We start from the raw sequence: 115953 nt of genomic DNA on the forward strand, positions 1-115953 counted from the left end.
CATCATCAATATATATATATATATATATTTAAAGTGGCGTTGATATAAGAATGGCTGTATTTCCTTGTTGCTTGAAACATTGTTGTTAGTCATAATTACTTGGATCCGCATCACAAGTCAATCAGCAATTGTAATTCAGTTTCCATTTCTAGACATGCCCCTGTGTCTGTGTATGCTGTGTCTCTTCATATTCTACGCATATTTATGCCAGTAGAGATCCACTTCCTGTAGAGTTTAGGTGTAAGAGGTGTATTCATAACAACAACTTGTAAACGTGGAATTTTCTGAGAGCTCCTACTTGTACCATGTGATCGCTGTACCACCTGACCATTTTGTCATTGATAGTGTTGCCATAGAAACACTCAATCTTCTAATTATGTCATCTGGGTGACCGCAGTACTCCACTCCTCCAAACCTAATCAAACACACCTGAGCAAGCTAATGAAGGTCTTCAAGATTAGGCTACTAGAAAGCTACACGCAGGTGAGTTTCATCAGGGTTGGAGTTACCCAGACTTCCTTGGATCTATAAATCTTTGGACAGCACTTTATGTTAAGGGATTCAGCAACACATGTTTTCAGTGTAGTTTTGTGTGCCTCGCTGTTCCTACTGACTGACTAATTCAGCGCGTTTTCCAGTAGAGTTGATTGTGAGATCACAGGTTGAGCACAAACCATGCTGGAGTCATAGGTGAGAAGATCTTTTAGCTTCATTACACCACCTGAAGAAATGCATAAATAAACGCCTTACAAAATATGATGTACAGTACAATTAGTTGTAATAGTAAACTTATGAACAACATATTGATGGATGTCTTCTTTCTGCATTGTGCTTCTATAACACACCTCACCAGTAGTGGGGTAGGTTGTAATGGCACTCTGTGTCTTTGAAACTAATTGTCAGGTTAGTTATAAATGGTATTTCTACTTGATTTGAAGCTGATAAATGTATGAATATTTTCAAGTTTGAGACGCACACTGCGAAACCCCTGACTTATAAATACTGAAACTATTACAACAACACTCATGTGGTGTCTGGTAAAGCTGATGATCGTGCTGTGGAGGATGTACTTGTGATCGAGACTGCTCTGGAGGACATTGTTAATTAAACTGAACTAAATGTGAAACTATAAAGTAGAAAGACTGAACTAGTATTTTCTTGTAAAACCTACTCTGATCTTTGACCACTTTTTTCATATCACTGAATGCTGAAAGTCTCATTACTGTATGTTTCTGTCATGTGTCTCTATCACAGAAAAGCCAGGACAGTGTCCAAGCACAAAATCTGGAGGAGGAAAGTGTGCTGAGTTGTGTTCCTATGATAGTGACTGTCCGAAACATGAGAAATGCTGCAGCAATGGATGTGGACGTCAGTGTATGGCTCCATTTACAGGTATTTATGTTCTATTAGTGTTTGAGTCAGCCTTCTCGTTATTTCAGTTGTACAACTTGCTGTTCATGCTTTGTGTGTTTTGTGCTGTACATCTAAGACTGAATGTTGTTAAACGGACTGACTAAAGCTGACTATCTGAATCCATGCAGTGAAGCCTGCAGCTGAACTGGCAAAGCCTGCGGTGTGTGCCGAAAACTGCCAAAAAACTCACCCTGATGCCCCATGTTCTGGCCCTAAGGGGGGTCATCCAGTGAAGCCTGTGGCTGAACCAGCAAAGCCTGCAGTATGTGCTGAAAACTGCCAAAAAACTCACCCTGATGGCCAATGTCCTGGCCCTAAGGAGTGTCCTCCTGGCCATAAAGAATGTGGCCATGCATGCAGTTAACGGTGTTGATTTTTACCACTGATGTATGGGATGTTTTTCCTGTTTAACAAATAAATCTCATACTTTAAGTCTCTATTTATTTTTATTTGCCTGAAGAGTTTAATTTTATATTGCAACAGCTGTTGCCCAAGTGGTTCACAATAACTAAACCCAAATAACAGTACAGAGAAAAAAAAAAAAACATAGACAAGGTAATGATCAAACGCCCATCATGAAGATGCCCAGGAAGTCTGAAAAGATATCAGACTTATCTGGTAATATCTGCTTATCTTATAATATCTGCTTATCTGGATGATTTTCTTATGCGCTCAGTCACATAAGTGTGTAAGAGATCACCACGTCCTCCTGTTCCACCAGTCCAGGACTGCAAAAGGTGTGGGGAAAGCAGTCATTTGATACCAGCTCGCTTTTTTTTATCAATGTAAAAGAAACTCATAAATACTCTGTTGACTTTGATTTTCCATAGGAGTTTCATACATCAATCGATTCTGTTAAATGTGTATTATTTTTGTATATACTCACAATAAAAACAAAGTGTTGTGCTTTTTGCCAAATAAAGAAAAATAAACACGAAGCGAGTTCTGCCTTCTCTCTGCCAGTGAAGTCCATTCTGAAACGCGTCCGAAAATGAACAATAACTGAGCGAATACTCAGTCAAACAGGCATACAGACACACAGGCATGAAGCTTGAATTCTCTTCTTTTAAATGAAGTAATTTATATAAAAAACAAATATTCTCATCTTGTGAAATCTGTATTAAAAGAGAGCGATTCCAGTCGACCTCATCTCATCTCATTACGTTTTAATCGGCCCCGCCCACGGAGAGCGCGCGCTATTCAAACGCAAATGACTGAGACGATCCCATACAAACTGTGAACGCCCACATATCAGCTCGAGAAAACACATCAAGTTTATTCAGATAAGTGTACTTGTCTACACTGTCTCGCAGCGCTGTGAGGAATAATAATAATGGAAAACTTACCTCAGAAGTGCTGGTATTTCGAGGAGCAACGGATGGAATAATGTAGTAAGTTTTTTTTTTCATTCTCAAGTAAATCGCGTTTCTGTGTGAATGAATGAACGGCAGAGATGCGCTGTTTACCACAACTCGCAAAAAGACGGTTTAAATTTGAATTGCGTTTCTGTGTGTGAATGAATGATCTGCTTTTAGCAAACTATTTTGCTATACTGAGTAAAATCGATTGAAATATGTTGAAATAAAATGTATTTGTATAAGCAACGTATTAAACTGCAAATTAACATTTATATTCCTTATAATAAAAACGAAAGACCTATTTTACAGACAAATGAAAGACAACATTTCATTGATTAGTTTTGGATAGATTACACATTTTTACTGTAAAATATCTGCCACCTCAAATAAGCTTTTGTTTGCCAATTTTTGCTAATATGTTAAATATAGTATGTTTTGTCAATGTAGGCTATATTCGAAGTAATGAATCCTTAACTTTGAAATATGTATGATAAAATGTATCCTTTAGTTTTTACAAAGAAAGATTACACTTCAATTGTTGTTGTAATTGTAACCTTTTTAATAAAAAAATATATATTTACAAGGTAGATGTAAACAAATTTTAAAAGGTAAATATAAGCATTTTCTTTAAATAATTTTTATTGTGTTTTATTATTGACAAATTTGGGCAGAGGATACATATTCCAAAACTGAAAATACAGTATGAGAATTAACTGCACAATTAATAGACATGTTTTCCTTGGATATTATACAATTTGCAAGCAAAATTTGTAAAAAAATAAATAAAAAATTGACATGCTTCCAACTGTGAACCAATTTGGTAGAATATATATATATACTGTATATATATTGCTCTTGCATTCTTTCTTGTGGCTATAGGTGACACACCTGAATGAATGGCTCATTAAGTATGCGGGCCCCATTGTCTCCTGAGGTGTGAACCACTACATATGCATGATGCTGTTGAATGGTTGACGCCCCTTGCGCATATTGCCTTTACAAACAAAAAGTGTTTTACAAGATTTAAATCAATGTATTGTGTTATGTGAATGATAAGGGCAGGATGATTTTCACATCATTTTGAAGAAAAAACTCTAGGCAAAGACATCAATTAGTCAAAAGTCTTATTGACACGTATTTAGTATGTGTTTTGTGGCCTTATTTCAGAAACTTTAGTTTTTAGTTTTTTCAATAACCATGCATAAACATTATTCTCTCAAAAATACAAACATGTACATGCATGTTGCTCACATATTATGGTAGCCCTGTTTGTGCTAAATAGAGTGTAATTATACCTTTGCCATTAATATGTTTATAAGCAACTGAAAAAAGCACAATTGTCAGGGCATGTCAGAACATCTCAAGGACCCCAAAAACCCCTCAGACCTCAGAGGGTTAAGGGCTCATTGTACAAGGGGTATGGCTACCTCAGGGCAGTGTTCAAGAGGATTTCGGTATGAGATATTTGTGCAGTGGCAAGCTTGTAGAATTGAAATAATCCAAGATATTTGAAACGAACAAAGACATTTGCTTGACTGTTTTTCTACCCCCTCTTTCCAACACAAGGGCCATTTGGAGTTCCCACAGATAGTGATCAAAGCCTGTAGGCCAATATGTGTGTACTTTGGGGGTCGATGAATTGTCACACCTTTAGTATGGTGGGGGAAGTGTAATTATCTGATTGGTCAGTTTGAATGTCTCACAATTGGGTTTTAGTCACATGGTCGGGAAAGGATAAAAGAAGATTGAAACTGTTGCTCTGTCTCTTTTATGCTCTGGCTCTCTTCTTCTCTGGATCCCTTTCTTGGGGCTCTCTCTCTTTACATCCTCTTTTCTCTTACTCTCTCTCTCTCTCTCTCTCTCTATCTCTCTCTCTCTCAGGAAACATTTACATGCTGGGTAAGATTAATGGTATAAGTTATCATCATCGCATACATCTATTTTGTAACTATTTTAAGTGTAACCATAACCATATTTTGTCATTAACCTGTTAAGCTGCAACGCCACTTTTGAAAAATCCCCAGAAATGACATACCCAAACTGAAACAGATACAGTTCATGAACCCTTTGCACTAAAAGCACAAGTATGATCTCATTTGAAAGCTGACACCTGGTAGTTTATTGTAAATGTAGAATTAATTATTGTCATAATGAAAAAAACATTTTTTAAATAGCTTCAAAGTTTTGTAAAGTTATTAGAAATTTATTTTTATTAAACATATTCATGAAAATAAAATTGAAGTGGGCCCTGGAGCTATCTAGAAATGCACTGCAGCTAAAGCCATATGTGTGACCATGTTATATTTAAAATCTGAAAATGATAAGTCTAAAACTCTGTATTTAGTTAAATGTTTTTCAAGATCATGTCAAATTACTTTATTTTGATTAGACTCTAAAAATGCTACTGATGTTTAGTCATCATCTAAGTCATCTATTCAGTCTATTGTCTCTATTGTTTTGTGGTGCAAACGAGCCCCATTCAGTCTCAGTCTCCCCAGTACACATTCACACACCTCTCCAGCCTGGTTATGGATCTAAATATGCATATCTTTTGTCTGCATTATAGTTACTAACGACTGGCTATTCACAGGCTATTCATAGGGTTTCAATCCCTAATTTATTTTATCAAAGTTCTCACTTATATTTGAAACTGTATCAAATGCACTAAAACATTTCAGAAAAGCATTACTATTTAGAAAAAAAACCCATAAAAGAATAACTTCTAGGTGGCAGGTGCACCTGAGCTAGCTAGCATGTTAGCTTAGCACACCATCAATACACGACCATTTATGAGATTAAAACTATGTTTGTGCTTCAAACTTATTTTATAACGCAAGTCGATTGTTTTAAATAATCTTCTGTGATCTAATTTGGCTTCAGATAAAAAAAAAATCAGAAAGAAAATATATTATTAATAGTATGCACGATGATAAAGTCTATATCGATTAGCATTACATTATAAATATAATCTATTATTATAAAAATACCTGGCATTGCTTGAAGAACACTCAAATATCAAATATCATTTGCAATCATGTTTATTGTCTTCAAAACGTCTGTATCTGCATATTACAGCGATCTCTGTGTTAGCTTTGTGTGTAGCTGCTATCAGTGACGTCCTTGAAGGTCACATGATTATGGCTCTTCTTCATGTTCCATATATGGAGTATTTTTGTGCATATAGCGCCCTCAGGCTATAGGTATGAATTGAAAACACAGCACATCTCAGTAAGAAGCGCTCATAATGATTACATCGACGCATTTGGGTATAAATTCAATAAATATTATTCCTGTCTATAGAAATATGATGTGAATCTATGAGAATATATCAATATTTCTCCAAGTCTGCACATTTTTTAGCTAAAAGCCCCGAGGGACGTTGTTTTGTGAATCGCTGTCATGACAACAGCACGGAGTTTTTTTTTCTGAATGGACCAGCTGACGGTCATAAATCATATTAAAGCCACACCGCGGAACTTTTGCGGGCGCTAGGGGCGCTAGACCTGTAACTTTCACGTCTAGCGCCCCTAGAGGCCACAAGCGCCGCAGCACTGTCGCAAAAGTCTGCTCCATGAGTATATCAGAGCCTATGGTCACGTGATGGCCGTAAAGCGATACGTTCTCCAGGTCACATGACCTGGCCAACGACGGTCCGTCTTCTCCAAACTTACATAGGCGGTATTTCAAGAGGGCAGCCCCGCTCGGAGCATTAATAGTGTCAAACGCTGTATATTGGCCTGAGGAATCATTTGAAATAACTTGTATGCGTCAACTCTTTAGGTCACAAAGTCCACGGTGTGGCTTTAAAGGTATCAACACATTTTTCCATTTCATAACTCCTGACACAAAATAAGACATAACTGTCACTATAAGTTTCTCAGAATACAATAGTTGTCAAATACTGAAACTTGAGTCTTATATCTTTTTAATGATGTATAGTTTGTCAAGGTAAAACATTTAATCTGATAGTAACTTTGAACTAAATAAATAAAAAAACACTTCAGTGCGCTGACGCACTGGTGCAGCTTAACAGGTTAAACCTTTTCATTTACAAATAATGTGCTAACTAGTTTTGATTTGATATTGACTTTGAAGTGCTACATATTGCAATGCAATATTGTCACTCTCTATAGCAATGCTCTCCCACATATTAAGCTATTGTAACTGCGCTTATTTCCGTCAGTGGTATAAGTGGCAGTGGGTGGAATAGACATGAAACGTACAGTTTTCTACCATATTGCTGACAACTTTTTTTTAGTCATTCGGCAGTCTTGCAGCTTGAACCTCTGCAGGAATTCCACCCTTACAAGCTGGACTGGTGTTTGGTGTTTTATGCCCCCAACGGCGCCTTCCAGGCAGCGAGGGGATGGGTAGGTTTAAGGTTGAGGGTAGGGTTAGCTGCCTCTAAGGAGCCATTGGGGGCTTAAAACACCATCGAGCAGCTGGACTTCCCCTCATACATTTGTCAGATTTTACTGTCTGGATGTCACTGCAACCTCTATTACCCCTTTTCCACCAAGGCAGAGCTGGTGCTGGTTCGGAGCCAGAGCCTAGGTTCAAATCGGTTCTTTGGTTTTCCACACGCAAAGCACCAGCTCCGAACCAGGCAAAGTGGTTCTTAAGTAGCACCAAATCATTGCTGGTCTAGAACAGAGCCAAGTAAGAACCGCTTGCGTCAGAGACTGGGGGCGGGGCTACCGGGACCAACAAGACGAATAGAAACTTGTGACCGCCATTTTTAAATAGCAGCTAGTCGAGCTAATAGCAGCTCGATTATAATATCCGTCTATGTAAGTTACGGCGAGCTGCACGAACGCGTTGGATTCGCCGTGTTTGGATGCCGATTTATTTTCGCAAACCCATGAGCATCCATAGTAACGCAACGTCTATTATTGTTGATGCCTTGTTCGAGATGCATCGGAGCAGCGTGGACCGATCAGAGCTGCGGGAGTGTTTGGAGATCATACGACTCCTTGTGCTTTTTGATCGCTTTCGCAGTGCTTTGATTTCATGTGCTGATCGTTCTGCGAGAAGCCGATGCATCTCGAACAAGTCTGGTGTGTTTGTGTTTGGCGCTACCGCACTAGCGTTGCTGGGCAACATGATACGTATGCAGTGACGTAAGATATAGCTCTGTTGTGGCTCTCTGGCCGGTGGAAACGCAAACCGGTTCTTAGTAAGCTCGTCAGTCGAACCAACTCCGAACTGGCAATAGCTCTAGCTCTGAACCAGCACCCGGTTCTTGTTGGTGGAAAAGGGGTATATGGCTCATGAAGTTCTCAATGTTGGTTCTTTGGAGAATCGAAAGGTTATCTTTCTTTCTTGCTGGGTCTGTCCGGCAACTTTGGAAAGCATGCGTTACGGGAGTTGGCTATATCATTTCCATAGAGATATACCGAGTGTTTGCTTGAAAGAGAACGTTAGGTCACTTGCGTAACCCCGGTTCTCTGGGAACAGAGCAAGGTATCTGACCAAGCTTCCCTACTCGCATAACACAGGGGAAGAGCGTGCTTAGAATGCCGTTTTGGGTTTCATAGCTGTATATATAGAGAGGGGGTGGGCTCCTTATCATGAGCTGTGATTGTAACTGTGAGCTGTGGTGTAATTGGTGCTTCCAAAGTCTATCATGCCTGGGGATGTATAGTGAGATACATTGCACTGTTCACAGAGAACCAGGGTTACACAAGTAACCTAAGGTTTGCTAATAATGTCAAAGTCAAAGTCAAGTTTATTTCTAGACCACATTTAAAACAACAGAAGTTGACCAAAGTGCTGTACATCCCAAATCATGAATCAACAACAACAAAAATAAAATGACATCAAAAAGACAAAAACACACAGCTCTCAAACTGAACTAAAAGCCAAGGAAAATAAATGTGTTTTAAGACTAGATTTAAAAGCAGATAGGTGTTGGGGCCAGCCTCACAGACAATGGTAAATTATTCCATAGTTTAGGGGCCGCAACTGAAAAGGCCCGATCTCCCCTATGTTTCAGCCTTACTCTAGGAACAGCCAAGAGCATACAATCTGCCGACCTAAGAGACCTAGATGGAACATGTTGTTGTATAAGGTCAGAACGGTAGATCGGGGCTAGACCATTCAAGGATTTGTAAGCAAACACTAACATTTTAAAATCAATCCTAAACCGTACTTGAAGCTAGTGAAGGGAAGCCAGTATGGGAGAAATGTGGTCACGCTTACGTACCACTTTTAGTAGTCTAGCTGCAGCATTCTGCACCAGCTGCAGGCGTGAGAGAGATGCCTGGCTGACACCAGCAATAGATGGCATTACAATAGTTCAATCGAGAGGAGATAAAAACATGTATAACTCTTTCAAAGTCTTTAAATGACAAAAAAGGTTTCACTTTAGATAAGAGCCTTAACTGAAAAAAAACTGACTTTAACCACAGAATTTATCTGCTTTTCAAGTTTAAAATCACCGTCCATGATTACTCCCAGATTTTTAACGGAGGATTTAACACACGGAATTAAGGAACCCAATTCTGTGTTGGGGGCCACATGGCTACTACTTGGGCCAAATATCACAATTTCAGTTTTACTCTCATTAAAATGTAAAAAATTCATAGCCATCCAGGCTTTAATGTCTGCGAGGCAGTCCAACAATAATTTGACAGAGCTGTTATCATTTCGTTTCAATGGCAGATAAAGTTGTGTGTCGTCTGCATAACAGTGAAACGAAATGCCATGCTTTCTCAGGATAGACCCCAGAGGAAGGATGTACAGGGAAAACAGCATCGGGCCAAGAATAGACCCCTCGGGGACTCCACAAGGAAAAGGTGCCATTTGGGACACAAAGTCTCCAAGGCAAACAGAAAACTTCCTATCGGACAGATATGACCTAAACCACTCTAGAGCAATACCTTTGATACCAACACAGTGGTCCAACCTAGAGATCAGAATATTATGATCAATAGTATCAAATGCAGCTGTGAGGTCTAACAGCATTAGAATAGCAGAATCTCCTGAGTCTGTAATCAATAAGAGGTCGTTAAAAACTTTTAAGAGTGTAGTTTCTGTACTATGAAGGGCTTTAAATCCAGACTGAAACAACTCCAAAATTCCATGTAAATCCAAAAAAGATTGCAACTGTATACATACAGCTTTCTCCAGTATTTTCGAAAGAAATGGAAGTTTAGAAATAGGTCGGTAATTGGAGAAAACTGATGCGTCAAGATTGTTTTTTTTTATTAGTGGTTGTACTACTGCATGTTTAAAGCCCTGTGGTACAACACATGTGGTCAGACTGCTATTTATAATTCCTAGAATTTTGGGCCCAATAGTTTCAAAAACTTGTTTTAAAAAACGTGGAGGGACAACATCTGTAAAACAGGCGGATGATTTCATTTGATCAATTATATCTTATATAAAAGATAAGGACACAGGCTCAAACTGGTTAAAGACAGCAGGGCGGGTGACAATAATAGAAGGGTCCTCAGAGGAAGGTAAAATATGTGCTCTAATATTTTCTATCTTACCTATAACATTTTTTGAAAACTTCTCACAGACATCTGGAGATGAGTAAGAACAAGTCAGTTGAGAGGTAGGCCCATTTAGTACAGCATTAATTGTACTAAAAAGAGCTTGAGGTTTGTGAGAATTCTTCAAGATAATATCAGAAAGGTATTTCGTTTTCTCTGTTTTTACAGTTTTGGTGTATTTATACCAGGTGTCTTTTAAGATGTCAAGAGACACCTGTAATCTGTTTTTCTTCCACTGTCGTTCAGCTCTCCTGCATTCTCGTCTGACAGCACGAGTAGTATCGTTCAACCATGGTTCACTTTTTGGCTTAGAACGCATAACTTTAAAAGGTGCAACAATGTCTAACACACTTTGGCAGGAAGAATCAAACAGTGAGGATAGCTCTTCGGTATTAGAACAGGAAGGGAGCATACAATTAGTTTCATCCAAACTTTGAAAAACAGTAGAAAACTGTGCAGCCGTGAAAGAGAAACACAACATCGCCGAGCTGCTCTACTCGGTTTAGAATAAGGGAGAGAGATCTCAAATAATACAGGCATGTGATCAGAAAAAGACGCTTCACAAATTTCAAGATTACAGATTTGTAAACCACATGATAAAACAAGGTCTAATGTGTGTCCATGCATAATAATGTGCATATTTACAGATTTTAAGATAATGACGACAGGAGTGAATGAGATGAAATATTATTGAGAGATGACAGAAGTGTTGCCGTTCATGATAGATATATCCAGAAACATATATGTTTCCAAGGTGCAAGATCTATGGTCTTGTTTATGGAATGTGATACCGGTTTATTGGAAATTGACAATTTAATTAAATTCTTATTTTATTTGGGAAATATAATATACATAAAGCAAAGTACGTCAACTGTACCGAATGGTAGACAGTTTTCCACTGACTTAAAGATCTTTCACAATTCCCTAACCTCAATAGAGGGCAATTATAAAGTTGTTAAGACATACAGGCTGTTGAAAAAGATAGCTTATGTTTTAGATGTATGATTTTGATACAAGATGCAACATTTTGATTTCACTGTTTTATAGATTCCAGTGTTTTTATGGCTCTGTATTCCCCTATTGTTAACTCAATAAAAAATGTTTCAGCCTAAATTCTATCTGTTCATCATCAATATATATATATATATATATATTTAAAGTGGCGTTGATATAAGAATGGCTGTATTTCCTAGTTGCTTGAAACATTGTTGTTAGTCATAATTACTTGGATCCGCATCGCAAGTCAATCAGTAAATGTAATCCAGTTTCCATTTCTAGACATGCCCCTGTGTCTGTGTATGCTGTGTCTCTTCATATTCTACGCAGATTTATGCCAGTAGAGATCCACTTCCTGTAGAGTTTAGGTGTAAGAGGTGTATTCATAACAACAACTTGTAAACGTGGAATTTTCTGAGAGCTCCTACTTGTACCATGTGATCGCTGTACCACCTGACCATTTTGTCATTGATAGTGTTGCCATAGAAACACTCAATCTTCTAATTATGTCATCTGGGTGACCTCAGTACTCCACTCCATAGACATGTATAGAAAGGCTAGATAGCTTACCGGCGCTGAGAGCCAATGGGACCCGATGACGTCACACGGCGGCCATCTTAGGACAGGACCGCTCGTCCAGTTATAACATTAAAGTCTATTGTGCATGTAGTGCTGAAATAACTATATTTTGCTCAATTTTCAACCAATTTTCAAACGGCTTGGTGTGTCATAAACGTCAGGGATGCGGCTATTTAACTGCATACTTGTGAAAAATTATAGCCACGGAGTTTATTAAGAAAATAGTATATTAAGTAGACTAGACAGGTAAAGTACTAGGTATACCCATACACACACACAGTAATGATGTCAATATTTATAAGGTACATGAAACATGAAATAGTGCAATTTAGTTTATTACTAATATTTACATTATTAAATACATGTGTACATTTATGTATAATATAAATCTGTCTCAAGTTGCCATTCTGTAAAATAAAGAGAAAAGAGATGGGTCTTTGTTTTTTGACTTAGGTCCAAAGGCACACAATTAGAAAAAAACTTACAAAAAAAAAAAAAATACAAAATATAAAAAAAAAAAAAACATTAAGACACAATTGGACACAAAACTCTTTCCATCAATACAATATAATCAATACAGCTCCCTCCCTCTCCTCCTCTCTCTTAAATGGTCTGAACTTACATAGCGTTTTTTTTACACCGTCTTGGTGCCCAAAGCCCAAACAGACCACCAGTTGAAAACCCATCCTTTAAGTGCACAAATAGTTTGCACTACTGCCCTTTGAAAAGGACAGTTTTTGTGAGCTTCTGTCTCACACTGTCTTTCTGCAAGCTAAGCGTTGACATTTTCGCAATGTGGTGCAGCCTTAGCTTGAAGAAGAGGGACACAACCAGAGTCAAGAGTGTATGGTGGTGACTGTCAATGCCATATCGCGTGTCAGTGATGTGCTCCCCGAGCAAAAACACATCCTCTCCACCTATCCTCTTCCTCACCATGTAGAGGACCTCCAACAGTTTGATGGGTTGCGATCTCCTGGAATCTGCTACTGCCTGCCGAACAACCCACTCTGCTGCCCTGACGACCTTCACGGTGCCTGCTGATGGGATGACAAGACCTCCATTGTTTTTCAGCGTCAGCAGATGGTAGCTCTGGTCCTTACTGGCAGATTCAGCATCCATCAACAGGCTTGCCCGGCAGACATCACAGGAAAGCTTTTTTAGTGTGCGTCGCACCACAAATCCTGAAATCAATGGTGGACAGATTCACATTATAATGACTTTTTTTAATTAATAAGCATGGGGAAATGAATTAGTTATAGGCTAAATCTACTATAAAGTCTAACTCTACCTGAAATGTACACAAGCACATTTTCCACAAGACCATCAAACTTCTTGGGAAGATAGCTGTGGTCTTGTACAAGGGCAGGAATGTCTGCAAACGGGGAAGGGAGATCTTCTCCTTCTGCAGAGGACATGTCTACAGCCGACAGGTTGGTAGATGTGTCTATGCGGTAGGACTGAACAGCAGACTGATCAGCTGGTAGGGACTCTGTGTCATCCTATGCTGTCACATTGCCTTTGCTGCTCGGTTTAACAACCCCACACCTGGCCATCAGCTTCCGGAAAATGTACTTGAACTGGCTGGCGTTAGGGTTGTTATTCCAGCCACCTTCAGAACAATATTTATGCAAACACACAGACATTCTAAATACTCTAAATAGTTTTTCTGACAACTCCAGATACTGTATATGTGAAAGCTATAAGAGCATATGCTGACACTTTATGTGGCTGGTAAATATGAACTCTACCGGATGCTCTGATGGAGTTGAAAAGAAGCTCCAAGTGGTCCTGGCTGAATCGGTACGTCAGGACATATCGCTGTCCTTCGAGGAGCACGGGAATCATCGCCATCAATGTGTCAATGTTTATGACAAAGCAGAGGACAGAGAGGAACCTTCAAAAACAAAGAAGAGAATCGCAACAGAGACTAATTCACAGACAAGTAAATACATTATCATATGAATATGAATTATAAAATAATACGTACCACTTGAAGAGTGGGGCATCTCATGAACTCAGACAGGACAGAGCATCTTTTGAACGCGATGCAGACAGGAGGACAGAGCATCTTATGAACTCGATGCAAACAGGAGGAGGACAGAGCATCTGAACATGATGCAGAAGATAGCAGATAATTAGATATCCGGACAACCTCATAGACTAGGGATGCACTGAAACCCGTAGTGATGAGCTATTGGTATTCAAATATAAAGTCTCATTATGATTATTACATTATAATTAAGAATCTGTAGTGGATATTGGTGACTACTCAAAAGTTAAATAGTTGTACTTGTGTCGGGGGGGGGGGTATCAGTGCATCACCAACAGAACATTCTCTTTTTTTTTTTTTATACGGTAGAGGGGTGTGCCATCTCCCATCCTCAAAGCGAGCAAGTAAGCCCTGGCTCTTGACAAGAACTCCCTGGTGCTTGTCCAATTCCGAGAACCAAGTGGGGCTTTGAACCCTCTGGCTCTGGGATTGCGGCTGTTCAAGATATCGAACAGCCTGTCCGTTATCTATAAACAAATATCTTAAGTGACTGGAAGCACTGAAATCATACCTTAACTGAGTTTAAAGTATCATAGTATACATCTAAGTCTGAATAATTTGATATTTAAACCTGAGATGAGGGGTGTTCCTGGGCTAATTATGAGTTGCGGTAAGTACAAAAAGCTCATACTGTACATATGTGCTTGCATATTGCTAGACTTGAGGATACTTTTTTGATACAGATACACCAATTATATATTCTGTACACATTAACAACCAAAATAGTAGATCTACAAGTGTTGTGTTGTCATGTTTTTGTGAAATCTTAAAATCTGGAATCTGTCACCTGTAATAAATGCCATAAATTCCAACAGGATTAAAGCAATTAATCACTCAAATGTTCATAAGAACAGTAGAATATTTGGAAATGACTTTGGATTGTGATGCAGATCTCTTGCTTTATTACCTCAATAAATTCTGCTGTAGCCTCACAATCTTGGAACACTGCATATTCCTTCAGATCCCGCAAGGTGCGGAGGGCCACTGCCACGGAATTGCTGAGGGCCTGAGCAGCCAGGGAGACCTTGATTGAGATAAAATACACAAATGAGGAGAAAATTAGCGCTACAAGATCCAAACATCAGCACCAGGATAAAAACACAAAGCAAATCATCATAAAAACATACCTTCATCTTCTGATTACCAAAGTAAACATGTTTATCAGTGACCCTATTTGCAGCATGCAGTCCACTTTTGTTTTGGATATCGTTGAGATGAACGATGTACTTCCAATTGATGGTGCCAGTGACGCTTAAAATTGGGCTGTATGCCTGCAGAATAACCATAGTTTTTAACTGCTCGCAAACATGCAATGTAAATCTGCATATTCTCCACAATTATGTGATAACACAGATTTCATACAATTAAAACATAAACAACTGAATATGGTCAACCAGAGAGGCACGTACCTCCAACATATTGCGCGTCAGCTTCAACATGTGGCAAGCGTCCATCATAACAAAAACCTTGTCACGGGTTCTTGGATGGGGGAAATGTGTCTTCAAGGGCTCACATGGTGTTGCCTTAAGGTCACATCCAAGCTGGGTGCACATACTGATGTTGGATGCATGGCCATCCATTGTCATGCACACCACCTTGATCTGGCGCTGATGAAGCTCTTCCAGAGCATGCACAACTAAGACACTCTGCGTTTCCGGGGTTAGGCTCTTAGTCAAATAGTAACCAATTGGAGCCTTCCAGTAACCTTGGAGCCCAACGACCAGAAACACAAGAGCCTCTGAAGCTATGTCACTTTGATTTATACGATCCCCCATGTCCACAAAACCAGACATGGTTTGTGACTGTGGATCGTACTGAACATGCTTCTTTATGGCCATCGCATCCAACATCAGAGTGACAACCCCATATTTGGCCTCATCTTCTTGGCGCCGTTTTCCCAGCATGTCCAGCATCATTTTGTTGAGGCCAGGTTTGGCGTCCAGTGAGCTCAGCCACCTTGACACAATTGAGACATTGACCATTTAATTACTTACCCAATGAGCCACTAACCCAATCACCCCTATTGTGGACCCTGGACATACTAAAAAAAACTACAACATCAAAATGTATTAGCACGACTTAGATCAGTAAGTTTAACTATTCATGACACTACAGTCTGTAGCTGAAGTTGTTACTGTAGTTGAAATTAGAGACGAAGAATACCTTTGCAAGGAACTGGGATGTGGAAGGTGAATTTTCAGGTCGTCTCTCAGGTAGTGATACGCCTTAGGACCATGCAGGTGGAGAGTGAGCGCAAAGTCTCTCTGGGCCTGGGTGTACTCTGCACCCTGTCTTGACAGGAGGTGAACCGGAAGATCTGAAATGTAATTAGAAAAAGTGATTTAGTAAGTCTCCTTTGATAGTAATTTTTATGTCTAACAAAGAACATAAAAAAGACAAAACATTTAAAGTCATTATTTATTTTACCTGAGTAGCATTCCAGCTTGTCATTCAGCTCTTCATTGATGAGGTTCTTAGCTTTCAGCTCCTCCAGAAGAGCCTTCATGTTCTTCTTGGCCCTCCTTACCCTTGCCAAGGCATTGCTCTTTTCCCGCCACAGTTTACGCACTGTGGCCATGGCTGCATCAAGTTTGGCCTTAAGAGCCTTTGGAGAGGAAGGCATTGCATATTGGTGGTCAGGGGCCTTCCTCTTCCGACTCCTTTGCCTCTCTCTAGTGGATGGCTGTGGCTTTGAAAAAAACCAAAAAAAACCCAATAAATAATAAATAAATAAATATATAATGAAGTTAATTAGGGTTAGGGTTAGTGTATTTGTTAGTGACATTCCTCATGTGTACAAATACTCACAACATCAGGCGGAGGTTGATCCTGCTCGGGGTCCATGGGCTGGTTTTCTCCTGCTTTTCTTGAAGCGTTTGTGCTTCTTGGTGCTACCGGCTGAAAAAATAGTTAAATATTCAATTGATCTGTAATACACTTTATGTATTGCTAAACTTGCAGAAAGTGTGACATTAAATCACATTTAAATATCGATGCATCCATCTTTAACACCTTGTATTCTAGTTGGCCAATTATACACGTACCCTCTGAAGATGAGCAGGGAAGTTGAAGACAGATGGAACAGCTCCAGCTTTGAATCTGATAGTCTGCCCTGTCCTGTCGAAATCTTCATTTCTGAAGTGTTCACTGCAGAGCAGTGTTCTGTCATTAGCCACAAAACCTTCCCTTCTCAGGGCACGCTCCCACTGTCTCCGGCGCTCGCTGCATTTGGGAAACCTTACAAATGGGAGAAATAGTAGTCAGATATAAATGATTGTTAACCTTGCACCTTTATTTCCTTCAACATTGAGGGTATGGACTAAAATACAGTATAAAATATATTATCATTTTGATTCTATGTACTGCATGTATGCCAGTCTGGGAGAGGTGGGGGTACAGGGCTTCTCGTTTCTAACAATTGCAAATACTCCACGCTCTCTTCTCTATGCAACAACAACTCATTTGAATATCATGCTATTACACTTACAACTCCCATTAAAATCCATATTGTAGTCATTTATCGCCCCCCAGGTCAGCTGGGTAACTTTGTAGATGAGCTGGATGTGCTGCTGTCCACTTTCCCTGAGGACGGCACCCCACTTCTAGTCTTCGGTGACTTCAACATTCATCTCGAAAAGCCACATGCAACAGACTTCACCTCACTCCTAGCCTCTTTCGATCTCAAACGACTCATCACCACAGGTACTCACAAATCAGGCAACCAACTGGACCTGGTTTACACACGCAACTGCACCACAGAAAACATCCTGGTGACACCTCTCCACGTTTCAGATCATTTCCTCATTACTTTCAGTCTACAACTCTCTACCCCTGCACCACCACCCCCACCACCAGTCACTTTCAGACGAAACCTGCGCTCACTTTCCCCCTCCCATCTTTCCTCTGCCGTGTCATCCTCTCTTCCCCCACCCTCACAATTCTCATCTCTGGATGTGAATACCGCAACGGACACCTTATGCTCCACTCTAACCTCTTCTCTAGACATTATCTGCCCCCTCTCCTCCAGGCCAGCACGCGCTACTCCCTCTAACCCCTGGTTATCTGAGGTTCTTCGGGAACACCGGACCGAACTCAGGGCAGCGGAGAGGAAATGGCACAAATCAAAAGACGCATCTGACCTGAGTATGTATCAATTTCTCCTCTCCTCCTTTTCTGTCGATGTTCATGCTGCAAAATCTTCATACTTCCACAACAAGATCAACAGCTCCTCCAACACACGACTACTCTTCAAGACATTCAACTCTCTCCTCTGTCCACCTACACCACCACCCGCCTCCTCCTTAACTGCTGACGATTTTGCGCACTTCTTCACCAAGAAAACAACAGCTATCAGCAGTCAATTCTCAGATCCACACACACAGGAACCCAGACCGACCCCTTCCACAGCCAATATCCCTCTGTCCTCCTTTTCTTCGCTAACCGAGGAAGAAGTATCTACACTTCTCCTCTCCAGTCACCCTACCACCTGCCCGCTTGACCCCATCCCCTCACACCTTCTACAAGCCATCTCTCCCACACTTCTACCATCACTCACACACATCATCAACTCATCCCTCCATACTGGCACCTTCCCTACAGCATTCAAGCAGGCTCGGGTTACTCCACTGCTCAAAAAACCAACGCTAAACACATCATTTGTAGACAATTACAGACCTATCTCTCTCCTACCATTCATTGCGAAGACACTTGAAAGAGCTGTCTTCAACCAACTAACATCCTTCTTGTCTCTAAACAACCAGCTGGATGTCAACCAATCTGGCTTCAAGAAAGGACATTCAACTGAGACTGCATTACTGTCAGTCACAGAAGCCCTACGGATCGCAAAAGCTGCTTCCAAATCTTCAGTCCTCATTCTCCTGGATCTGTCTGCTGCCTTCGACACGGTGAATCATCAGATCCTTATGTCCACCCTCTCATCACTGGGCATCACAGGAACTTCACTCCACTGGTTTGAGTCCTATCTCACAGGTAGGTCCTTCAAGGTCGCATGGAGAGGTGAGGTATCCAGAGCACATCAGCTGACCACAGGGGTTCCCCAGGGTTCAGTTCTTGGTCCCCTCCTCTTCTCCATCTACACCACATCACTGGGACACATCATACAGGCACACGGTTTTTCCTACCACTGCTATGCTGATGACACGCAGCTCTTCCTCTCCTTTCAACCAGATGATCCCACAGTAGCTGCACGGGTCTCAAGCTGTCTGGCGGACATCTCCACATGGATGAAGGAACATCACCTGCAGCTCAACCTGGCAAAGACTGAGCTTCTCGTCCTCCCTGCCAATCCGTCTCTACAGCACGACTTCACCATCCAGCTAGAGTCATCATTAATCACCCCATCAAGATCGGTCAGAAATCTTGGAGTAACGTTTGATGACCAGCTAACCTTCGCAGATCACATTTCAAAGACAGCTCGATCATGCAGGTTTGCACTGCACAACATCAGGAAAATCAGGCCTTTCCTAACTGAGCATGCAACACAACTCATCGTCCAGGCCCTGGTCATCTCTAGGCTTGACTACTGCAATGCTCTTCTGGCTGGACTTCCAGCATGTGCAACCAAAACCCTACAGATGATCCAGAATGCTGCAGCTCGTCTTATCTTCAACGAGCCCAAGAGGGCCCACGTCACTCCTCTGTTCATCTCTCTGCACTGGCTACCTCTCGCTGCTCGCATCAAGTTCAAGGCACTGACGCTTGCTTACAGAACTATCACAGGCTCAGCTCCCTCCTACTTTCACTCACTCCTACGAGTCTACATCCCTACCAGACACCTACGATCGGTCAACGAGCGACGTCTCGTGGTTCCATCACAGAAAGCCACAAAATCACTTTCCAGAACATTCTCATTCACAGTTCCATGCTGGTGGAACGCTCTCCCCACCCTCATCCGGAATGCAGAATCCCTGACAACGTTCAAAAGGCAGCTGAAAACCAATCTCTTCCGTGAGCACTTAACCTTATAAAAAAAAAAAAAAAGAAAAAAAAAAAAAAAAAGTTTTCCTTTCCCTTTGTAACATCACTTATCAGGCTTATGCTACTCTGAATAATACCTGAACTTCGTACTTTGAGCACTTCTTGCGTTGTTGTTGCTTTTGCCTCTTTATGATGACTCGCTGAATTTTGTCCTGAATTTTGTCCTAATTTGTAAGTCGCTTTGGAGAAAGGCGTCTGCTAAATGACTAAATGTAAATGTAAATGTAAATGTATGCAAATATATGTAGCCAATCTTGTAATGTTGTCTCAGTTACACTATTCCTAGCAGAACTTGTATTACTAAGTATCCTAATAATAGTCATAATATTTTCTTTTCTTACTTGTGAAAGGTGATCCCACGCGTTCTGGTTTGGAGGCTCCGTGCGTTGGTGCAGCCGTAGGCGGCACAAAAATCAGGCATTTTCCACAAGCGTAATCAGAAGTTCTGTAAACAAAAAACCAACAAAGTAATCCAAATGTAGAGATGTTTTTAAGAAATCAAACCACTTGGAAATCATGTGTAACTCAAAGCTATGTTGAAACGAAAGACTAACCCTGCCTCTCCCACCAATTTACAATTGCTTGGTGACTCACTTACGACCTCTTCACTGCTAGCCAGCAAATAAATACAACCACATCCACAAAATGACATTTAGACAAAAGATTAGGTTGTCAAGAAACGTTGTTGGTCTCAGGAAACCTGATTAATAATTGAAAATGTCGACTGTGGTATCACTTTAGAGTAGAGGGCAGCCATGAAACACACAGCCACGCTGCAATGTTAAGCGTTTCTCAAAACGTGAAGCTACAATTTAAACATCGGCATCAGCACAAATCATAGCCACGTTAATAAGGTTTGTAATAAACCAAACCGTTTGTAAATCCGTCAAGAATTCAGCAAGTTACGAGCATTTTAGTTGGCGTATGTCACTCACCTTCCGTCCACAGCAGCAGGGAGCAGCAGCGCAGTCTCCTGACCTAAGATGGCCGCCAAGTGACGACACAGCTGACTCCGCCTTGAGCCATCTAGCCTTTCTATACATGTCTATGCTCCACTCCTCCAAACCTAATCAAACACACCTGAACAAGCTAATGAAGGTCTTCAAGATTAGGCTACTAGAAAGCTACACGCAGGTGAGTTTCATCAGGGTTGGAGTTACCCAGACTTCCTTGGATCTATAAATCTTTGGACAGCACTTTATGTTAAGGGATTCAGCAACACATGTTTTCAGTGTGGTTTTGTGTGCCTCGCTGTTCCTACTGACTGACTAATTCAGCGCGTTTTCCAGTAGAGTTGATTGTGAGATCACAGGTCGAGAGGATGATAGCTCGAGTGTACTGCTCGTTGAGTGTTGTTTTATTGTGTCTGTCTGCATGTTTGAGCACAAACCATGCTGGAGGCATAGGTGAGAAGATCTTTTAGCTTCATTACACCACCTGAAGAAATGCATAAATAAACGCCTTACAAAATATGATGTACAGTACAATTAGTTGTAATAGTAAACTTATGAACAACATATTGATGGATGTCTTCTTTCTGCATTGTGCTTCTATAACACACCTCACCAGTAGTGGGGTAGCTTGTAATGGCACTCTGTGTCTTTGAAACTAATTGTCAGGTTAGTTATAAATGGTATTTCTACTTGATTTGAAGCTGATAAATGTATGAATATTTTCAAGTTTGAGACGCACACTGCGAAACCCCTGACTTATAAATACTGAAACTATTACAACAACACTCATGTGGTGTCTGGTAAAGCTGATGATCGTGCTGTGGAGGATGTACTTGTGATCGAGACTGCTCTGGAGGACATTGTTAATTAAACTGAACTAAATGTGAAACTATAAAGTAGAAAGACTGAACTAGTATTTTCTTGTAAAACCTACTCTGATCTTTGACCACTTTTTTCATATCACTGAATGCTGAAAGTCTCATAACTGTATGTTTCTGTCATGTGTCTCTATCACAGAAAAGCCAGGACAGTGTCCAAGCACAAAATCTGGAGGAGGAAAGTGTGCTGAGTTGTGTTCCTATGATAGTGACTGTCCGAAACATGAGAAATGCTGCAGCAATGGCTGTGGACGTCAGTGTATGGCTCCATTTACAGGTATTTATGTTCTATTAGTGTTTGAGTCAGCCTTCTCGTTATTTCAGTTGTACAACTTGCTGTTCATGCTTTGTGTGTTTTGTGCTGTACATCTAAGACTGAATGTTGTTAAACGGACTGACTAAAGCTGACTATCTGAATCCATGCAGTGAAGCCTGCAGCTGAACCGGCAAAGCCTGCGGTGTGTGCCGAAAACTGCCAAAAAACTCACCCTGATGCCCCATGTTCTGGCCCTAAGGGGGGTCATCCAGTGAAGCCTGTGGCCGAACCAGCAAAGCCTGCAGTATGTGCTGAAAACTGCCAAAAAACTCACCCTGATGGCCAATGTCCTGGCCCTAAGGGGGGTCCTCCTGGCCATAAAGAATGTGGCCATGCATGCAGTTAACGGTGTTGATTTTTACCACTGATGTATGGGATGTTTTTCCTGTTTAACAAATAAATCTCATACTTTAAGTCTCTATTTATTTTTATTTGCCTGAAGAGTTTCATTTTATATTGCAACAGCTGTTGCCCAAAGTGGTTCACAATAACTAAACCCAAATAACAGTACAGAGAAAAAAAAAAAAACATAGACAAGGTAATGATCAAACGCCCATCATGAAGATGCCCAGGAAGTCTGAAAAGATATCAGACTTATCTGGTAATATCTGCTTATCTTATAATATCTGCTTATCTGGATGATTTTCTTATATGCGCTCAGTCACATAAGTGTATAAGAGATCACCACGTCCTCCTGTTCCACCAGTCCAGGACTGCAAAAGGTGTGGGGAAAGCAGTCATTTGCGGCGGCTGCAAAGTCCAAGTCTGCTAACCATCCAATGTCAATTTATTTGAATGTGGCCAAAGCCACTGAACCTATTAGTTCCTCTTACCATCCTGAGAGGTCACTATGGCTAAATCTCTGGAGCATTAAGGGGACAGGGATAAATTCCTCTCCCGATTCCACCACATTTGTTTCCCCACCTGCAGAGGATGTGGAATTTGGGCGGGCAAATGGTTCTAAGTTGTGTTCAGCCCAGTTCAGCTTCCCCTCAACACACAATGTTCTGTGGATTGCTGACAGTCCAGAATACTCATCCACCAAAAGAATGTGGCCTGATGGGCACAATCACAAGTTCTCAAGTGTATTGTCACAAAGCACATCTTTTACATGGGTTGTTTGGGACGCTTACATACTACAGCCTCACATGTGAGCCACGTCTCTGGGTGTAACCGCCCAGAGTAAACTAGTGTTTTTCCTTGATGCCTCGCCACAGCCAATCATGCTTCATGATTATTGGCTCACAGATATTGACGAGATTGACCCCTTAGGTATTGAAATTTGGTACGAACGACAAGCCGTTTTTTGATACTCAATGGTATCGAGTCAATTGGGTCGGTGCCTAAAAAGTATTGAACTCGATACCCAGCCCTACTTTTACCCCCCTCCATTTTCTTCAGAGGAGCAGAAATTGCACACTTTGTGTCCTGTACAAGCGTTACGGCATTATGTAAACAGGACACGATCATTCAGGAAGAATGATCAGTAATTCGTTTCATGGGCCGATCTCATAAGCCGATCTCCTCGCAGCGCCTTTCCCACTGGATGGTGGAGGCGATTGAATTGGCCTATACTTCTATGGGTCTTCATTCCCCAGTGGGCTTAAGGGCTCATTGTACAAGGGGTATGGCTACCTCAGGGCAGTGTTCAAGAGGATTTCGGTATGAGATATTTGTGCAGTGGCAAGCTTGTAGAATTGAAATAATCCAAGATATTTGAAACGAACAAAGACATTTGCTTGACTGTTTTTCTACCCCCTCTTTCCAACACAAGGGCCATTTGGAGTTCCCACAGATAGTGATCAAAGCCTGTAGGCCAATATGTGTGTACTTTGGGGGTCGATGAATTGTCACACCTTTAGTATGGTGGGGGAAGTGTAATTATCTGATTGGTCAGTTTGAATGTCTCACAATTGGGTTTTAGTCACATGGTCGGGAAAGGATAAAAGAAGATTGAAACTGTTGCTCTGTCTCTTTTATGCTCTGGCTCTCTTCTTCTCTGGATCCCTTTCTTGGGGCTCTCTCTCTTTACATCCTCTTTTCTCTTACTCTCTCTCTCTATCTATCTCTCAGGAAACATTTACATGCTGGGTAAGATTAATGGTATAAGTTATCATCATCTCATACATCTATTTTGTAACTATTTTAAGTGTAACCATAACCATATTTTGTCATTAAACCTTTTCATTTACAAATAATGTGCTAACTAGTTTTGATTTGATATTGACTTTGAAGTGCTACATATTGCAATGCAATATTGTCACTCTCTATAGCAATGCTCTCCCACATATTAAGCTATTGTAACTGCGCTTATTTCCGTCAGTGGTATAAGTGGCAGTGGGTGGAATAGACATGAAACGTACAGTTTTCTACCATATTGCTGACAACTTTTTTTTAGTCATTCGGCAGTCTTGCAGCTTGAACCTCTGCAGGAATTCCACCCTTACAAGCTGGACTGGTGTTTGGTGTTTTATGCCCCCAACGGCGTCTTCCAGGCAGCGAGGGGATGGGTAGGTTTAAGGTTGAGGGTAGGGTTAGCTGCCTCTAAGGAGCCATTGGGGGCTTAAAACACCATCGAGCAGCTGGACTTCCCCTCATACATTTGTCAGATTTTACTGTCTGGATGTCACTGCAACCTCTATTACCCCTTTTCCACCAAGGCAGAGCTGGTGCTGGTTCGGAGCCAGAGCCTAGGTTCAAATCGGTTCTTTGGTTTTCCACACGCAAAGCACCAGCTCCGAACCAGGCAAAGTGGTTCTTAAGTAGCACCAAATCATTGCTGGTCTAGAACAGAGCCAAGTAAGAACCGCTTGCGTCAGAGACTGGGGGCGGGGTTACCGGGACCAACAAGACGAATAGAAACTTGTGACCGCCATTTTTAAATAGCAGCTAGTCGAGCTAATAGCAGCTCGATTATAATATCCGTCTATGTAAGTTACGGCGAGCTGCACGAACGCGTTGGATTCGCCGTGTTTGGATGCTGATTTATTTTCGCAAACCCATGAGCATCCATAGTAACGCAATGTCTATTATTGTTGATGCCTTGTTCGAGATGCATCGGAGCAGCGTGGACCGATCAGAGCTGCGGGAGTGTTTGGAGATCATACGACTCCTTGTGCTTTTTGATCGCTTTCGCAGTGCTTTGATTTCATGTGCTGATCGTTCTGCGAGAAGCCGATGCATCTCGAACAAGTCTGGTGTGTTTGTGTTTGGCGCTACCGCACTAGCGTTGCTGGGCAACATGATACGTATGCAGTGACGTAAGATATAGCTCTGTTGTGGCTCTCTGGCCGGTGGAAACGCAAACCGGTTCTTAGTAAGCTCGTCAGTCGAACCAACTCCGAACTGGCAATAGCTCTAGCTCTGAACCAGCACCCTGTTCTTGTTGGTGGAAAAGGGGTATATGGCTCATGAAGTTCTCAATGTTGGTTCTTTGGAGAATCGAAAGGTTATCTTTCTTTCTTGCTGGGTCTGTTCGGCAACTTTGGAAAGCATGCGTTACGGGAGTTGGCTATATCATTTCCATAGAGATATACCGAGTGTTTGCTTGAAAGAGAACGTTAGGTCACTTGCATAACCCCGGTTCTCTGGGAACAGAGCAAGGTATCTGACCAAGCTTCCCTACTCGCATAACACAGGGGAAGAGCATGCTTAGAATGCCATTTTGGGTTTCATAGCTGTATATATACACTCAAAAAACTCAACTAGCCACTTGCTTGATTTGCTAAATAAAAATATGTCTGATTAATAAGAATATAACGAGTTTACTTGTGTTAAATGATTCATTCTTGTTAGTTGGAACTAAATTAAGAAATAATTGAATGAATTAGATCTGCACTTGTTGATTCAATGAGATTGAGGCGCTTCATATTAACAATTCTCTCTGGTGAGTCACACTGCGCATGCTCAGTACTGCGGCGGGAAGTTCGGGGACACGCGGCCGGGCTCAAATGTACTGTGGAGAAGGCTGAAATTCCTGACGTTTTGTGAGCGGTCTAATCGTTCTGCATCCTTGATATTGAGGGTAAGTACCTGATATATGTACCTATTTGTAATTATTACTGTGGGATAAAACTAAGTTATTAGACACTGTTGCGATGTTTCTAAGCAGGCTTATTTTCCCAGACTTGAAGCACATGTGTTGGTTCAATTCTGTGTCTTTGTCGATACGAGTTTCACCTTAACGTTAAAGGGGAATATGGCAACTCTAGCAATTTTTTCGCTGATTTTCAGCAAATATAACTCTACCCCAACAATGGGAGGGTAAAACAGGAGATAAATTGAATGCAGACGTCAGAGTCGAAAACATCATACACCCGTTTTTTTCCCGTTTTTTTTCTGTTTGTAAGTTAATGCAACGTTAGCTAACGTTAACGTTAGCGTAATGTGCCATTTTTATGTTGGCCTGGCCTTCATGTATGTATATCAGCAAAATATTAATTTAAACGTTCTGTATCTAGCCATTTCTGTCTTTTCAAACATGTTACTTAATGCTACCCAGCTTATTGATTACAGTGTGCAAAAATTGTCAAGTAAAATCTATGATGCAGTCGACCATATTTGAAGTGTCCTAATAAATGGCAGTTAAAGTTATGATTGAATAGGTATACATGTTTTATTTATGGAATATACTTATTAATATAAGTAAAACTTTATATTTAGTAACAGCAGCCAGTAGATTTTATTCTACTGAAAATTATTCTTTTCTTCACACAAAAGATGAAATACATCACAATATAAAGCTGTCCCCATGCTCTTCTGGTGTGAACCTCACCTTAATTACATGTAAGTAGTTTTTCTTAACACTCACATATAATGTATAACTAACTATCCTTGATTACTGACCTTTCCTTTTCTTTCTCTTTCAGTGACGTTTATGTGGCAGTGCAGGCAGTGTGTTACAAAGGAGAGTTGTAGGTACAAATTGCTTAAGCATTATAAACTACACCATTGTTTTGGAAACGACAGTCATTATGTTTGTGTATATTTAAATTGTGTATATTTAATAGTCATTCTCAATGCATTTTCTTCCCACAGAGTACTCTTAAGCTGTGCCGCCACTGAAGTTTGAGTTAATCTTGTCCCCACCCCACAGAATGACACTATACATACCCGAAGAGCCTGTGTCATCAAGTCTCTGTGCACCTACTTGAATGAAGACCCTGAAAAACTAGTGAAGGCATATTTGGTGAGTTGATAAGAAAATACAGTTTTAAAAGCCCATTGAATTTGTACTTGGGCCGTGTTTTCCCCTATTTGCTACAACAAACATGTGACTTGAGAGAACACTTAACTTTGTCAAATAACTGAGCTGGACAAATTGTTTATTTATAGGAAACTGATGGTACACAGTTCTTATGTGAATTGGTTGATGCACGAAAACAAATATTTTTTTATTCAAATCGGTTGAGCTCTCAAGGGGCCTAATTTGCATTTTTAAAAAATGGCATCAGAAACTGTACATGTATGCTTTTGTTTTATTGCAGTGCATTATATTCCAAAGTGGTTCTAATGTTTTAGCCACCTAATTTATTTTAAATATGGTGGCCAAATAAATTATTACAATCTTATAATATAATGCACCACATTATACTCCAGCACCCACTGTGACCTCAATAATAAACAGTAGAATTATCACCTTTCTGACAGTTTCATCTTAAAAACTGAATAATTATAACCTTGTAAATGTAGGATTCACAGCAGAGCTCCTGTATTGGATTGAAGTTTACTTTACAGGTTTACCTAATAAAGTGGCCAGTGAGTGTTTAAGTGTGCATTTCTTGTAATAAATATTTGAGCTAATTTTTGCTTGTGCTCTTATCCCACAGGATTCAGAATTTGAGTCACAAAGTACCATGGAGCAAACTGTGATAGGAGTGTATGTCATACTGAAGGAGGGAGCGCTGCCTAACGATGACCCAGCAGACATTGGTGTCCTTGAAGGTGTGGAAGTGCTCAGTGACTTGAATAGTCAGGCTTGTGCTCTGTTATTTGGACTGATATACTGTTTGAACCTGAGCTACCCACCAGAGCTCAAATGCACTTTTGAAGTCTTGCAGAAGATCTTTCTAAATCTAAATGGACAGATGTTGTCATCCAAGGCACAGTTCCTCAAAAACAAGCTTTTGGTGTAAGTGAGCTTGAAAAAGATGGACTGAGACTACAACAGTGTTTTACCAAAGGGTCAACTGACTGGAGCAGTTGTTACACACTTGCTATAAATTCATGTTTGTTCAAATTTTACTTTTTTGTGTGTGTGTGTGTCAAGGCCAAGGTTTACACTTACAAATTCCCAAAATGGGTTTTATTAAAATGGCTTAATTTTTAAGATGTGAAGGAACATAAGCTACACTGGTAATTTAGAATTATCAAAATAATTTTCATGTGATTTCATCACAGCAAGCTGCTGTAAGGTTTTTATTTATTTAAGGTATGTATTTATTTATTTTTATGTTTTATACACCAGTATTTCATCAGATAATCTTTTTTTATTATTATTTTACAGCTCAAATTGTTACTCACAATTGTTTATGTTAAATTCATGTTTATTTTCAAATGTAAAATTTTTCTGTATCAGGCCATGGTTTACCTTACAAATTCTCAAAAAGGAAAGTGTTAAAATTGCTTAATTTTTAGAAGTGTTAAGAAAAAAGGGGCGTTAAAGTCCTGCAAGCGTTGCTTGGGGATCAGTTTTCTCAAGAGCCAAGATTTTGTTAGCTAAATGTTTCTCATATATCATGTTACAAACACTCAGATGAATGGGATACTTAAAGTGAAGAAAGCAGTTCAGACTTAACTGGTGCATGTTAAAGCCCAATTAAAAAAAAAAAATTTTTTAATTGTTTGCATGTTTTGTGTTTTTTTTGTACACTCAAAGTAATCTCACTAAATTAACTAAGAATGAACATGTAACTCAAAAAAGATTAAAATGAGTTTAATGGAAATGTTAATATCATGTTTAACCAACACATCTATTTTGTGTTCAAATAATATGATAAAGGTTGGTTGACTTAACTTGGTTTGTTTAGATGGAATATAGGTGGGATGATAAAATCATGTTCATCCAATGAATTTTTTTTTTGAGTGTAGAGAGGGGGTGGGCTCCTTATCATGAGCTGTGATTGTAACTGTGAGCTGTGGTGTAATTGGTGCTTCCAAAGTCTATCATGCCTGGGGATGTATAGTGAGATACATCGCACTGTTCACAGAGAACCAGGGTTACACAAGTAACCTAAGGTTTGCTAATAATGTCAAAGTCAAAGTCAAGTTTATTTCTAGACCACATTTAAAACAACAGAAGTTGACCAAAGTGCTGTACATCCCAAATCATGAATCAACAACAACAAAAATAAAATGACATCAAAAAGACAAAAACACACAGCTCTCAAACTGAACTAAAAGCCAAGGAAAATAAATGTGTTTTAAGACTAGATTTAAAAGCAGATAGGTGTTGGGGCCAGCCTCACAGACAATGGTAAATTATTCCATAGTTTAGGGGCCGCAACTGAAAAGGCCCGATCTCCCCTATGTTTCAGCCTTACTCTAGGAACAGCCAAGAGCATACAATCTGCCGACCTAAGAGACCTAGATGGAACATGTTGTTGTATAAGGTCAGAACGGTAGATCGGGGCTAGACCATTTAAGGATTTGTAAGCAAACACTAACATTTTAAAATCAATCCTAAACCGTACTGGAAGCTAGTGAAGGGAAGCCAGTATGGGAGAAATGTGGTCACGCTTACGTACCACTTTTAGAAGTCTAGCTGCAGCATTCTGCACCAGCTGCAGGCGTGAGATAGATGCCTGGCTGACACCAGCAATAGATGGCATTACAATAGTTCAATCGAGAGGAGATAAAAACATGTATAACTCTTTCAAAGTCTTTAAATGACAAAAAAGGTTTCACTTTAGATAAGAGCCTTAACTGAAAAAAACTGACTTTAACCACAGAATTTATCTGCTTTTCAAGTTTAAAATCACCGTCCATGATTACTCCCAGATTTTTAACGGAGGATTTAACACACGGAATTAAGGAACCCAATTCTGTGTTGGGGGCCACATGGCTACTACTTGGGCCAAATATCACAATTTCAGTTTTACTCTCATTAAAATGTAAAAAATTCATAGCCATCCAGGCTTTAATGTCTGCGAGGCAGTCCAACAATAATTTGACAGAGCTGTTATCATTTCGTTTCAATGGCAGATAAAGTTGTGTGTCGTCTGCATAACAGTGAAACGAAATGCCATGCTTTCTCAGGATAGACCCCAGAGGAAGGATGTACAGGGAAAACAGCATCGGGCCAAGAATAGACCCCTGGGGGACTCCACAAGGAAAGGGTGCCATTTGGGACACAAAGTCTCCAAGGCAAACAGAAAACTTCCTATCGGACAGATATGACCTAAACCACTCTAGAGCAATACCTTTGATACCAACACAGTGGTCCAACCTAGAGATCAGAATATTATGATCAATAGTATCAAATGCAGCTGTGAGGTCTAACAGCATTAGAATAGCAGAATCTCCTGAGTCTGTAATCAATAAGAGGTCGTTAAAAACTTTTAAGAGTGTAGTTTCTGTACTATGAAGGGCTTTAAATCCAGACTGAAACAACTCCAAAATTCCATGTAAATCCAAAAAAGATTGCAACTGTATACATACAGCTTTCTCCAGTATTTTCGAAAGAAATGGAAGTTTAGAAGTAGGTCGGTAATTGGAGAAAACTGATGCGTCAAGATTGTTTTTTTTTATTAGTGGTTGTACTACTGCATGTTTAAAGCCCTGTGGTACAACACCTGTGGTCAGACTGCTATTTATAATTCCTAGAATTTTGGGCCCAATAGTTTCAAAAACTTGTTTTAAAAAACGTGGAGGGACAACATCTGTAAAACAGGCGGATGATTTCATTTGATCAATTATATCTTATATAAAAGATAAGGACACAGGCTCAAACTGGTTAAAGACAGCAGGGCAGGTGACAATAATAGAAGGGTCCTCAGAGGAAGGTAAAATATGTGCTCTAATATTTTCTATCTTACCTATAACATTTTTTGAAAACTTCTCACAGACATCTGGAGATGAGTAAGAACAAGTCAGTTGAGAGGTAGGCCCATTTAGTACAGCATTAATTGTACTAAAAAGAGCTTGAGGTTTGTGAGAATTCTTCAAGATAATATCAGAAAGGTATTTCGTTTTCTCCGTTTTTACAGTTTTGGTGTATTTATACCAGGTGTCTTTTAAGATGTCAAGAGACACCTGTAATCTGTTTTTCTTCCACTGTCGTTCAGCTCTCCTGCATTCTCGTCTGACAGCATGAGTAGTATCGTTCAACCATGGTTCACTTTTTGGCTTAGAACGCATAACTTTAAAAGGTGCAACAATGTCTAACACACTTTGGCAGGAAGAATCAAACAGTGAGGATAGCTCTTCGGTATTAGAACAGGAAGGGAGCATACAATTAGTTTCATCCAAACTTTGAAAAACAGTAGAAAACGTACTCGGTTACTAACGTAACCTCGGTGCTCTCTAGAAGAGGGAAACGAGTACTGCGTAAGATATCTTACGCTAGGGGAAAATCCTTTTCCGCGAGATATTGAAGCCAAAAATTATCCTTAATTTTGTAATAATGCAAAACGCGTTGCAGCAGCAATGCAGACATAGGCGAGACAGCTCGCGCGCCTATTGGCTGCTCTGCGGCAACTGCAGCAGCCTATCGAGCGAGGCCTGGCGTGACGTCAGACCCAATCAGGGCACTTCGCGCCCGCTGCGTCACGTCCCGCCGAAATGGGCGTGGTCTAGGCCTATAAATATCGCTCGCAGGCAGCTATTATCTGGTTTTTCATCATCGAAGCAACCAGAGCGTGTGCATGCACGGCAAGATACGCAGTACTCGTTCCCTCTTCTAGAGAGAACCGAGGTTACGTTAGTAACCGAGTACGTTCTCTTACGAGAGGTCTCTCGTACTGCGTAAGATATCTTACGCTAGGGGACCTAATGTAAAACGCTGTGCATGCTGAGATCTGACACCAAAGACCCAAGGGCGAAAGCCCGGGGTACATATAGTGCACAATCACTCAGGGAACTCACAGGGAGTCCGGGAAGAGGGAGGGGTGCAGCCTCACTTTTCCACATAAAGTAGCGTCGATGGGACGCGAATTTCATCATACAGACAGGGCGGGGTACGGCCTGAACTGATGGGGAAAATGTGGGTCTTACACAGTTGTTTCAAATCGATTGACGATTTGAAATCGATTTGACTGTGTTTCAAATCGATTGACTGCAAAGGCTCAAATGGCGCACCTTTCATGGCTTCCAGAACCGTAGAAAGGTCTGGGAGGATTCAGTCTCTTAGCTCCTCTAAGGAAGCGGATGACTAAATCGTTCCTTCCTATTGACTGACCAAGCGTTGTTTCTGAGAACGCTGCTATAGCCGCCACATAAACTTTGAGCGTGGAGGGGGCCCTGCCCCCATCCAACAGCTCTTGTAGGAAGGAAAGCACCTCCGTCACATCACAGTTTGTGGGTGACACACCACGGGCTGTGCACCAGCCCGAAAACACTGACCATTTCGAAGAATAGAGTCGCCTTGTAGACGGAGCTCTAGCCTGCGTGATCGTGTTTAATACTCCTTTAGGGAGTCCAACATGTACCCGTTGATGGCCCAGACATGAAGGGACCATAGTTCCGGGTGAGGATGCCAAATCGAGCCGCGGGCCTGTGAGAGGAGATCTCTCCTCATTGGTACTGGCCACGGGGCAGTACTTGCTAACTGCATCACGGCTGGGAACCAAGGTTGGTTTTTCCAGAACGGTGCTACCAGCAGTACTGAGCATCCTTCTTCCCTGATCCGTTCTATCACCTGAGGCAGGAGAGAGACGGGGGGAAAAGCATAGAGCGGGCGGCGGGGCCACACATGGGCCAGCGCGCTCCTGCTCTTGGAGAAAAATTCTTGACAGTGAGCGTTTTCTTGAGACGCAAACAGGTCCACTTCCGCTCTGCCGAATTTCTTCCACAGCAGTTGGACTGTCTGTGGGTGTAGAGACCACTCGCCTGCCGGAACATTGTTCCTGGACAGTCTGTCCGGTCCTATATTCAAGATCCCTGGCACGTGCGCTGCTCTGAGCGAGCGCAGGTTGCACTGAGCCCATACCAGGAGGCGTTCTGCCAGCCTGTACAGTTTCTCGGATCTGATGCCGCCCTGGCGATTTATATAGGACACCACAGACATGTTGTCCGAACGGACCAAGACGTGGTGACCTTTTATTTGGGGACAAAAACGCGTCAGCGCGTTGTCTACTGCCAGCATTTCGAGGCAGTTTATGTGCAGGAGCTTCTCCCGTTCTGACCACTGGCCGAAGAACGGTCTGCCCTCGAGCAGCGCTCCCCATCCCGAGGTGGACGCGTCCGTGGACACCACTTTCACCCTCGAGGAAGTCCCCAGGCTTACACCTGATTGGTACCAGTCGTTCGCTTTCCAGGGTTTCAGAGCTGAAACGCATTTCTGATTGACCCTGAGGCGAAGCAAACCGGGTGCCCACGCTTCGCGTGGGACTCGCGCTTTCAGCCAAAACTGCAGCGGGCGCATACGGAGCAGACCCAGCTGGAGCACTGACGATGCTGAGGCCATGAGACCTAGCATCTTCTGAAATCTCTTGAGCGGGACAGACGCGCCGCAGCGAAAAGAGTTCGCTGTGCGTCGAATGTCTACCGCGCGCTGTTGTGATAGTCGCGCTATCATGGATAGTGAGTCCAGTTCTGTGCCCAGGAAAGATATTTTCTGACTGGGTGACAGGGAGCTCTTCGCCCAATTGACACTCAGACCCAAATCCTCGAGGTGATCGAGTAAAATGGTCGTGTGTTCTATGAGCACTGCGCGAGATTGCGCTAGAATCAGCCAATCGTCCAAATAGTTCAGCACTCGCATGCCTCTCATTCTGAGGGGTGCGAGCGCCGCATCCATGCACTTCGTAAATGTACGGGGTGCTAGGGACAAACCGAACGGCAGGACTGTGTACTGATATGCCTGGCCCTCGAAGGCGAATCTCAAATATCGCCTGTGACGTGACGCTATCTGTATTTGAAAATATGCGTCTTTCAGATCTATTGACACAAACCAATCTCCTTGGCGAATCTGCACAAGGATTTGCCTGGTCGTGAGCATCCTGAACTGTCGCTTCACAAGCACTTTGTTCAGTTGCCTTAGATCTAGTATGGGTCTGAGACCCCCGTCTTTTTTCGGTACCAGGAAGTATCTGCTGTATAGCCCTCCTTCGCTCTGATCTTGAGAGAGAGGCTCTATGGCCCCTTTGCTCAATAGTTTCGTCACTTCGGCTCGAAGTAGATGTGCTACTTCTGTTTTTACCGTGGTCTCGACGCGCGCCACATAGCGGCGAGGGCGTCGGCGAAACTGCAGCGAATAGCCTCTTTCTATAATGTTCAGCACCCACTTCGAAACCCCGGGTAGCTTTGCCCATGCGTCTGCATGGATAGCTAGGGGTTGAATACGAAGCGCGCTCCGCTCGCTCAGCGATGGAGAAGCTTCGGTGTGCTGTAACACAAGCGTGTCGCTCGTGACATTTGAGGCATGGGGCGCGCTGATGACAGCGGGCAGATTGCCCGCGCTCGACTCCTCTGCGGTGTTTAACCGCGAGGGGAGGGCTGGGCGGTTCCCGTGGGAACTGTCATGTCTATGTGTGGATGTGGGCGCGGGACAGCGGGCACATTTATCACACCGAAAGCATCGTTCGCTTGCGTGAAGCGAGTGCACGTTGGTTTCGTTTTTACAGAAACCGTGAGACATGCATAACGTGGTGTTAGTGGGCACTGGGTAGTGGGCACGTTCACCATGTTTGAAGCGCAACCGATCTGAGTCGGTTTTATGTGCGCGAGCCCTGTGTGACAGGCTGTGCTTGTGTGTAGGGATGGGCACTGGGCAGTGGGCATTCTTACTACACATGAAACACCATCGGCCGTGGCCGGGACACCAGAAAATACACTCTTTTGGGGATTTATCTGGGTAGCCGTGAAAACGGCATTTGTGTGCAGGCAAGCGGGTGACAGAACCGACTCAGAACACTGGAACAGTCACATTTTCTGGAACTGGACGAGCGAATAGCTTTGGTGTGAGTCCGGCTGCAGCGGGACTGGAACACCGTCGTTTTCCTAGCTGTGCAAGGACGACTTCGGGGCCTCGGGCTTCACCGTGATCCTAGGTCGCGAGCCACGTCCTGTGGGGCGGCGACCGGATGAGCGGGAGCGCGGTCTCGCGCTTCTGGCCTGGCGGCGCTGTGAAGTGGAGGCAGTGGACGGTGGCTGTGGCTGTGAGCTCTGAGCAGACGGTTTCGCACGGCCTGCTGCAGAGCTGGAGCGCTTCGGGAGGAAGTGCTTCATAGCCTGAGACGCTTTCTGTACCTCTGCGAATCTCTCCGCGAAATCCTTGATGGAGGATCCAAAGAGGCCTGTGGCGGAAAGCGGGGCGTCGAGGAACGCGGTGCGTTCAGACTCGGCCATTTCCGAGAGCGTCAGCCAGAGATGTCTCTCAGACACGGTGAGAGAAGCCATAGTCCGTCCAATGGCTTGTGCTGCGGACTTAGTAGCACGAAGAGCGAGGTCCGTGGCACTCCTTAAGTCCGGCACGCAGATCGCGTCAGGTCCTTCCTCATCCAACTTACGGAGGAGATCGGCCTGGAAGATCTGGAGCGTTGCCATGGTGTGCAACGCTGACTCAGCTTGCCCGGCGGCGGAGAAAGCGCGGCGGAGCAGGCTTGACGTCGTGCGGCAAGCTTTAGAGGGTAGGGCCGGCTTAGCGCGCCGTCCAGCGGAGGGCGGGCATAAGTGGGCCGCTATCGCCTCTTCAACCGGCGGCAGCGAGAGGTATCCTTTGTTCTTGGCATCGTCAACAGCGGAGAATGCCAAAGAAACAGCAGGACGCACTCTAGCAGAATAGGGGGCGCTCCAGGACTTGGCGACTTCTTTGTGTAACTCAGGAAGAAAGGGCGCCGGTCTGGACGCAGGCGAAGCGCGCTCCCCAGGCAGGAAAAATCCATCCAGCCGGTTGTGAGCGGGCTGCTCAGGCGAAGACCACTCGAGGCCGAGGCTCGCCGCGGCCTGTGCGAGTACTCGCATGAGTTCCGTCTCAATGGAAGCTCTCTTGCCTGACGACGTGCGGGCAGGGGGTGCGGGGTCCTCAGAGCCCGCCCAATCCTCACTGCCTGACACCAGGATAGAGCAGGAATCATCCTCTCCCAGCAGGGCTTCCTCATCCGCGATATCAACGGAAGCGGCGGCAGACGGCGGCCGCTGTCCGTCAGGAAGCGAAACAGAAGAAGCCGGGGAAGCAAGCGGGCGAACCGGCGAGCTTTGGCGGCTGAGGGAGGGTTCCGGGGCCCGCTGGGCACGGCGCTTTTTACGGCGCGACGCCGCGGCGGGCGGGGGAGCAGTCTCGGTGAAGACGGCTAGGCGAGTCCTCAGAGTCGCCATTGCCATCAGCTCGCAGTGAGGGCATCCGCCGTCAGCGAGCGCGAGAGCTGCATGTTCCTCACCCAGGCAGGAAACGCAGATCACGTGGCGGTCCCCGTCGCTGAGTGTGGCTCTGCACGAGCCGCAGGAAGGCATCTTTAAAAAGACGCTAGCTCTTTTAGAAATGTGTGTCGCGGCGGCGACACACACACACAGAAATACAGTGTAATAAAAGAGAAGGATATAAGCGCCGGAAAGCGCAGCAGGAAGGCAGGAAGGCGGCGCGGCCAGCGACTTCAGTGACTCGTCCCGCTGAAGGTGCTCTCTCTCGACGGCGCGGCTTCTAATCCAGCTCCAGCGATGCGTGTGCTTCGCTTGAAGGATGAAAAATCAGATAATAGCTGCCTGCGAGCGATATTTATAGGCCTAGACCACGCCCATTTCGGCGGGACGTGACGCAGCGGGCGCGAAGTGCCCTGATTGGGTCTGACGTCACGCCAGGCCTCGCTCGATAGGCTGCTGCAGTTGCCGCAGAGCAGCCAATAGGCGCGCGAGCTGTCTCGCCTATGTCTGCATTGCTGCTGCAACGCGTTTTGCATTATTACAAAATTAAGGATAATTTTTGGCTTCAATATCTCGCGGAAAAGGATTTTCCCCTAGCGTAAGATATCTTACGCAGTACGAGAGACCTCTCGTAAGAGAACTGTGCAGCCGTGAAAGAGAAACACAACATCGCCGAGCTGCTCTACTCGGTTTAGAATAAGGGAGAGAGATCTCAAATAATACAGGCATGTGATCAGAAAAAGACGCTTCACAAATTTCAAGATTACAGATTTGTAAACCACATGATAAAACAAGGTCTAATGTGTGTCCATGCATAATAATGTGCATATTTACAGATTTTAAGATAATGACGACAGGAGTGAATGAGTTGAAATATTATTGAGAGATGACAGAAGTGTTGCCGTTTATGATAGATATATCCAGAAACATATATGTTTCCAAGGTGCAAGATCTATGGTCTTGTTTATGGAATGTGATACCGGTTTATTGGAAATTGACAATTTAATTAAATTCTTATTTTATTTGGGAAATATAAAATACATAAAGCAAAGTACGTCAACTGTACCGAATGGTAGACAGTTTTCCACTGACTTAAAGATCTTTCACAATTCCCTAACCTCAATAGAGGACAATTATAAAGTTGTTAAGACATACAGGCTGTTGAAAAAGATAGCTTATGTTTTAGATGTATGATTTTGATACAAGATGCAACATTTTGATTTCACTGTTTTATAGATTCCAGTGTTTTTATGGCTCTGTATTCCCCTATTGTTAACTCAATAAAAAATGTTTCAGCCTAAATTCTATCTGTTCATCATCAATATATATATATATATATATATATATATATATATATATATATATATATATATATATATATTTAAAGTGGCGTTGATATAAGAATGGCTGTATTTCCTTGTTGCTTGAAACATTGTTGTTAGTCATAATTACTTGGATCCGCATCGCAAGTCAATCAGCAATTGTAATTCAGTTTCCATTTCTAGACATGCCCCTGTGTCTGTGTATGCTGTGTCTCTTCATATTCTACGCAGATTTATGCCAGTAGAGATCCACTTCCTGTAGAGTTTAGGTGTAAGAGGTGTATTCATAACAACAACTTGTAAACGTGGAATTTTCTGAGAGCTCCTACTTGTACCATGTGATCGCTGTACCACCTGACCATTTTGTCATTGATAGTGTTGCCATAGAAACACTCAATCTTCTAATTATGTCATCTGGGTGACCGCAGTACTCCACTCCTCCAAACCTAATCAAACACACCTGAGCAAGCTAATGAAGGTCTTCAAGATTAGGCTACTAGAAAGCTACACGCAGGTGAGTTTCATCAGGGTTGGAGTTACCCAGACTTCCTTGGATCTATAAATCTTTGGAAAGCACTTTATGTTAAGGGATTCAGCAACACATGTTTTCAGTGTAGTTTTGTGTGCCTCGCTGTTCCTACTGACTGACTAATTCAGCGCGTTTTCCAGTAGAGTTGATTGTGAGATCACAGGTCGAGAGGATGACAGCTCGAGTGTACTGCTCGTTGAGTGTTGTTTTATTGTGTCTGTCTGCATCTTTGAGCACAAACCATGCTGGAGGCATAGGTGAGAAGATCTTTTAGCTTCATTACACCACCTGAAGAAATGCATAAATAAACGCCTTACAAAATATGATGTACAGTACAATTAGTTGTAATAGTAAACTTATGAACAACATATTGATGGATGTCTTCTTTCTGCATTGTGCTTCTATAACACACCTCACCAGTAGTGGGGTAGGTTGTAATGGCACTCTGTGTCTTTGAAACTAATTGTCAGGTTAGTTATAAATGGTATTTCTACTTGATTTGAAGCTGATAAATGTATGAATATTTTCAAGTTTGAGACGCACACTGCGAAACCCCTGACTTATAAATACTGAAACTATTACAACAACACTCATGTGGTGTCTGGTAAAGCTGATGATCGTGCTGTGGAGGATGTACTTGTGATCGAGACTGCTCTGGAGGACATTGTTAATTAAACTGAACTAAATGTGAAACTATAAAGTAGAAAGACTGAACTAGTATTTTCTTGTAAAACCTACTCCGATCTTTGACCACTTTTTTCATATCACTGAATGCTGAAAGTCTCATTACTGTATGTTTCTGTCATGTGTCTCTATCACAGAAAAGCCAGGACAGTGTCCAAGCACAAAATCTGGAGGAGGAAAGTGTGCTGAGTTGTGTTCCTATGATAGTGACTGTCCGAAACATGAGAAATGCTGCAGCAATGGATGTGGACGTCAGTGTATGGCTCCATTTACAGGTATTTATGTTCTATTAGTGTTTGAGTCAGCCTTCTCGTTATTTCAGTTGTACAACTTGCTGTTCATGCTTTGTGTGTTTTGTGCTGTACATCTAAGACTGAATGTTGTTAAACGGACTGACTAAAGCTGACTATCTGAATCCATGCAGTGAAGCCTGCAGCTGAACCGGCAAAGCCTGCGGTGTGTGCCGAAAACTGCCAAAAAACTCACCCTGATGCCCCATGTTCTGGCCCTAAGGGGGGTCATCCAGTGAAGCCTGTGGCCGAACCAGCAAAGCCTGCAGTATGTGCTGAAAACTGCCAAAAAACTCACCCTGATGGCCAATGTCCTGGCCCTAAGGGGTGTCCTCCTGGCCATAAAGAATGTGGCCATGCATGCAGTTAACGGTGTTGATTTTTACCACTGATGTATGGGATGTTTTTCCTGTTTAACAAATAAATCGCATACTTTAAGTCTCTATTTATTTTTATTTGCCTGAAGAGTTTAATTTTATATTGCAACAGCTGTTGCCCAAAGTGGTTCACAATAACTAAACCCAAATAACAGTACAGAGAAAAAAAAAAAAACAGACAAGGTAATGATCAAACGCCCATCATGAAGATGCCCAGGAAGTCTGAAAAGATATCAGACTTATCTGGTAATATCTGCTTATCTTATAATATCTGCTTATCTGGATGATTTTCTTATGCGCTCAGTCACATAAGTGTGTAAGAGATCACCACGTCCTCCTGTTCCACCAGTCCAGGACTGCAAAAGGTGTGGGGAAAGCAGTCATTTGATACCAGCTCGCTTTTTTTTATCAATGTAAAAGAAACTCATAAATACTCTGTTGACTTTGATTTTCCATAGGAGTTTCATACATCAATCGATTCTGTTAAATGTGTATTATTTTTGTATATACTCACAATAAAAACAAAGTGTTGTGCTTTTTGCCAAATAAAGAAAAATAAACACGAAGCGAGTTCTGCCTTCTCTCTGCCAGTGAAGTCCATTCTGAAACGCGTCCGAAAATGAACAATAACTGAGCGAATACTCAGTCAAACAGGCATACAGACACACAGGCATGAAGCTTGAATTCTCTTCTTTTAAATGAAGTAATTTATATAAAAAACAAATATTCTCATCTTGTGAAATCTGTATTAAAAGAGAGCGATTCCAGTCGAGCTCATTTCAGCTCATTACGTTTTAATCGGCCCCGCCCACGGAGAGCGCGCGCTATTCAAACGCAAATGACTGAGACGATCCCATACAAACTGTGAACGCCCACATATCAGCTCGAGAAAACACATCAAGTTTATTCAGATAAGTGTACTTGTCTACACTGTCTCGCAGCGCTGTGAGGAATAATAATAATGGAAAACTTACCTCAGAAGTGCTGGTATTTCGAGGAGCAACGGATGGAATAATGTAGTAAGTTTTTTTTTTCATTCTCAAGTAAATCGCGTTTCTGTGTGAATGAATGAACGGCAGAGATGCGCTGTTTACCACAACTCGCAAAAAGACGGTTTAAATTTGAATTGCGTTTCTGTGTGTGAATGAATGATCTGCTTTTAGCAAACTATTTTGCTATACTGAGTAAAATCGATTGAAATATGTTGAAATAAAATGTATTTGTATAAGCAACGTATTAAACTGCAAATTAACATTTATATTCCTTATAATAAAAACGAAAGACCTATTTTACAGACAAATGAAAGACAACATTTCGTTGATTAGTTTTGGATAGATTACACATTTTTACTGTAAAATATCTGCCACCTCAAATAAGCTTTTGTTTGCCAATTTTTGCTAATATGTTAAATATAGTATGTTTTGTCAATGTAGGCTATATTCGAAGTAATGAATCCTTAACTTTGAAATATGTATGATAAAATGTATCCTTTAGTTTTTACAAAGAAAGATTACACTTCAATTGTTGTTGTAATTGTAACCTTTTTAATAAAAAAATATATATTTACAAGGTAGATGTAAACAAATTTTAAAAGGTAAATATAAGCATTTTCTTTAAATAATTTTTATTGTGTTTTATTATTGACAAATTTGGGCAGAGGATACATATTCCAAAACTGAAAATACAGTATGAGAATTAACTGCACAATTAATAGACATGTTTTCCTTGGATATTATACAATTTGCAAGCAAAATTTGTAAAAAAATAAATAAAAAATTGACATGCTTCCAACTGTGAACCAATTTGGTAGAATATATATATATATACTGTATATATATTGCTCTTGCATTCTTTCTTGTGGCTATAGGTGACACACCTGAATGAATGGCTCATTAAGTATGCGGGCCCCATTGTCTCCTGAGGTGTGAACCACTACATATGCATGATGCTGTTGAATGGTTGACGCCCCTTGCGCATATTGCCTTTACAAACAAAAAGTGTTTTACAAGATTTAAATCAATGTATTGTGTTATGTGAATGATAAGGGCAGGATGATTTTCACATCATTTTGAAGAAAAAACTCTAGGCAAAGACATCAATTAGTCAAAAGTCTTATTGACACGTATTTAGTATGTGTTTTGTGGCCTTATTTCAGAAACTTTAGTTTTTAGTTTTTTCAATAACCATGCATAAACATTATTCTCTCAAAAATACAAACATGTACATGCATGTTGCTCACATATTATGGTAGCCCTGTTTGTGCTAAATAGAGTGTAATTATACCTTTGCCATTAATATGTTTATAAGCAACTGAAAAAAGCACAATTGTCAGGGCATGTCAGAACATCTCAAGGACCCCAAAAACCCCTCAGACCTCAGAGGGTTAAGGGCTCATTGTACAAGGGGTATGGCTACCTCAGGGCAGTGTTCAAGAGGATTTCGGTATGAGATATTTGTGCAGTGGCAAGCTTGTAGAATTGAAATAATCCAAGATATTTGAAACGAACAAAGACATTTGCTTGACTGTTTTTCTACCCCCTCTTTCCAACACAAGGGCCATTTGGAGTTCCCACAGATAGTGATCAAAGCCTATAGGCCAATATGTGTGTACTTTGGGGGTCGATGAATTGTCACACCTTTAGTATGGTGGGGGAAGTGTAATTATCTGATTGGTCAGTTTGAATGTCTCACAATTGGGTTTTAGTCACATGGTCGGGAAAGGATAAAAGAAGATTGAAACTGTTGCTCTGTCTCTTTTATGCTCTGGCTCTCTTCTTCTCTGGATCCCTTTCTTGGGGCTCTCTCTCTTTACATCCTCTTTTCTCTTACTCTCTCCCTCTATCTATCTCTCAGGAAACATTTACATGCTGGGTAAGATTAATGGTATAAGTTATCATCATCTCATACATCTATTTTGTAACTATTTTAAGTGTAACCATAACCATATTTTGTCATTAAACCTTTTCATTTACAAATAATGTGCTAACTAGTTTTGATTTGATATTGACTTTGAAGTGCTACATATTGCAATGCAATATTGTCACTCTCTATAGCAATGCTCTCCCACATATTAAGCTATTGTAACTGCGCTTATTTCCGTCAGTGGTATAAGTGGCAGTGGGTGGAATAGACATGAAACGTACAGTTTTCTACCATATTGCTGACAACTTTTTTTTAGTCATTCGGCAGTCTTGCAGCTTGAACCTCTGCAGGAATTCCACCCTTACAAGCTGGACTGGTGTTTGGTGTTTTATGCCCCCAACGGCGCCTTCCAGGCAGCGAGGGGATGGGTAGGTTTAAGGTTGAGGGTAGGGTTAGCTGCCTCTAAGGAGCCATTGGGGGCTTAAAACACCATCGAGCAGCTGGACTTCCCCTCATACATTTGTCAGATTTTACTGTCTGGATGTCACTGCAACCTCTATTACCCCTTTTCCACCAAGGCAGAGCTGGTGCTGGTTCGGAGCCAGAGCCTAGGTTCAAATCGGTTCTTTGGTTTTCCACACGCAAAGCACCAGCTCCGAACCAGGCAAAGTGGTTCTTAAGTAGCACCAAATCATTGCTGGTCTAGAACAGAGCCAAGTAAGAACCGCTTGCGTCAGAGACTGGGGGCGGGGTTACCGGGACCAACAAGACGAATAGAAACTTGTGACCGCCATTTTTAAATAGCAGCTAGTCGAGCTAATAGCAGCTCGATTATAATATCCGTCTATGTAAGTTACGGCGAGCTGCACGAACGCGTTGGATTCGCCGTGTTTGGATGCCGATTTATTTTCGCAAACCCATGAGCATCCATAGTAACGCAATGTCTATTATTGTTGATGCCTTGTTCGAGATGCATCGGAGCAGCGTGGACCGATCAGAGCTGCGGGAGTGTTTGGAGATCATGCGACTCCTTGTGCTTTTTGATCGCTTTCGCAGTGCTTTGATTTCATGTGCTGATCGTTCTGCGAGAAGCCGATGCATCTCGAACAAGTCTGGTGTGTTTGTGTTTGGCGCTACCGCACTAGCGTTGCTGGGCAACATGATACGTATGCAGTGACGTAAGATATAGCTCTGTTGTGGCTCTCTGGCCGGTGGAAACGCAAACCGGTTCTTAGTAAGCTCGTCAGTCGAACCAACTCCGAACTGGCAATAGCTCTAGCTCTGAACCAGCACCCTGTTCTTGTTGGTGGAAAAGGGGTATATGGCTCATGAAGTTCTCAATGTTGGTTCTTTGGAGAATCGAAAGGTTATCTTTCTTTCTTGCTGGGTCTGTTCGGCAACTTTGGAAAGCATGCGTTACGGGAGTTGGCTATATCATTTCCATAGAGATATACCGAGTGTTTGCTTGAAAGAGAACGTTAGGTCACTTGCATAACCCCGGTTCTCTGGGAACAGAGCAAGGTATCTGACCAAGCTTCCCTACTCGCATAACACAGGGGAAGAGCATGCTTAGAATGCCGTTTTGGGTTTCATAGCTGTAGAGAGGGGGTGGGCTCCTTATCATGAGCTGTGATTGTAACTGTGAGCTGTGGTGTAATTGGTGCTTCCAAAGTCTATCATGCCTGGGGATGTATAGTGAGATACATCGCACTGTTCACAGAGAACCAGGGTTACACAAGTAACCTAAGGTTTGCTAATAATGTCAAAGTCAAGTTTATTTCTAGACCACATTTAAAACAACAGAAGTTGACCAAAGTGCTGTACATCCCAAATCATGAATCAACAACAACAAAAATAAAATGACATCAAAAAGACAAAAACACACAGCTCTCAAACTGAACTAAAAGCCAAGGAAAATAAATGTGTTTTAAGACTAGATTTAAAAGCAGATAGGTGTTGGGGCCAGCCTCACAGACAATGGTAAATTATTCCATAGTTTAGGGGCCGCAACTGAAAAGGCCCGATCTCCCCTATGTTTCAGCCTTACTCTAGGAACAGCCAAGAGCATACAATCTGCCGACCTAAGAGACCTAGATGGAACATGTTGTTGTATAAGGTCAGAACGGTAGATCGGGGCTTGACCATTTAAGGATTTGTAAGCAAACACTAACATTTTAAAATCAATCCTAAACCGTACTGGAAGCTAGTGAAGGGAAGCCAGTATGGGAGAAATGTGGTCACGCTTACGTACCACTTTTAGAAGTCTAGCTGCAGCATTCTGCACCAGCTGCAGGCGTGAGATAGATGCCTGGCTGACACCAGCAATAGATGGCATTACAATAGTTCAATCGAGAGGAGATAAAAACATGTATAACTCTTTCAAAGTCTTTAAATGACAAAAAAGGTTTCACTTTAGATAAGAGCCTTAACTGAAAAAAACTGACTTTAACCACAGAATTTATCTGCTTTTCAAGTTTAAAATCACCGTCCATGATTACTCCCAGATTTTTAACGGAGGATTTAACACACGGAATTAAGGAACCCAATTCTGTGTTGGGGGCCACATGGCTACTACTTGGGCCAAATATCACAATTTCAGTTTTACTCTCATTAAAATGTAAAAAATTCATAGCCATCCAGGCTTTAATAACTGCGAGGCAGTCCAACAATAATTTGACAGAGCTGTTATCATTTCGTTTCAATGGCAGATAAAGTTGTGTGTCGTCTGCATAACAGTGAAACGAAATGCCATGCTTTCTCAGGATAGACCCCAGAGGAAGGATGTACAGGGAAAACAGCATCGGGCCAAGAATAGACCCCTGGGGGACTCCACAAGGAAAAGGTGCCATTTGGGACACAAAGTCTCCAAGGCAAACAGAAAACTTCCTATCGGACAGATATGACCTAAACCACTCTAGAGCAATACCTTTGATACCAACACAGTGGTCCAACCTAGAGATCAGAATATTATGATCAATAGTATCAAATGCAGCTGTGAGATCTAACAGCATTAGAATAGCAGAATCTCCTGAGTCTGTAATCAATAAGAGGTCGTTAAAAACTTTTAAGAGTGTAGTTTCTGTACTATGAAGGGCTTTAAATCCAGACTGAAACAACTCCAAAATTCCATGTAAATCCAAAAAAGATTGCAACTGTATACATACAGCTTTCTCCAGTATTTTCGAAAGAAATGGAAGTTTAGAAATAGGTCGGTAATTGGAGAAAACTGATGCGTCAAGATTGTTTTTTTTTATTAGTGGTTGTACTACTGCATGTTTAAAGCCCTGTGGTACAACACCTGTGGTCAGACTGCTATTTATAATTCCTAGAATTTTGGGCCCAATAGTTTCAAAAACTTGTTTTAAAAAACGTGGAGGGACAACATCTGTAAAACAGGCGGATGATTTCATTTGATCAATTATATCTTATATAAAAGATAAGGACACAGGCTCAAACTGGTTAAAGACAGCAGGGCGGGTGACAATAATAGAAGGGTCCTCAGAGGAAGGTAAAATATGTGCTCTAATATTTTCTATCTTACCTATAACATTTTTTGAAAACTTCTCACAGACATCTGGAGATGAGTAAGAACAAGTCAGTTGAGAGGTAGGCCCATTTAGTACAGCATTAATTGTACTAAAAAGAGCTTGAGGTTTGTGAGAATTCTTCAAGATAATATCAGAAAGGTATTTCGTTTTCTCCGTTTTTACAGTTTTGGTGTATTTATACCAGGTGTCTTTTAAGATGTCAAGAGACACCTGTAATCTGTTTTTCTTCCACTGTCGTTCAGCTCTCCTGCATTCTCGTCTGACAGCACGAGTAGTATCGTTCAACCATGGTTCACTTTTTGGCTTAGAACGCATAACTTTAAAAGGTGCAACAATGTCTAACACACTTTGGCAGGAAGAATCAAACAGTGAGGATAGCTCTTCGGTATTAGAACAGGAAGGGAGCATACAATTAGTTTCATCCAAACTTTGAAAAACAGTAGAAAACTGTGCAGCCGTGAAAGAGAAACACAACATCGCCGAGCTGCTCTGCTCGGTTTAGAATAATCAGAATCAGAATCAGAATCAGAAAGAGCTTTATTGCCAAGTGTGCTTGCACCCACAAGGAATTTGTCTTGGTACTGAAGCTTCCAGTGCACATATACAAATACAAATACAACAAGAAACATAGTAATACAAATTCTAAGAATAAAATATATAAAAAAATAAAATAAAATAAAATAGTATAAAAAGTAAAAAAAAGGGGTCACAGTTGGGTTTAGTCTGAATAAACATTTACAGATTATGAACATATTTACAGTATTTTGAGAAGTATGAATAATATAAATATAAATATCACCTGAGTTAGAGAATATTACACTAGACAGTGGGAGTCTAGTGCATGTTACAGATTATGAACATATTTACAGTATTTTGAGTAGTATGAATAATATAAATATAAATATCACCTGAGTTAAGAGAATATTGCACTAGACAGTGGGAGTATTGCACTTGCAGGCATATGCCTTGGGGGGCATGTTAAGTGTTCAGAAGGGAAATGGCCTGTGGAAAGAAACTGTTCCTGTGCCTGGATGTTCTTGTGGCCAGTGATCTGTGTCGCCGTCCTGACGGTAACAGTTCAAACAGGGGGTGTCCAGGGTGAGTGGAGTCTGTGATGATTTTACCTGCTCTCTTCCTCACTCTGGAAGAGTACAGGTCCTGGAGGGTTGGCAGGGGGGCACCAATAATCCTCTCTGCTGTCCGGACTGTCCGTTGTAGTCTCCTGATGTCCGATTTGGTAGCTGAACCAAACCAGACAGTGATGGAAGTGCTTAAAACAGACTCAATGACGGCTGAGTAGAACTGGATCAGCAGCTCCTGTGGCAGATTGAACTTCTTCAGCTGGCGAAGGAAGTACAGTCTCTGCTGGGCCTTTTTCACAATGGAGTCAATGTGATTTGCCCACTTCAGGTCCTGAGAGATGGTAGAGCCCAGGAACCTGAATGACTCCACTGCTTCCACAGTGCTGTTCATGATGGTGAGAGGGGGGAGTGCTGGGGATTTTCTCCTGAAATCCACAATCATCTCCACTGTTTTGAGCGTGTTCAGCTCAAGGTTGTTATAGCTGCACCAGACAGGGAGATAAGGGAGAGAGATCTCAAATAATACAGGCATGTGATCAGAAAAAGACGCTTCACAAATTTCAAGATTACAGATTTGTAAACCACATGATAAAACAAGGTCTAATGTGTGTCCATGCATAATAATGTGCATATTTACAGATTTTAAGATAATGACGACAGGATTGAATGAGATGAAATATTATTGAGAGATGACAGAAGTGTTGCCGTTTATGATAGATATATCCAGAAACATATATGTTTCCAAGGTGCAAGATCTATGGTCTTGTTTATGGAATGTGATACCGGTTTATTGGAAATTGACAATTTAATTAAATTCTTATTTTATTTGGGAAATATAATATACATAAAGCAAAGTACGTCAACTGTACCGAATGGTAGACAGTTTTCCACTGACTTAAAGATCTTTCACAATTCCCTAACCTCAATAGAGGACAATTATAAAGTTGTTAAGACATACAGGCTGTTGAAAAAGATAGCTTATGTTTTAGATGTATGATTTTGATACAAGATGCAACATTTTGATTTCACTGTTTTATAGATTCCAGTGTTTTTATGGCTCTGTATTCCCCTATTGTTAACTCAATAAAAAATGTTTCAGCCTAAATTCTATCTGTTCATCATCAATATATATATATATTTATATATATATATATTTAAAGTGGCGTTGATATAAGAATGGCTGTATTTCCTTGTTGCTTGAAACATTGTTGTTAGTCATAATTACTTGGATCCGCATCGCAAGTCAATCAGCAATTGTAATTCAGTTTCCATTTCTAGACATGCCCCTGTGTCTGTGTATGCTGTGTCTCTTCATATTCTACGCAGATTTATGCCAGTAGAGATCCACTTCCTGTAGAGTTTAGGTGTAAGAGGTGTATTCATAACAACAACTTGTAAACGTGGAATTTTCTGAGAGCTCCTACTTGTACCATGTGATCGCTGTATCACCTGACCATTTTGTCATTGATAGTGTTGCCATAGAAACACTCAATCTTCTAATTATGTCATCTGGGTGACCGCAGTACTCCACTCCTCCAAACCTAATCAAACACACCTGAACAAGCTAATGAAGGTCTTCAAGATTAGGCTACTAGAAAGCTACACGCAGGTGAGTTTCATCAGGGTTGGAGTTACCCAGACTTCCTTGGATCTATAAATCTTTGGACAGCACTTTATGTTAAGGGATTCAGCAACACATGTTTTCAGTGTAGTTTTGTGTGCCTCGCTGTTCCTACTGACTGACTAATTCAGCGCGTTTTCCAGTAGAGTTGATTGTGAGATCACAGGTCGAGAGGATGACAGCTCGAGTGTACTGCTCGTTGAGTGTTGTTTTATTGTGTCTGTCTGCATGTTTGAGCACAAACCATGCTGGAGGCATAGGTGAGAAGATCTTTTAGCTTCATTACACCACCTGAAGAAATGCATAAATAAACGCCTTACAAAATATGATGTACAGTACAATTAGTTGTAATAGTAAACTTATGAACAACATATTGATGGATGTCTTCTTTCTGCATTGTGCTTCTATAACACACCTCACCAGTAGAGGGGTAGGTTGTAATGGCACTCTGTGTCTTTGAAACTAATTGTCAGGTTAGTTATAAATGGTATTTCTACTTGATTTGAAGCTGATAAATGTATGAATATTTTCAAGTTTGAGACGCACACTGCGAAACCCCTGACTTATAAATACTGAAACTATTACAACAACACTCATGTGGTGTCTGGTAAAGCTGATGATCGTGCTGTGGAGGATGTACTTGTGATCGAGACTGCTCTGGAGGACATTGTTAATTAAACTGAACTAAATGTGAAACTATAAAGTAGAAAGACTGAACTAGTATTTTCTTGTAAAACCTACTCTGATCTTTGACCACTTTTTTCATATCACTGAATGCTGAAAGTCTCATTACTGTATGTTTCTGTCATGTGTCTCTATCACAGAAAAGCCAGGACAGTGTCCAAGCACAAAATCTGGAGGAGGAAAGTGTGCTGAGTTGTGTTCCTATGATAGTGACTGTCCGAAACATGAGAAATGCTGCAGCAATGGATGTGGACGTCAGTGTATGGCTCCATTTACAGGTATTTATGTTCTATTAGTGTTTGAGTCAGCCTTCTCGTTATTTCAGTTGTACAACTTGCTGTTCATGCTTTGTGTGTTTTGTGCTGTACATCTAAGACTGATTGTTGTTAAACGGACTGACTAAAGCTGACTATTTGAATCCATGCAGTGAAGCCTGCAGCTGAACCGGCAAAGCCTGCAGTATGTGCTGGAAACTGCCAAAAAACTCACCCTGATGGCCAATGTCCTGGCCCTAAGGGGGGTCCTCCTGGCCATAAAGAATGTGGCCATGCATGCAGTTAACGGTGTTGATTTTTACCACTGATGTATGGGATGTTTTTCCTGTTTAACAAATAAATCTCATACTTTAAGTCTCTATTTATTTTTATTTGCCTGAAGAGTTTCATTTTATATTGCAACAGCTGTTGCCCAAAGTGGTTCACAATAACTAAACCCAAATAACAGTACAGAGAAAAAAAAAAAAAAACATAGACAAGGTAATGATCAAACGCCCATCATGAAGATGCCCAGGAAGTCTGAAAAGATATCAGACTTATCTGGTAATATCTGCTTATCTTATAATATCTGCTTATCTGGATGATTTTCTTATATGCGCTCAGTCACATAAGTGTGTAAGAGATCACCACGTCCTCCTGTTCCACCAGTCCAGGACTGCAAAAGGTGTGGGGAAAGCAGTCATTTGCGGCGGCTGCAAAGTCCAAGTCTGCTAACCATCCAATGTCAATTTATTTGAATGTGGCCAAAGCCACTGAACCTATTAGTTCCTCTTACCACCCTGAGAGGTCACTGTGGCTAAATCTCTGGGACAGGGATAAATTTCTCTCCCGATTCCACCACATTTGTTTCCCCACCTGCGGAGGATGTGGAATTTGGGCGGGCAAATGGTTCTAAGTTGTGTTCAGCCCAGTTCAGCTTCCCCTCAACACACAATGTTCTGTGGATTGCTGACAGTCCAGAATACTCATCCACCAAAAGAATGTGGCCTGATGGGCACAATCACAAGTTCTCAAGTGTATTGTCACAAAGCACATCTTTTACATGGGTTGTTTGGGACGCTTACATACTACAGCCTCACATGTGAGCCACGTCTCTGGGTGTAACCGCCCAGAGTAAACTAGTGCTTTTCCTTGATGCCTCGCCACAGCCAATCATGCTTCATGATTATTGGCTCACAGATATTGACGAGATTGACCCCTTAGGTATTGAAATTTGGTACGAACGACAAGCCGTTTTTTGATACTCAATGGTATCGAGTCAATTCGGTCGGTGCCTAAAAAGTATTGAACTCGATACCCAGCCCTACTTTTACCCCCCTCCATTTTCTTCAGAGGAGCAGAAATTGCACACTTTGTGTCCTGTACAAGCGTTTCGGCATTATGTAAACAGGACACGATCATTCAGGAAGAATGATCAGTAATTCGTTTCATGGGCCGATCTCATAAGCCGATCTCCTCGCAGCGCCTTTCCCACTGGATGGTGGAGGCGATTGAATTGGCCTATACTTCTATGGGTCTTCATTCCCCAGTGGGCTTAACCCCCTGAGGTCTACGGTATCGCCGGCGATACCAGCTCGCTTTTTTTTTATCAATGTAAAAGAAACTCATAAATACTCTGTTGACTTTGATTTTCCATAGGAGTTTCATACATCAATCGATTCTGTTAAATGTGTATTATTTTTGTATATACTCACAATAAAAACAAAGTGTTGTGCTTTTTGCCAAATAAAGAAAAATAAACACGAAGCGAGTTCTGCCTTCTCTCTGCCAGTGAAGTCCATTCTGAAACGCGTCCGAAAATGAACAATAACTGAGCGAATACTCAGTCAAACAGGCATACAGACACAGGCATGAAGCTTGAATTCTCTTCTTTTAAATGAAGTAATTTATATAAAAAACAAATATTCTCATCTTGTGAAATCTGTATTAAAAGAGAGCGATTCCAGTCGACCTCATCTCATCTCATTACGTTTTAATCGGCCCCGCCCACGGAGAGCGCGCGCTATTCAAACGCAAATGACTGAGACGATCCCATACAAACTGTGAACGCCCACATATCAGCTCGAGAAAACACATCAAGTTTATTCAGATAAGTGTACTTGTCTACACTGTCTCGCAGCGCTGTGAGGAATAATAATAATGGAAAACTTACCTCAGAAGTGCTGGTATTTCGAGGAGCAACGGATGGAATAATGTAGTAAGTTTTTTTTTTCATTCTCAAGTAAATCGCGTTTCTGTGTGAATGAATGAACGGCAGAGATGCGCTGTTTACCACAACTCGCAAAAAGACGGTTTAAATTTGAATTGCGTTTCTGTGTGTGAATGAATGATCTGCTTTTAGCAAACTATTTTGCTATACTGAGTAAAATCGATTGAAATATGTTGAAATAAAATGTATTTGTATAAGCAACGTATTAAACTGCAAATTAACATTTATATTCCTTATAATAAAAACGAAAGACCTATTTTACAGACAAATGAAAGACAACATTTCGTTGATTAGTTTTGGATAGATTACACATTTTTACTGTAAAATATCTGCCACCTCAAATAAGCTTTTGTTTGCCAATTTTTGCTAATATGTTAAATATAGTATGTTTTGTCAATGTAGGCTATATTCGAAGTAATGAATCCTTAACTTTGAAATATGTATGATAAAATGTATCCTTTAGTTTTTACAAAGAAAGATTACACTTCAATTGTTGTTGTAATTGTAACCTTTTTAATAAAAAAATATATATTTACAAGGTAGATGTAAACAAATTTTAAAAGGTAAATATAAGCATTTTCTTTAAATAATTTTTATTGTGTTTTATTATTGACAAATTTGGGGAGAGGATACATATTCCAAAACTGAAAATACAGTATGAGAATTAACTGCACAATTAATAGACATGTTTTCCTTGGATATTATACAATTTGCAAGCAAAATTTGTAAAAAAATAAATAAAAAATTGACATGCTTCCAACTGTGAACCAATTTGGTAGAATATATATATATATATATATATATATATTAGAGGTGGGCATAGATTAATTTTTTTAATCTAGATTAATCTAGATTAATTTTGAAATTAATCTAGATTAATCTAGATTAAAATGGCTCATTTGAATTCTGCCGAAGGCATTCAGAATATGTGTGCTACCCAAATAATGACTATAAAAGTAAGTCTTTGAGAACGGGTTTCTCAAGCCAGGTGGCGCATTAGACCAGGGGCTCATCTCCTGTTTCCAAAATGCATCACAAACTGCTTGAGAAAGCTGTTCTACTCATAGACTGTAAAAGGTTACTACTGTACTGTTACCGTCCGTAGGCAACATTAGGTAGGCCTATGTTATTATCAACTACTATAGGCTATCAATTAGGGATGGGCGATATGGCCTAAAATCTATATTGTGATATACATTGCAGCCTCTTGCGATAACGATGTACAGTATATTATAATAAAACCATTTCAGAACAGATTACACAGACCCATGCTAAACAACTGCTAAATGTATTTTTTTTTAAAGGGTGTATGTAGTTTTGAGAACATATATTGTGCAAAACTGTAAGTATACAACATAATTTTGCAGATAAATAAAATTTAAGTACACTAGCTGCAGACTTAAGTAGGTCTAATGTTTATTATGGCTTGGAGCTTATGAAACCCCAAATTTAAAATTAGAATATTGTCTAACTGATGTCTTTTCAGTTAAAAAGAAACACAACAACGATTCTTAAAATCGAGATTATGTGCTACACCACTAAGATATATTGGAATGGGAATAATACGCGCGCGCTGGTATTCAGTGATATCATGTTTCGTTTTGAATTTGAGGTGGTCGAACGGATTAGTCGTGTGTTAACTTACCGAACTGTTACCCCACACACTCTGTATTTAGTTTGCTGCTGCTCGTCTGACGGCTTAAACCCGAACCAAGTCCAAATAATGGATGTTGCACCGATCTTTTTCTCCAGCTTTCACTTTCAGCCGTGTTTACTTAAGATGACGACGAATATGCGTTGCAGCCGGGTTTACCTCGCGGCCGCGGGTAGATTGCGTCATCATAGCTTGTGTAGTATAGAGCCATCTCCCAACCCAACTTGGAGAATAGATTAACGGCGATATTTTTTTTATCGCGCGATAAGAGTCTCGCGTTAACGCAGCACGTTAACGCCGATAACGGCCCACCACTAATATATATATATATATATATATATATATATATATATATATATATATATATATACTGTATATATATTGCTCTTGCATTCTTTCTTGTGGCTATAGGTGACACACCTGAATGAATGGCTCATTAAGTATGCGGGCCCCATTGTCTCCTGAGGTGTGAACCACTACATATGCATGATGCTGTTGAATGGTTGACGCCCCTTGCGCATATTGCCTTTACAAACAAAAAGTGTTTTACAAGATTTAAATCAATGTATTGTGTTATGTGAATGATAAGGGCAGGATGATTTTCACATCATTTTGAAGAAAAAACTCTAGGCAAAGACATCAATTAGTCAAAAGTCTTATTGACACGTATTTAGTATGTGTTTTGTGGCCTTATTTCAGAAACTTTAGTTTTTAGTTTTTTCAATAACCATGCATAAACATTATTCTCTCAAAAATACAAACATGTACATGCATGTTGCTCACATATTATGGTAGCCCTGTTTGTGCTAAATAGAGTGTAATTATACCTTTGCCATTAATATGTTTATAAGCAACTGAAAAAAGCACAAATGTCAGGGCATGTCAGAACATCTCAAGGACCCCAAAAACCCCTCAGACCTCAGAGGGTTAAGGGCTCATTGTACAAGGGGTATGGCTACATCAGGGCAGTGTTCAAGAGGATTTCGGTATGAGATATTTGTGGAGTGGCAAGCTTGTAGAATTGAAATAATCCAAGATATTTGAAACGAACAAAGACATTTGCTTGACTGTTTTTCTACCCCCTCTTTCCAACACAAGGGCCATTTGGAGTTCCCACAGATAGTGATCAAAGCCTGTAGGCCAATATGTGTGTACTTTGGGGGTCGATGAATTGTCACACCTTTAGTATGGTGGGGGAAGTGTAATTATCTGATTGGTCAGTTTGAATGTCTCACAATTGGGTTTTAGTCACATGGTCGGGAAAGGATAAAAGAAGATTGAAACTGTTGCTCTGTCTCTTTTATGAATCCGTGTATCATTCGTTCAGTCGTTTTTTGAATTAATACTGAAAGTAGAACATTTTGAAAACGGTTCCTTTTTCGTTTTTTCATTTTTTGCAAAAAACGAAAAACAAGAATTCAGCTGGATTTTTCGTTTTTCGTTCTCAGTTAGAAAAATGAATAAACAGCTTGAATATTCGATTTCTACACGTGGGCGGGAATTAAACGCCCATTTCCTCCGATTTGTCAGCCGAAGATCAAACGGTTCAGTCATCAGTTCTGCACAGCAGAATAAGAGTCCTCCGTTGTGCGGATCGCATTTATTGCAACTACATTTAATCTTTTTCTCATCAAACCACCAGACTAACGAATGTCTCGACACAACCCGTACCGGGGAATAGACTAGATGGGGCTTTCTTCTGTGTAGACCAGGAGTTCTCAAGTGCCAGGGGGTCCGTGAAATAATTAGCAATTTTCCGGATTGTAAAGTCAAGTCACGGGTTTTTTTTTAACATGAAGCACGCTGTGATTAATCTTAATGTTGACCTTCAAAAATATATAGGCGCGCCAAGAAGGCTATTGGCTGTAGGCTATTTTGGTTAATTTTTGGTGTGCGCCAGAAAGAATATAATAGCCTAATCATTTATAATAATAATTATTCTTATATAATAATTTCAAAGGCATGATATGTTGTAGTCATTTTGAAAGTACACAAATAGACATATAAATGTTACTGTTTCGAATGAGAGTATTAAACGACAGTAATCCCCTGTTGAGCAACACATCCAAGTGATGTCGGGACTGTCGCAGCCTGTTCGTTATTAAAATAAAACACAGTCAACCAAACATATAAAACGTTATTCTGCTTAATTGGTCTGTTGACATTCCAAACTAATTTCCCTTGCTATGAAGATGCTGATTTACGTGTAGGCCTATATTGGGACTCAAATGAAGTACGAAGCCTTCTTTACATTATTAATTAGCATCCAAATGTTACATTGCAAATATGGATAGGCTACTGGACGAATGAGAGATGCCCGAAACCAACGTCTGCTCTGTACAGTTTCAGTTTCTCGTTAAAATACGCATATTATGTTATTAATAGTGTTTATAATGTTAATGTTGTATTTTATTTACCGGTCTTTTACACTATTTATGAATATGCTTTTTTTTACAACGATGTGACGCGCGCGTTTCCCTCTCAACATGACCCGGCGCGCCACGCACAAGCGTGCATCCTAGAGATATAAATTATAATACATTTTAATAAAACACAAGGCCTACATCATAAAACTTCTCCAGTTGTTAGATAGGCTAGTCAGTCTGAATGACAGTTTATACGTTAACGTTAATATAGGCCAATTATATAGTCAATGCATTATTCTTTTCTTTTTGTATTAGAGTTAAAAAGATTTAATTTACAACTAATTATATTGATTTATATCTTAATTTATATATATATATATATATTATATATATATATATTTTTTAATTACTGGGCGAGGGCGACAATGATAGGCTAACAGCCGTCATTTACCCTGCCCATATAGCCAGCTGATGCAAAGCGTAGGTGAATTTATATTTACACAGAAGAAAGCCCTATCTAGTCTATTCCCCGGTACGGGTTGTGTCGAGACATTCGTTAGTCTGGTGGTTTGATGAGAAAAATATTAAATGTAGTTGCAATAAATACGTTAAGAATCCACACAACGGAGGACTCTTATTCTGCTGTGCAGAACTGATGACGGAACAGTTTGATCTATGGCTGACAAATCAGAGGAAAGGGGAGTTTAATTTCCGTCCACGTGTAGAAATCGAATATTCAAGCTGTTTATTAATTTTTCTAAATGGGAACGAAAAACGAGAAATCCAGCTAAATTCTTGTTTTTCGTTTTTTTGTAAAAAATGAAAAAACGAAAAAGGAACCGTTTTCTCATTTTTCTATATTCAATATTAATTCAAAAAAGGACTGAACGAATGATACACGGATTTTTATGCTCTGGCTCTCTTCTTCTCTGGATCCCTTTCTTGGGGCTCTCTCTCTTTACATCCTCTTTTCTCTTACTCTCTCTCTCTCTCTCTCTCTCTCTCTCTCTCTCTCTCAGGAAACATTTACATGCTGGGTAAGATTAATGGTATAAGTTATCATCATCGCATACATCTATTTTGTAACTATTTTAAGTGTAACCATAACCATATTTTGTCATTAACCTGTTAAGCTGCAACGCCACTTTTGAAAAATCCCCAGAAATGACATACCCAAACTGAAACAGATACAGTTCATGAACCCTTAGAATTAATTATTGTCATAATGAAAAAAAAACATTTTTTAAATAGCTTCAAAGTTTTGTAAAGTTATTAGAAATTTATTTTTATTAAACATATTCATGAAAATAAAATTGAAGTGGGCCCTGGAGCAATCTAGAAATGCACTGCAGCTAAAGCCATATGTGTGACCATGTTATATTTAAAATCTGAAAATGATAAGTCTAAAACTCTGTATTTAGTTAAATGTTTTTCAAGATCATGTCAAATTACTTTATTTTGATTAGACTCTAAAAATGCTACTGATGTTTAGTCATCATCTAAGTCATCTATTCAGTCTATTGTCTCTATTGTTTTGTGGTGCAAACGAGCCCCATTCAGTGTCAGTCTCCCCAGTACACATTCACACACCTCTCCAGCCTGGTTATGGATCTAAATATGCATATCTTTTGTCTGCATTATAGTTACTAACGACTGGCTATTCACAGGCTATTCATAGGGTTTCAATCCCTAATTTATTTGATCAAAGTTCTCACTTATATTTGAAACTGTATCAAATGCACTAAAACATTTCAGAAAAGCATTACTATTTAGAAAAAAAACCCCATAAAAGAATAACTTCTAGGTGGCAGGTGCACCTGAGCTAGCTAGCATGTTAGCTTAGCACACCATCAATACACGACCATTTATGAGATTAAAACTATGTTTGTGCTTCAAACTTATTTTATAACGCAAGTCGATTGTTTTAAATAATCTTCTGTGATCTAATTTGGCTTCAGATTAAAAAAAAATCTGAAAGAAAATATATTATTTATAGTATGCACGATGATAAAGTCTATATCGATTAGCATTACATTATAAATATAATCTATTATTATAAAAATACCTGGCATTGCTTGAAGAACACTCAAATATCAAATATCATTTGCAATCATGTTTATTGTCTTCAAAACATCTGTATCTGCATATTACAGCGATCTCTGTGTTAGCTTTGTGTGTAGCTGCTATCAGTGACGTCCTTGAACAGGGTGTCTACAGATATAAACAAGTTAAATTTAAGACTTTTTAAGACCTTTTTAATGCCACTTTGAATGAAATTTAAGACCAAACCTGTGATGGAAATACATATTATATTACATGCGTATTAGATTTTTAATTTGAGGGGGGAGTTTAGACTTTTTCTTTTATTTATTACATGTATCTGGCCTAAATGTATGCTCACTCATTGCATTTTTACAATGGGGTAATTTTGGTCTTAAGAATTTACACAACACAAGGAAGCTTGATTTCAATCTTTGAATTAAATTGAAAAAAGTAGCACAAATAAATACAATAGAATAGAGATCCCAATAAATAGAAATAAAGAGAAAAGTTTTTGCTTAGGTCTAACACTAGTATTCAGAAATACAGAGACTGAATAAAGTAATCAAATGTAAAATAACACTGGGTAGTATTTTAGTCCTGACTAAATTAAATACATAGGCTATTAATCCTGATTCCTTCAAATGAAAGCTATGGTTTGTTGTTTTGACAACCAAATGAATGAGACACATATGGCTGCTGTCCCTTTAAGAGCTAGTGCACGGATCCGGTGTTTCATTATACGGTCACGTGCGATTTATGCTTATTTAAGACATAACCGACTGTGTTTAGAGGATACTCACCAAGACCGAAATTGACATCATTTTCGCATGTTTTTGACTGTTAAAGCGATAAAATCCACGAAAAATAACTTTTGTTACCCACGAGCTGTTTGTGAGGCCGCTTTACTCTATGTATGTGTGCAGAAAAAAACCCATCTCTCTCAGACAGCGCGCAAGTACTGAATAGTTTCAAATCGCGTGAATGTTTAATCAGGTAAAACTTTAAAAGACGTGCAAATGGTAAAGTTACTTATGATGCAATGCTGGCCCGATTATGCAAGTGACAATTCCGTCTATCCCGACTCCCGAAACGCGAGAGTGTATTTTTACCTCAGTATGTTTCTTCTGGGAGTTTTTTTGTTTGCCGTTAACTTATGCTCATTTGTTTTGATTTCTTCCTATAAAATCTATCACAGAGACAAGCAGCGCGAGCCTCAACAGCGTTACCAGAAAAAGCCTACATTATCATTTTCAATAGCTGTTTATGTAATAAAATCTGAATCATTCTCGCGATTCGATGCTTCACTTGTTATTTGACGGATATTAGGTCCGTCAGACTGGAGAAATTTTAACGGTAACGTGACCAGAAATATTTAAGACCTATCGAATCTGAATTTAAGACATTTTAAGACTTTTTAAGGCCTTTTTTTAGGAAAAATTTATTTAAGACATTTTAAGACTTTTTAAGGACCCGCGGCCACCCTGTTGAAGGTCACATGATTATGGCTCTTCTTCATGTTCCATATATGGAGTATTTTTGTACATATAGCGCCCTCAGGCTATAGGTATGAATTGAAAACAGCACATCTCAGTAAGAAGCGCTCATAATGATTACATCGACGCATTTGGGTATAAATTCAATAAATATTATTCCTGTCTATAGAAATATGATGTGAATCTATGAGAATATATCAATATTTCTCCAAGTCTGCACATTTTTTAGCTAAAAGCCCCGAGGGACGTTGTTTTGTGAATCGCTGTCATGACAACAGCACGGAGTTTTTTTTTCTGAATGGACCAGCTGACGGTCATAAATCATATTAAAGGTATCAACGCATTTTTCCATTTCATAACTCCTGACACAAAATAAGACATAACTGTCACTATAAGTTTCTCAGAATACAATAGTTGTCAAATACTGAAACTTGAGTCTTATATCTTTTTAATGATGTATAGTTTGTCAAGGTAAAACATTTAATCTGATAGTAACTTTGAACTAAATAAATAAAAAAACGCTTCAGTGCGCTGACGCACTGGTGCAGCTTAACAGGTTAAACCTTTTCATTTACAAATAATGTGCTAACTAGTTTTGATTTGATATTGACTTTGAAGTGCTACATATTGCAATGCAATATTGTCACTCTCTATAGCAATGCTCTCCCACATATTAAGCTATTGTAACTGCGCTTATTTCCGTCAGTGGTATAAGTGGCAGTGGGTGGAATAGACATGAAACGTACAGTTTTCTACCCTATTGCTGACAACTTTTTTTTTGTCATTCGGCAGTCTTGCAGCTTGAACCTCTGCAGGAATTCCACCCTTACAAGCTGGACTGGTGTTTGGTGTTTTATGCCCCCAACGGCGCCTTCCAGGCAGCGAGGGGATGGGTAGGTTTAAGGTTGAGGGTAGGGTTAGCTGCCTCTAAGGAGCCATTGGTGGCTTAAAACACCATCGAGCAGCTGGACTTCCCCTCATACATTTGTCAGATTTTACTGTCTGGATGTCACTGCAACCTCTATTACCCCTTTTCCACCAAGGCAGAGCTGGTGCTGGTTCGGAGCCAGAGCCTAGGTTCAAATCGGTTCTTTGGTTTTCCACACGCAAAGCACCAGCTCCGAACCAGGCAAAGTGGTTCTTAAGTAGCACCAAATCATTGCTGGTCTAGAACAGAGCCAAGTAAGAACCGCTTGCGTCAGAGACTGGGGGCGGGGTTACCGGGACCAACAAGACGAATAGAAACTTGTGACCGCCATTTTTAAATAGCAGCTAGTCGAGCTAATAGCAGCTCGATTATAATATCCGTCTATGTAAGTTACGGCGAGCTGCACGAACGCGTTGGATTCGCCGTGTTTGGATGCCGATTTATTTTCGCAAACCCATGAGCATCCATAGTAACGCAACGTCTATTATTGTTGATGCCTTGTTCGAGATGCATCGGAGCAGCGTGGACCGATCAGAGCTGCGGGAGTGTTTGGAGATCATACGACTCCTTGTGCTTTTTGATCGCTTTCGCAGTGCTTTGATTTCATGTGCTGATCGTTCTGCGAGAAGCCGATGCATCTCGAACAAGTCTGGTGTGTTTGGCGCTACCGCACTAGCGTTGCTGGGCAACATGATACGTATGCAGTGACGTAAGATATAGCTCTGTTGTGGCTCTCTGGCCGGTGGAAACGCAAACCGGTTCTTAGTAAGCTCGTCAGTCGAACCAACTCCGAACTGGCAATAGCTCTAGCTCTGAACCAGCACCCGGTTCTTGTTGGTGGAAAAGGGGTATATGGCTCATGAAGTTCTCAATGTTGGTTCTTTGGAGAATCGAAAGGTTATCTTTCTTTCTTGCTGGGTCTGTCCGGCAACTTTGGAAAGCATGCGTTACGGGAGTTGGCTATATCATTTCCATAGAGATATACCGAGTGTTTGCTTGAAAGAGAACGTTAGGTCACTTGCGTAACCCCGGTTCTCTGGGAACAGAGCAAGGTATCTGACCAAGCTTCCCTACTCGCATAACACAGGGGAAGAGCGTGCTTAGAATGCCGTTTTGGGTTTCATAGCTGTATATATAGAGAGGGGGTGGGCTCCTTATCATGAGCTGTGATTGTAACTGTGAGCTGTGGTGTAATTGGTGCTTCCAAAGTCTATCATGCCTGGGGATGTATAGTGAGATACATTGCACTGTTCACAGAGAACCAGGGTTACACAAGTAACCTAAGGTTTGCTAATAATGTCAAAGTCAAAGTCAAGTTTATTTCTAGACCACATTTAAAACAACAGAAGTTGACCAAAGTGCTGTACATCCCAAATCATGAATCAACAACAACAAAAATAAAATGACATCAAAAAGACAAAAACACACAGCTCTCAAACTGAACTAAAAGCCAAGGAAAATAAATGTGTTTTAAGACTAGATTTAAAAGCAGATAGGTGTTGGGGCCAGCCTCACAGACAATGGTAAATTATTCCATAGTTTAGGGGCCGCAACTGAAAAGGCCCGATCTCCCCTATGTTTCAGCCTTACTCTAGGAACAGCCAAGAGCATACAATCTGCCGACCTAAGAGACCTAGATGGAACATGTTGTTGTATAAGGTCAGAACGGTAGATCGGGGCTAGACCATTCAAGGATTTGTAAGCAAACACTAACATTTTAAAATCAATCCTAAACCGTACTGGAAGCTAGTGAAGGGAAGCCAGTATGGGAGAAATGTGGTCACGCTAACGTACCACTTTTAGTAGTCTAGCTGCAGCATTCTGCACCAGCTGCAGGCGTGAGAGAGATGCCTGGCTGACACCAGCAATAGATGGCATTACAATAGTTCAATCGAGAGGAGATAAAAACATGTATAACTCTTTCAAAGTCTTTAAATGACAAAAAAGGTTTCACTTTAGATAAGAGCCTTAACTGAAAAAAAAACTGACTTTAACCACAGAATTTATCTGCTTTTCAAGTTTAAAATCACCGTCCATGATTACTCCCAGATTTTTAACGGAGGATTTAACACACGGAATTAACGAACCCAATTCTGTGTTGGGGGCCACATGGCTACTACTTGGGCCAAATATCACAATTTCAGTTTTACTCTCATTAAAATGTAAAAAATTCATAGCCATCCAGGCTTTAATGTCTGCGAGGCAGTCCAACAATAATTTGACAGAGCTGTTATCATTTCGTTTCAATGGCAGATAAAGTTGTGTGTCGTCTGCATAACAGTGAAACGAAATGCCATGCTTTCTCAGGATAGACCCCAGAGGAAGGATGTACAGGGAAAACAGCATCGGGCCAAGAATAGACCCCTGGGGGACTCCACAAGGAAAAGGTGCCATTTGGGACACAAAGTCTCCAAGGCAAACAGAAAACTTCCTATCGGACAGATATGACCTAAACCACTCTAGAGCAATACCTTTGATACCAACACAGTGGTCCAACCTAGAGATCAGAATATTATGATCAATAGTATCAAATGCAGCTGTGAGGTCTAACAGCATTAGAATAGCAGAATCTCCTGAGTCTGTAATCAATAAGAGGTCGTTAAAAACTTTTAAGAGTGTAGTTTCTGTACTATGAAGGGCTTTAAATCCAGACTGAAACAACTCCAAAATTCCATGTAAATCCAAAAAAGATTGCAACTGTATACATACAGCTTTCTCCAGTATTTTCGAAAGAAATGGAAGTTTAGAAATAGGTCGGTAATTGGAGAAAACTGATGCGTCAAGATTGTTTTTTTTTATTAGTGGTTGTACTACTGCATGTTTAAAGCCCTGTGGTACAACACCTGTGGTCAGACTGCTATTTATAATTCCTAGAATTTTGGGCCCAATAGTTTCAAAAACTTGTTTTAAAAAACGTGGAGGGACAACATCTGTAAAACAGGCGGATGATTTCATTTGATCAATTATATCTTATATAAAAGATAAGGACACAGGCTCAAACTGGTTAAAGACAGCAGGGCGGGTGACAATAATAGAAGGGTCCTCAGAGGAAGGTAAAATATGTGCTCTAATATTTTCTATCTTACCTATAACATTTTTTGAAAACTTCTCACAGACATCTAGAGATGAGTAAGAACAAGTCAGTTGAGAGGTAGGCCCATTTAGTACAGCATTAATTGTACTAAAAAGAGCTTGAGGTTTGTGAGAATTCTTCAAGATAATATCAGAAAGGTATTTCGTTTTCTCTGTTTTTACAGTTTTGGTGTATTTATACCAGGTGTCTTTTAAGATGTCAAGAGACACCTGTAATCTGTTTTTCTTCCACTGTCGTTCAGCTCTCCTGCATTCTCATCTGACAGCACGAGTAGTATCGTTCAACCATGGTTCACTTTTTGGCTTAGAACGCATAACTTTAAAAGGTGCAACAATGTCTAACACACTTTGGCAGGAAGAATCAAACAGTGAGGATAGCTCTTCGGTATTAGAACAGGAAGGGAGCATACAATTAGTTTCATCCAAACTTTGAAAAACAGTAGAAAACTGTGCAGCCGTGAAAGAGAAACACAACATCGCCGAGCTGCTCTACTCGGTTTAGAATAAGGGAGAGAGATCTCAAATAATACAAGCATGTGATCAGAAAAAGACGCTTCACAAATTTCAAGATTACAGATTTGTAAACCACATGATAAAACAAGGTCTAATGTGTGTCCATGCATAATAATGTGCATATTTACAGATTTTAAGATAATGACGACAGGAGTGAATGAGATGAAATATTATTGAGAGATGACAGAAGTGTTGCCGTTTATGATCGATATATCCAGAAACATATATGTTTCCAAGGTGCAAGATCTATGGTCTTGTTTATGGAATGTGATACCGGTTTATTGGAAATTGACAATTTAATTAAATTCTTATTTTATTTGGGAAATATAATATACATAAAGCAAAGTACGTCAACTGTACCGAATGGTAGACAGTTTTCCACTGACTTAAAGATCTTTCACAATTCCCTAACCTCAATAGAGGACAATTATAAAGTTGTTAAGACATACAGGCTGTTGAAAAAGATAGCTTATGTTTTAGATGTATGATTTTGATACAAGATGCAACATTTTGATTTCACTGTTTTATAGATTCCAGTGTTTTTATGGCTCTGTATTCCCCTATTGTTAACTCAATAAAAAATGTTTCAGCCTAAATTCTATCTGTTCATCATCAATATATATATATATTTAAAGTGGCGTTGATATAAGAATGGCTGTATTTCCTTGTTGCTTGAAACATTGTTGTTAGTCATAATTACTTGGATCCGCATCGCAAGTCAATCAGCAATTGTAATTCAGTTTCCATTTCTAGACATGCCCCTGTGTCTGTGTATGCTGTGTCTCTTCATATTCTACGCAGATTTATGCCAGTAGAGATCCACTTCCTGTAGAGTTTAGGTGTAAGAGGTGTATTCATAACAACAACTTGTAAACGTGGAATTTTCTGAGAGCTCCTACTTGTACCATGTGATCGCTGTACCACCTGACCATTTTGTCATTGATAGTGTTGCCATAGAAACACTCAATCTTCTAATTATGTCATCTGGGTGACCGCAGTACTCCACTCCTCCAAACCTAATCAAACACACCTGAGCAAGCTAATGAAGGTCTTCAAGATTAGGCTACTAGAAAGCTACACGCAGGTGAGTTTCATCAGGGTTGGAGTTACCCAGACTTCCTTGGATCTATAAATCTTTGGACAGCACTTTATGTTAAGGGATTCAGCAACACATGTTTTCAGTGTAGTTTTGTGTGCCTCACTGTTCCTACTGACTGACTAATTCAGCGCGTTTTCCAGTAGAGTTGATGGTGAGATCACAGGTCGAGAGGATGACAGCTCGAGTGTACTGCTCGTTGAGTGTTGTTTTATTGTGTCTGTCTGCATGTTTGAGCACAAACCATGCTGGAGGCATAGGTGAGAAGATCTTTTAGCTTCATTACACCACCTGAAGAAATGCATAAATAAACGCTTTACAAAATATGATGTACAGTACAATTAGTTGTAATAGTAAACTTATGAACAACATATTGATGGATGTCTTCTTTCTGCGTTGTGCTTCTATAACACACCTCACCAGTAGTGGGGTAGGTTGTAATGGCACTCTGTGTCTTTGAAACTAATTGTCAGGTTAGTTATAAATGGTATTTCTACTTGATTTGAAGCTGATAAATGTATGAATATTTTCAAGTTTGAGACGCACACTGCGAAACCCCTGACTTATAAATACTGAAACTATTACAACAACACTCATGTGGTGTCTGGTAAAGCTGATGATCGTGCTGTGGAGGATGTACTTGTGATCGAGACTGCTCTGGAGGACATTGTTAATTAAACTGAACTAAATGTGAAACTATAAAGTAGAAAGACTGAACTAGTATTTTCTTGTAAAACCTACTCTGATCTTTGACCACTTTTTTCATATCACTGAATGCTGAAAGTCTCATTACTGTATGTTTCTGTCATGTGTCTCTATCACAGAAAAGCCAGGACAGTGTCCAAGCACAAAATCTGGAGGAGGAAAGTGTGCTGAGTTGTGTTCCTATGATAGTGACTGTCCGAAACATGAGAAATGCTGCAGCAATGGATGTGGACGTCAGTGTATGGCTCCATTTACAGGTATTTATGTTCTATTAGTGTTTGAGTCAGCCTTCTCGTTATTTCAGTTGTACAACTTGCTGTTCATGCTTTGTGTGTTTTGTGCTGTACATCTAAGACTGAATGTTGTTAAACGGACTGACTAAAGCTGACTATCTGAATCCATGCAGTGAAGCCTGCAGCTGAACCGGCAAAGCCTGCGGTGTGTGCCGAAAACTGCCAAAAAACTCACCCTGATGCCCCATGTTCTGGCCCTAAGGGGGGTCATCCAGTGAAGCCTGTGGCCGAACCAGCAAAGCCTGCAGTATGTGCTGAAAACTGCCAAAAAACTCACCCTGATGGCCAATGTCCTGGCCCTAAGGGGGGTCCTCCTGGCCATAAAGAATGTGGCCATGCATGCAGTTAACGGTGTTGATTTTTACCACTGATGTATGGGATGTTTTTCCTGTTTAACAAATAAATCTCATACTTTAAGTCTCTATTTATTTTTATTTGCCTGAAGAGTTTCATTTTATATTGCAACGGCTGTTGCCCAAAGTGGTTCACAATAACTAAACACAAATAACAGTACAGAGAAAAAAAAAAAAAAGATCAAACGCCCATCATGAAGATGCCCAGGAAGTCTGAAAAGATATCAGACTTATCTGGTAATATCTGCTTATCTGGATGATTTTCTTATATGCGCTCAGTCACATAAGTGTGTAAGAGATCACCACGTCCTCCTGTTCCACCAGTCCAGGACTGCAAAAGGTGTGGGGAAAGCAGTCATTTGCGGCGGCTGCAAAGTCCAAGTCTGCTAACCATCCAATGTCAATTTATTTGAATGTGGCCAAAGCCACTGAACCTATTAGTTCCTCTTACCATCCTGAGAGGTCACTGTGGCTAAATCTCTGGAGCATTAAGGGGACGGATAAATTCCTCTCCCGATTCCACCACATTTGTTTCCCCACCTGCAGAGGATGTGGAATTTGGGCGGGCAAATGGTTCTAAGTTGTGTTCAGCCCAGTTCAGCTTCCCCTCAACACACAATGTTCTGTGGATTGCTGACAGTCCAGAATACTCATCCACCAAAAGAATGTGGCCTGATGGGCACAATCACAAGTTCTCAAGTGTATTGTCACAAAGCACATCTTTTACATGGGTTGTTTGGGACGCTTACATACTACAGCCTCACATGTGAGCCACGTCTCTGGGTGTAACCGCCCAGAGTAAACTAGTGTTTTTCCTTGATGCCTCGCCACAGCCAATCATGCTTCATGATTATTGGCTCACAGATATTGACGAGATTGACCCCTTAGGTATTGAAATTTGGTACGAACGACAAGCCGTTTTTTGATACTCAATGGTATCGAGTCAATTCGGTCGGTGCCTAAAAAGTATTGAACTCGATACCCAGCCCTACTTTTACCCCCCTCCATTTTCTTCAGAGGAGCAGAAATTGCACACTTTGTGTCCTGTACAAGCGTTACGGCATTATGTAAACAGGACACGATCATTCAGGAAGAATGATCAGTAATTCGTTTCATGGGCCGATCTCATAAGCCGATCTCCTCGCAGCGCCTTTCCCACTGGATGGTGGAGGCGATTGAATTGGCCTATACTTCTATGGGTCTTCATTCCCCAGTGGGCTTAACCCCCTGAGGTCTACGGTATCGCCGGCGATACCAGCTCGCTTTTTTTTTATCATTGTGAAAGAAACTCATAAATACTCTGTTGACTTTGATTTTCCATAGGAGTTTCATACATCAATCGATTCTGTTAAATGTGTATTATTTTTGTATATACTCACAATAAAAACAAAGTGTTGTGCTTTTTGCCAAATAAAGAAAAATAAACACGAAGCGAGTTCTGCCTTCTCTCTGCCAGTGAAGTCCATTCTGAAACGCGTCCGAAAATGAACAATAACTGAGCGAATACTCAGTCAAACAGGCATACAGACACACAGGCATGAAGCTTGAATTCTCTTCTTTTAAATGAAGTAATTTATATAAAAAACAAATATTCTCATCTTGTGAAATCTGTATTAAAAGAGAGCGATTCCAGTCGACCTCATCTCATCTCATTACGTTTTAATCGGCCCCGCCCACGGAGAGCGCGCGCTATTCAAACGCAAATGACTGAGACGATCCCATACAAACTGTGAACGCCCACATATCAGCTCGAGAAAACACATCAAGTTTATTCAGATAAGTGTACTTGTCTACACTGTCTCGCAGCGCTGTGAGGAATAATAATAATGGAAAACTTACCTCAGAAGTGCTGGTATTTCGAGGAGCAACGGATGGAATAATGTAGTAAGTTTTTTTTTTCATTCTCAAGTAAATCGCGTTTCTGTGTGAATGAATGAACGGCAGAGATGCGCTGTTTACCACAACTCGCAAAAAGACGGTTTAAATTTGAATTGCGTTTCTGTGTGTGAATGAATGATCTGCTTTTAGCAAACTATTTTGCTATACTGAGTAAAATCGATTGAAATATGTTGAAATAAAATGTATTTGTATAAGCAACGTATTAAACTGCAAATTAACATTTATATTCCTTATAATAAAAACGAAAGACCTATTTTACAGACAAATGAAAGACAACATTTCATTGATTAGTTTTGGATAGATTACACATTTTTACTGTAAAATATCTGCCACCTCAAATAAGCTTTTGTTTGCCAATTTTTGCTAATATGTTAAATATAGTATGTTTTGTCAATGTAGGCTATATTCGAAGTAATGAATCCTTAACTTTGAAATATGTATGATAAAATGTATACTTTAGTTTTTACAAAGAAAGATTACACTTCAATTGTTGTTGTAATTGTAACCTTTTTAATAAAAAAATATATATTTACAAGGTAGATGTAAACAAATTTTAAAAGGTAAATATAAGCATTTTCTTTAAATAATTTTTATTGTGTTTTATTATTGACAAATTTGGGGAGAGGATACATATTCCAAAACTGAAAATACAGTATGAGAATTAACTGCACAATTAATAGACATGTTTTCCTTGGATATTATACAATTTGCAAGCAAAATTTGTAAAAAAAAATAAAAAAAAATTGACATGCTTCCAACTGTGAACCAATTTGGTAGAATATATATATATATATATATATATATATATATATATATATATATATATATATATATATATATATACTGTATATATATTGCTCTTGCATTCTTTCTTGTGGCTATAGGTGACACACCTGAATGAATGGCTCATTAAGTATGCGGGCCCCATTGTCTCCTGAGGTGTGAACCACTACATATGCATGATGCTGTTGAATGGTTGACGCCCCTTGCGCATATTGCCTTTACAAACAAAAAGTGTTTTACAAGATTTAAATCAATGTATTGTGTTATGTGAATGATAAGGGCAGGATGATTTTCACATCATTTTGAAGAAAAAACTCTAGGCAAAGACATCAATTAGTCAAAAGTCTTATTGACACGTATTTAGTATGTGTTTTGTGGCCTTATTTCAGAAACTTTAGTTTTTAGTTTTTTCAATAACCATGCATAAACATTATTCTCTCAAAAATACAAACATGTACATGCATGTTGCTCACATATTATGGTAGCCCTGTTTGTGCTAAATAGAGTGTAATTATACCTTTGCCATTAATATGTTTATAAGCAACTGAAAAAAGCACAAATGTCAGGGCATGTCAGAACATCTCAAGGACCCCAAAAACCCCTCAGACCTCAGAGGGTTAAGGGCTCATTGTACAAGGGGTATGGCTACCTCAGGGCAGTGTTCAAGAGGATTTCGGTATGAGATATTTGTGCAGTGGCAAGCTTGTAGAATTGAAATAATCCAAGATATTTGAAACGAACAAAGACATTTGCTTGACTGTTTTTCTACCCCCTCTTTCCAACACAAGGGCCATTTGGAGTTCCCACAGATAGTGATCAAAGCCTGTAGGCCAATATGTGTGTACTTTGGGGGTCGATGAATTGTCACACCTTTAGTATGGTGGGGGAAGTGTAATTATCTGATTGGTCAGTTTGAATGTCTCACAATTGGGTTTTAGTCACATGGTCGGGAAAGGATAAAAGAAGATTGAAACTGTTGCTCTGTCTCTTTTATGCTCTGGCTCTCTTCTTCTCTGGATCCCTTTCTTGGGGCTGGCTCTCTCTCTTTACATCCTCTTTTCTCTTACTCTCTCTCTCTCTCTCTCTCTCTCTCTCTCTCTCTCAGGAAACATTTACATGCTGGGTAAGATTAATGGTATAAGTTATCATCATCTCATACATCTATTTTGTAACTATTTTAAGTGTAACCATAACCATATTTTGTCATTAAACCTTTTCTTTTACAAATAATGTGCTAACTAGTTTTGATTTGATATTGACTTTGAAGTGCTACATATTGCAATGCAATATTGTCACTCTCTATAGCAATGCTCTCCCACATATTAAGCTATTGTAACTGCGCTTATTTCCGTCAGTGGTATAAGTGGCAGTGGGTGGAATAGACATGAAATGTACAGTTTTCTACCATATTGCTGACAACTTTTTTTAGTCATTCGGCAGTCTTGCAGCTTGAACCTCTGCAGGAATTCCACCCTTACAAGCTGGACTGGTGTTTGGTGTTTTATGCCCCCAACGGCGCCTTCCAGGCAGCGAGGGGATGGGTAGGTTTAAGGTTGAGGGTAGGGTTAGCTGCCTCTAAGGAGCCATTGGGGGATTTCAAGATGGCTGCCGAAGGCAGGGGTGGTTTGTTGGGCTCCACTCAAGCCCTTTGTATTTTATCACTTTTATTATTGTTGTCCTGTGTTTGGAGTACTAAGTTTTCATCTTATGAGGGTGTCTCAGATGGCTTATTTTATGGTAAACAAACTAAGCTCTATATGTTTGGGTATGGATACAACACTCTGTATTCCATTTGGTCGTCATTCTGGTGGAAGAGCAACAGGAGTAAGGACAACAAGGGCAACAAGGCAACATCTCAGCAGGGTAAAGCACAGGCATCTAAAATACTACTGATGCTTATGCTTTTAGCTGGGGATATACATCTAAATCCTGGCCCAAGCTCGCTGGAGAAGCAGGCTAGCTCTGCTAGCTCTGTGGAGCAGGTGGGGCTAGGTGCTGGTGGATACGTGGAGGCACCGCCCCTGCACACACTGGAGCCCCGCGGAGCAGAGCCCTGGACCGCTCAGCTGTTGGCTTTGAGCCAGGAACTACAGGAGCAGCGTCAAGCCGAGGAACGCACCGCTATTGATCCTAGCCGCCTGTGTATAACGGATCGCAGCCTGACCGGTGAGTCATTCTCTTTGATAGACTCATGCGCGGATTCTGAGATTATGTAGACCGCGCCGATTACGGTCTTACACGGAAGTAGAACCGCGCGGGATGACTCTCAATCGGTAAACAGTGCGAGGCGTGCTAATGGAGGGGCGTGCAAGACGCTACAAACGCGCTCCAGTATGGCCAGTTGTGCTACGCAAAAGCAAAAAGAACATCTTTTTTTTCAAACGGTCAATCATGCTCGAGTGCTCTGGGAAACTGTGAGCAAACCAAAAGGAATACTAGGAGGACAATTAAACATCCGCAGTCTAATCTCCAAAAGGGATCAGATCTTAGCACTTCTCCTGGACTCCAACTTGGACTACATTTGTTTGACGGAAACCTGGCTGCACAATAATATTTTAACAAATATGATTGACGTTTCTGGATATCAATGCTACAGAAAGGACAGAAACTCTGGGAAGGGGGGAGGTGTGTTAATCTACATCAGAGATATATTTAAATGTCACGTAGTAGAACTTAACACCCCCCTCGAATGCCTTGCTCTTAATGTAACTCTATCATCATCAATGAACTTTAATATTGTAGTCCTCTATAACCCACCTTCTCATAATATGTCTTTTTATGATGAGCTGAATAAGGCAGCGAAACAGCTTGAGGTTCATAGAGAGACAATATGGTATGGTGATTTCAATATCAATTGGTCTGATAAGCTTTGTAGATTAAAATTAAAAACTATAATGACTAAATTTAACTATGAACAAATGATTAAAGGGCCTACGAGGATTACTCGGCAAACAAAAACACTCATTGACATGGCTTTTACTAATAGACCAGAGCGTATTACTAGGACCTATAATCTGATAACTGGACTCTCAGACCATAATATGACCCTGACAGTTAGAAAACTCACTAAAAAGAGACTGCAATATTTTGGTAAACTTGATAATAATAATAATAATAATAATAATATAAGATTAGTTATCCCTAAATCCAAAACTGTGCAGTTTGAAAGGGAACTAAAGAACTGTAATTGGGAACAAATTATGGCCATGGAGGATGTGGATGAATGTTGCAATTCTATGACAGCAGCTATCTCAGGGTTAATAGAAAAATTTTAGAAAGCAAAAGAAATACAAACTAAATAATAATACCCTTCCGTGGCTAAATAATAACATGAAAAAGTTAATGAAGATGAGAGATATGGCCCTAAAGAAATCTTTAAGCTCAAAGCTTAATATTGATAGCGAAAAGCATCTTATTATACTAAACTTATAGGAAATGCAAAGGGAAACAATAATTCTCTCTGGAAATACTTAAATAACTTGACTAATAAAACAACTAAACACAAAGGAATTCGGGGACTTACTCTGGATGGAAAAAATATAAATGACGCTGCCATAATGGCAAACGAATTTAACTCATATTTTGTGCAATCAGTAGAAGACTTGTGTAAAGATTTTTCAACAACTGAAAACTTAAATCGTCCAGCTCCTTCTGCTTCTGCAGATTGTTTCTACATCCAAACAGTTGATGAAACAAAAGTGACATCAATTATTGCAAAATTAGTTGATTCTAAATCAAATGACATTTTTAATATTGATTGTTGCTTTCTGAAAAAATACAGCAGTGTCCTGATAAGACCATTGACACATCTAGTTAATCTGTCAATAAGAACGTATAAATTTCCCTCAGATTGGAAAAAGTCTGTTATCATACCAATATTCAAATCAGGAAGTTTGGACAGTATGTGCAATTATCGGCCTATATCCATTTTGCCTATTTTATCAAAAGTACTTGAGAAAGTAGTAGCTGCACAATTGATTGACCACTTGGAAACCAATCAGCTCCTCCACCCACAGCAGTTTGGTTTTAGACCAGGTTATTCAACCGAAATTGCAAACTGCTGTTTGATTGAAAATCTAAAACAGTCCATGGACAGGAGTCAGGTGGTAGGAGCGGTGTTTTTAGATCTAAAAAAGGCTTTCGAAACGGTCAGTCATAGCCTACTACTATCCAAGATGACATCCTTTAACTTTTCTGCCGAGACAGTTAGCTGGTTCACATCTTATCTTCAAGACAGGCATCAGTGTGTTAAAGTTGGTCAGGATAAGTCACCACTCTTACGCATTCAAAGGGGTATACCACAGGGCTCTATGCTGGGACCTTTGATGTTTAGTCTTTTTATAAATGATTTGCCACAAATCTGTCCAGATGTAAATTGCCAACTTTATGCGGACGATGCTGTTTTTTATGCACCCGCTAAGTCACCGGAACAGTCAGCAGAGGTTTTGACCACTTGTATGGCTGAGGTCAGTAAATGGCTCATTCAAAATCAGTTGGTGCTAAATTCAACTAAAACTGTAGCAATGTGTTTTTCTATTAAAAGACAAGATGTGGAACAAAATTTTCTGATTAATTTGCAAGATACAACTATAAAATTGGTAACAGATTTTAAATACCTTGGATTGATCCTTGACCCCCAATTAAAATTTGACAAACATCTTAAGAAAATCTCAAAAACTATACAAAGTAACCTAAACTGTTTCAAACTAATTAGACAATATATTCCAAAGCAAGCCGCCCTCCTGTACATGCACGCTATGATATTCTCTCATATATCATACTGCATGACAGCTTGGGCACAGGCCACGCTCGCAGCAACTAAACATATCAGGTCATTATATAATCAAACTATAAAGATTATGGACAAGAAGCCAATTCGCTACCATCATTGCAATATTCTCCAGAAGTATAGATTGTTAAGCTTTGAAAGCTTTAGTGATTTATGTTTTCTCAAACTAACTTTCAAATGTCTCAATAATATAGCACCTGAGCCACTCAGTTCATTTGTGCAGAGACAGAGTCACCAGAGGTTCTATCAATAACAACTGTATAGTTCCGTACCGTAAGACTTCATTTGGTCAGTCTGCTTTTTCATATAAAAGTGCAAAGTTGTGGAATTCATTACCCACTGAATTTAAAACCATGACTGAGTTTAAAATGTTCACTTCTCGAGTTAAGTCTTGGATGAAAACGAAACAGGAATGTACCCATTTGTAGATAGCTGGTTTGTGTATGTAAGTGATTTATATGGTGTGTCTGTAGATATGTTTTTAAGATGAAATAGAAAATGTTGTAGTGTAAAGGCCCAACCATGGACTGGAGTTGAAAATTAGCAATAGCTATAAACTCTTTTTGCATAGCATTAGTTACAAACTTGTTTTGTACTATGTTTAATTGCAATGTCCATGTCAAATAAATGAATAAATAAAAAATAAAAATATAAATAAAATAAAAAATAAAACACCATCGAGCAGCTGGACTTCCCCTCATACATTTGTCAGATTTTACTGTCTGGATGTCACTGCAACCTCTATTACCCCTTTTCCACCAAGGCAGAGCTGGTGCTGGTTCAGAGCCAGAGCCTAGGTTCAATTCGGTTCTTTGGTTTTCCACACGCAAAGCACCAGCTCCGAACCAGGAAAAGTGGTTCTTAAGTAGCACCAAATCATTGCTGGTCTAGAACAGAGCCAAGTAAGAACCGCTTGCGTCAGAGACTGGGGGCGGGGTTACCGGGACCAACAAGACGAATAGAAACTTGTGACCGCCATTTTTAAATAGCAGCTAGTCGAGCTAATAGCAGCTCGATTATAATATCCGTCTATGTAAGTTACGGCGAGCTGCACGAACGCGTTGGATTCGCCGTGTTTGGATGCCGATTTATTTTCGCAAACCCATGAGCATCCATAGTAATGCAACGTCTATTATTGTTGATGCCTTGTTCGAGATGCATCGGAGCAGCGTGGACCGATCAGAGCTGCGGGAGTGTTTGGAGATCATATGACTCCTTGTGCTTTTTGATCGCTTTCGCAGTGCTTTGATTTCATGTGCTGATCGTTCTGCGAGAAGCCGATGCATCTCGAACAAGTCTGGTGTGTTTGTGTTTGGCGCTACCGCACTAGCGTTGCTGGGCAACATGATACGTATGCAGTGACGTAAGATATAGCTCTGTTGTGGCTCTCTGGCCGGTGGAACACAAACCGGTTCTTAGTAAGCTCGTCAGTCGAACCAACTCCGAACTGGCAATAGCTCTAGCTCTGAACCAGCACCCGGTTCTTGTTGGTGGAAAAGGGGTATATGGCTCATGAAGTTCTCAATGTTGGTCCTTTGGAGAATCGAAAGGTTATCTTTCTTTCTTGCTGGGTCTGTTCGGCAACTTTGGAAAGCATGCGTTACGGGAGTTGGCTATATCATTTCCATAGAGATATACCGAGTGTTTGCTTGAAAGAGAACGTTAGGTCACTTGCGTAACCCCGGTTCTCTGGGAACAGAGCAAGGTATCTGACCAAGCTTCCCTACTCGCTTAACACAGGGGAAGAGCGTGCTTAGAATGCCGTTTTGGGTTTCATAGCTGTATATATAGAGAGGGGGTGGGCTCCTTATCATGAGCTGTGATTGTAACTGTGAGCTGTGGTGTAATTGGTGCTTCCAAAGTCTATCATGCCTGGGGATGTATAGTGAGATACATCGCACTGTTCACAGAGAACCAGGGTTACACAAGTAACCTAAGGTTTGCTAATAATGTCAAAGTCAAAGTCAAGTTTATTTCTAGACCACATTTAAAACAACAGAAGTTGACCAAAGTGCTGTACATCCCAAATCATGAATCAACAACAACAAAAATAAAATGACATCAAAAAGACAAAAACACAGCTCTCAAACTGAACTAAAAGCCAAGGAAAATAAATGTGTTTTAAGACTAGATTTAAAAGCAGATAGGTGTTGGGGCCAGCCTCACAGACAATGGTAAATTATTCCATAGTTTAGGGGCCGCAACTGAAAAGGCCCGATCTCCCCTATGTTTCAGCCTTACTCTAGGAACAGCCAAGAGCATACAATCTGCCGACCTAAGAGACCTAGATGGAACATGTTGTTGTATAAGGTCAGAACGGTAGATCGGGGCTAGACCATTTAAGGATTTGTAAGCAAACACTAACATTTTAAAATCAATCCTAAACCGTACTGGAAGCTAGTGAAGGGAAGCCAGTATGGGAGAAATGTGGTCACGCTTACGTACCACTTTTAGTAGTCTAGCTGCAGCATTCTGCACCAGCTGCAGGCGTGAGAGAGATGCCTGGCTGACACCAGCAATAGATGGCATTACAATAGTTCAATCGAGAGGAGATAAAAACATGTATAACTCTTTCAAAGTCTTTAAATGACAAAAAAGGTTTCACTTTAGATAAGAGCCTTAACTGAAAAAAACTGACTTTAACCACAGAATTTATCTGCTTTTCAAGTTTAAAATCACCGTCCATGATTACTCCCAGATTTTTAACGGAGGATTTAACACACGGAATTAAGGAACCCAATTCTGTGTTGGGGGCCACATGGCTACTACTTGGGCCAAATATCACAATTTCAGTTTTACTCTCATTAAAATGTAAAAAATTCATAGCCATCCAGGCTTTAATGTCTGCGAGGCAGTCCAACAATAATTTGACAGAGCTGTTATCATTTCGTTTCAATGGCAGATAAAGTTGTGTGTCGTCTGCATAACAGTGAAACGAAATGCCATGCTTTCTCAGGATAGACCCCAGAGGAAGGATGTACAGGGAAAACAGCATCGGGCCAAGAATAGACCCCTGGGGGACTCCACAAGGAAAAGGTGCCATTTGGGACACAAAGTCTCCAAGGCAAACAGAAAACTTCCTATCGGAGAGATATGACCTAAACCACTCTAGAGCAATACCTTTGATACCAACACAGTGGTCCAACCTAGAGATCAGAATATTATGATCAATAGTATCAAATGCAGCTGTGAGGTCTAACAGCATTAGAATAGCAGAATCTCCTGAGTCTGTAATCAATAAGAGGTCGTTAAAAACTTTTAAGGGTGTAGTTTCTGTACTATGAAGGGCTTTAAATCCAGACTGAAACAACTCCAAAATTCCATGTAAATCCAAAAAAGATTGCAACTGTATACATACAGCTTTCTCCAGTATTTTCGAAAGAAATGGAAGTTTAGAAATAGGTCGGTAATTGGAGAAAACTGATGCGTCAAGATTGTTTTTTTTTATTAGTGGTTGTACTACTGCATGTTTAAAGCCCTGTGGTACAACACCTGTGGTCAGACTGCTATTTATAATTCCTAGAATTTTGGGCCCAATAGTTTCAAAAACTTGTTTTAAAAAACGTGGAGGGACAACATCTGTAAAACAGGCGGATGATTTCATTTGATCAATTATATCTTATATAAAAGATAAGGACACAGGCTCAAACTGGTTAAAGACAGCAGGGCGGGTGACAATAATAGAAGGGTCCTCAGAGGAAGGTAAAATATGTGCTCTAATATTTTCTATCTTACCTATAACATTTTTTGAAAACTTCTCACAGACATCTGGAGATGAGTAAGAACAAGTCAGTTGAGAGGTAGGCCCATTTAGTACAGCATTAATTGTACTAAAAAGAGCTTGAGGTTTGTGAGAATTCTTCAAGATAATATCAGAAAGGTATTTCGTTTTCTCCGTTTTTACAGTTTTGGTGTATTTATACCAGGTGTCTTTTAAGATGTCAAGAGACACCTGTAATCTGTTTTTCTTCCACTGTCGTTCAGCTCTCCTGCATTCTCGTCTGACAGCACGAGTAGTATCGTTCAACCATGGTTCACTTTTTGGCTTAGAACGCATAACTTTAAAAGGTGCAACAATGTCTAACACACTTTGGCAGGAAGAATCAAACAGTGAGGATAGCTCTTCGGTATTAGAACAGGAAGGGAGCATACAATTAGTTTCATCCAAACTTTGAAAAACAGTAGAAAACTGTGCAGCCGTGAAAGAGAAACACAACATCGCCGAGCTGCTCTACTCGGTTTAGAATAAGGGAGAGAGATCTCAAATAATACAGGCATGTGATCAGAAAAAGACGCTTCACAAATTTCAAGATTACAGATTTGTAAACCACATGATAAAACAAGGTCTAATGTGTGTCCATGCATAATAATGTGCATATTTACAGATTTTAAGATAATGACGACAGGAGTGAATGAGATGAAATATTATTGAGAGATGACAGAAGTGTTGCCGTTTATGATAGATATATCCAGAAACATATATGTTTCCAAGGTGCAAGATCTATGGTCTTGTTTATGGAATGTGATACCGGTTTATTGGAAATTGACAATTTAATTAAATTCTTATTTTATTTGGGAAATATAATATACATAAAGCAAAGTACGTCAACTGTACCGAATGGTAGACAGTTTTCCACTGACTTAAAGATCTTTCACAATTCCCTAACCTCAATAGAGGACAATTATAAAGTTGTTAAGACATACAGGCTGTTGAAAAAGATAGCTTATGTTTTAGATGTATGATTTTGATACAAGATGCAACATTTTGATTTCACTGTTTTATAGATTCCAGTGTTTTTATGGCTCTGTATTCCCCTATTGTTAACTCAATAAAAAATGTTTCAGCCTAAATTCTATCTGTTCATCATCAATATATATATATATATATATATATATATATATATATAAAGTGGCGTTGATATAAGAATGGCTGTATTTCCTAGTTGCTTGAAACATTGTTGTAAGTCATAATTACTTGGATCCGCATCGCAAGTCAATCAGCAATTGTAATTCAGTTTCCATTTCTAGACATGCCCCTGTGTCTGTGTATGCTGTGTCTCTTCATATTCTACGCAGATTTATGCCAGTAGAGATCCACTTCCTGTAGAGTTTAGGTGTAAGAGGTGTATTCATAACAACAACTTGTAAACGTGGAATTTTCTGAGAGCTCCTACTTGTACCATGTGATCGCTGTACCACCTGACCATTTTGTCATTGATAGTGTTGCCATAGAAACACTCAATCTTCTAATTATGTCATCTGGGTGACCGCAGTACTCCACTCCTCCAAACCTAATCAAACACACCTGAGCAAGCTAATGAAGGTCTTCAAGATTAATCTAGTTACCCAGACTTCCTTGGATCTATAAATCTTTGGACAGCACTTTATGTTAAGGGATTCAGCAACACATGTTTTCAGTGTAGTTTTGTGTGCCTCGCTGTTCCTACTGACTGACTAATTCAGCGCGTTTTCCAGTAGAGTTGATTGTGAGATGACAGCTCGAGTGTACTGCTCGTTGAGTGTTGTTTTATTGTGTCTGTCTGCATGTTTGAGCACAAACCATGCTGGAGGCATAGGTGAGAAGATCTTTTAGCTTCATTACACCACCTGAAGAAATGCATAAATAAACGCCTTTCAAAATATGATGTACAGTACAATTAGTTGTAATAGTAAACTTATGAACAACATATTGATGGATGTCTTCTTTCTGCATTGTGCTTCTATAACACACCTCACCAGTAGTGGGGTAGGTTGTAATGGCACTCTGTGTCTTTGAAACTAATTGTCAGGTTAGTTATAAATGGTATTTCTACTTGATTTGAAGCTGATAAATGTATGAATATTTTCAAGTTTGAGACGCACACTGCGAAACCCCTGACTTATAAATACTGAAACTATTACAACAACACTCATGTGGTGTCTGGTAAAGCTGATGATCGTGCTGTGGAGGATGTACTTGTGATCGAGACTGCTCTGGAGGACATTGTTAATTAAACTGAACTAAATGTGAAACTATAAAGTAGAAAGACTGAACTAGTATTTTCTTGTAAAACCTACTCTGATCTTTGACCACTTTTTTCATATCACTGAATGCTGAAAGTCTCATTACTGTATGTTTCTGTCATGTGTCTCTATCACAGAAAAGCCAGGACAGTGTCCAAGCACAAAATCTGGAGGAGGAAAGTGTGCTGAGTTGTGTTCCTATGATAGTGACTGTCCGAAACATGAGAAATGCTGCAGCAATGGATGTGGACGTCAGTGTATGGCTCCATTTACAGGTATTTATGTTCTATTAGTGTTTGAGTCAGCCTTCTCGTTATTTCAGTTGTACAACTTGCTGTTCATGCTTTGTGTGTTTTGTGCTGTACATCTAAGACTGAATGTTGTTAAACGGACTGACTAAAGCTGACTATCTGAATCCATGCAGTGAAGCCTGCAGCTGAACCGGCAAAGCCTGCGGTGTGTGCCGAAAACTGCCAAAAAACTCACCCTGATGCCCCATGTTCTGGCCCTAAGGGGGGTCATCCAGTGAAGCCTGTGGCCGAACCAGCAAAGCCTGCAGTATGTGCTGAAAACTGCCAAAAAACTCACCCTGATGGCCAATGTCCTGGCCCTAAGGGGGGTCCTCCTGGCCATAAAGAATGTGGCCATGCATGCAGTTAACGGTGTTGATTTTTACCACTGATGTATGGGATGTTTTTCCTGTTTAACAAATAAATCTCATACTTTAAGTCTCTATTTATTTTTATTTGCCTGAAGAGTTTCATTTTATATTGCAACAGCTGTTGCCCAAAGTGGTTCACAATAACTAAACCCAAATAACAGTACAGAGAAAAAAAAAAAAAAAACATAGACAAGGTAATGATCAAACGCCCATCATGAAGATGCCCAGGAAGTCTGAAAAGATATCAGACTTATCTGGTAATATCTGCTTATCTTATAATATCTGCTTATCTGGATGATTTTCTTATATGCGCTCAGTCACATAAGTGTGTAAGAGATCACCACGTCCTCCTGTTCCACCAGTCCAGGATTGCAAAAGGTGTGGGGAAAGCAGTCATTTGCGGCGGCTGCAAAGTCCAAGTCTGCTAACCATCCAATGTCAATTTATTTGAATGTGGCCAAAGCCACTGAACCTATTAGTTCCTCTTACCACCCTGAGAGGTCACTGTGGCTAAATCTCTGGAGCATTAAGGGGACAGGGATAAATTCCTCTCCCGATTCCACCACATTTGTTTCCCCACCTGCGGAGGATGTGGAATTTGGGCGGGCAAATGGTTCTAAGTTGTGTTCAGCCCAGTTCAGCTTCCCCTCAACACACAATGTTCTGTGGATTGCTGACAGTCCAGAATACTCATCCACCAAAAGAATGTGGCCTGATGGGCACAATCACAAGTTCTCAAGTGTATTGTCACAAAGCACATCTTTTACATGGGTTGTTTGGGACGCTTACATAGTACAGCCTCACATGTGAGCCACGTCTCTGGGTGTAACCGCCCAGAGTAAACTAGTGTTTTTCCTTGATGCCTCGCCACAGCCAATCATGCTTCATGATTATTGGCTCACAGATATTGACGAGATTGACCCCTTAGGTATTGAAATTTGGTACGAACGACAAGCCGTTTTTTGATACTCAATGGTATCGAGTCAATTCGGTCGGTGCCTAAAAAGTATTGAACTCGATACCCAGCCCTACTTTTACCCCCCTCCATTTTCTTCAGAGGAGCAGAAATTGCACACTTTGTGTCCTGTACAAGCGTTACGGCATTATGTAAACAGGACACGATCATTCAGGAAGAATGATCAGTAATTCGTTTCATGGGCCGATCTCATAAGCCGATCTCCTCGCAGCGCCTTTCCCACTGGATGGTGGAGGCGATTGAATTGGCCTATACTTCTATGGGTCTTCATTCCCCAGTGGGCTTAAGGGCTCATTGTACAAGGGGTATGGCTACCTCAGGGCAGTGTTCAAGAGGATTTCGGTATGAGATATTTGTGCAGTGGCAAGCTTGTAGAATTGAAATAATCCAAGATATTTGAAACGAACAAAGACATTTGCTTGACTGTTTTTCTACCCCCTCTTTCCAACACAAGGGCCATTTGGAGTTCCCACAGATAGTGATCAAAGCCTGTAGGCCAATATGTGTGTACTTTGGGGGTCGATGAATTGTCACACCTTTAGTATGGTGGGGGAAGTGTAATTATCTGATTGGTCAGTTTGAATGTCTCACAATTGGGTTTTAGTCACATGGTCGGGAAAGGATAAAAGAAGATTGAAACTGTTGCTCTGTCTCTTTTATGCTCTGGCTCTCTTCTTCTCTGGATCCCTTTCTTGGGGCTCTCTCTCTTTACATCCTCTTTTCTCTTACTCTCTCTCTCTCTCTCTCTCTCTCTCTCTCTCTCTCAGGAAACATTTACATGCTGGGTAAGATTAATGGTATAAGTTATCATCATCTCATACATCTATTTTGTAACTATTTTAAGTGTAACCATAACCATATTTTGTCATTAAACCTTTTCATTTACAAATAATGTGCTAACTAGTTTTGATTTGATATTGACTTTGAAGTGCTACATATTGCAATGCAATATTGTCACTCTCTATAGCAATGCTCTCCCACATATTAAGCTATTGTAACTGCGCTTATTTCCGTCAGTGGTATAAGTGGCAGTGGGTGGAATAGACATGAAATGTACAGTTTTCTACCATATTGCTGACAACTTTTTTTTAGTCATTCGGCAGTCTTGCAGCTTGAACCTCTGCAGGAATTCCACCCTTACGAGCGGACTGGTGTTTGGTGTTTTATGCCCCCAACGGCGCCTTCCAGGCAGCGAGGGGATGGGTAGGTTTAAGGTTGAGGGTAGGGTTAGCTGCCTCTAAGGAGCCATTGGGGGCTTAAAACACCATCGAGCAGCTGGACTTCCCCTCATACATTTGTCAGATTTTACTGTCTGGATGTCACTGCAACCTCTATTACCCCTTTTCCACCAAGGCAGAGCTGGTGCTGGTTCGGAGCCAGAGCCTAGTTTCAATTCGGTTCTTTGGTTTTCCACACGCAAAGCACCAGCTCCGAACCAGGAAAAGTGGTTCTTAAGTAGCACCAAATCATTGCTGGTCTAGAACAGAGCCAAGTAAGAACCGCTTGCGTCAGAGACTGGGGGCGGGGTTACCGGGACCAACAAGACGAATAGAAACTTGTGACCGCCATTTTTAAATAGCAGCTAGTCGAGCTAATAGCAGCTCGATTATAATATCCGTCTATGTAAGTTACGGCGAGCTGCACGAACGCGTTGGATTCGCCGTGTTTGGATGCCGATTTATTTTCGCAAACCCATGAGCATCCATAGTAACGCAACGTCTATTATTGTTGATGCCTTGTTCGAGATGCATCGGAGCAGCGTGGACCGATCAGAGCTGCGGGAGTGTTTGGAGATCATACGACTCCTTGTGCTTTTTGATCGCTTTCGCAGTGCTTTGATTTCATGTGCTGATCGTTCTGCGAGAAGCCGATGCATCTCGAACAAGTCTGGTGTGTTTGTGTTTGGCGCTACTGCACTAGCGTTGCTGGGCAACATGATACGTATGCAGTGACGTAAGATATAGCTCTGTTGTGGCTCTCTGGCCGGTGGAAACGCAAACCGGTTCTTAGTAAGCTCGTCAGTCGAACCAACTCCGAACTGGCAATAGCTCTAGCTCTGAACCAGCACCCGGTTCTTGTTGATTGACAATTTGACAATTTCAATCTTTTCTGGAGTCAACGACAACTGTTTCATCGGGATGGCCATCACCCAAACAAACTTGGTTCAAGAGTGTTAAAGGACAATATCTACTTCTCCCTAAATCATCCTTCTGCGGTTTGTGCCAATCCACTCAATCTGAACGGCACACACACACACCTGGACACAGTATGAATGACCACGGGACTTCACTTCAGCAGCAAAATGGACATGATAACACCACTCCGCCACAACAACCTCTGCTCACGGACACAATCTCAGCTGAGCCCTGCACACAGAGCTCACCACAGACAGCCATATCAGAACTGCTTGAAGATTCAGCACCCAAGGACGACTTCCTGGAAAACAGCCAGGGAAGCCAGGACAGCATATTACAGCCTCCTATAACACCAGAGCAACAGCCCCTTTCACCAGACACTTTCTCCCTCTCCCCTGCAACGCCACTACTATGCTTCTCACAGAAAATGGAAGAACTGGTGCATGCTGGAACCAGACTATCCCACTCTTTTGCTGCAAGCCCCCAGATACCAACTAAAAAAAGACAGGCACCACTACCACCAAAGCCTGCGGGCCCAGCTCACCCTCCCCCTGCCTCTGTGAGAGCTCTTCGGCCTCTGCCACAACGCCAGGGCCCACACCCTCCTCCATCTGCTCGAGGTGAACCAAAAACAACTGATACCAGCTCTCAGTGATATGTGTCGGGTCCCCGTTTTGATAACAGTAACTTTCTCAAATGTTTACAAAACAAGCGGGAACCCAGTGTGCCTGTATCTTTCTCTATTGCTGTTCTATTACATGATAGAAAGTCTAAGGCCTTCAATAGCCGTACAGCAAACCCAACTAATCTGGTGCCTATTACACGTCAAACTAATATTGCTGTGGGGAAAAGTAAGTCTGTTAAGTTAGCTCTTTTAAACATTCGCTCACTTAAAAATAAATCACTTCTAGTCAACGACTTAATAACCACAAACAACCTGGATTTTATGCTTCTAAATGAAACCTGGCTAGAAGACAGCTTCAGTGCAACAATCCTCAATGAAACATCCCCTCCTAACTTTACTTTTATGAGTGTCTGCAGAGCTGTTAAGAGAGGTGGGGGTCTAGCTGCTCTTTTTAAAGATATCTATCAATGTAAGCAAATATCATTTGGGAATTACTTGTCTTTCGAATATCTGGGTATTGTGTTAAAAGGTGCTCCACGCATTTTACTTTTCATTATTTACAGGCCTCCAAAATACTCTCCAGCCTTTGCTGAGGACTTTACAGAACTGTTATCAACAATTACCTCAGAGTTTGACTGTTTTGCCATTGCTGGAGATTTTAACATCCATATAGATAATGCAGAAAACAATATGGCAAAAGAAATCAAAACTGTTTTAAAAACTTTTGATCTGACTCAGCATGTACATGGCCCCACACACAATCATGGACACACTTTAGATTTACTTATCAGTAAGGGTCTAAACATTTCATCGATTGTTATTAAGGATGTAGCACTGTCTGATCATTTCTGTATTTTCTTTGATATATTGATCTCTCCTGCCACTGAAGCTAGATCTGTGTCTGTCAAGAAGAGATGCTTAAATGAGAACACTAGTGTACTATTTATGAAGGCTATATCTTTAACACCAAGCATATCTGCAGACTCTGTTGATTTTCTCCTTGATTCTTTTAACTCAAAAGTTAAAGGTGTAATTGATGATATTGCTCCTGTGAAAGTCAGGAAGAAGAGTGGCAGACAAAAGGCACCTTGGAGAAACTCAACAGCAGTGCAAAATATGAAAAGACAATGCAGAAAAGCAGAGCGCATGTGGCGGAAGACAAAACTTGTAGTCCATTATAACATCTACAAAGACAGCCTTCATGCTTTCAATATGGAACTAGGCAAAGCTAGACAGACTTTCTTCTCAAATATTATAAACAGTAATTTAAACAACACACGCACTCTTTTTGCTACTGTAGAGAGACTGACAAACCCCCCAAGCCAGATTCCCAGTGAAATGCTCTCAGACAGCAAGTGCCGTGAGTTTGCTTCTTTCTTCTCTGAGAAAATCAATAATATCAGAAAGGTGATCAGCACATCCTTGACTTGCGCTGGGGTCAGACAGATCAAACCACCTGAGAAAGTAGTTACTATGTCTGATTTCAAAGAAATTGATGGCAAAATTTTGGAAGAAACCGTACAGCACCTTAAAACATCAACCAATGACACACTTCCCACATCGTTTTTCAAAAGTGTGTTAAACAGTTTAGAAGCAGATCTTCTAGAAGTGGTAAATGCTTCACTTCTCTCTGGGAGTTTTCCAAACTCCCTAAAAACTGCAGTTGTCAAGCCCCTCCTGAAAAAGAGCAATCTGGATAAGACCATATTAAGCAACTATAGACCAATCTCAAATCTTCCTTTCATAGGTAAGATCATTGAAAAAGTTGTCTTCAATCAGCTGAACAAATTCTTATGCTCGAATGGATACTTTGACAATTTTCAATCTGGTTTCCGACCGCACCACAGCACAGAGACAGCGCTCATAAAGATAATAAACGATATTCGCTTAAATACTGACTCAGGCAAATTATCAGTGCTGGTACTACTCGACCTCAGTGCTGCATTTGACACTGTCGATCACAACATACTTCTGGACAGGCTGGAAAACTGGGTGGGGCTTTCTGGGATAGTCCTAAAATGGTTCAGGTCATACTTAGATGGGAGAGGTTATTATGTGAGTATAGGAGACCATAAGTCTGAGTGGACATCCATGACATGCGGAGTCCCTCAAGGCTCAATTCTTGCGCCACTCCTGTTCAACCTGTATATGCTCCCAATGAGCCAAATAATGAGAAAGAACCAAATTGCTTATCACAGCTATGCAGACGACACACAGCTCTACTTAGCCCTATCGCCCAACGATTATAGCCCCATTGACTCCCTGTGCCAATGCATTGATGAAGTCAACAGTTGGATGTGTCAAAACTTTCTTCAGTTAAACAAAGACAAAACTGAAGTCATTGCGTTTGGAAACAAAGATGAAGTTCTCAAGGTGAACGCATACCTTCACTCTAGGGGTCAAACAACCAAAAATCAAGTCAGGAATCTTGGTGTGACACTAGAGTCAGAGCTTAGTTTCAGTAGTCATGTCAAAGCAATAACTAAATCAGCATACTATCATCTGAAAAATATTGCAAGAATTAGATGCTTTGTTTCCAGACAAGACTTAGAGAAACTTGTGCATGCTTTCATCACCAGCAGGGTGGATTATTGTAATGGACTCCTCACTGGCCTTCCCAAAAAGACCATAAGACAGTTGCAGCTCATACAGAACGCTGCCGCCAGGATTCTGAGCAGAACCAGAAAATATGAACATATCACACCAGTCCTCAGGTCTTTACACTGGCTCCCAGTTAAACTTAGGATTGATTTTAAAGTATTATTACTGGTATATAAATCATTCAATGGCCTAGGACCTCAATACATTGCAGATATGCTCACTGAATATAAACCCAACAGATCACTCAGATCATTAGGATCATATCAGCTTGAAATACCAAGGGTTCACTCTAAGCATGGCGAGTCTGCTTTTAGCTATTATGCCAGCCGCAGCTGGAACCAGCTTCCAGAGGAGATCAGATGTGCTCCTACTGTAGTCACATTCAAATCCAGACTCAAAACACATCTGTTTAACTATGCATTTACTGAATGAGCACTGTGCCAATGTTCGTCCGACTGTTTGTACTGTATTTTATTTTTTATTTTTCTAAACTGTTTTAATTATTCTTATTTCTTTTTATTATTTTAATTTCTTCTATGTAAAGCACTTTGAATTGCCATTGTGTATGAAATGTGCTATATAAATAAACTTGCCTTGCCTTGCCTTGCCTTGTTGGTGGAAAAGGGGTATATGGCTCATGAAGTTCTCAATGTTGGTTCTTTGGAGAATCGAAAGGTTATCTTTCTTTCTTGCTGGGTCTGTTCGGCAACTTTGGAAAGCATGCGTTACTGGAGTTGGCTATATCATTTCCATAGAGATATACCGAGTGTTTGCTTGAAAGAGAACGTTAGGTCACTTGCGTAACCCCGGTTCTCTGGGAACAGAGCAAGGTATCTGACCAAGCTTCCCTACTCGCATAACACAGGGGAAGAGCGTGCTTAGAATGCCGTTTTGGGTTTCATAGCTGTATATATAGAGAGGGGGTGGGCTCCTTATCATGAGCTGTGATTGTAACTGTGAGCTGTGGTGTAATTGGTGCTTCCAAAGTCTATCATGCCTGGGGATGTATAGTGAGATACATCGCACTGTTCACAGAGAACCAGGGTTACACAAGTAACCTAAGGTTTGCTAATAATGCCAAAGTCAAAGTCAAGTTTATTTCTAGACCACATTTAAAACAACAGAAGTTGACCAAAGTGCTGTACATCCCAAATCATGAATCAACAACAACAAAAATAAAATGACATCAAAAAGACAAAAACACACAGCTCTCAAACTGAACTAAAATCCAAGGAAAATAAATGTGTTTTAAGACTAGATTTAAAAGCAGAAAGGTGTTGGGGCCAGCCTCACAGACAATGGTAAATTATTCCATAGTTTAGGGGCCGCAACTGAAAAGGCCCGATCTCCCCTATGTTTCAGCCTTACTCTAGGAACAGCCAAGAGCATACAATCTGCCGACCTAAGAGACCTAGATGGAACATGTTGTCGTATAAGGTCAGAAAGGTACAGTGAGGAAAATAATTATTTGAACACCCTGCTATTTTGCAAGTTCTCCCACTTGGAAATCATGGAGGGGTCTGAAATTGTCATCGTAGGTGCATGTCCACTGTGAGAGACATAATCTAAAAAAATAATCCAGAAATCACAATATATGATTTTTTAACTATTTATTTGTATGATACAGCTGCAAATAAGTATTTGAACACCTGTCTATCAGCTAGAATTCTGACCCTCAAAGACCTGTTAGTCTGCCTTTAAAATGTCCACCTCCACTCCATTTATTATCCTAAATTAGATGCACCTGTTTGAGGTCATTAGCTGCATAAAGACACCTTTCCACCCCATACAATCAGTAAGAATCCAACTACTAACATGGCCAAGACCAAAGAGCTGTCCAAAGACACTAGAGACAAAATTGTACACCTCCACAAGGCTGGAAAGGGCTACGGGGAAATTGCCAAGCAGCTTGGTGAAAAAGGTCCACTGTTGGAGCAACCATTAGAAAATGGTATAAGCTAAACATGACTGTCAATCTCCCTCGGACTGGGGCTCCATGCAAGATCTCACCTCGTGGGGTCTCAATGATCCTAAGAAAGGTGAGAAATCAGCCCAGAACTACACGGGAGGAGCTGGTCAATGACCTGAAAAGAGCTGGGACCACCGTTTCCAAGGTTACTGTTGGTAATACACTAAGACGTCATGGTTTGAAATCATGCATGGCACGGAAGGTTCCCCTGCTTAAACCAGCACATGTCAAGGCCCGTCTTAAGTTTGCCAATGACCATTTGGATGATCCAGAGGAGTCATGGGAGAAAGTCATGTGGTCAGATGAGACCAAAATAGAACTTTTTGGTCATAATTCCACTAACCGTGTTTGGAAGAAGAAGAATGATGAGTACCATCCCAAGAACACCATCCCTACTGTGAAGCATGGGGGTGGTAGCATCATGCTTTGGGGGTGTTTTTCTGCACATGGGACAGGGCGACTGCACTGTATTAAGGAGAGGATGACCGGGGCCATGTATTGCGAGATTTTGGGGAACAACCTCCTTCCCTCAGTTAGAGCATTGAAGATGGGTCGAGGCTGGGTCTTCCAACATGACAATGACCCGAAGCACACAGCCAGGATAACCAAGGAGTGGCTCTGTAAGAAGCATATCAAGGTTCTGGCGTGGCCTAGCCAGTCTCCAGACCTAAACCCAATAGAGAATCTTTGGAGGGAGCTCAAACTCCGTGTTTCTCAGCGACAGCCCAGAAACCTGACTGATCTAGAGAAGATCTGTGTGGAGGAGTGGGCCAAAATCCCTCCTGCAGTGTGTGCAAACCTGGTGAAAAACTATAGGAAACGTTTGACCTCTGTAATTGGAAACAAAGGCTACTGTACCAAATATTAACCCCCTGGGGTCGGCGGTGATTTTTTTTGATCAGTTCAAAAGAGATTCATTTTGCTCTGTTGACTTTGATATTACAAACAAGTTTCATACATCAATCGATTCTGTTAAACGTGTATTATTTTTGTGTATACTCACAATAAAAACAAAGTGTTGTGCTTTTCGCCAAATAAAGAAAAATAAACATGATGCGAGTTCTGCCTTCTCTCTGTCAGTGAAGTCCATTCTGAAACGCGTCCGAAAATGAACAATAACTCGGTGAATACTCAGTCAAACAGGCATACAGACACACAGGCATGAAGCTTGAATTCTCTTCTTTTAAATGAAGTAATTTATATAATAAAAAAAAATATTCTCTGTTTATGTAATCTTTATGAAAAGAGAGAGATGTCAGTCGTTCTCATCTCAGCTCATTACGTTTTAATCTGCCCTGCCCACGGAGAGCGCGCGCTATTCAAACGCAAATGACTGAGACGATTCCATACAAACTGTGAACGCCCACATATCAGCTCGAGAAAACACATCAAGTTTATTCAGATCATTGTACTTGTTTACACTGTTTCGCAGCGCTGTGAGGAATAATAATAATGGAAAATGTACCTCAGAAGTGCTGGTATTTCGAGGAGCAACGGATGGAATACTGTAGTAAGTTTTTTTTCATTCTCAAGTAAATTGCGTTTCTGTGTGTGAATGAATGAACGGCAGAGATGCGCTGTTTACCACAACTCGCAAAAAGACGGTTTAAATTTGAATTGCGTTTCTGTGTGTGAATGAATGATCTGCTTTTAGCAAACTACAGTATTTTGCTATACTGAGTAAAAATCGACTGAAATATGTTGAAATAAAATGTATTTGTATAAGCAACGTATTAAACTGCAAATTAACATTTATATTCCTTATAATAAAAACGAAAGACCTATGTTACAGACAAATGAAAGACAACATTTCGTTGATTAGATTTGGAGAGATTACACATTTTTACTGTAAAATATCTGCCACCTCAAATAAGCTTTTGTTTGCCAATTTTTGCTAATATGTTAAATATAGTATGTTTTGTCAATGTAGGCTATATTCGAAGTAATGAATCCTTAACTTTGAAATATGTATGATAAAATGTATACTTTAGTTTTTACAAAGAAAGGTTACACTTCAATTGTTGTTGTAATTGTAACCTTTTTAATAAAAAAATATATATTTACAAGTAGGGTTGGGCATCGAGAACCGGTTCCAACTGAGAACCGTTTAAAAAATAACGATGCCATTGGAATCGTTTAGAAAATTTGTTTTCGATTCCGATCATCGGTTCCAAACGCGCAAGTTTTGGTTTCCATAGTGGCCACTGGATTTCCGGAAGTGCTTGCCGCGCCCGCTTGTTCTGTTGCAGGCATGGAGCACGGTAAGCGGCGCTCAAAAGTGTGGCTTTATTTCACCTTAAAAAAGCCTGGGTCGGCAGAGTGCAACACATGTGACAAACTTATTTCTTGCACGGGCGGATGCACTACAAATATGACTAAACACCTAACGTTACGCCTGCATGGTGTACAAAATTTACAAGGAGTGTAGCGTGTTCGACATATGTCCACTGTCTCTGAGCGCTGGTCCACTGTCTCGTCCTCCTCAGGCAACCCTGCGTGACCAACGTTAGTAACGTTGCCAGGATCGAGTGCAAAATAATTAATCTGTAATGTTTTTTATTTTGAATAGAAATCATCACTCATAAAGCGTCATTCACGTCTTCTCCGGTTTATTTGTGTTCACATACATGCAATAAACAGCATCCGCCAGGGCTCTTAATCCAATGGTGCGCATATTTGGAGAAATAATGATTTATCATCACATGTTTGTAAAATGATTCGCGTCAGTTTATGATATCAGCGCTCTCTCATTCGCTGTACAGCTGTCAATCATCTCACGTGGACCAACGTGATATGAGGTATTTTTTTTTAAATGAATAGAGAATGTTTATAGTATACGTGCTAAGCAAGGTAGCTATTAGCTGCATATAAAATGCTAAATATAACATATTTCAACATCTTTTTTTTTTACTTAAAACCATTTTAAACCGCGACCGGAATATGATACAAATCAATGGTGTTTTAAAGTGAGCTTTTATACATTGAGTTAGTTATGTCCAGAGAGTCCAGACCAGGGTGCAAGTTCTGCATAAATCTGTTTTTTGGTCTGGTGCAGAGGCATTCCTAATTTTCTCCCACGTGGGCTGCAGCTCCCAAAACTAAAACTAAATCAAAATAAAATGTTCCTCTGTGAAATGAGCCTGTGACAGGTTTTGACTCCACCCCTCAAAGAATCGGAATCGAGAATCGAAAAGAACCGAAATCGAAATGAAGAATCGGAATCGGAATCAGAATCGTTCAAATCAAAACGATGCCCAACCCTATTTACAAGGTAGATGTAAACAAATTTTAAAAGGTAAATATAAGCCTATATATATATTGCTCTTGCATTCTTTCTTGTGGCTATAGGTGACACACCTGAATGAATGGCTCATTAAGTATGTGGGCCCCATTGTCTCCTCAGGTGTGAATCACTAAATATGCAGGTAGGATGATTTTCACATCATTTTGAAGAAAAAACTCTAGGCAACGACATCCATTAGTCAAAAGTCTTATTGACACATATTTAGTATGTGTTTTGTGGCCTTATTTCAGAAACTTTAGTTTTTAGTTTTTTCAATAACCATGCATAAACATTATTCTCTCAAAAATACAAACATGTACATGCATGTTGCTCACACATTATGGTAGCCCTGTTTGTGCTAAATAGAGTGTAATTATACCTTTGCCATTAATATGTTTATAAGCAACTGAAAAAAGCACAAATGTCAGGGCATGTCAGAACATCTCAAGGACCCCAAAAACCCCTCAGACCCCAGAGGGTTAACTGTGATTTTCTGCTGTAATAAACAGTTTCACTGGTAAGATCCTCAGAGGAGAAGTTGTGCAGAGATTAAATAAGAATGGAAAGACAGTCTCTGTGAAGGATGTCCTGAATCTGCGCAGACAGTCTTTAGTTACAGGATCAGAGAATGACACTGTTTTTCTGTCATAGTCCAGCTGAACTCTCACACGCTGAAGCTTCTGTTTAACAGTAAAGACAGTGAGGCGTTTCTCTGGGGAATGTGAGATGTATTTGCTGTTTATGTAATCCACACGCCAGACATTAGACTTAAAGAAATCCTTTCCCTTCCTTTGGTTTGATGCTGTTGTTATTCCAAGACCCCAGCATGTATTGTCTCCAACCTCCACATCCCAGCAGTGTGTTCCTGAGTTAAAGCCCTCAGAACCCAGGACACATGCAAACCTGTCAAACCTCTCTGGATTATCAGGAAGTGTTTTATTTCCATCACTGAACGACACACTGGTCAGATCAGCAGAGAGTGTGAGACGACGATCTGCTGTGTTTGGATCCAGAGTCAACGGAGCTGCAAAGAGAATAAAATCAGATTACAGGATGAAATATGATGTATTAGAAATGTAAATGTAAAACATTTTTCTTTTGTTGAAAGAGATCATGAATCATATAACAATGGTCTCTCAGTTACTGTCAGAATGGATTGAGGATTCAGGTTTAATATCAGTATTCAATAAACACGATTGTATCCTAATATATAAACATAAACCATGAGGAATAGACTTTTCATTATGAGTTCGCTGTAGGATCTGATGATTTTCTGAAATACAGTTAATGTACAAAAGGCCCGCTATGAGTCAAACATGTATATAGTTAACGTTGGAACATCACTTATTACGTCCAGTAGGTGGCAGCCTGCCCTTACTCAAGTTCATTGCAAGTATTGCATCAGCCGTAACGCAGACTGCGTTATGAGAAAATTGATAGAATCTCCGGTCAAGTCTGGACTGTTAGTGCTTGAGTACTGAGAATTTACCCTGTTCTAATTATAATGAGTGGTTTTAGTTGGTGTGTGTGTCAATGACGATATGTAAGTGCGCTGTTTATTATTAATGTTTCTTTGAGAGTTTCTAGCAGCTATTTAACATTGTAATATGTGCCGATTCATCCTAATGCTAAGCTAATTCTGACTGTTTGTGAAAGACGTCAATTGTATAATATTTGTCTAGCGTTAAGTGACTATTCAATCTGATTATTCTCACTGTAATAATGTAATCGCTACAATTGATTACTTTATTATGAGAATTGTTGTTCTCTTTCGGTTATATTATTTGAATATATTCTGATAATATTGTTCTAATGTCCTAGCTTATGAGCATACTGTTGTACTAATTTGTGATGATAACTATTGCAGTTAGTAATTATTCCTTCTCTCTGTTTATTTAGAACCACACACATACACAGAGAACTACATAACTGCATATTGTTTATATTGCAACCAAAGGAAGAAATCCCTTTATGCCATACCGTGCTGATTGCCGTTTCTTTATCCTGACTATTCAAGTAAACCTATATCAACCTGATTCTGTCTTCCTGAATCGTGACTGACATCCTGTAGCGAATGCAACATATTACCACCTGATTGAGTCACAACTAACCCTTCCAAACATTATGGTCCTTCGAGCCGGATGTGATTTGCTACAGTATGGTTGATGAGTATCAAAGAGGAACTGTTCCAGAGTATGTACGACCAAACTGCCAGAAACGTCATCCTGCTTACTTTGACGATTTTGAAGTGGACTATGGAGGTTGTCAACCAGGTAACAAACATCCTCAGCACTTAAGCACAGCACGGTATGAGCACAGACGAGAACAGGAATCCAGTGGGAGCAAAGAAGGTATACAACAGATGGCACATCGTACTCCACCTAGAGACATAAACCAGTCATCAGAGTCGACATCATATCCTTACCTTCCAGATTCAAGGCCACAATCCTTCGCAGCCTCACAATATCGGACTGCTACCATGGATCTACCTGAGGCCTCTACTCCTTTCCATGAGCAATCAGCTAACGTTATGCCTGCCCCACACATCAAGCTCAAAGGTCAACTATATGCACCAGTGCTCCGCCTACCTTGTATGAAAGATCTGCCACTTTTGACTTGCATGTTTCTCCTTCATATGTGGTTTCCCCAGATCCTTATTCACCACAAGCAGGGACTTCACGTTTTTCCTTCAGTGGCATGAGTTGTGGTGCTAAGGACCCCAATTATCCCTTGCAGCAGCCGAGAGCTTCCCTGACTGACCCACATAGTCCTACAGACATGATGGTTCTGATTGATAAAATGATGGGTCAGTTACAGATCATGAAAGACGAAGTCGAGTCAAAGCATGACACCCCTAGAGGACCAACACCCAATCATCTGCAGACTTATAAAGAGCAACCTCCTGTGCATTATGAATACCCCGACTCACAGTGGTACGCACATCCACCGCAGTATGCTGCAAACCCATCTTATGGCCCATATGACAGATTCCAGAGCAGCTACGAGCCTGTCACTAGATTAAAGAACGATATGTACCACCACTCAAGGCCACTACCTGTTCAAAGACCAAACCCTTACTGGTTAGAGCAACCTTCCATTCAGCTAAAAGAGTCAGCTGCAGAATATCGAGGTCCTAAGCCCAGTATACCTTACCTTGTGCATAAAGATCCAAGCGAGTTTGCACATCTGAAGCTTGCTCTGCACAATCTGCTACCTGAGGATGGGTCAGAGTTGTTTAAGTATCAAATTTTGGTGGATCATCTGCAGTTGGAAGATGCTAGACTGATTGCAGATTAGTTCCTCAACTCTCCATATCTTTACACCGAGACAATGAACACCTTGACAGAGAAATTCGGTAAGCCTCATCAACTTGCATTGAATAAGATTGCTAGTGTAATGGGCGCGCCAGATGTCCGTCCAGGAGACCCTGAAGCCTTTGAAAGGTTTGCATTACAAATTCAAGCCCTTGTAGGACTGCTGAAATCCTTAGGACCAGATGGGGATGCTGAATTGATGTGTGGGTCCCACGTAGTTCGCCTGCTGACCAAGTTGCCACCTGATTTAAGAGCTGCCTTCAGGAGACAAATGCTGCCTCATCATGCCTCAACATTTACACTTACAGCGTTCTCCAAATGGTTGCAGTCTGAATAGTGGTGTCAGAATAGTGATCTGGTGGGAAACTTTCAGCTAAAGGGATGGACAAAGCAAAGAATTGAGAATCTCCGGTCAAGTCTGGACTGTTAGTGCTTGAGTACTGAGAATTTACCCTGTTCTAATTATTCCTGAGTGGTTTTAGTTGGTGTGCGTCAATGACGATATGTAAGTGTGCTGTTTATTATGATAATATTGTTCTAATGTCCTAGCTTATGAGCATACTGTTGTAATTTGTAATGATACTATTGCAGTTAGTAATTATTCCTTCTCTCTGTTTATTTAGAACCACACACATACACAGAACTACAGAACTGCATATTGTTTATATTGCAACCAACGGAAGAAATCCCTTTATGCCACACCGTGCTGATTGCTGTTTCTTTATCCTAACTATTGAAGTAAACCTATATCAACCTGATTCTGTCTTCCTGAATCGTGACTGACATCCTGTAGCGAATGCAACATATTACCACCTGATTGAATCACAACTAACCCTTCCTAACAGTTCAGATTCACTTAGTAATTCAAGTGATTATTAAATGTTTTTCTATCAAATGTTAATGTTGTGTGTGTTTATATCTGAACTATCTTCTGCACTGGTGTCAAATCTGTCGAGACTCACTGTGTTGGACAGTTTCCAGCATCTTCTTCCAGACTCTGAACGGCAGGTTACCCAGATAATGCGACACATGAATCAAAGCTCCAGAACTCATCCGTGGATCCGGCTGTGAGATCTGGACTCTGAGGAACATTCAGGAGTCAGAACTGCAGTGAATTTGAGTTCAGATCCACTGAGAGAAGAGATACGAGCAGCTCACTTACCTTTCCATTGAGGCGTTAAAGCTCTGGAAAATATAGAGTTTGAGAACATTTTAATATCTTATCAAACACTCTCATTGTCAATGAGTCTCTCTATACAAGTTGTTTTATACACAAAGAATGAAGCCAGATTGATTTGTCACCTTTAGAAACGAGACGTCATTGTCTTTCATCATCTCCTCCATGTCTCTGATTGTGTGTGAAAGAGCTGAGATGTGTGTGTTCATCTCCTCCAGCTTCTCCTTCATCCTCTGCTTCTTCTGCTCCTCTTCCTCTCTCAGTGCAGTGATTGTAGCTTCTTCTTCGTCTCTGAGAAACTGATGAAGCTTCTCAAACTCTTATTTAATCTGACGCTCTGTGTGCTCAGCTTGAGACTGAAATCAAATCACATTCACTTCAATCATCTCAATCAACACAAATCTCGGATACCCGGCATATAACGGATCCAGAAGCAGAAGCTGCTCGTCATTTACAGAAATAATCAACTGGAATCCATTATATTAAATATATACATTTATAACGGTATAAAGTGATCCTCCAGCTGTAATGAAAATGACTCTTGATTCGTTTTCCTCACATTGATGTGTTGAGCTGTTTTCTCAAACTCTCCTTTCTTCTTTTCATTGTGTTGAAGTTTCTGTTGTAAGGGCTTCAGTGCTGTATTGAGCTCCTCCTAGAATTGAACAAAAATACATGAAACACCAGATTACAGTGAAGAGAAGAAAATACAGTGATATGATCATACAATTCTGCGCAAAAGTATTTACCCCCACCCTGATTCTGTTTTTGTGTAAATCTCATACTAAATTTATTCAGAAATTAAAACTTACCATAAAACAAAGGCAACCTGAGTGAACACAAAGTACAGTTTGTAAATGACAATGCTATTTACTGAAGCAAAAAAAAAAGTTAGCGAATACTAACTGGGCCTGCGTGATAATGTATTTGGCCCCATACTTACTAATTCCTCAAATCTCTGAAACTGTATTTATAATGTTGTTCAGCTGGACTAAACACAGCCAGTCCTGATCAATGCAGTCCTGTTCAATCAAATAAACACTTATATAGGACTTTTTCAACAGCATGAAGTTGGTTAAAAGGTCTTAAACAGTAACACAATATTAACAAAGGTGAAAGAAATTCGAGGAATATTGATGAAGACGGTGATTGAAATACATCCGTCTGTGATGGATTACAAAGCTAATTTAAAAGCTCTTGGACTCAAAGAACCACAGCGAGAGCCATTATATCCAAATGGAAAAAACTCGGCACAACCTTCCCAGAAGTGGCTCAAAGTCACCAAAGGGCCAAGAACAACATTGTAGAAACTGAATTTTCTTATTTTCTATCAGAAAATGCTTAAGCACAATATCCTATTGTTGTATTACAAATTTATTAAATGTTTAATTTAGGTTGCAACAGTAAAAGTTGAGTACATTGAAGTTAGATTCTGCTCAGCAAAGTGCAATTCCTGTTTTCTCCATTGTAAGTTAAATGAGTCAGATCACTGGGACTCTCACCTTTTGTTCTGCAAATGGCTTTCGGAGCCCAAATGGCTCTTGGAGCCCCAGCCCCAGACGTTGAATAGTTAGGCTGATTGGATTAGCATATATGCGTTTGAATAGTTATGCTGATTGGATTGAGACTGGTAACACGCTGGAGTCTAGGGCGGTTCCTTAACCTGTATACTTAATTTACATGCTTTATTCAACCTCAATGTAAATCCCTCCCCCTAAATGTATATAAAAGTGCAAGGCAACTTTCTTTAGATTAGACTTGATGATGATGAACTACAGACTTGATGAACTACAGACATGGAAGAATAAATCTCTTCTGCTTATAAAATCCATCTCAAGTCTCCTGGTTTCTGCTTCGATGAAGGAATAAAAGTTTCCAACACTATCTTTAGTCTGCAAACTGAAGCTTAAGCAACAAGACAATGATTCAAAGAATAGTAAGTCCACCTCTGAAAGCCTCAAAAAAGAACAATTACAGTTTTGGAGTGGCCTTGTCAAAGGCCTGACTTGAAACCAATTGAGATGATGTGGGAGGACCTCAAACAGGGAGTTCATGCTTGAAACCCCTCCAATGAGGCTGAACTAAAGTTGTCCTCTCAATTGTGCTGTTTTTTTGCAAAATAATGATATCTATGAAAAAGGCCCCACTATTTAGTATGAGACACAAAAACATAAGAAATCAGGATGGGCAAATACTTTTACAGCACAGCAAATGTCATATAAAGTTGAGTAAAATGTCATTGAAATAGTAATGCATGAATGTGATAATATCTATGTTTATGACTAATTATTGTTCTTTACATATGAAACAAGAAACATTTGTCTTACCTTATATAATGAAACCACTTTACTGATGGGTCTGAATTTATGATTGTTATGTTTTTGTGAATTAATACACACTAAACACACAGGCTGTTTGTCCTCCAGACAGAAGAGTTTGAGTTTCTCACTGTGTAAACTGCAGATCTCCTCAGATCCTGATGAATTTTTCTCATTTCTCTCCTTCAGGAACGACTCACACAAGTTTTTTAATGTGAGATTAACTGGAGGATCATCTCTTGAGGATCTTCTCCTGCAGACAGGACACTCCTGAGTTTCCTTAGTTCTCTTACGAGAGGTCTCTCGTACTGCGTAAGATATCTTACGCTAGGGGAAAATCCTTTTCCGCGAGATATTGAAGCCAAAAATTATCCTTAATTTTGTAATAATGCAAAACGCGTTGCAGCAGCAATGCAGACATAGGCGAGACAGCTCGCGCGCCTATTGGCTGCTCTGCGGCAACTGCAGCAGCCTATCGAGCGAGGCCTGGCGTGACGTCAGACCCAATCAGGGCACTCCGCGCCCGCTGCGTCACGTCCCGCCGAAATGGGCGTGGTCTAGGCCTATAAATATCGCTCGCAGGCAGCTATTATCTGGTTTTTCATCATCGAAGCAACCAGAGCGTGTGCATGCACGGCAAGATACGCAGTACTCGTTCCCTCTTCTAGAGAGAACCGAGGTTACGTTAGTAACCGAGTACGTTCTCTTACGAGAGGTCTCTCGTACTGCGTAAGATATCTTACGCTAGGGGACCCAATGTAAAACGCCGTGCATGCTGAGATCTGACACCAAAGACCCAAGGGCGAAAGCCCGGGGTACATATAGTGCACAATCACTCAGGGAACTCACAGGGAGTCCGGGAAGAGGGAGGGGTGCAGCCTCACTCTTCCACATATAGTAGCGTCGATGGGACGCGAATTTCATCATACAGACAGGGCGGGGTACGGCCTGAACTGATGGGGAAATGTGGGTCTTACACAGTTTGCCCAGCTTTATACTGTCGAACATTGAGCTGTGCTCAGCAGACGCAGCATTCTGAGCTGATCGCATCAGGTCAGATAATACTGGTAAATTTAGACCGACAGCAGCCTGGCCTGCAGGGCGGGAACCTCTAGGTTATAAAACCTTATAAATGTAGACGGGGAGGCCCAGCCTGCCGCCATACAAATATCTTGCAAGGCAATCCCACTTGACCAGGCCCACGAAGAGGCCATGCCTCTCGTGGAGTGCGCTCTGACACCCAATGGGCACTGCATGCCCTTGGAGGCGTATGCCAGCGCTATAGCATCAACTATCCATCTGGATAGGCTCTGTTTCGACGCGGCTAGTCCCTTAGAACATCCGCTAAACGAAACAAAAAGCTGCTCCGTCTGTCTGAAAACAGACGAGCGAGACACATAAGCTCGTAATGCCCTGACTGGGCAAAGGAGGCTCGCGTCTCTTTCCTCATCAGGGACCGGTAGGGCTGACAGGGAGATAACCTGCACCCTAAACGGTGTGTTGAGGGATTTTGGAACATAACCGTGCTTAGGTTTGAGTATAACTTTTGAGTCATTGGGCCCAAACTCCATGCACGCCGCGCTCACAGAGAGCGCGTGCAGATCCCCTATGCGCTTCACTGAAGCGAGAGCCAGCAAAAACACCGTCTTGAAAGACAGGTGTTTCAAATCGATTGACTGTAAAGGCTCAAATGGCGCACCTTTCATGGCTTCCAGAACCGTAGAAAGGTCCCATACGGGGACTGAGGGAGGTCTGGGAGAATTCAGTCTCTTAGCCCCTCTAAGGAAGCGGATGACTAAATCGTTCCTTCCTATTGACTGACCAAGCGTTGTTTCTGAGAACGCTGCTATAGCCGCCACATAAACTTTGAGCGTGGAGGGGGCCCTGCCCCCATCCAACAGCTCTTGTAGGAAGGAAAGCACCTCCGTCACACCACAGTTTGTGGGTGACACACCACGGGCTGTGCACCAGCCCGAAAACACCGACCATTTCGAAGAATAGAGTCGTCTTGTAGACGGAGCTCTAGCCTGCGTGATCGTGTTTAATACTCCTTTAGGGAGTCCAACATGTACCCGTTGATGGCCCAGACATGAAGGGACCATAGTTCCGGGTGAGGATGCCAGATCGAGCCGCGGGCCTGTGAGAGGAGATCTCTCCTCATTGGTACTGGCCACGGGGCAGTACTTGCTAACTGCATCACGACTGGGAACCAAGGTTGGTTTTTCCAGAACGGTGCTACCAGCAGTACTGAGCATCCTTCTTCCCTGATCCGTTCTATCACCTGAGGCAGGAGAGAGACGGGGGGAAAAGCATAGAGCGGGCGGCGGGGCCACACATGGGCCAGCGCGCTCCTGCTCTTGGAGAAAAATTCTTGACAGTGAGCGTTTTCTTGAGACGCAAACAGGTCCACTTCCGCTCTGCCAAATTTCTTCCACAGCAGATGGACTGTCTGTGGGTGTAGAGACCACTCGCCTGCCGGAACATTGTTCCTGGACAGTCTGTCCGGTCCTATATTCAAGATTCCTGGCACGTGCGCTGCTCTGAGCGAGCGCAGGTTGCACTGAGCCCATACCAGGAGGCGTTCTGCCAGCCTGTACAGTTTCTCGGATCTGATGCCGCCCTGGCGATTTATGTAGGACACCACATACATGTTGACAGTGGCGTATCCAGGACATTTTTACTGGGGTGGCCAAGATGGGACACAAAACTAGAGTGGGGTGGCCATATATACTATAAAGTAATGTTATGTAAACCTTTAAAATCTTATGAACAATAGAGGATTTTAATAATAGTAACAAAGTGCAAACTTTATTTTTAAATAATGGTACTATTTCATAAAATGTAAGATACAGTCACAGGCCTATTTAGGAAATGTGTTTACTATAGTCTGTTATTAATTGCCATAGTGGGGGATATGATTTACTCAATTAACTTGGCCATTAACTTGTCCGAAAATGCATTTGTGTTTATCTGCAAAAAGGTTCACATACACTAGATTGCAGCCTAGGCTACTGTTAATGTAAATATAATGTTAGTGGTTTGTTTTTAAAGTCTACATTAGAGACCTGCGCGGGACGGATTTCTCACTTAATAATTCCTAAAAAGCTGACATCTCAGTTCATCGCCATCTCACAAATCTCTGTTATTATCAATGAAACTGGCTGCATAATTAATCTTTCATATTATCTACACTTTGTTTGATATAATAGATGATTTGCCAGTATGCAGAATTCAGCACTGAACAAAAAGTAAATTTTGAGTGGTGAGGGGATTCTATCTTAAATGCATCTGATTGGCCATTGCGTTCAAGAAATCAACACATATGTCTGTGATTGGTTACATTGTTCAACGCTGCAAACATGCTATAAATAGAGACTCTGGCCTGTAAATCGTTTCTATTTTGTTTTAGTTGTTCTTGTTACTTTTGTGCAACAGATGAATGACAATTTATTCGTTTTTATTTGTTCAATTTATAGATAATTCTATTTTGCGGGAGTCCCGAGTCCCGACTCCCGCGAATCGACACACGAGTGCATTACCGCCCGCGCCCGCACTCGGCCATCAGATCTATATTCCCGTTCCGCACTCTGTTGCGTTGGGTCCGACCATACCTCTCAATCGACTGATTCCAGCGTTTTTATCGTTGTTGTATTGTTGAAACTGCGTGACCGTCCTCTTGTTTCACGGACCAGCAGCAGCATGTGCACCGTGCAGCGCGCGTGCTCTTATCTCATGTGTCATCTGACCTGCATGGCCAAACGTCCGCTGAGCAGAAATCAGCTCTCACAGTCTCAGTACGACCGTTACTGTGTTAGTTAAAAATGTGAAACTGGCCCTAAATCAGTTGATCAGCTGTCATCACTGATTGACAACATTTCTCGTTTCTTGTGTTGACGAACTTGACCTACCTATCAGATCTGGGGTCGCCACAGGGGTGGCCAATGAGCTTTCAGGGGTGGCCCCGGCCACCCCCTAGAATCGCCATTGCATGTTGACCGAACGGACCAAGACGTGGTGACCTTTTATTTGGGGACAAAAACGCGTCAGCGCGTTGTCTACTGCCAGCATTTCGAGGCAGTTTATGTGCAGGAGCTTCTCCCGTTCTGACCATTGGCCGAAGAACGGTCTGCCCTCGAGCAGCGCTCCCCATCCCGAGGTGGACGCGTCCGTGGACACCACTTTCACCCTCGAGGAAGTCCCCAGGCTTACACCTGATTGGTACCAGTCGTTCGCTTTCCAGGGTTTCAGAGCTGTGACGCACTTCTGATTGACCCTGAGGCGAAGCAAACCGGGTGCCCACGCTTCGCGTGGGACTCGCGCTTTCAGCCAAAACTGCAGCGGGCGCATGCGGAGCAGGCCCAGCTGGAGCACTGACGATGCTGAGGCCATGAGACCTAGCATCTTCTGAAATCTCTTGAGCGGGACAGACGCGCCGCAGCGAAAAGAGTTTGCTGTGCGTCGAATGTCTACCGCGCGCTGTTGTGATAGTCGCGCTATCATGGATAGTGAGTCCAGTTCTGTGCCCAGGAAAGATATTTTCTGACTGGGTGACAGGGAGCTCTTCGCCCAATTGACACTCAGACCCAAATCCTCGAGGTGATCGAGTAAAATGGTCGTGTGTTCTATGAGCACTGCGCGAGATTGCGCTAGAATCAGCCAATCGTCCAAATAGTTCAGCACTCGCATGCCTCTCATTCTGAGGGGTGCGAGCACCGTATCCATGCACTTCGTAAATGTACGGGGTGCCAGGGACAAACCGAACGGCAGGACTGTGTACTGATATGCCTGGCCCTCGAAGGCGAATCTCAAATATCGCCTGTGACGTGACGCTATCTGTATTTGAAAATACGCGTCTTTCAGATCTATTGACACAAACCAATCTCCTTGGCGAATCTGCACAAGGATTTGCCTGGTCGTGAGCATCCTGAACTGTCGCTTCACAAGCACTTTGTTCAGTTGCCTTAGATCTAGTATGGGTCTGAGACCCCCGTCTTTTTTCGGTACCAGGAAGTATCTGCTGTATAGCCCTCCTTCGCTCTGAACTTGAGAGAGAGGCTCTATGGCCCCTTTGCTCAATTTTTTCTACACTTCGGCTCGAAGTAGATGTGCTACTTCTGTTTTTACCGTGGTCTCGACGCGCACCACATAGCCGCGAGGGCGTCGGCGAAACTGCAGCGAATAGCCTCTTTCTATAATGTTCAGCACCCACTTCGAAACCCCGGGTAGCTTTGCCCATGCGTCTGCATGGATAGCTAGGGGTTGAATACGAAACGCGCTCCGCTCGCTCAGCGATGGAGAAGCTTCGGCGTGCTGTAACACAAGCATGGCGCTCGTGACATTTGAGGCATGGGGCGCGCTGATGACAGCGGGCACATTGCCCGCGCTCGACTCCTCTGCGGTGGTTAACCGCGAGGGGGAGGGCTGGGCGGTTCCCGTGGGAACTGTCATGTCTATGTGTGGATGTGGGCGCGGGACAGCGGGCACATTTATCACACCGAAAGCATCGTTCGCTTGAGTGAAGCGAGTGCACGTTGGTTTCGTTTTTACAGAAACCGTGAGACATGCATAACGTGGTGTTAGTGGGCACTGGGTAGTGGGCACGTTCACCATGTTTGAAGCGCAACCGATCTGAGTCGGTTTTATGTGCGCGAGCCCTGTGTGACAGGCTGTGCTTGTGTGTAGGGATGGGCACTGGGCAGTGGGCATTCTTACTACACATGAAACACCATCGGCCGTGGCCGGGACACCAGAAAATACACTCTTTTGGGGATTTATCTGGGTAGCCGTGAAAACGGCATTTGTGTGCAGGCAAGCGGGTGACAGAACCGACTTGTTGGCTGCAGAAAACACTGGAACAGTCACATTTGCTGGAACTGGACGAGCGAATAGCTTTGGTGTGAGTCCGGCCGCAGCGGGACTGGAACACCGTCGTTTTCCTAGCTGTGCTAGGACGACTTCGGGGCCTCGGGCTTCACCGTGATCCTAGGTCGCGAGCCACGTCCTGCGGGGCGGCGACCGGATGAGCGGGAGCGCGGTCTCGCGCTTCTGGCCTGGCGGCGCTGTGAAGTGGAGGCAGTGGACGGTGGCTGTGGCTGTGAGCTCTGAGCAGACGGTTTCGCACGGCCTGCTGCAGAGCTGGAGCGCTTCGGGAGGAAGTGCTTCATAGCCTGAGACGCTTTCTGTACCTCTGCGAATCTCTCCGCGAAGTCCTTGACGGAGGATCCAAAGAGGCCTGTGGCGGAAAGCGGGGCGTCGAGAAATATTATCGCTCGCAGGCAGCTATTATCTGATTTTTCATCCTTCAAGCGAAGCACACGCATCGCTGGAGCTGGATTAGAAGCCGCGCCGTCGAGAGAGAGCACCTTCAACGGGACGAGTCACTGAAGTCGCTGGCCGCGCCGCCTTCCTGCCTTCCTGCTGCGCTTTCCGGCGCTTATATCCTTCTCTTTATTACTCTGTATTTGTGTGTGTGTGTCGCCGCCGCGACACACATTCTAAAAGAGCTAGCGTCTTTTTAAAGATGCCTTCCTGCGGCTCGTGCAGAGCCACACTCAGCGACGGGGACCGCCACGTGATCTGTGTTTCCTGCCTGGGTGAGGAACATGCAGCTCTCGCGCTCGCTGACGGCGGATGCCCTCACTGCGAGCTGATGGCAATGGCGACTCTGAGGACTCGCCTAGCCGTCTTCACCGAGACTGCTCCCCCGCCCGCCGCGGCGTCGCGCCGTAAAAAGCGCCGTGCCCAGCGGGCCCCGGAACCCTCCCTCAGCCGCCAAAGCTCGCCGGTTCGCCCGCTTGCTTCCCCGGCTTCGTCTGTATCGCTTCCTGACGGACAGCGTTGACATCGCGGATGAGGAAGCCCTGCTGGGAGAGGATGATTCCTGCTCTATCCTGGCGTCAGGCAGTGAGGATTGGGCGGGCTCTGAGGACCCCGCACCCCCTGCCCGCACGTCGTCAGGCAAGAGAGCTTCCATTGAGACGGAACTCATGTGAGTACTCGCACAGGCCGCGGCGAGCCTCGGCCTCGAGTGGTCTTCGCCTGAGCAGCCCGCTCACAACCGGCTGGATGGATTTTTCCTGCCTGGGGAGCGCGCTTCGCCTGCGTCCAGACCGGCGCCTTTTCTTCCTGAGTTACACGAAGAAGTCACCAAGTCCTGGAACTATTCGGCTAGAGTGCGTCCTGCTGTTTCTTTGGCATTCTCCGCCGTTGACGATGCCAAGAACAAAGGATACCTTTCGCTGCCGCCGGTTGAAGAGGCGATAGCGGCCCACTTATGCCCGCCCTCCGCTGGACGGCGCGCTAAGCCGGCCCTACCCTCTAAAGCTTGCCGCACGACGTCAAGCCTGCTCCGCCGCGCTTTCTCCGCCGCCGGGCAAGCTGCGTCAGCGTTGCACACCATGGCAACGCTCCAGATCTTCCAGGCCGATCTCCTCCGTAAGCTGGATGAGGAAGGACCTGACGCGATCTGCGTGCCGGACTTAAGGAGTGCCACAGACCTCGCTCTTCGTGCTACTAAGTCCGCAGCACAAGCCATTGGACGGACTATGGCTTCTCTCACCGTGTCTGAGAGACATCTTTGGCTGACGCTCTCGGAAATGGCCGAGTCTGAACGCACCGCGTTCCATGTGTGGCCCCGCCGCCCGCTCTATGCTTTTCCCCCCGTCTCTCTCCTGCCTCAGGTGATAGAACGGATCAGGGAAGAAGGATGCTCAGTACTGCTGGTAGCACCGTTCTGGAAAAACCAACCTTGGTTCCCAGTCGTGATGCAGTTAGCAAGTACTGCCCCGTGGCCAGTACCAATGAGGAGAGATCTCCTCTCACAGGCCCGCGGCTCGATCTGGCATCCTCACCCGGAACTATGGTCCCTTCATGTCTGGGCCATCAACGGGTACATGTTGGACTCCCTAAAGGAGTATTAAACGCGATCACGCAGGCTAGAGCTCCGTCTACAAGACGACTCTATTCTTCGAAATGGTCGGTGTTTTCGGGCTGGTGCACAGCCCGTGGTGTGTCACCCACAAACTGTGGTGTGACGGAGGTGCTTTCCTTCCTACAAGAGCTGTTGGATGGGGGCAGGGCCCCCTCCACGCTCAAAGTTTATGTGGCGGCTATAGCAGCGTTCTCAGAAACAACGCTTGGTCAGTCAATAGGAAGGAACGATTTAGTCATCCGCTTCCTTAGAGGGGCTAAGAGACTGAATTCTCCCAGACCTCCCTCAGTCCCCGTATGGGACCTTTCTACGGTTCTGGAAGCCATGAAAGGTGCGCCATTTGAGCCTTTACAGTCAATCGATTTGAAACACCTGTCTTTCAAGACGGTGTTTTTGCTGGCTCTCGCTTCAGTGAAGCGCATAGGGGATCTGCACGCGCTCTCTGTGAGCGCGGCGTGCATGGAGTTTGGGCCCAATGACTCAAAAGTTATACTCAAACCTAAGCACGGTTATGTTCCAAAATCCCTCAACACACCGTTTAGGGTGCAGGTTATCTCCCTGTCAGCCCTACCGGTCCCTGATGAGGAAAGAGACGCGAGCCTCCTTTGCCCAGTCAGGGCATTACGAGCTTATGTGTCTCGCTCGTCTGTTTTCAGACAGACGGAGCAGCTTTTTGTTTCGTTTAGCGGATGTTCTAAGGGACTAGCCGCGTCGAAACAGAGCCTATCCAGATGGATAGTTGATGCTATAGCGCTGGCATACGCCTCCAAGGGCATGCAGTGCCCATTGGGTGTCAGAGCGCACTCCACGAGAGGCATGGCCTCTTCGTGGGCCTGGTCAAGTGGGATTGCCTTGCAAGATATTTGTATGGCGGCAGGCTGGGCCTCCCCGTCTACATTTATAAGGTTTTATAACCTAGAGGTTCCCGCCCTGCAGGCCAGGCTGCTGTCGGTCTAAATTTACCAGTATTATCTGACCTGATGCGATCAGCTCAGAATGCTGCGTCTGCTGAGCACAGCTCAATGTTCGACAGTATAAAGCTGGGCAAACTGTGTAAGACCCACATTTCCCCATCAGTTCAGGCCGTACCCCGCCCTGTCTGTATGATGAAATTCGCGTCCCATCGACGCTACTATATGTGGAAGAGTGAGGCTGCACCCCTCCCTCTTCCCGGACTCCCTGTGAGTTCCCTGAGTGATTGTGCACTATATGTACCCCGGGCTTTCGCCCTTGGGTCTTTGGTGTCAGATCTCAGCATGCACGGCGTTTTACATTGGGTCCCCTAGCGTAAGATATCTTACGCAGTACGAGAGACCTCTCGTAAGAGAACGTACTCGGTTACTAACGTAACCTCGGTTCTCTCTAGAAGAGGGAACGAGTACTGCGTATCTTGCCGTGCATGCACACGCTCTGGTTGCTTCGATGATGAAAAACCAGATAATAGCTGCCTGCGAGCGATATTTATAGGCCTAGACCACGCCCATTTCGGCGGGACGTGACGCAGCGGGCGCGGAGTGCCCTGATTGGGTCTGACGTCACGCCAGGCCTCGCTCGATAGGCTGCTGCAGTTGCCGCAGAGCAGCCAATAGGCGCGCGAGCTGTCTCGCCTATGTCTGCATTGCTGCTGCAACGCGTTTTGCATTATTACAAAATTAAGGATAATTTTTGGCTTCAATATCTCGCGGAAAAGGATTTTCCCCTAGCGTAAGATATCTTACGCAGTACTCGTTCCCTCTTCTAGAGAGAACCGAGGTTACGTTAGTAACCGAGTACGTTTTCCAGAACTGTTGTAGACACTCTTTACAAATACTGTGACTACAGGACAGAAAAACTGGAACATTGAAGATTTCACAGCAAACAGGACAAATATAATCATCTTCAGCTGCTGAAGCCATTTTCACCGTTTGAGTCTCGCAAACTAAACTTTACTTTCACTTTCTGAACGACGGTTTTCAAAAATGAATCACAATGAGAATCAAAGATCTGCTGTCTGTTCAGAAATGAACATCATAAAAGTCCTTCTGTAAAGTTTTTCTCTTTGTTCTCCATTGATTGCTTATTCTTTATTGCTTTTGTTGAGACAAAGTCGGTGTGACAGAAAGGAGAAATAACAAGTCAGTCTCTTCCTGGTTAGTGTTGTAAGAGGGAGGAGTTTATGATCACCTTTGGGTGTGTACAAACAGGTCAAACAGGAACGTCAGAATTTCTTCAGGTAAAATTTATTCAAAATGGACCTGCATTGAAATGTTAAAAAATATTGCTGTAAAACTTTGAATAAAACACAAAAGAACAATTAAAATACAAAACCATTAATTATAAACAACTTCAAAATGCTTATACATGCTTTATTTATTGCTCTTTATTTGTCAGAGAGTTTCTCCAGGTCTGTCATGATCAAATAAAATAAAATGTTATTTATGTAGCACATAAAAACAACAGTAGTTGGCCATTGTGCTGTACAACAGAATAAATATCTCTCTCTCAAAAAAAAAAAGAGCGCAAAGGGAGTTTACATCAAAAACACCAATCAGAAAATTCAACATTCATTTTCTGTCATGCTCAACTTTGTCAGTGTAATGGGCAGGAATAAAGATCTGAGTGACTTTGACAAGGGCCAGATTGTTATGGCGAGGTGACTGGCTCAGAGTATCTCTGAAACTCAAGGCTTGTGTGTCGCTCCCAGTTAGCAGTGGTGAGGATTTACCAACAGTGTCTGAGGAGGGACGAACACACACCGGCGACAAGGTGTTGGAGACCCAAGACTCATCGATGGACGAGGGCAATGAAGGCTATCCCGTCTGGTCCGAGCCAACAGAAGGTCTAGTGTGGCCTAAGTCACACACAACTTTAATGATGTTATGGGAAGAAGAAGAAGTTTTATTTATATAGCGCCTTTCCATCGCTCAAGGTCGCTTTACATGGGAGGAATGTGTCACAACACACAGTGCATCACATTCTGCTGCGTATGGGGCCAAAGACCAATCAGAGAGCCTATGATGACCCCTGTCCATCTTCAAAAGAGTCTACAATGTGTATGAACATAATTCATGTGCCTGGGAAGCAGCTGATCACAGCAGCTGTGATGTCAAGAGCTCCTGTTAAGCGGACTGATAACTTTAGTGATGGCATAAGGCCCAATGAAACGGGGAGCCAATTTCCGAGTGGGCGCCTGAAGGGGTAAATTGCGTGTGGAGAGCCAAACTCTCTGTCCACACACATACCTGGGAGCTTTGGACCGGCGACGGTTGGCGATACGACGATACGCACCGTTCCCTGGTCCGGCAAAGAGCTGACCTCACCCTCCTCCAAGTGCGACGACAGCGCAGTATAAAGGCCTGGGCCGAGGGAATGGCGGCATCGGGTTCCTGAGAGGGAAACAGAGACGGGTGGTAGCCCAGATAACAAGAAAATGGGTACAGGCTTATTGATGAGCTTATGTCACTGAAGGTGAGGTGTTGTCTTGTTTACCTTTTTTTTATTACAAGGCTTGGTTGAATTCTAATGTACAGGGTGGGCCATTTATATGGATACACCGCAACAACATGGGAATGGCTGGTGACACCAAAGTCCCGTTTGTGGCACACCAGTACATGTGAGGGGGCAAACTCCTCAAGATGGGTGGTGACCATGACATATACTAATGTGCCACAAACAGGACCTCAATATCACCAACCACTCCCATGCCACCACGGTGTATCCATATAAATGGCCCACCCTGTAGAATGCGGTCTGTTATTTCTTGATAACCGCTGCTAAGTATAACACACTGTTGCCATGAAAAACAGAGCGTTGCTATGGACGCAGGATTCTAACCGTAGAGACGGAACAGACTATTTTCTTTAGCGGAAGCAATACAATCGTTTTTAAATCAATAAACTCCTTTTTAAATCAATATTTTGTGTCAAATTATTGATTGATTTGGTAGGTAGCCATGTAATAAGCGGGATAATGTAGAGCGAGGCGGTTGTTATAGCGAATACAACCCCGACAGGCTGATCAGGACCCCGACGCGAAGCATAGCATTATCCCTTACATGACAGTATTTTATTGTCATTGTTTATTTCTAATAAATTGTGAGTGTTTTTTGTTGTTGTTTTAAAAAAAAAAATATTCATAAACTGTAAGACTGTAAATACTGGTCAAGGCCCGGTCTATGGACCTCCCCCATGCGGCCTCACTTCCTCTCGGAAAACAACTAGGAACTCACACAAGAACATGGTTTAATGTGAATATTTAACATTGACTGTTATGTTTTTGGTGTCATTTGAAATGTCTCAAAGTGAGTGGTACAGATATCTCATATCCAGATAGATAAAATAAAAGGAAATAAGGTTTCGAGAAGTTTAGAGAAAACTGGTTTAGAGATAAGGCCAGATAAGGCAACCCCCCTTTCGTTGAATAGAAGCCATTTGAGGGTGGTCTCCCCCATCCCCCATGTCACCTGGTCAAGAGAGAATAAAGGAAGGTGTTCTCGCTCTCTCTGGGCGCTTATTTGCTGGACGTGAATGGAATAGGTGGTTCTCTCTCTCTCTCTCTCTCTCTCTCTCTCTCTCTCTCTCTCTCTCTCTCTCTCTCTCTCTCTCTCTCAGGTAGGCTACAAGCTGGGTAAGATTATTTGGTGTAACCAGTGTATAACCATGTTCTAGATATTTGAATTGATTGTGGAATTGATCTCTGATATCTGAAATATTAAATTGTTAAATGTGATTATTCTAACTGATTTTGACATTGTTCATTTAATGGTTAAAAGGAATAGTCATACATTCGCTCACTTTTAGTGAGGCACAGATGTTATTAAAACCTTTCATTTATGGAGTCAGATGAAGTAACGAGTTAATACATATGATCAATGTATTACAAATTTAACCAACCAATACTTTGCATGAGTGAGGACAGAACACGTGATAACCTTCCCCGTGTATTGGCGAACCGGAGATTGGACTAATATAGCGGGCCTTACAATACTGTCACTGTTAGGGATGGGTATTGTTAATTATTTATCGATACTACTCCTCTTATCTCCTTAATACTCCTTATTGATCCGGTACTTTAACGGTACTTTAAAAAAAAAGGTTAGATAGAGACTACTGTATATAGACGACTCACGACTCCACGCCCGTGAGGAGACGAATCCACGCCCGTGAGGAGACGACTCGACGCCCGTGAGGAGACGACTCACGACTCCACGCCCGTGAGGAGACGATGGAGACGACTCCACACCCGTGAGGAGACGATGGAGACGACTCCACGCCCGTGAGGAGACGACTCGACGCCGGCGATATGTTATGCCCTAAATTAATGCATGATTAACTAACTGTATTTTTCTATGTACATTTCTGAAATGCACTTTCTGTAAAGCTGCTTTGAGACAATATGTATTGTGAAAAGCGCTATACAAATAAATTTGAATTGAATTGAATTGAATTGAATATAGGCAATGTAGCCAGGGATGTAGTGGAGGCTAAACGCACGTAAACGCCGTTTACGCACCTCCCAAAATTTGGAAATAGCGTTTGCCCACCTCCAAAGTGCGTTTATCCACCTCTAAATTTCACGTTATTTGAGCGGACTTTGCTTTTCCAGTGCGTGATCGCCGATCGGCACATGATTCGAGCATTTGGGCCGTTACAGAGCAGAACGCGCAGCGCGCAAACACGGAGCAGAGAGCGCAGCTCGCCGAGTTGAGTAGAGTTGGCAATAATTTCACAGATTCGAACTTCCCGGGTCAATAACTCTTGAGCTAAACGTTATTACTACACAAATAACACCTCGTTTTAATCGTAGTAATGTAGACAAGCAGCTACAACCTATTTTTTCTCAGAACGAGCTTTCCCTCACAGTGGACAAAATACATTGATCTCTATGCGCAGGCGGCAGCAAGACAGATCCGAAGGGACCGTCTGCAAAGTGCAAAACCCGAAAACAGTCAATAACTTCACTGTCACACACTATAGTGTCATCAAAATAAGTTCACACATCACTGCTGTCCTGATGGTTATACTACAACACTTATTTTGTATAAATATCTTTTTGCATAATTTTTATGATTATTATTTATGAAAAATATTAAATAACTGCACTGTAATTCACTGTATTGTTGCCAAATTCAGTTCGCACATCACTGCTGTCCTGATGGTTATACTACAACACTTATTTTGGAAAAAAATATATTTTTAATTTAATATACAATTGTAAATGTATAATTTTTTTTGAAAAATATTAAATAACTGCACTGTAATTCACTGTATTGTTGCCAAATTCAGTTTACACATCACCGACGTCCTGATGGTTATACTACAACACCTTGGTAGTACCATCAAATGATAGCCTATAGCAATGTCATCAGGATACACATACACCGGTAGGCAGTGGCCCACCTTACCGGGTGACCACGTCGTGGTCCACCAGAATTTATAGTTTACCCACCTCTTTTTTTACCACTACACCACTGAATGTAGCCTAGGCCTATATTTATTTTTTATTACACTTTTTATTACACATTTACTCTACATTTGGACCTAATTTATTTCCAATTTGTGCAAACACTTAATATATGGGAGGTAAAATACAAGTATAGACCAAAATGTGAAGTTAATATTTTTCAAAATTATCTAGTAAATAAAGGATTAAGTCTCATACATGTTTTGTTAATCAGGCTGTTGGTTAGATTTGGCTGTAGCTGTGGGACTGAGCCCAAATGAAAATTTAGAGCTGTAAAATAATGAACTAGAGCCACAGTCTGTTTTCTGCCACTTTCACCTTGTGTCCAGTGGGTCAACACCGGCTCGCACTGACGTGCACGTGGGAACGTACACACGTGTGCGCGTTCACGCTACTGTGTGCACCGTTTGCGGAAAAAGTCTACTCCGTTACACCGCGTGTCTTTCCCGTGCACACCTGTCTCACCGTGTGCACGGCTGCAGAAGGGAGGCACGTAGCGGAGCGGGGATGGTCCGACACCGTGCTCTCGTGCAGGGTACCGGGAATGGACAGATCCGATGCAGCGAATGAATTTATGAGAGCGACAGAGCCTTTTAGTGCTTATTTTAGCACCGGTGATAAGTGCGGCAACGCAGCAACCCCGTTCGCCCAACTTTACTCCACAGAATAAGCATATAAACTCTACACTCACTGTGGATCAGTCGTAGAACTTGCTGCTCTTCGCCTCTTTATCCGATGACTCGTCTGGTCGATCATTAGCGTCCATTTTGCAAAACTTCTTTTGCATAATCCACAACAACAGGCCTGTCTTCCACCTGCCCTGTGCCCATCGCCACTTCTTTTAGATGTTTAACCAGAAAAATCTAAAATCTATTCCCAAAATCGTGCAGCCCTATAGTTTCTCTTGATATCAGTATGTTCACAGTTTTTTTCTTTTTTTCTTTCTTTCAGGGACCAGATGCAACTGAGTCCTGCTGACTTCAACATTCACATGAGTCTCTGTACATGAACATGGTAAAGTGAAAATCAAACACCTTGGAAATGAAAGGTATGTTTTTAGGAATGGCACAAAGGTCTCTGTCTTTGGATCATTGTTTTCAATGTGCTCTTTTGTCATTTGTATTTTTGGATTGTGTTGTGTTGTAAATAAATCCAAACAATCTAAAAGCCATTCTTTTTTAAATCTCCTCATTCTTTGTGCAAGGTTGCTCTGAATGACAGGGCCTGATCGCTCCTAATAGGGCAGTTAGGGGAGTTTCTTTGTCTTTCTCAGGTGTAAAAGCTTACATATTCATGAGATGATCACGTCCCTTCGCATATGGCTTTGTCACACAAAACACGTCTTAGAAATTTTAAATCAATATATTGTCTTATCTGAATGAGCAGTCAGGGTGATTTTCACATAGTTTTGGAGCAAATATTCTAGGCTATGTCATACAATTTTCAAAAGTCTTGTGAAGAAATAATCAGTATGGGTTTCATGGCCTTATTTCAGTGAGAATTTTTTTTTGTATTTTCACAAACCACGCATAAATGTCATTATCTCAAAACTACAAACTTTTACATACATGCTGCTGATATATTATTGTAGCAGAGTTTGTGCTGAATACAGTGTAATAAGACTTTAGCCATGAAAATGTCACTAGTAACAGAAAAAAACACAAATGTCAGAGCATGTCAGACCACCTCCAGGGCCCAGAAAACAGCTCAGACCTCAGAGGGTTAAAGTTGTAAATAAGCCATTAACACTAGCTACAGCATCCGCGTAGTCATTGTTTTGGTTTCCGAGAGAAGCACGTTAGAGCGAGGCTGCGTGTGAGATGCATTCAGGGACCGTAAGAAGTGCAGGAAAGGAGAGTTTTTTTTTTCACAAATGCCCGGAAAATCGGGACAAATATATAACAGTCGAGTTCTCCAGCGGGTGGCAATAGTGGTGACAGGTGTGTTAGTGGTGTGTTATTCAAGTCAGATTAAAGTGGCTCCGACTGTAATTTGCAGCCTGATAAATACATTTTGCCTGCGCCGGAGGCCGGACCTGCCCTCAAGCCGGAAATCCGGCCCCCCGCCAGAATACTTTAATACATATACACAAACCTCACAGCAACACAAACACAATTATTACTCAATAATTTATCCAACTGACCCTTCGCTAAGCCCCACCCTCCTTAGTTACTGTTGCTACACCTGACAAGCTTTCGCGCCTGGCACGTCTATTACAGTATGTATGCACCGGTGTCAGACATTCCCAAGGAGATAGTTAGTGATTTTTGGCAAACAGGTGAGATATCTGAGAGAGCAAGACAAAAGGCACTGCAGTATGCATTCGAGGGATATATCCACGACATAATATGCAACCGATTAGAGAATAATTTCATCAAAATTTAAGCTAAAGCCTATAGGTCCCAGCGCAAGCAGCAGCCGCCTCGTACGCTGACCATTCAAATGGAAAACACACAAATTGATGAACAGCTAT

The 115953-nt window shown here is 41.5% G+C and overlaps 1 protein-coding gene, 2 long non-coding RNA genes and 1 pseudogene across 4 annotated transcripts; 1 reads left to right on the plus strand and 3 right to left on the minus strand.

Annotated features, from left to right (window-relative positions):
* Window positions 1-26917: 26917 nt before the first annotated feature.
* Window positions 26918-28489, plus strand: LOC309504297. The gene is made up of 3 exons (XR_014208053.1): window positions 26918-26956; window positions 27135-27227; window positions 27868-28489. It is a non-coding gene; the product is annotated as an uncharacterized lncRNA (long non-coding RNA).
* A 3967-nt stretch (window positions 28490-32456) lies between these two features.
* Window positions 32457-104156, minus strand: LOC309504976 (uncharacterized protein). Its single transcript, XM_082178305.1, has 2 exons — window positions 103218-104156; window positions 32457-34344 (listed from the first exon to the last, which is right to left on the minus strand). Exons 1-2 carry the CDS (start codon window positions 104030-104032, stop codon window positions 32655-32657), a joined length of 2505 nt encoding a protein of 834 aa, XP_082034431.1. The 5' UTR covers window positions 104033-104156; the 3' UTR covers window positions 32457-32654.
* On the minus strand, window positions 91875-92280 carry LOC309505161. The gene is made up of 2 exons (XR_014208339.1): window positions 92215-92280; window positions 91875-92121 (listed from the first exon to the last, which is right to left on the minus strand). It is a non-coding gene; the product is annotated as an uncharacterized lncRNA (long non-coding RNA).
* LOC309505043 (zinc-binding protein A33-like) lies at window positions 92332-97616 on the minus strand (annotated as a pseudogene). The gene is made up of 6 exons (XR_014211816.1): window positions 97604-97616; window positions 97351-97446; window positions 96917-97147; window positions 96777-96799; window positions 96577-96695; window positions 92332-93324 (listed from the first exon to the last, which is right to left on the minus strand). The product of XR_014211816.1 is annotated as a zinc-binding protein A33-like (transcript).
* Window positions 104157-115953: the final 11797 nt, after the last annotated feature.

Source organism: Leuciscus leuciscus (assembly GCF_965113295.1).
Source record: "Leuciscus leuciscus genome assembly, chromosome: 8".
In the NCBI taxonomy this organism is placed as follows: Eukaryota; Metazoa; Chordata; class Actinopteri; order Cypriniformes; family Leuciscidae; genus Leuciscus; species Leuciscus leuciscus.

Excerpts from the sequence above, each read along its gene's own strand:
- LOC309504976 (XM_082178305.1), bottom strand. The coding sequence starts at position 104,032 with ATGCTCACGACCAGGCAAATCCTTGTGCAGATTCGCCAAGGAGATTGG. Across the intron at positions 34,345-103,217 it reads AGACCGTTCTTCGGCCAATG|CAAAGGGGCCATAGAGCCTC; the intron begins GTCAGAACGGGA and ends GAAACTATTGAG.